This window comes from Hylobates moloch, unplaced genomic scaffold, assembly GCF_009828535.3.
Source record: "Hylobates moloch isolate HMO894 unplaced genomic scaffold, HMol_V3 SCAFFOLD_12, whole genome shotgun sequence".
Taxonomy (NCBI): Eukaryota; Metazoa; Chordata; class Mammalia; order Primates; family Hylobatidae; genus Hylobates; species Hylobates moloch.
The window spans coordinates 1,903,520-2,047,037 of NW_026652287.1; the positions used below are offsets into that span (position 1 = coordinate 1,903,520).

The 143,518-nt window shown below is 46.9% G+C and overlaps 2 protein-coding genes, 1 non-coding gene and 2 pseudogenes across 15 annotated transcripts; 3 read left to right on the forward strand and 2 right to left on the reverse strand.

Annotated features, from left to right (window-relative positions):
• Window positions 1-6,803: 6,803 nt before the first annotated feature.
• LOC116477679 (proteasome subunit alpha type-1-like) lies at window positions 6,804-7,649 on the forward strand (annotated as a pseudogene).
• An 11,315-nt stretch (window positions 7,650-18,964) lies between these two features.
• On the reverse strand, window positions 18,965-31,752 carry RAN (RAN, member RAS oncogene family). 2 transcript variants are annotated; one of them, XM_058425718.1, is made up of 7 exons: window positions 31,734-31,752; window positions 23,430-23,475; window positions 23,138-23,222; window positions 22,930-23,055; window positions 21,345-21,532; window positions 20,297-20,467; window positions 18,965-20,197 (listed from the first exon to the last, which is right to left on the reverse strand). In XM_058425718.1, exons 2-7 carry the CDS (start codon window positions 23,463-23,465, stop codon window positions 20,153-20,155), a joined length of 651 nt encoding a protein of 216 aa, XP_058281701.1. In that variant the 5' UTR covers window positions 23,466-23,475; window positions 31,734-31,752; the 3' UTR covers window positions 18,965-20,152. The 2 variants fall into 2 exon arrangements, with proteins under 2 accessions (XP_058281701.1, XP_032024150.1); XM_032168259.2 differs by lacking the exon at window positions 31,734-31,752 and adding an exon at window positions 23,961-24,071.
• On the forward strand, window positions 26,246-26,348 carry LOC116479749 (U6 spliceosomal RNA). Its single transcript, XR_004251066.1, has one exon. It is a non-coding gene; the product is annotated as a U6 spliceosomal RNA (small nuclear RNA).
• A 23,691-nt stretch (window positions 31,753-55,443) lies between the features above and the next one.
• STX2 (syntaxin 2) lies at window positions 55,444-104,978 on the forward strand. 12 transcript variants are annotated; one of them, XM_032168260.2, is made up of 11 exons: window positions 55,444-55,624; window positions 67,599-67,673; window positions 73,139-73,238; window positions 81,642-81,716; window positions 85,991-86,064; window positions 87,420-87,528; window positions 93,044-93,117; window positions 93,242-93,379; window positions 95,890-96,000; window positions 98,460-98,585; window positions 102,603-104,969. In XM_032168260.2, exons 1-10 carry the CDS (start codon window positions 55,595-55,597, stop codon window positions 98,538-98,540), a joined length of 867 nt encoding a protein of 288 aa, XP_032024151.1. In that variant the 5' UTR covers window positions 55,444-55,594; the 3' UTR covers window positions 98,541-98,585; window positions 102,603-104,969. The 12 variants fall into 12 exon arrangements, 11 of the variants coding, with proteins under 11 accessions (XP_032024151.1, XP_032024152.1, XP_032024153.1 ...); XM_032168263.2 differs by having other exon boundaries at window positions 55,459-55,624; window positions 67,604-67,673; XM_058425473.1 differs by lacking the exon at window positions 55,444-55,624 and adding an exon at window positions 60,941-61,053 and having other exon boundaries at window positions 102,664-102,700.
• Window positions 79,240-79,337, reverse strand: LOC116479822 (small nucleolar RNA U13; annotated as a pseudogene).
• Window positions 104,979-143,518: the final 38,540 nt, after the last annotated feature.

Consider the following 143,518-nt stretch of genomic DNA (forward strand, 5'->3'; position numbering starts at 1 on the left):
TTTAATTGACTCACAGTTCTGCATGGCTGGGAAGGCCTCAGGAAACTTACAATCATGACGGAAGGCACCTCTTCACAGGGCGGCAGGAGAGAGAATGAGTGCCGAGCAAAGGGGGAAATGCTAGACACTTAGAAAACCATCAGGTCTTGTGAGACTCACTCATTATCACGAGAACAGCACGCGGGAAACTGCCCTTGTGATTCAATTACATCTACCTGGTCCTGCCCTTGACCCATAGGAATTATTACAAGTCAAGGTGAGATTTGGGTGGGGACACAGAGCTACACCATATCAGCTTTCATTACAAAAGACTGGAAATCACCCACATGTTTTTCAAGAGGGTCTAATAACCTATCCTGGAATATAACATGATACGATGTAATACCTATGGTGTTGTAAAAATGAATTCAAAAGATCCAGGGATTTATTAATATTTTTCCCTTTCAAAAAAAAATGTTTCCTACCTCTGTCCCCCAGTCGAGTAGCAATGACAAACTGGTAACAGCAAACACCTTGAGCCCCTAGACCCAGGTCTCTGCAGAGCATTTCTCATTAACAAGAGTCAGGGCTTGCTGGGGAAACAATGATACTTAGTCTGGAGCCAGAAATATGTACGATGATCCCAGGACATTTTGTCATGACTGAAAGCAAAAACGTTATTAAACAGGAAAAGTGTCATACTGCAATGATGCCAAAGATAGTGTAATTTGACCATCAAAAAAGAAAATAATGACCAGGCATGGTGGCTCATGCCTGTAATCCCAGCACTTTGGGAGGCCGAGGAGGCGGGCGGATCACTTGAGATCAGGAGTTCAAGACCAGCCTGGCCAACATGGTGAAACCCCATCTCCACTAAAAATACAAAAAAATTAGCTGGGTGTGGTGGTGCAAACCTGTAATTCTAGCTATTCGGGAAGCTGAGGCATGAGAATCGCTTGAGCCCGAGAGATGGAAGTTGCAGTGAGCCGAGACCTCGCCACTGCACTCCAGACTGGGCAACAGAGCGAGACTCCATCTCAAAAAAAAAAAAAGAAAAGAAAAGAAAAGAAAAGAAAAGAGAAAAAGGAAAAAGAAAAAGAAAAAGAAAATAATGACTGCAATATGTGGAACCACACCAAACACATAAAAATCTATGCCCACACGAGACTGCAAAGGGAAGCCCTCATCAGCTGCTTCTGCAAGTGACCAGGGCACCAAATCAGTATCCAGAAAATTGATAAGGAAAAAAATCAAGTATTAATTCTGTGTGTTCTACATGAACTGTATTTTAGGATAACCAAATGGTTGATGAAGAAAAGCCATTCTGCACAAGACAATCACACCTGACAAATGCAGGTGTAATAGGATAAGCAAGTAACACATCACAATCATTGATTAATAGATTAAACAGTGGATCTATTAATCATCAATGATTGCAGTCATTGATTGATAGATAAAATGGTGGATCTATTAATAATCAATGACTGCTGTGAAACTTTTTTCAATGAGTTTTTGTTGCTGTTATTTTTTGTTTCTTTGTTAGTTTGTTTGTTTTGAGACAGGGTCTCACTCTGTCACTCAGGCTGGAGTGCAGTGGTGCAACTATAGCTCACTGCAACCTCTGACTCCTGGGCTCAGGTGATCCTCCCACCTCAGCCTCCCAAGTAGCTGGGACTATAGACACACAAAACCACACCAAGCTAACTTTTGCATTTTTTGTAGAGACTGGGTCTCACCATGGTGCCCAGGCTGGTCAATGAGTTTTTTTATTACAGACATTTTCATACATATACCAAAGTAGACCTTTTAAAAACTTATTATCACACAAAAAATTAACAATTCCTTTGACTCATCAAATATAGAGTCCTCAAATTTATTTATCTAGCAAATATTTTTCTTCACTGTTAAAATCAAGATCCAAACTAGATCCAGAAATGGCCTTCAATTCACGAGGCTCTTAAGTCTCTTTTAAGCTACAATTTTACAATTCCACCCCTTGGTCTTTGTTGTAGTTTTTCTAGGAAAATCGCTGTTCTGTTGAGTTCCACACATTCTGGATTTTGCTGATTTTGTGTAGTGTAATTTAACCTAATCTTTCAGATCCTGTATTCCTATGAAACTGTAGTTTAAAAGCTGGATTCAACGTTTTGGAATGAAATTTTGCAGGTGAAATTTTCAGCACCAGCATCTTGGTAAGAAAGGCATAAAAAGGCAACAGGGCATCTGCAGTTCCTGAAAGCAGAATCGCAACAAGTCAACAAGCTTCTCCGCGGAGGCCAAGAGCAAAGTGGGAGGCTGCTGTGAGGAGTCCAGGGAGCCCTGCAGGTGCCAGGGCGTCTGTACCTCTGAGCAGCTGCTACGCACTGAATGTCTCTGTCACCAAGATTCCTATGTTGGAGCCTTAACTCCCAGTGTGGTTGTATTTGGAGTAAGGCAGGAATTAAGGTTCCATAAGGCCTAGGGGCGGGACTCAAATCCATCATTTATTTTTATTTATTTATTTTTCGAGACAAGGTCTGGCTGTATCACCCAGGCTGGAGTGGTGACACGATCTCGACTCAGTGCAACCTCCGCCTCCCAGGCTCATGCCATCCTCCCACCTCAGCCTCCCAAGTAGCTGGGACTATAGGCACCCACGACCATGCCTGGTTAATTTTTATATTTTTTTGTAGAAACAGCATTTCGCCATGTTGCCCACAGGCTGGTCTGGAACTTGTGAGCTCAAGTGATCTGCCCACATTGGCCTCCCAAAGTGATGGGATTACAGGCGTGAGCCACCACCCCCAAACAAATTTTTGATTATTTTTAGTAGTGGTGGGGTCTCCCTATGTTACCCAGGCTGGTCTCAAACCCCTGGCCTCAAGTGATCCTCCCACCTCAGCCTCCTGAGTTGCTGGGGTTACAGGCATTATCCACCGTGCCCAACTAAAATCAGTCATAAAAAAAAAAACAAAACCGAAATACTTAACCTACCTGACTTCAAGGCTTAAAATTACATAAATAAAGGCCAAGTGTGGTGGCTCACACTTGCAATCCCAGCACTGTGGGAGGCCAAAATATACAAAAATTAGCCTTGTGTGGTGGTACACACCTGTAGTCCCAGCTATTTGGGAGGCTGATGTGGGACGATCACATGAGCCTGGAAGATCAAGGCTGCAGTAAGCCAAGATTGTGCCACTGCACTCCAGCCTGGGAGACAAAGTGAGGCCCTATCTCAAACAAACAAACAAACAAACAAACAACAACAACAAAACTACATAAATCAAAATATCTTGTCAGAAAGATAGTCACAGAGATCAATGACACAGAATCTGCAAGTTTAGGAACAGACCCACACATGTTTTGTCAGTTGATTCAACAAGATATCCAGGTAATTTAACACAGAAAAGAAATTCTTTTCAATGAACGGTGCTGTATCAACTGGATACTCATGTGGGGAACAAAAATGACTCTTAACACCTCACGCCATATACAAGTTTAATCCAAAATATACCACGGAGGTATATGTAAAATCCAAAACTATGAGTCTCTAGAATGGGAAGAAAATCTTAGCGATATGGCATAGACCACAAGAGAAAAAAATTAACTAGACTTCATCAAAATTAAAATATCTTGCTCTGGCTGGGCGCGGTGGCTCACGCCTGTCATCCCAGCACTTTGGGGGGCCAAGGTGGGAGGATCACTTGAGGTCGGAAGTTCAAGACCAGCCTGGACAACATGGTGAAACCCTGACTCTACTAAAAATACAAAAATTAGCTGGGCATGGTGGTGTGCGCCTGTGGTCCCAGCTTCTCGGGAGGCTGAGGCACAAGAATTGCTTGAACCTGGATGGCAGAGATTGCAGTGAGCCAAGATGGTGTCACTGCACTCCAGCCTAGGCAACAAAGCAAGACTCGGTCTCAAAAAATAAACAATAAAATAAATAAATAAATAAAATAAAATAAAATATCTTGCTCTTTGAAATAACCCATTTTTAAAAATAAAAAGGCAAGCCATCCATTGAAGAAAACATTTGCACCACACATGCCAGACAAAGGACTTACATCCAGAACATGGGAGAACTCTTAAAAGCCAATAACCAGAAAACAAATAACCCACTTTTTAAAAAATAGGCAACAGACATTTCATAGAATAATATTTATAAATAACCAATAAGCACATGCAAAAATTTGCCCCACGACAGGCATGGTGGCTCACGCCTGTAATCCCAGCACTTTGGGAAGCCAAGGCGGGCAGATCACCTGAGGTCAGGAGTTCGAGACCAGCCTGGCCAACACGGCGAAACCCCAGCTCTACTAAAAATACAAAAATTAGCCAGGCACTGTGGCATGCGCCAGTAATCCAGCTACTTGGGAAGTTGAGGCAGCAGAATCACTTGAACCCGGGAGGCGGAGGTTGCAGTGAGCCGAGATCATACCACTGGACTCTAGCCTAGGTGACAGAACAAGACTCATCTCAAACACAAACAACAACAACAACAACAAGTAAAAAAAAAAAAAGAAGAAGGAAGAAGAAGAAATGTTTCCCTCCATCATCAGGGAAACACAAATTAAAACCACAGTGAGACACCACCACACACTTGTAAACAACAGGCATTGTCTCACACACGGCTGGTGGCAACATAAAATGGTATAAATCCTAGAAAAAAATAGGACTTTCTTTCTTAAAACAGTAAATATGCACTACCATATGACCCAATCACTTCAGACTTGCTCCAGAGGAAAAAAATACGTGCCCACATAAGGACTGGTATACAAATATCCCTCACAGCTGTATTTCTAATAGCCAAAAGCTGGAAACAACTGAAATACCCATGAAATGACGTGGGCGGGCACTTCATGGACAAAGGAAGGGTGATGTATCCATACAGTGGGATGTTATTCAGCAATTAAAAAAGCAAGCTACTGACACAAGTGATAGCACAGTTGAACCTCAGAAGTACACAGAGTGAAAGAAGCCAGACAGAATCATAGCCGGGCGCGACGGCTCACGCCTGTGATCCCAGCACTTTGGGAGGCTGAGGCGGGCAGATCGCCTGAGGTCGGGAGTTCGAGACCAGTCTGGGCAACACGGCAAATCCCTGTCTGTACTAAAAATAAAAAAATTAGCCGGTTGTGGTGGTGGGCGCCTGTAGTCCCAGCTACTCTGGAGGCTGAGGCAGGAGAATGGATTGAACCCGGGAGGTGGACGTTGCAATGAGCCGAGATCACGCCACTGCACTCCAGCCTAGGTGACAGTGAGATTTTGTCTCAAAAAAAAAAAAAAAAGAAAAGAAAAGAAAAGAAAAGAAAGAAAGAAAAGAAAAATAGAATATACTGTATGATTCTATTTGTATAAATTTCTGGAACATGAAAACTAGCATATAATGACAGAGACCAGATCCTGGGGATGAAAAACAGATGAGAAAACACATCCTGGGGATGGGGTGGAGGTAGGGATGGATACAGATGGACACTAGAAGCTTTTGGGGGTCATAGAAATAGCTGCTACCTTGAGTGTTATGGATGTGAAACTCCACATGCACCTCAAAAACAAAGGTTACACCATCAATACCTGTGTTTTAGTGTATTTCAATTATACCTGCATAAAATTGAAATTAAAAATACATGACAAGATGAAACCAATTCAAAATGAGGAATAAGTATAGAAGATCAGAAAAAAAGATCTAATATAAATTTAATAGGAGTTGCTGAAGAGGAAAACCAAGGCAGTAATACAAAATAATATTAAAACGTATATTTGGGCCTGGCATGGTGGCTCACGCCCATAATCCCAGCACTCTGGGGGGCCAAGGCAGGTGGATCCCTTGAGGTCAGGAGTTCGAGACCAGACTGGCCAACATAGTGAAACCCCATCTCTACTGAAAAAAAAAAAAAAAAACACACACACACACACACACACACAAATTAGCCAGGCGTGGTGGTGCATGCCTGTAATCCCAGCTACGCGGGAGGCTGAGGCAGGAGAATCACTTGAACCTGGGAGGCAGAGTTTGCAGTGAGCTGAGATCACCCCACTGCACTCCAGCCTGGGGACAGAGTGAGACTCTGTCTCAAAAAAAAAAAAAAGTATATTTTGAGAACTGTTTCCTGAAATGAAAAAAGACTTGAAATTAGGTACTGAAAGGGCACAATATCTAGGAAAATTAATCCCAAATGGCTAAGCCCATGTTGCTTCAGACCATCTAAATGACTGGAGAGACATCAGGGACTGCTGGTTAGCATGGAATATACATCTCCTTGCAGAATTAGGACGAATGCCTGTAGGGGAGAGAGTGATGTCATGTCACAGCTACGTGTTCTGACAATGTCAATACAGTACATGTACATGTACCGGGCACTGTGCTGTCAAGTGGAGGCAGGGAAAACAGCATGGCATGGTTCCAGTGTGCACTAAGAGAAACATTAGCCAAACATGCTCTACAGATGTTCCTGTGGAAACAGACAGTGCAACTTTCTCCTGTAACCATCACAGTCAACTACTACATCAGACATACGTCATTGTCACGGTCACCTATTACCATCACTGTCACCATCACCTACCACCATCATGGTCGACTATTGCACTAGACACACATCACTATCACGATCACTTAGTACACCAGACACTTCTATCAAAATGAAAAAAAAAAAATTTGTGCACTTTACTGAATTTCCTTACATATCAATTTCAGAAAGGATTCAAAGGAGGCATATGGAGAGAGTATTAAAAGTAGAACTGGGCCAGGCGCGGTGGCTCACACCTGTAAACCCAGAACTTCGGGAAGCCAAGGTGGGTGGACTGCTTGAGCTTGGGAGTTCGAGACCAGCCTGGGCTGACTCTTGTGTAATTTTATGCACCAGGAGTGTTTGGATTCCAGATTTGTATTTGATAGACCACTTCCTGTGTCTTGTCTTGTACCTCTAATTGGAAACAAAACCCAGATGCCAACACTGCGATATGGCCAGAGACCATATGGTGCTGGGCTGCTTATTGCTGGTTATGATGCTATGGATCCTCACAATTTCCAAATCTGTCTATCTGGTAACTATTTTGACCGCAGAGCTAATGTCCATTGGAGCCTGTTTTCAGTCAGCTCGTACTTACTTGGAGAGACGTATATCTGAATTTATGGAGTGCAATTTAAAGGAACTGGCTAAACATGGTCTGCGTGCCTTAAAAGAGACACTTCCGATGGGGTGCGGTGGCTCACGCCTGTAACTCCAGCACTTTGGGAGGCCAAGGCAGGTGGATCATCTGAGGTCAGGCGTTCGAGGCCAGCCTGGCCAACAAGGTGAAACCCCATCTCTACTAAAAATACAAAAAGTATTAGCTGGGCGTGGTAGCATGTGCCTGTAATCCCAGCTACTAGGGGGTGCTGAGGCAGGAGAATTGCTTGAACCCAGGGAGCAGAGGTTGCAGTGAGCCGAGATCACACCACTGCACTCCAGCCTGGGCGACAGAGCGAGACTCCGTCTCAAAAAAAAAAGAAAGAGACACTTCCTGCAGAATGGGACCTAACTATAAAGAATGTTTCCATTGGAATTGTTGGTAAAGACTTGGAGTTTACAATCTATGATGATGATGGTCTCCATTTCTGAAGGTCTTGAAGAAAGGCCACAGAGAAAGGCACAGCTGCTCAACCTGCTGACAAACCTGCAGAAAAGACTGATAAGCCAATGGAACATTAGGTGATAAGCCAATCTATATATGTATTATCAAATATGTTAGAAAGCAGGCACCACATACTGATGACAATAATCTATACTTTGAACCAAAAGTTGCAGAGTGGTGGAATGCTATGTTTTAGGAATCAGTCCAGATGTGGGTTTTTTCAAGCAACCTCACTGAAACCGTATCACAGAATACATTTTTCTTTGAGAGTGTCTGTATAATCATTTTCTAAAAAGTATAGGTATCTGTACTAATGTTTGTATATGAAGAAAAGGTATCTTTGTAGTTTTAAAGACAACTGTGAAATAAAATTGTTTCACCTCCTGGTTACAAAAAAAAAATTAAAAATTAAAAAAGTGTGCAGTGGCTCACATCCATAATCCCAGCACTTTGTGAGGCCAAGGTGGGAAGATTGCTTGAGGCCAGGAGTTCATCGGGCAACATAGCGAGACCCCTGTCTGCAAAAAATTAAAAATAAAAAGAATTAAAAATAAAAAAAGAAATGAAGTACTGATTCATCTACAACGTGAATGAACCTTGAAAACATGATGCTGATGAAAGGAGCCAGACACAAAAGGCCACACATTGCAAAAATCCATTTCTATGAAATTTCTAGAATAAGCCAGTCCATAAAAACAGAAAGCAGATTCACGGTTGCCAGGGGCAGAAGAAAGGGGGCCACAGGAGTGATTACCAATGAGTATGGAGTTTCCTTTGGGGGCGAAGCAAATGTCCTGGAATTAGATAGTTGTGTTCGCACAACACTGTGGCTGTACTAAACATCACTGGATCGTACACTTAAAATGCTTAATTTTTTTTAAAATTCAATGTTTTATTGACTAAGTCATGTGTGCCGGGCACTGTGCCGTCATGTGGGGGCAGGGAAAACAGCGTGGTGTGGTTCCAATGTGCATTAAGAGAAACATTAGCCAAACATGCTCTACAGATGTTCCCATGGAAACAGACAGTACAACTTTCTCCTGTAACCATCACGGTCAACTATTACATCAGACATACGTCATTGTCACGGTCACCTATCACCATCACAGTCACCTATTACACCAGATCACATCACTGTCACCATCACCTATCACCATCACGGTCGACTATTACACCAGACACACATCACTATCATGATCACCTATCACTATCACGATCACCTATTACAGCAGACACACATCACTGTCACAGTCACCATCACCATCATGGTCACCTATTACACCAGACACACATCCCTGTCACGGTCACCCATCACCATCATGGTCACCTATTACACCAGACACACCCATCACCATCATGGTCACCTATTACACCAGACACACATCACTGTCACGGTCACCCATCACCATCATGGTCACCTATTACACCAGACACACATCCCTGTCACGGTCACCCATCACCATCATGGTCACTTATTACACCAGACAGACATCCCTGTCATGGTCACCCATCACCATCATGGTCACCTATTACACCAGACAGACATCCCTGTCATGGTCACCCATCACCATCATGGTCACCTATTACAGCAGACACGCATCACTGTCACGGTCACCCATCACCATCATGGTCACCTATTACATCAGACACACATCACTGTCACAGTCACCTAGTACACCAGATAGTACTACATTTTTTTTCTGATGCTCTGCTATAAATAGGATCAGTAAACTCAGAATAAAGGTTGCAGAGGCTTCTATTATAGTTCAGTAGTCAATGTGCCTAAATTAGTGGCAGATATTTCAAGATGCAGATGTATTTAAAGACATTACTTCCCTGGTTCTATGCATAGAAATGCTGAAGTTATTAACGATTTGCTCTCCACCCACGTGGCTTATTTTGGAGACTGGCAACTCCATTACTTGTTGCTGAGATGGCTTTAACCTGACCTCAATAAAACAAGTTTTGTAAGTCACTTTAAATAGACTTTTTTAGAGCAGTTTTAGGTTCACAGCAAAATTGGGTGCAAAGTATAGAGAATTCTAGCACACCCCCTACCCCCCACATATGCACAGCCTCCCCCATATCAGCATCCCCCTAGAGTGGTCCATTTGTTACAATGGATGAACCTACAGTGACACACCATTATCACCCACAGTTCACACTGGGGTTCAGTCCGGTGGTGCACATTTCGTGGGTTTTGACAAATGTGAAATGACATGTATCCCTGTGATCATGTTATACACTGCCCTAAAAACCCTCGGCATGACACCCACTCATCCTACCCGCACCGTCACTACTGATCTTTTTAGTGTCTCCGTGGTTTGGCTTTTCTGGAATGTCATATAGTTGGTATTGTGGCCTTTTCAGGTTATTCCACTTAGTAAAGTGCATTTTTCTCCCATGTCTTTCCATGGCTTGATGGCTCAGTTCTTTTCAGTGCTGAATAATATTCCATTTCTGGATGCACCACAGCTTATTCTTTCACCTGCTGGAGGACATCTTGGGTGCTTCCAAGCTTTGGCATTTATGAAGAAAGCAGCTATAAACATCCAGGTGGAGGTTTTGTGAGGACCTAAGCTTTCAGCTCATTTGGGTAAATACCAAGGAACAGGATGGAGGAATCATATGGTAAGATACTATTCAGTTTTGTAAGACACTGCCAAACTGTCTTCCAAAGTGGCTGCACCATCTGCATTCCCACCAGCGATGAAGGAGCGTTCCTGTGGCTCCACATCCTCGCCAGCATTTGGTGTTGTCCGTGTCCTGAATTTTCACCATTCCAATAGAAGGTGCTGTTTTCTTCTGGTTATGTTTAGAGATAGTCATGATAAAAAGTAGCTACACATTTCAAAATTCTACTAGAGGCCGGGTGCAGTGGCTCATGCCGGTAATCCCAGCATTTTGGGAGGTCAAGGTGGGAGGATCACCTGAGGTCAGGAGTTTGAGACCAGCCTGACCAACAGAGTGAAACCTGTCTCTACTAAAAATAGAAAAATTAGCTGGGCGTGGTGGCACACACCTGTAGTCCCAGCTATTCAGGAGGCTGAGGCAGGAGAATCGCTTGAACCTGGGAGGTGGAGGTTGTAGTGAGCTGAGATCGTGCCACTGCACTCCAGCCTGGGTGACAGAGTGAGACTCTATCTCAAAAAAAATAAAAATAAAAATAAAAAATAAAACAAAATTATACTGGAGAAGTTGGGGTGCAGCTGGCATAAGAGACATTGCTGGTTTGATAAGTGTTTCAGGCACTGAGCTAGGAGCTCGAGACATAAAGGTGAGCCGGCCAAGTTCCTGCCCATACATAGCTGAGTACAGCCAGTGAAAAGCAACTGGACGATGTCTGTCCAAAGTCCCTGTGTTCATGCAGTCTTTGACCTGCAATCTGGCTCCTCAGAATTCATCCTAGGAAATATGTCAACTTCCCAAAAATAGCTGTATATTCAGTGTGATTTCAATCAAAATTCCCAGTGTTTTTTGTGGAATTTTCATGGAAGCATCGAACATAGCCAAAACTCTTCTTAAGAACAGAGAGATAGGACTTGGTTTATCAAATATAAGTACTTATCAAAGTATAGTAAATTTTTTTTTTTTGAGACAGTTTCTTTCTTGTTGCCCAGCCTGGAGTGCAATAGCATAGTCTTGGCTCACTGCAACCTCCGTCTCCCGGGTTCAAGTGATTCTTCTGCCTCAGCCTCCCAAGTAGCTGGGATTACAGGCATGTGCCACCATGCCCGGCTTGTTTTTGTATTTTTAGTAGAGACAGGGTTTCACCACATTGGCCAGGCTGGTCTCAAACTCCTGACCTCAAGTGATCCACCTACCTTGGCCTCCCAAAGTGCTGGGATTACAGGCGTGAGCCACTGAGCCCAGCCTATAGTAATTAATTAAGACAGTGTGATACTGGCCCAGGAAAAGGCATGCTGACCAATGGAAGAGAACAGGGAGGCCAGCAACAGTCATATTATGGATGTGACCGTAGGATGGATGGCATGTCAGATCAGCACAGGAGAAGGAACCATTCATTAGCCAGAACTGGAAAAACTGGTCATCCACAAAAAAAAGACAAAATCAAACCCGTATCTACAGCTGGGCATGGTGGCTCACACCTGTAATCCCAGTACTTTGGGAGGCTGGGGTGAGCAGATCACTTGAGCCCAGCCTGACAACATGGTGAAACCCCACCTCTACCAAAAAAAAAAAAAAAAAAAAAAATTAGCCAGGCATGGTGGTACACACCTGTAGTCCCAGCTACTTGGGAGACTGAGGCAGGAAGATTGCTTGACACTGCAGGAGCAAGGCTGTAGTGAGCCTTGATCATGACACTGCACTCCAGCCTGGGTGAGAGTGAAATTCTGTCTCAAACAAAAAAAAGAAAAGAAAAAGAAAATCCCTATCTTACACATATGCAAAAAGCAACTCCTGAAGGATCAAGGTTCATCTGTCAAAAACAAAACTTAAAAATTCCTAGTATAAAATGTAAGTGAAAGGCTGGGTGCAGTGGCTCACGCCTGTAATCCCACTACTTTGGGAGGCCAAGGTGGGCAGATCACCTGAGGTTGGGAGTTCGACACCAGCCTGACCAACATGAAGAAACCCCCGTCTCTACTAAAATTACAAAAACTAGCCGGGAGTGGTGGCGCATGCCTGTAATCCCAGCTACTCAGGAGGCTGAGGCAGGAGAATTGCTTGAACCTGGGAGGCGGAGGTTGTGGTGAGCAGAGATCAGGCCATTGCACTCCAGCCTGGCAACAGAGCGAAACTCCACCTCAAAAAAAATAAAATAAAATGTAAGTGAATATCTTTTCAACTATGGGATAGGAAAGGATATTTTAAACATTGAAATGTGAACTAAAAGAAGTATCAATAAGTTGAACCATATTAAAATTAACAACTTTTGTGAATCAGGAAGACTTTAAGTGAAAAGAGACGTTACAAACTGGGGAACATTTTGTAACATTCCTTTGGTGAGCATGTGTTGTAAATGTCTTTTTGATCCAGCCATTCAATTCTGTGTATGGGTGTGTGTGTCCAGCCAAGAGAAACTCTTGCACACGTACAACACAAGGTGGAAAGGAGAATGTAGTAACACACTTCTGGAGATCAAAAGCCTGGAGACACTCACTCACCACAACTGTAGGTTCAACTGTGTCCCCCAAAAGGACATGTTCACGTCCAAACCCCTTTAATCTCAAAATGTGACTTTATTTGGAAAGAGGGTCATTGTAGATGTAATTGGTTAAGATGAGGCCATACTGGAGTAGTGTGGTTCAGTTTTTTTGTTTTGTTTTGTTTGAGACAAGGTCTTGCTTTGTCACCCAGGCGGGAGTGCAGTGGTGCAATCATGGCTTACTGAAGCCTCGACCTCCAGGGCTCAAGTGATCCTCCCACCTCAGCCTCCTGAGTAGCTGGGACTACAGGTGCAGGTCACCACACCTGGCTAATTTTTTTGTTTTTTGTAGAGAGGAGGTGTTGCCAGTTTGCCTAGGCTGGTCTCAGACTTCTGGCTTCAAGTGATCTGCCTGCCTTGGCCTCCCAGAGAGCTGGGATTACAGGCATGGAGCACCATGCTGGCATGTGGGTGGGTATTCCTGGTGTTCTTATTAGAATAGGAGAGGCGACACAGAGACAGACACACAACATAGGGAGAGGGCCCTGTGATGATAGAGGCAGAGATGGGAGTGATGTGTCTGTCAGCCGAGGGTCAGCAAGGGCGGTCGGCAACACCAGGACCTAAGAGAACACCGTGGAACAGGTTCTCGCTGGATCCTTCACAGGGAGCACCGCTCTGCTGACACCTTGATTTCAGACGTGTGGCCTCCAGGAGGCTGAGGAATAAAATTGTTCTAAGCCCCTCAGTGTGTAGTAATTTATTACGGTGGCCCTAGGAAGATATTCGCGGGGGTGAAAGGCAGTGGATTTATGCAATTTCTACGCTGCAGCCAAAGGAACGCACAACAGGAAGACAGAAATGACGCGACACATCTCAGTGATGCAGACTACGCGGATCCACAGTGACGGAGGAGGCGCTCTCGGGAGTACCTAGAGGTGAGATCAGTGATGGAGACCACGCAGATCCACAGACGGAGGAGGCATTCTCAGGAGTACCTAGAGGTGAGAAATCTGTATAAAAAGGAAAGCAAGAACGACAGGGGTGCCAGTGCACACCTGTAGTCCCAGCTACTCGGGAGGCTGGAGGATGGCTTGAGCCCAGGAGGTCGAGGCTGCAGTGAGCTGTGATCATGACCCCATGGCTCTCCAGCCTGGACAACAGAGTGAGACCCCATCGCTAATTGATTGATCTCTAATGTATTCTCATATTTGGGCCTCCTGGGATCTGGACCATTATGTGCTTTTTATTTTTGCAATTTAAGCTTTCAGTTTCCTCCTGTTATGACATTTTCCTTTGGTTAACACTATTTTTCCCCAGATTTTTTTTTTTTTTTTTTTTTTTTGAGACAGAGTCTCGCTGTCGCCCAGGCTGGAGTGCAGTGGCGCGTGGTGCGATCTCGGCTCACTGCAGGCTCCGCCCCCCGGGGTTCACGCCATTCTCCTGCCTCAGCCTCCCGAGTAGCTGGGATTACAGGCGCCCGCCACCACGCCCGGCTGATTTTTTGTGTTTTTAGTAGAGACGGGGTTTCACTGTGTTAGCCAGGATGGTCTCGATCTCCTGACCTTGTGATCCACCTGCCTTGGCCTCCCAAAGTGCTGGGATTACAGGCGTGAGCCACCACGCCTGGCCTGTTCTTATAAGTCCAAATCCAACATCGTCAATCAATATTTTCTGAGCTCCAAATTGGAGCATCACAGAATATGAATATGTGAGAAGGGGTAAGAGCATACACTGACCTTTCACATCTCTGAAAAATTAAATGTGAATTTTTTTAATAAAAATATATATTTTTTACTTCTAAAAAATTAGAGATGGGGTCTCACTATGTTGCCAGGCTGGTCTCAAACTCCTGGGTTTAAGTAATCCTCCTGCCTCAGCCTCCCAAAGTGCTGGGATTACAGGCGTGAGCCACTGGGCATGGCCATAAATGTGAATTTATAGAATAAATCACATGAAGGGAACCATGTAATAAAATGTGTGCAATTCAGTATGTGTTAGGACTTCTGTGTTAGGACTTCTGCCTCTTCCCCATGTCCAATGCTGGGGATGCAAAGTGGAAGCTCACATGGCAAAAATCAACAAACACACACAGACACGCACAGACACACACACACACACACACACACCAGAGACACACACATTCACACACACACACCCAGAGACACATACACACAGACACACACAGACATACCCAGAGACACAGACACACACACCCAGACACAGACACACACAGAAACACAGAGACAGATACACAAAGACACATGCACAAAGACACACAGACACACACACACACACCCAGAGAGTTTACTTTAAAAGTAAGTTTGGTTTTCCATCTATTAGGAGTTTATAAAGCAGGACACACCCTCAGAAGTTTAAAGTAACAAACATATGGCCAGCACAGTGGCTCACACCTGTAATCCCAGCACTTTGGGAGGCCGAGGCGGGAGGATTGCTTGAGCCCAGGAGTTCAAGACCAAAGCATGGGCAACATGGTGAAACCCCGTCTCTACAAAAAAAATTTAAAATTAGCTGGGTGTGGTGGCACACACCTGTAGTCCCAGCTACTCCAGAGGCTGAGGTGGGAGGATTGCTTGAGGCTGGGAGGTTGAGGCTGCAGTGAGCCGAGATCCCACCACTGCACTCCAGCCTGGGTGACAGAGTGTGACTCTGACTCAAAAGAGAAAAAAAAAAAAAAGTAACAAACACAACAGCCTGAGAAGCACGTGGAAGAAAAAGACCACGGATGGTCTACACATCTGGAAATAAAACTTCCCTGCAAGAGTTAAACCCACTCCGCTACGCGGCATGCAGAGGAGCGGGACTAGACAGCAACGCGATCTGACAAGAACCACAGAGGCTGTCACACTAAATGACGGCCTGGCTGCGCTCTGGATCACTAGGTAATGATGAACAGTGCTGTAAAACTCACTGACATAGAAAAGCCCGTCACACAAAGTGAAAAATGGTTAGGAAACTGCATGATAGTATAATCCTCTCTTTTTAGAAAACATTTGAAAGGATAGATGACAAAATGTCGGCAAGTTACCTCTAGTGGGGGAACTGTGCCGACTGTGTCTGTTTTAACTGCTCCAATCCCCACACTGTCAATACCCAGCATGTACGACTTCTTCCCTGGGTGGGGGAAAAGGAGGTCAGACATCAGGGGAGAGAGGAAGCAAGAAGCAAACGCTTCTCCCCAAGACCTGCAGCTCTGACCCCCCGGCTCCCCTGCCCGGCTTTCTGCTGCCATTCCCGGCAATTCGGTTCCCGTCCTTCATGCCTGGGGGGCGGTCACAGTGCTACCTTGTCACAGCCACTCGCCACCTGCCTGACCCATGGTTTTGTCACTGGAAACTGACGTTGACCGCAGGTATTGGTGGCTTCAGGCACCGCAGCTCACGCCTCACACTGACTGACTACTGGAGAAGCCCCGAATCCTTTTCTCCTGCCTCGTTAAGAAGCCCACCTGCGTGGGTGGGGCCCGCGCCTGGCATTCGCAGTGGCACTCACACAAGGGATGAGTCTGCTGAGGGGCTGGACGACGAGGCTTTGTGGTGGCCACGGTGCGACCCTCCCTTTCCTGGAGCACAGGCTTGGCGGGGGCAAGGCTGGGTGCCCTGGACCCTGGGCACCCACTCCTGTTGTCAAAATCTTATGACGCTTGAGCCTTCTGTGGCTTCCCACTGTGTTCTAAATACCAAACCTGTAAAGCGGCTTATAAAAAACCCGCACATCTGGTTGAGAGCCTCCACCTGCGCACCCCACCTTCCCTCCTGCTCTCCAGGGGTGCTTCCCCTTAGGGTCTTTCCTGGACTCCACCGCCCTCCTTCTCAGGCCTCAGACCAGGCCCCTGCGATGCTCCCAGAGCCTCAGCTGTCCATCCTCGCACTCACTGCGGCGCTCAGCCTCATCCCAGGAACCCGACTCCCTGTCTCCCCAGGCGAAGGCTTCATGAGCAAAGCCACTGCAGCACCGCACAGTCTATCTCTGAGCACAGCTGACTTGACAGAAGGACTCAACTGTCCACATTACCAAAGACCGAGGTATACGGAATGGTTTCTATTTTGCTTCTTCAAGGCAGGGAACTGAAAACCAACTAAATCCAAGGTGCCTCTTCCAATGCCTGTGACTAAACTTCAAGCATCACAGCCCCAACACCTGCTGACTGCACCATTTTAACTGAGTTCCAACCCGCAAGCTTCCCGACTGTCCACACTGGCTCTCTCTACTCCTGTACACCAAAGAAACAAGCCAGAATAAATGGATAAAAGACAGCGTACACGCATGCCTGTCCCAGCTACCCAGGAGGCTGAGGCACGAGAACCGCTTGAACCTGGGAGGCGGAGGTTGCAGTGAGCCGAGAGGGCGCCACTGCACTCCAGCCTGGGAGATAGAGCGAGACTCTAAAAAAAATAAAATTAAATAAATAAATAAAATTAAAAAGATAGTGTAGGCTACAAACCTCAGGAAGGAAATACCAGCATGACTTCAGAATAGTCAGACCTAATGGTGTATAAAGTTCTCCCAGCTCCTCTCCACCCACCTCCATCAATCCCACCCTCTCTCTAACCCCCAAGTTCTCTGTTCCTCGGTGCCCATATAACATTTAATAAACACTAGGGACATGAGAGAGCAGCGACATGGCCCTTGCCCTTGTGGCAATTAGACTAGGAAGGGAAAGTCGCAATCGCAAATTTGCCATGCTGACTAGGGCTGAGGGCAATCTTACGATGTCTGTAGTCGGACCTCTGACTCAAGGTAAAAACCAGAGTGAACTCTAAAGGAGCTAAAGCATTAACTGGTAGGACTGACTTCAGGAGAGGGAAGGGGGAGTTCTGGAAAGCAGCATGCACACAGGTGTGATCTCAGGATGCACGTGTGACCAGAGCCTGCAAGACCTTGTAGGAAATGTGGAGCAGGGGAGATGCATCACATGTTTTTTGAACAGGAGTCTGACCCCTTAACTAAAGATAAGGTTTCCATGGTTAGCTGCGGTTTCTCCCCACCATACCCTCGTCTTCAAGGGTTAAAAGGTGCTGCAAGGAGTTAGGATGGGTGCTGTCCTAGTACAGGGTCTGCCTCGCACAGGGAGAGAGCTTAGTCTCACGTTACCTTGCCGGGCAGGATAGCCCTGTACAGCCCCAGTGTGGCGGAAGACATCATACACGATGTCCGTCAGCTTGCTGGCACGAAAAGCTGAATCCAACCCTCATCCCATTTGCTCAGCAGGTAATTTTTTGTGTTTCTGATCTGTTTTTCCAAAAGAAACCAGAAATTCTCTGTACTTGAGTTCCTTCAGGTGAACAGTTAGCCAGGAAACCAGTCCTCTTTGGAGGCTATTTTGGAGTCTCATCTTTTCCAGACATTTTATGATACAATTAAAAAAAAAAACCATTTTTTTTTTTTTTAAAAACTGGCTCTCACGTAAATTGAAACTACTAATTTACCAGTGTTTCACATTATATCCACACAAGACCTATGCATTAACTATGCTTTTTCTTAATGACTTTGCTCTAATAAGCTATTACTAGTTTGCAGTAACTTCGTATAAAGCTTTCAAGGCTTCCCCCGTTAGACACGAGATTTCAAAAAACGGAGAGCAGACTTTTCCCATTTGTACAATCTGGAGAGAACTGACCCCTTCCCCGCCCCACCCCCCGCCAAAAGATAATAATCTCTGCTAACTATTCAATATTTCCTAAAGCAAATACTAGAGATGATTCAAAAAATCCAGGCAAAGTAGAAGCAATATATTTTGCAACAATTATTCTTTCAATAAAGGACTTGTAAATTCTCTCCCACACCACGTTAGACAGGTAAGTGACGTCACTTCCAAATTTCAACTGTTACACAGAAGATCCAGAATGTCAACACCACTTGCAATCTCCACAAGGTTACAAAGAACACATACACCTTCAATTCAAAATATCTGAAAGGTTTCATCCCAATTATGGGAAAAAAACTTCCCATCTCACAGGCTGGTTAGAAACTGGTTCTGAATACAGCGTAACACACACAGCAATTCAGATCTTAAGAAACTAAACTGTTGCCAGTTAATACAGTAAGTAGAACTTTATTCAGCTTCACCCTTATTTCATTTTCCATATATTTAAGTGATCCTTTCTATACCTTTTAAGGTAAGCAATCATCTCAAGATTATCAGACATCTAAAGAAAACTAGTAAGCTGGACTATAGTAGTAATTGTATGAGAAAAAAATAGCTCTTAAGATTCCTAACCGCTACAAGAACAGTGTTGATGGGATCAAACTCCTGATTATCCTAATAGACCTAATTCATTTTTAAATGTGGAAAATATATAAATTAAATGCTTAGTTTAGAAAAAAAAAGGTTTCACCAACTATTCTCCATTACTGAGAAGCCCCCACACTGCCCCACTGTGCATATTCCTAGTATTTCATCTGTGTCCTGCTCTGCTGTGCTGCCCTACAAAAAAATCCTCGGGGGGGGGGGAACCAAACGGTGTAGTGTGTACTGCTTAAGAACTTAATGTTCAAGACATCTTTAAAGTCTGGGAGTACCTGAAAACTGTGGGTAAACATGGACCATTTTCCTTGCATTATCAACTTCACACTAAGCGTCTAACATTCAAACAAAAAAGTGCAAAATTTGTACTTATTTTTAACAGCAAGAATTCCCAACCTCCTGCCATCCACTGATGTTCCATCCTGTTTGAAGTTCTATATTAAAACATGATTACTTTCGCCATTTAAAAAAAATATTACCCTTAAAATATCTATTTGATATGTACAAACCACATTATTTTTATTCTGACAGGTCACAAATTTTGAGCAAGTGCTTCCCTAGGTGACCCTACCTAGCCAATGAAGGCGGAGCAAACACTGCTTTAGTTTAACTGCACTAATATTTACACCATGTAACCCTTCTAACCAAATAGAATACTGCTGACCTGTCATCATCAGTTTGTGTGACATGGCTCAAATGTACAAAAATAAACATAGGAAGAAATTAACCCAATAGATTTCAAATTAAGTGATAAAAGCAAGGCAATTCAAATATTAACATGGCATAAAACTTCCCTACTTTAGTGGTTTCCAAATGCTATTTATAAACAAGGGATGAGTTCACTTGCTTAGATATTTGAAATACAACTTTATTCTGATTCTAAACGAAAAGGAATGGGAATGACAGTAACAAACAAGATTTCACCACTGAATATTGTGATGTGACTGTAGCAGTCTTATATTTGAAACTCAAGGAATCAACTGCGTTCCAAAACAGCTAAATATGCAGGTCCAAACAATGAAGGTATTTTTTAAACTGCCACATTCACTCCGAAGCCCACTCATCTCCTTCAGCATCCCACAGATGAAGCACATGTTCCGCTTAGCTAGATAATAATGAGGTGGCACACACGCTGCACCGCTGACATCACAGGACAGCTGCCTATAAAACTAGACTTCTGACGCTGGGCTCCAGCTTCATTCTCACAGGTCATCATCCTCGTCCGGGAGAGCAGTTGTCTGAGCAACCTAGACAAAGAGATGAAAAAATGTGAACACTCCAGATCAAAACTGCCAGGAATAAACAAGCCAAACAGAACAACCTGAACAGCAAAGTGGCCACAATACCTCTAAGTCGTGCTCATACTGTGCTGCCAAAGCTGGGTCCATGACAACTTCCGGTGGGGCGAGAGCAGGCATGGCAACAAATTCCAAGTTAGGGTCTCCAATGAGCTTCCTAGCAAGCCAGAGGAAAGGCTTTTCAAAGTTGTAGTTACTTTTGGCAGAAATGTCGTAGTACTGTTTAAAAGAAAAGTAAAATTACTTTTTAAAATTCATTATTAAGATAACCATTTTTCTAGGACATTGCAACATAAGAAAATGTTAAGGCTCTTGGCAAGGCATGGTGGCTCAGGCCTGAAATCCCAGCACTTTTGGGGGCTGAGGTGGAATTGCCTGAGGTCAATAGTACACGATCAGGCCTGGGCAACAGAGCAAGACCCCATCTCTACAAAAAAACAAATTAGGTGGGCATGGTGTTGAGTGCCTGGGATCCCAGCTACTCAGAAGACTGAGGTGGGAGCACTGCTTGAGCCCAGGAGTTCAGGGCTGCAGTGAGTTATGTTCATGCCACTGCACTCCTGCCTGGGCAACAGGGCAAGACCCTGTCTTGAACAACAAAGAATATATAAATACACATTTCAGTTGACCAACCCGGCCAACAGTGAAACCCCATCTCTATCATTCTTTAACAACAATAGTATAAAAAAGACAAAATTATTTCCGGCCAGGCACAGTGGCTCACGCCTGTAATTCCAGTCCTTTAGGAGGCCGAGGCCAGTGAATCACTTGAGGTCAGGAGTTGGAGATCAGCCTGACCAACATGGTGAAACCCCGTCTTTACTAAAAAAAGTACAAAAATTAGCCAGGTGTGGTGGTACACGCCTGTAATCCAGCTACTAGGGGAGCTGAGACAGGAGAGAACTGCTTGAACCCGGGAAGCAGAGGTCGCAGTGAGCCAAGATTGCGACACTGCACTCCAGCATGGGGGACAGAGGAAGACTCCGACTTGAGGAAAAAAAATCATTTCCATATATAATAGACACTGGTTAATTTCATGGTCTTACATATAATCTCCGCTAAGAGAAATAACTCAGGAAGTTTTAATTTTACACACCTGAAGATTCTTCTTTCGGTGGAAGACAATGGATTTCGCCTTCACTTTCCTGTCTTTAATATCCACTTTGTTGCCACACAACACAATGGGGATGTTTTCACACACTCGTACCAGATCTCTATGCCAGTTAGGCACATTCTTGTAAGTAACTCTCGATGTTACATCAAACATTATGATGGCACACTGGGCTGAAAGAAACATTTGTGGTAATTAGTACACTCAGTTTACTGCACAAGTGAAGAATGCTAAGAACCACAGACTAGGATTCAACTAGTTATAGTCTTAGACCTCAACGACTCACCTATCTCCCCTCACTTTCAAGGTCTCTGTCAATTCTAAAAATGTTAATACACGATTCCTCCCAAGAGAGATGAGCTGACCCTATCAAATCTCCCTGATATACTTCACCATTAATACTCCCCTCATCCCAAAAAAGTATCTGAAGTAATTAATACTAACTGAGATTCTGGATAACCAGGCTTTCATATTCTGAGGTAAGGCCTGGAAATATATTCTTCAGAAGGTCTTTAAATGGCCGACTATACTAGAAAACATTATTCCTGTCTTTAAAAATCCAGATAGGCCAAGCAATGTGGCTCACGCCTGTAATCCCAGCACTTTGAGAGGCTGAGGTGGGTGGATCACCTGAGCTCATGAGTTCCAGACCAGCATGGGCAACATGGTGAATCCCCATCTCTACAAAAAAATACAAAAATTAGTCAGGCATAGTGGCACGTGCCTGTAGTCCCAACTACTCAGGAGGCTGAGGTGAGAGGATGGCTTGAGCTTAGGAGGCGGAAGCTGCACTCCAGGTTGGGCAACAGAGCGAAACCCTGTATCAAAAAAAAATTAAACAAATAAATAACCCAGATAAAGTCTATATATTCACCTGCAGGAATAACTATGGTACAGTTAGTAAGGCAAGAAACCACAACTTTTTGGTTAAAGGATTCTTTTGGGGGAAATTCTTGTGTTTATTTGTACATGCTCAAGGAAAGCAAAAGGCATGGAATGATTCCAGATAATACGTTATCAGCAACATGAGGTTCCAAGAGAGATGAGTATTTTCTTTATTCCTCTTTTTGGTACAATGAACATTTTCTTTGAAATTTTTAAATCAAACTATTTGAGAAAAATACTCTGCACAACTTAGTACAAACAATTTAACAAGAAATCAGCTAGTCTTTTATAACACTTGTTAAGATCTCCTATCTCTTCTGGTCTACTATCTGGTGTTTATTGTTTTCATACAGTAGAAACATTTATTGATCACCACACCAAAATACATAAATGAACCTAAGTTTTCAAATAGTGAAACTGCTGTTAACAGCCTATTATTGTTTTAAATATGACTTGTAAGTTAAAGTTTTTTCTAAACCATGCCTAGCATGACACAGCATGCAAATGACACAACTTTAATAAAATTTTCTTTGCCACCAAAATGGTGGTCAACTCCCTGAAGTCCACGTCTTTTTTTAACCCAAAAATGACACTATTTGTTGGAACAGACCTGATTTTCTATAACCTTTAAGACTGAAGTACACAAAACCTCTCAAAAACTGTTCAGCAAGTTACAAATGCCTACCTTGGATATAATAGCCATCTCTCAGTCCACCGAATTTTTCCTGGCCGGCTGTGTCCCATACATTGAACTTAATAGGTCCTCTGTTGGTGTGGAACACTAAGGGATGAACCTCAACACCCAAGGTGGCTGAAACGGAAACGATGCGATTGAGTAGATAAATTTACCGATTTCTCACATATTTCCACAAGCAAAGTTTTCCAGCACATACCTACATATTTCTTCTCAAATTCACCAGTCAAATGACGTTTCACGAAGGTCGTTTTTCCAGTACCACCATCACCAACCAATACAAGCTGTTGGAGAACATATTTTGGAAGTAAACCCTAAACACTTCACCTCTAAAGATCCCAGAGTCACGGAACTTTAACCACCACAGGCTCACTTAAAACAAAGAATGTGGATGCGGGGCCCCATTACAGCCATCGTGGGCCCCGGGAGGAGGGACCCGCGAGTCGCACGCGGTCGGGCTCGGCCGCCTCCCGCCCCGCAGGGTTACCTACTTTGAACTGGACCTGGGGCTCTCCCTGCGCAGCCATCGCGGCGTTCCTGCGGAGGCAGAGGACGGAGGCGAGCGCTCGCGCGGCCCCGCAGCCCATGGCGGCCCCGCTCCCGCGCCCCCAGCGCCCCACGTGCCCGCCCCACAAAGGCCTCTCGCCCGCGGCGCCATGGCGGCCGGGCCTGGGAGCGGGAAGGCAGCGGGCGGGGCCGGCATCCGGGACCGCGGGGCCCGCAGAACGGCGGACAGAGGTGTCGGGAAGGGAACGGGACTGGGACCGGGACGGGGATGCGAGCGGAGGACGAAACGGGGGTTCGCGGGGGCTGGCGCCGACCCCACGCCCGTCTCCTGCCCCGGCCCGGCCGGGCCCGCACCACCCACCTACTCACAGCCGCCCGCTGCCCCTGGGCCCGCCGCCCGCCCCGGCCCTGGCCCCGGCTCCGGCCCCTATCCTGCCGCCGCCGCCCCTGCCCCTGTCCCCGCCCGGCCCTGCCCGGCCCAGCCCAGCCCAGCCCAGCCCACCAGGTCTCGCTACCTTCCAGAAGCGTCTCCGCGCCCGTCCGACTGAGGCTGGAAAGATGGCGGAAGCGCAATTCAAACGCCGGAGACGCAGCCGACGCCGGCGCGCGAGAAGGGGCGGGGCCGGCACGGGGCGGGGTTGCAAGGGGCGGGGCAACGGCGAGGCGCCCGCCCACGTGGCCCGCGCGTGCGCGCACGCACGCAACCTCGTTCGGTCGGCCGCTCCGGCCGGCGCTGCGCTTAGGGTGGGGCGGGAGGCGCGGTGGACCGCGTGGGAGGGCGAGCCGGGAGCGCGCACGCAAGCCGGCCAGTGGGGGACCACGTGCGCCGACGCCCAGGGCGGGCTCCCGGGCGCGCATGCGCTGAAAGCGAGGCGGCGCGCCCCTGGGCGGGAGACGTTGGGCGCGTTCCGACAGTCGCGGCTCTGCTGCCTCCCGGATGGGAGGCGGTACTCGCTCGGGCAGACGCGGTCAGGCACGCGGCTTCCAGGCGCTGGCCAGCCTGTCCTTGTCTGTGCCCCGTGGGGTGGGGGTTCTTGAGGTCCTGGGGCATAGGGTGGCGCTGGCGTGCGCGCAGGACGGGTGGGTGACAGAACGAATGAATGAATGAATGGGTTCTAGGCCCGTCCTCCAGAGTCAGCCCGTCTCTCCAGATCGTAGCCTTCACGCCCCCAGGACCAGGGCCAGTTGGAGAGCGAGGAACCAGAGAGGGATGCACCCACCCAGAAAAACGGCTACTTATTTTTTTTAAGAGACGGAGTCTCGCTATGTTGCCCAGGCTGGTCTCGAACTCCCAGGCTCGAGCGATCCTCCCGCCTCAGCCTCCCGAGTAGCTGGGACTGCAGGCGTGCACCACATCCGGGGTTGTTTTTTAAAAATTTTTTTGAGAGACAGAATCTCACTATGTCTCCCAGGCTGGCCTCAGGGGATCCACCCGCCTCGGCCTCCCAAAGCGTCCCGCTTCTCAAAGCGTTTCATAGGTTGGCAGCCTTGGCCGCTGCATGCAACAGACAAAATGATGAAATATTGTTTGCAGTCTGGACGCGTCTTCCAGCCCTAGTTACCAACGGGGACGGAATGAGTAAGTGCTGAGCTTCCCAGCCCCCTGTTGGCCTGAAGCTGTAAGAGCCCACACAAGGTTGAGCTAGAGGGACCCGCCTTCCTGGGCGCCCCTGCCGACATCCAGACAGATAAAGACCCAAATCAGCACCGTCAAGCGCCTCAGAAGAGTCCACCATGGGGAAAGAGCCGCAGTGACCTAGAAGTTCTCCCTGCAGTCCTGAGCACACTTGCAGGCGAGTCCGCTAGGAACCCCAGTGACGCAAATGGGGCACAAGGCAGGCGAGAACCGGCCTTCTGGGAACGCAAGTCCGAGCTCCCCCAGAACCCTCAGGGGAACGCCAAGCACCTCTCAGACGCTGCTGGCGGGAGAGCAGAATCTAACAGTAAAACGGAAATGCCCGTTGCTTGTGACCCCGGATTTCCATTTCTGGGGAGAGGCCCCAGAGTTAAACTCATGCCTCACGCATGTGCACAACATTTAATGCTGTATAACATTTAAAAGGAATGACGGTCATCTGTTTCAACGGGGTTGGATAGATGTCAAAAGGATAGTGTTGAGAAAAGAAGAAAGAGGTGATAACAACTTTATAAAGTCTAGGCCACCTGTAATCCCAGCACTTTGGGAGCCCGAGGTAGGAGGATCCCTTAAACCCAGGAGTTACAGGCTGCAATGGGCAATGATCTCACCATTGCACTCCAGCCTGGGAGACAGAGCAAGACCCTGTTTTCAAAAATTAATGCATAAAGCCTAACACTATATGAAACTTTATCTAGAGGGATTATATATATAGTATAATGTTATTTATGTAAGTTTTTTTACAAATACACATAAAACAAAAGCGGATTGGCTATTGGATATATATGTATTTTGTTTTTTTTAAATTGACTGCAAGGATCTATATACCATATCCTGATGGTTATTGCTTCAAGGAAGGGTAGAAAGGAGTGTGATGGAACTGAGAAGAGGAGTCAAAGAAGACTTTAACTTTACCTGCAATGTTCTATTTCTTTTTTTTTTTTTTTTTGAGACAGAGCCTCACTCTGTCACTCAGGCTGGAGTGCAGTGGTGCGATCTTGGCTCACTGCAACTTCTGCCTCCCAGATTCAAGTGATTCTCCTGCCTCAGCTTGCTGAGTAGCTGGGATTACAGGCATGCGCCACCACACTCAGCTATTTATTTTATTTTATTTTTTTATTTTTAGTAGAAACGGGGTTTCATTATATTGGAATAGGTAATCGAGTGGTCACTTCGGCAGCACGTATACCAAAATTGGAATGATACGGAGATTAGCATGGCCCCCGCGCAAGGATGACAATTTTTTTTCTTTTCTTTCCTTTTGTTTGAGACAGAGTCTTGCTCTTGTCGCCCAGGAACTGGGGAGAGAGGTCATAGAAGAGTTTAACCTTACCTGCAATGTTCCATTTCTTTTTTTAAAAAATGGTAATCAGGGCCGGGCGCAGTTGCTCACGCCTGTAATCCCAGCACTTTGGGAGGCTGAGGTGGGCAGATCACGAGGTCAGGAGATCGAGACCATCCTGGCTAAAACGATGAAACCCCGTTTCTACTAAAAATACAAAAAATTAGCCGGGCGTGGTGGCGGGCGCCTGTAGTCCCAGCTACTCGGGAGGCTGAGGCAGGAGAATGGCGTGAACCCAGCAGGCGGAGCTTGCAGTGAGTGGAGATCGCACCACTGCACTCCAGCCTGGGGGACAGAGCAAGACTCCGTCTAATCAGGCTGGGTGCAGTGACTCACGCCTGTAATCCCAGCACTTTGGGAGGCCGAGGCAGATGGATCACTTGAGCCCAGGAGTTTAGGACCAGCCTGGGCAACATGGCGAAACCCATGTCTCTAAAAAAAACAAGAAAGAAAATTAATTTAAAAAATGGTAATCAAAGCAAGGTGACAATATATTAACCATTTGTAAAATTCTGGGTGATGAGAACATCAGTGTTTATACCTTTTGGCATTTTTTCCCCTACAAGAATCCAGTCCAGGATTGCATGTTACACTTTTAACTTGTTTCTCAGGCCTCCTTAGTCTCTAGTTTTTTTTTTAGAGACAGGGTCTCTATCACACAGGCTGGAGCGTAGTGGCCCAATCATAGCTTACTGCAGCCTGGAACTCCTGGGCTCAAGTGATCCTCCCACCTCAGCCTGCTGAGTAGCTGGAACTACAGACATGTGCCACCAGGCCCAGCTAATTTTTTATTTATTTTATTGTAGCAATGAGGTCTCACTATGTTGCCCCAGCTGATCTCACCTATATACCTATATGTGATTTTATAAAGACATAATTAGGTGTGTGTGTATATATATGACTTTTTTTCTCTGAATTGAGGTAAGTGGCAAACAGGATGCCCTTTGATGTGCATTTCTTAAAACCAAGGACATTCTGTTACATAACCACTGTACACTTACCAAAATCAGGCAGTTAACATTGCTCTAATTTGATTATCTAATCTCGACCTTTAACTGTCAGTTGTCTCACTAATGCCATTTGTCTGGTTTAGGATCCAGTCCGGGATTGCATGGAACGTTTGCTTGTCAGCCTCCTTAAGTCTCTTTCCATCTGCAAGTCCTTCAGCCTTTCTTTATCTTTCATGACCTTGACACTTTTTGCAGAGTTTTTTTTTTTTTTTTTTTTTTGAGACGGAGTCTCGCTCTGTTGTCAGGCTGGAGTGCAGTGGCGTGATCTTGGCTCACTGCAATCTCCGCCTCCCGAGTTCTGGCGATTCTCCTGCTTCAGCCTCCTGAGTAGCTGGGACTGCAGGCGCACGCCACCATACCCACCTAATTTTTGTATTTTTAGTAGAGACGGGGTTTCACCATGTACCATGTTGGTCAGGATGGTCTCGATCTCTTGACCTCATGATCTGCCCGCCTCAGCCTTCCAAAGTGCTGGGATTACAGGCATGAGCCACCGCGTCCGGCTGAGTATTTTTTCCCCCAAGACAGAGTCTCGCTTTGTCGCCCAGGTTGGAGTGCAGTGGTGTAATCTCAGCTCACTGCAACCTCTGCCTCCCAGGTTCAAGTGATTCTCCTGCTTCAGCCTCCTGCATAGCTGGGATTACAGGTGCCTGCTACCACACCTGGCTAATTTTTGTATTTTTTGTAGAGATGGGTTTTCACCATGTTAGCCAGGCTGGTCTCAAACTCCTGACCTCAGGGGATCCACCCACCTGGGCCCCCTAAAGTGCTGGGATTACAGGCGTGAGCCACTGCGCCTGGCCTTGCAGAGTATTTTAGAGGCCAGTTATTTTGTAGATTGTCCTTTCATTTGGATTTCTCTGATACTGCCTCATGATTAGATACAGGTTATGCAGTTTGGGTAGGAAAACCACAAAAGTGATGTTGTGTCCTTCTTAGTGTCTCAGATCAGGAGGCACAGGGTGGATTTTGTTTGTTTTGTAGTGACAGGGTATTTCTCTGTCACCAGGGTTGGAGTGCAGTGGTGAGATCATGACTCACTGCAACCTTGAGCTCCTGGGGTCAAGTGAGCCTCCCACCTCAGCCCCCCGAGTAGCTAGGAATACAGGCACGCACCACCACACCCAGCAATTTTTTTTCCTTTTTATAGAGATGGGGTCTTGCTACATTGCCCAGGCTTATCTCAAACTTCTGGCCACAAACAATTTTCCTGCCTTAACTTCTCAAAGTATTGAGTTAACAGGTGTGAGCCACTGCACGTGACCCAGAGTGATCTTTTAAAATCATATCAGAGGCCGGGCATGGTGGCTCACGCCTGTAATCCCAGCACTTTGGGAGGCTGAGGTGGACAGATCACGAGGTCAGGAGATCGAGACCATCCTGGCTAACATGGTGAAACCCCGTCTCTACTAAAAATACAAAAAATTAGCCAGGCATGGTGGTGGGTGCCTGTAGTCCTAGCTACGTGGGAGGCTGAGGCAGGAGAATGGCGTGAGCCCGGGAGGTGGAGCTTGCAGTGAGCCGAGATTGCGCCACTACACTCCAGCCTGGGTGACAGAGCGAGACTCCGTCTCAAAAAAAAAAAAAAAAAAAAAAAAAAAAAATCAGATCATCCTCTGCCACTGGTAAAACCTGCAGTAGTTTTCTATCTGTCTCACTTAGATCCATGAAATCTGTAGCCAGGGAGGTACTATGGGCTCTAGCTCATGCCTACCTCTCCCACCTCATCTCCTGCCTCTCTCCCTGTAACCTCACAAGACTTTCTGTATCTTACCCCAGCCAAATTTGTTCCTGCCACAGGGCCTTTGCACTTACTGGTCCCTCTGTTTAAAAATATCTTCCCTTGGCTGGGCATGGTGGCTCATGCCTGTAATGCCAGCACTTTGGGAGGCCAAGGCAGGTAGATCACTTGAGGTTAGGAGTTCAAGACCAGCCTGGCCAATATGGTGAAACGCTGCCTCTACTAAAAATACAAAAATTAGCTAGGTGTGGTGGCGCACACCTGTAATCCCAGCTACTTGGGAGGCTGAGGCAGGAGAATCATTTGAGCCTGAGAGGTGGAAGCTGCAGTGAGCCATAATCGAGCCACTGCCCTCCAGCCTGGGCAACAGAGCAAGACCCTGTCTCAAATCAACAAATAAACAAGATGCTCTTCTCCACACATTTTAGCCTGGCTGGCTCCTTCTCACCTTTCAGGCCCCTGACCACCCCCAGGCTTTCTCCACTTCAGCACCCATTTTCTTTTCTTCAGAGCACACTATTGAGAACATATTGCTTAATTATTTACATGCTCGTTTTTCAATCTTTCTTTCCTTCACTAAAATAAGTGGCATACCATGTCGTGACATTCAGCGTATCTAGCGCAGCGCCTGTCATATAATGTATGCTTAAACAATATTTATTGAAATATAGAATGAATTACTTTTTTTGTTTTTTAGAGACACAGTCTTGCTCTGTTGCCCGGGCTGGAGTACAGTGGCATGATCATAGCTCACTGCAGCCTCGAACTCCTGGGCTTAAATGAACCTCTTGTCTTAGCTTCCCAAGTAGCTTGGATTACAGGTGTGTGCCTCCTGGGTGAATGAATGACTCTTGACTCCTTCTGAATACAGAAAGAGGAATGAGACACAGCAGCATTAGATTATAATAAAAATAATAGGCCAGGCGTGGTGGCTCACGCCTGCAATCCCAGCACTTTGGGAGGCTGAGGCAGGTGGATTACCTGAGGCCAGAGGTTCGAGACCAGCCTGGCCAACATGGCGAAACCCCATCTCTACCAAAAATACAAAAAATTAGCCAGGCGTGTTGGCGGGTGCCTGTAATCCCAGTTACTCGGGAGGCTGAGGCAGGAGAATTGCTTGAACCCAGGAGACACCCGGGAGGCGGAGGTTGCAGTGAGCTGAGATCGAGCCACTGCACTCCAGCCTCAGCGACAGAGCAACACTCTATCAAAAAAATAAAAAAAAATAATAATAAATATGCAGGCCTACTGAATGTTAATAATGGTACTTCATGGCAAAGACTAATCTTTGCATACACTGCACTCCAGCCTGAGTGACAGAGCGTGACCCTGACTCAAAAAATTTTTTTTTTAATTTAAAAATAAAGCCTGGACACAGTGGCTTATGCCTGTAATCCCAGCACTTTGGGAGGCTGAGGTGGGAGGATCACTTGAATCCAGGAGTTCAAGACCAGCTTGGGCAACATAGTGAGACCTTGTCTCTATAATTTTTTAAGGTTTTTTTTTTTTTTTTGAGATGGAATCTCGTTCTGTTGCCCAGGCTGGAGTGCAATAGCGCAATCTGGGCTCACTGCAAGCCCTGCCTCCCAGGTTCACACCATTCTCCTGCCTCAGCCTCCCGAGTAGCTGGGACTACAGGTGCCCACCACCACGCCCGGCTAATTTTTTGTGTTTTTAGTAGAGACAGGGTTTCACCGTGTTAGCCAGGATGGTCTCAATCTCCTGACCTCGTGGTCCGCCCGCCTCGGCCTCCCAAAGTGCTGGGATTACAGGTGTGAGCCACCTTGCCCGGCCCTTAAGTTTTTAATAAAATGTTTGAATAGAATTGTTTATAATCTTTTAAAATTTTATTTTATCATTTTTTTCTTTTTAGACAGAGTCTCACTCTGTCACCCAGGCTGGTGTATAGTGGCACAATCTCAGCTCACTGCAACCTCTGCCTCCTGGGTTCAAGCAATTCTCCTGCCTCAGCCTCTGAAATAGCTAGGACTACAGGCATGTGCCACCATGCCCAACTAATTTTTATATTTTTAGTAGAGACGGGGTTTCACCATGTTGGCCAGGCTGGTCTTGAACTCCTGACCTCAGGTGATCCACCCGCCTCGGCCTCCTAATTTTTTTTTTTTTTTTTTTGAGACGGAGTTTCGCTCTTATTGCCCAGGCTAGAGTGCAATGGCACGATCTCAGCTTACCACAACCTCCGCCTCCCAGGTTCAAGCAATGCTCCCGCCTCAGCCTCCCAAGTAGCTGAGATTACAGGTGCACGCCACCACGCCCAGCTAATATTTGTATTTTTTTTTAGTAGAGACGGGGTTTCACCATGTTGGTTAGGCTGGTCTCGAACTCCTGACCTTGTGATCCACCCGCCTCGGCCTCCCAAAGTGCTGGGATTACAGGCATGAGCCACCATGCCCGGCCTGTAATTTTTTTTAATTTAAAATAAAAAAAATTTTTAAATAAATATTTAAAAAATAAAAAATACATAAAAAGATGAAAATAGTGCTGAGTGTACTTTTTGGTGGCCCATACGAAACAGAACCTTCAAGGGCGTCATCTGACCTGTGCTGGGGTGAGTCACAGCGTGCTCTCCATCTGAACTCATTGACAGCGTTTTAAGATTGGATGGTTTTATGTCTGGAAATTCTTTGATCCCCCTCCATTGAAAAGGTTGATTCTAATTAATGTCTCCTTGAGTGCGGGCTGGACTTAGCCACTTATTTATAACAAGAGGAATATGTCATAATTGACAGTGTGTTACTTTGGAAACTAGGTCACAGAGGCTCTGTGGCTAGAATCACTCACTCTGTGGGGACCCAGTCACCATATTGTGAGGACAAACACAGCCCTACGGACAGGTTCCTGTGACAAAAATCTGAAGTCCACTGCAAAGAGCCTATATAAACCTGCCAGCCAGCCAGGTGTGGTGGCTCATCCCTGTAATCCCAGCACTTTGGGAGGCCAAAGCAGGAGAATTACTTGAACCCAGGAGTTTGAGTCCAGCCAGGGCAACATAGTGAGACCCTATCTCTACAAAAAATAAAAATAAAAAAATGTAGCTGAGCATGATGGCCTGCGCCTGTAGTCCCAGCTACTCAGGAGGCTGAGGCCAGAGTATTGCTTGAGCCCAGGACATCCAGGCTGCGGTGAGCTGTGATCCTGCCACTGCCCTCCAGGCTGAGCAACAGAGAGAGACCTGGTCTCAAAAAAACAAAGCAGAACAAACCAGAAAACCTGCTAGCCACACGAGCGCACCATCCTGAGATAAAATCTTCCAGCACTGGTCCAGCCTTCAGGTGACTGTAGCCTTAGCTGACATCTCACCTGCAAATTTCATGAGACCTGGATCCAGTTAAGTCACATAGAAACTGTGTGAGATAAAAAGGGTTGATTGCTGTTTCAAGCCATTAACTTTGTTAATGTACTGAGTACTTTGTTACAGAGTAATAGATAACTAATATGAAAGAAAAAGATATTTCACATAAAATCCAGGTATCTGGATTCCTTTGAAAATCATAATAAGATTGGGAGGCATTGAGCCTCCTTTCTTGTGTGGCTACAACCTTCTGGAGGTATATAGCCACTGCCACCTACAGACGGGGCAAATGCTGCCAGCTGCCATTGCCCTAGCCCGCCATTCTCTGTTAAATCTCAGACGCAGGCCTCAAGCCATTTGCCCCTTGTCATCTGATGCTCAGCCTTTTCTGCGTATTTGCTTATCTGCCTGAGCCCTGAATTGTTTGAGTTGTGAAACTCTGCTGAGTCTAAGAGGGATGAAAAATGCACAGATGTATTAGTTCACCCACCTAATATTTATTGAGCATCTGCTGTGTACCAGGCACTCTCCAGGGACTGGGACATTGAGTAAAACAGACAGAAAATGAACCTGAGAATTAAGTAACATCTATGAAATAGTAATGATTACTAAGGTGAAAAATAAAGCAGTTAAAGAAAATACAGGCCGATCTCACAACTGTAATCCCAGCACTTTGGGAGGCTGAGGTGGGTGGATCACTTGAAGCCAGGAGTTCATGACCAGCCTGGGCTGGTGAAACTCCATCTTTACAGTATATACAAAAATTAGCTGGGCATGGTGGTGTGTACCTGTAGTCCCAACTACTCGGGAGGCTGAGACAGGAGAGCCACTTGAGCCTGCAAGGCGGAGGTTGAAGTGAGCTGAGATCCCGCCACTGCACTCTAGCCTGGGTGACAGAGTGAGACTCTGTATAAAAAAGAACATACAGGCCGGGCGCGGTGGCTCACACCTGTAATCCCAGCACTTTGGGAGGCCGAGGCGGGTGGATAATCTGAGGTCAGGAGTTCAAGACCAGCCTGGCCAACATGGTGGAACCCCCATCTCTACTAAAAAATACAAAAATTACCCAGGTGTGGTGGCGAGCACCTGTAATCCCAGCTACTCAGGAGACTGAGGCAGGAGAATTGCTTGAATCCAGGAGGTGGAGGTTGCAGTGAGCCGAGATTGCACCACTGCACTCCAGCCTGGGCAACAGAGGGAGACTCCATCTCAAAACAAACAAACAAACAAAAAACATACAGAAGGTCAAAGGAAGGAGGTGGTTGTGCAGGTTGGGTGCCCAAGAGACCTTCCCTAAGATGGTAATGTTTGAGCAGAGGCCCACAGAAGGCAAAGAAAGGAGCCATGCAGATATTTGGAGGAAGAGAATTCCAGCAAAAGGGAGGGGCAAGTGCAAAGGCCCCAAGGCGGGAGACTGCCTGAAGTTGTCCTAGGACAGCAAGGAACCCAGCTGGCTGAGGCAGGTGAGCACACACAGGAGAGGAGGAGGAGGGCTCAGCCAGGTGCAGAGAGGAGAACATGCTGGCTTTGTTGTTGTGGAAGCTCGGGGTTAGGGTGAGGCAAGGAGCTTCTGCTGTGGTCTGAATGTTTCCTCCCCCAAAACTCATCTGTTCTGATCCTAACCCTGAAGGTGATGGTACCAAGAGGTGCGGCCTTTGAAGGGTGATTAGGTCAAGAGGGTGGGGCCCTCATGAATAGGATCAGTGCCTTTAACAAAGGGACCCCAGGGAGCTCCCTCACCCATTCCGCCACCTGAGTTCGAGACCAGCCTGGGCAACATGGCAAAACCCTGTCAATGAATGAATGTTAAAAATTCTTAATTTTGGCTGGGCGCAGTGGCTCATGCCTGTAATCCCAGCACTTTGGGAGGCTGCGGTGGGCAGATCACAAGGTCAAGAGATCGAGACCATCTTGGCCAACATGGTAAAAACCCGTCTCTACTAAAAATACAAAAATTAGCTGGGTGAGGTGGCGCATGGCTGTAGTCCTAGCTACTCGGGAGGCTGAGGCAGGGGAATCACTTGAACCCAGGAGGTGGAGGTTGCAGTGAGCCAAGATTACACCACTGCACTCCAGCCTGGGTGACAGAGCAAGACTCTGTCTCAAAAAAAAAAAAAAATTCTTAATTTTGTGCATGGCACAATATAATTTACAACTTTGTGTGTTTTCATTGCTAGTGCTTTTATTTCTGTATATGTTGTTGTTAAATGAACTCTATTATTAATTCACTTATTGGGTGTATTTTTCTGGGTTCTTTGACTATTTCCACATATTGCTGTTTTTGGTAATCTTTTAAAGTATATTTACCAATACATTTATGAATTATATAATCTATAATTCACTTTTTTCAATTTATCAAATCCAATGGAGACTATAGCAGTGAAAAGTCTACGAACCAGAAGGCACCATATTTGAACCAGACAGCCAGTCCTCAGCAGACACCCTATGTGCTGATGCCTTGATCTTGGACTTCCCAGCCTCCAGAACTATGAGAAAGGAGTTTCTATTGTTTATAAGCCACTCAGTCTATGGTATTCTGTTATAACAGCCTAAACGGAGTAAGACAACCACCCCTGTTAGGAACAACAGTAATGTCTTTTTTATTTTTTATTTTGAGATGGAATCTCGCTTTGTCACCCAGGCTGGAGTGCAGTGGCACAATCTTGGTTCACAGCAACCTCCCCATCCTGGGTTCAAGCGATTTTCTTGCCTCAGCCTCCTGAGTAGCTGGGATTACAGGTATCCCACCATGCTTGGCTAATTTTTGTATTTTCAGTAGAGATGGGGTTTCACCATGTTGGCCAGGCTGATCTCGAACTCCTGACCTCAAGTAATTCGACCTCCTTGGCCTCCCAAAGTGCTGGGATTACAGGCGTGAGCCATGGCACCCAGCCAGTAATGTCTTTCATTCGGTGTTACCGGTCACTTTAGGAGAATCTAGTCTAATTAAGGAGGACAGAAAAAAATGTAGGAAAACATAAGAATATAACAGAACTTCTCAAAGGTTGAGGGATGCCTAGGATACTTCACGGAGTTTCAAACTTTACCTGTTACATTTTCCACTGTGTAGTTAAGTTTTCAGTATTATTTTTAGGGTTTCAAAAATTGTGGACCATTTTGAATGCTTGCTTTTAATAAATTGACTCTTCTAACACATACCAACACCCAGTGCAACATAACTGTGCTATTCATAAGATAATTATAGGGTATCATCACCTTCCCAGGGCTGCCGTAGCAAAACACCACACACCGGTACCTTACAATAACAGAAATTTATTCTTTCACAGTTCAGGAGGGTAGAAGCCTGAAATTGAGGTGTGGGCAGGGCCGTGGCCCTCCGGCGTCTGGAGGGGAGACTCCGTCCCGTGCCTTTCCCTTAGCCTCTGGTGTTGCGGGCAACCCTTGGTTCTCCTTGGCTTGTAGACACATCACTCCAGTCACATGGCAGTCTTTTCCCTGAGTGTCTCCCTGTGGCCTATGAACGTGAGGCGTCTCTGTCTCTATGTATCTCTGTCTCTGTCTTTCCTTAGAAGGACTCCAGTCACCAGATTAGGGCCCACCCTGATGACCTCATCTTAACTCGATTACCTCTGTAAAGATCCTGTTTCCAAAACAGGCCACATTCACGGGTACAGGGGAGAAGAACTTCAACACATCTTTGAGAGGACACAATTCAACCCACAGCACAGGTTTTAGAAATATGTGTATACTGGCCAGGCACATGGTGGCTCACACCTGTAATCCCAGCGCTTTGGGAGGCCGAGGCGGGTGGATCACTTGAGGTCAGGAGTTTGAGACCATCATGGCCAACATGGTGAAACCCCGTCTGTACTAAAATACAAAAATTAGCCAGGTGTGGTGGTTCGTGCCTGTAATTCCAGCTACTTGCGAGGCTGAGGCAGGAGAATCACTTGAGCATGGGAGGCAGAGGTTGCAGTGAGCCAAGGCTGTGCCACTGCACTCCAGACTGGGCAACAGAGCGAGACCCCACCTCAAAAAAAAAAAAATACATAAACACATGTATATTGGCCGGGCACAGTGGATCACACTTGTAATCACAGCACTTTGGGAGGCCTAGGTGGGCAGACCACCTGAGGTCAGGAGTTTGAGACCAGCCTGGCCAACATGGTGAAACTCCATCTCTACTAAAAATACAAAAATTAGCCAGGTGTTGTGGCATGTTCCTCTAGTCCCAGCTACTCAGGAGGCTGAGGCACGAGAATCGTTTGAACCCGGGAGGAGAAGGTTGCAGTGAGCCGAGATCGTGCCACTGCAGTCTGGCCTGGGTGACAGAGGGAGACTCCACCTCAAAAAACAAAACAAAATGAAATAAATATATGTGTATTACATACACATGTAAATATATTTGCTTATATATAAATTCAGAATATACTTTGGTAGAATAGTTCAGAACTAGGGCACGAGTTGAAGGCTAGCCGGATGGCCGCCTTCCCCTGTGGGTCCTCACAGTGTGTTTCAGGAGCCTGGTACATGACCTCACCTGGGTGGAGATGGGGAAGCCGCAGCACTGCTGACTCATCTGATATGACTCTCTGCTGTGCACAAGAGTCACTGCATTGCTGAAGCCCAAGTTATTCAGACCTTCCACTACCAACAGACCTTCAGGCTTTTCTAGCTCGCTTTCCCACGAACACAATGCAGCAGTTAATATCCTTAAACATATATGTTTGCACACCGGGGCTTTTATTTTATGGACCTTTAGATTCCTAAAGGGAAATTGCTGGGTCAAAGAAGTGTGCATTTTTTTTTTTTTTCCAGACGTAGTCTTGCTCTGTCGCCCAGGCTAGAGTGCAGTGGTGCGATCTTGGCTCACTGCAACCTCTGCCTCCTGGGTTCAAGCAATTCTCCCACCTCAGCCTCCCAAGTAGCTGGGATTACAGGCACCCACCACCATGCCTGGCTAATCTTTTTGTATTTTTAGTAGAGATGGGGTTTTGCCATGTTGGCCAGGCTGGTCTTGAACTCCTGACCTCAAGTGATCCTCTTGCCTTGGCCTCCCAAAGTGCTGGGATTACAGGTGTGAGCCACAGTGCCTGGTCTTTTTTTTTTTTTTTAGTAGAGATGGGGTCTCACTATGTTGCCCAGGTGTCCCTGAAACTCCTGGGCTCAGGGGATCCTCCCACCTCAGACTCCTGAGTAGCTGGAATTACAGGCATGAGTCACCATGCCCAACTGAAAGTGTGTGTTTTCTATTTCTGCTTTTACTAGAAGTTGTGAAAATGGTGTCACACCGTGGTTTCAATTTTTACATTCTATTTAAAATAAATAGAAAATATTTGATTGGTTAACGTGGAAAGTCCCTGGGTGTGGTGGCTCACGCATGTAATCCCAGTACTTTGGGAGGCCAAGGTGGGAGGATCACTTGAGCCCAGGAGTTCGAGACCAGCCTCTATAAATAAGTAAGCAAATAAATAAACAAGTTAAACAAAAGTCAAAATGTATGAAGAATTTCATACTGTTTCCTTCTCATTCACATAAACTGATACATGAAATAATTCTCTGAAAATTGTGGTTGGCGAATAATGGCCACAAGGAGGTCCCTGCTCTGGTCGCCGGAAAGTCTCAATGTCCCCTTCTATGGCGAGAGAGAATTTGTATTTGCATGACAGGTACAGATTTTCAGATGGGGAGATGATCCTGGATTGTGCAACTCTACTCTGTCTAATCGGTTGACTTCTCAAAAGTGGAGCCTGTTTCTGACTGTGGTCAGAGAAACACATGCATGGAGAAGGGTCAAAGTGGTGGCGCATTGCTGGCGCTGAAGACGGAGGATGGGTCGGGAGCTAGGACGTACGGGCACCTCTGGAGGCCAGGAAAGGCAAGGAAATGGATTCTTCCTGGGAGCTGGCAGAAAGCAGCCCCCTTCACTCCACGGATGCCCGCACCTGACATCTGACCCCCACCAACTGCAAGATGGCAAATCCGGGTTGCTTTAGGCCACTAACTTTGCAGCCATTTCTGACAGCAGGCATACGAACCTGATACAGCAAGTGACATCGTACTTTGAAAGCCATTTCCAGATAATGTATTCGGCCTCATCTTTAAAAAGGATAGCTTATTTCTTTTCTTTTTTTTTTTTTTTTTTTGAGATGGAGTCTCTGTTGCCCAGACTGGAGTGCAATGCAATCTCTGCTCACTGCAACCTCTGCCACCCGGGTTCAAGTGATTCTCCTGCCTCAGCCTCCCGAGTAGCTGGGATTTCAGGCGCCTGCCACTGTGCCCAGCTAATTTTTGTATTTTTAGTAGAGACAGGGTTTCACCATCTTGGCCAGGCTGGTCTTGAACTCCTGACCTCGTGATCCACCCACCTCGGCCTCCCAAAGTGCTGGGATTACAGGCGTGAACCACTGTGCCCAGCCTAGGATAGCTTATTTCTAAACTTAAACTTTGCATAATTGTTAAAAATAAATTTTTGGTGACGCAAAAGAAATAGCACTAGAGCATAAATTTTCTCAGCAAGGCAATTTACTACTATAGAAGGGTGCATCTCACAGATGGGGCAATGGCGAGAGCACACCTGGGCAAGGGAGGGGACGGGGTTCTTATCCCTGACACAGGCAGCCCCTACTGCTGTGTGGCTCTCCTATTGGCTAGGGTTGGACTACGCAGTCTAAGCTAATTCTGATTGGCTATTTTAAAGACAGCAGGGGTGGCCGGGCGCAGTGGCTCATGCTTGTAATCCCAGCACTTTGGGAGGCCAAGGTGGGCGGATCATGAGGTCAGGAGATTGAGACCACGGTGAAACCCCATCTCTACTAAAAATACAAAAAAAATTAGCCGGGCGTGGTGGCGGGCGCCTGTAGTCCCAGCTACTCGGAGAGGCTGAGGCAGGAGAATGGCGTGAACCCAGGAGGTGGAGCTTGCAGTGAGCCGAGATCGCGCCACTGCACTCCAGCCTGGGAGACAGAGCGAGACTCCATCTCAAAAAAAATAAATAAATAAAAATAAAGAGAGCAGGGGTACGAGTCGGAGCGGCAGGGGAATAGTTTGGCAAGAAGGATGGTTACAGAACAGGTGACTCAAGATGACTAAGAACAGAGCAGGTCACCAAGGATGACTAAGGTCAGAGCAGGGGACAAGGGTGACTAAGGTCAGAGCAGGTGATAGAGGCTAGGTAGGGGTTGTTTATTGAAACTAGGGGCAAGCAGACGAAGAGAACGAGGAAGTTAAACTTTAAAATGAAGAACGAAGAACAGGGGAGCTGAACATATGGATACATTGGTTCTTTGGAGAGGATCTCAGAACTCATTGTACTAAACAATGTACAGGCTAAAACCTTTGAAGAGGAATTTATTATATTCTATAATAATGATAAACAAGGTGATTGGATTTTCAGATTTCGTTAAAGCTTCATACCCACTTAAATTTACATTCTGTATCCAGGATGAGGAGAAGACACAATGAATTCTAAGCCAGCCTTGAACTTACAAGCAGAAAAAACACTGCTGTGGTTGACTGATATTCTCAATTCTTTAGCACCGTGAATGGGGGAATGGGGATGAATTTTAAATTTTCCCTATTATTTCATAAGTCCAGAGAAATGTAATGCTTTGAAATCACAGAATTTTATTTATTTATTTTTAACTAAAAACATTTTTGTAGACACAGGGGTTTCTCCATGTTGCCCAGGCTGGTCTTGAACTCTTGTCCTCAAGAGATCCTTCCACCTCAGACTCCAAAGTGCTGGGATTGCAGGCATGAGCCACTGCTCTCAGCCAGGATTTTAAAATAGGAACCTTGCTGGGTTTCTATCCACATTGCTGCCAAACAGAAGCCTCCTCCTAGGGGTGACAGGAGATTGAATGGGTTAGAAGGCTGTATACAGAAACTGCCTTTGCAGAATTATAAGCAACAAGAGAAGCCTAACGTGACAGGCTCCATCTGGCTTCTAACCTCACAGGCTAAATATTTTTTTTTTCTTATTCTAGCACAGAGGCCATGATGACTATGAAAGGGATTTAGTTTATGAAACTTGGAGGCTAGGGAAACTGATGCCCCTCTTGTCTGGAGATTGAAGCCTCATTCATGAGGCAAAGTTAAAAATTATGGTAGTGGCTTGGACTTTGCTAAAGAATAGGCACAGTTAAAGGATGACCTCCGACTGCTTGGCGTCTTTTCCTAGAAGTTGCTGACTGCCCCAGAATCACATAACCCGGCGGGGGTGGGGGGGGGGTCACAAAATTTGTAACTTCCCCAACTACTCCTATCGATGACATTACTATTGCGAATCCTAAAGAACTGGTCTTTTAGGCCAGATGCGGTGGCTCATGCCTGTAATTCCAGCACTTTGGGAGGCTGAGGCAGGAGGATCTCTTGAGTTCAGGAGTTTGAGACCAGCCTGGGCAACAGAGTGAGAACCCCATCTCTACAAACAACAAAATTAGCCAGGTGTAGTGGCATGCGCCTGTAGTCCCAGCTACTTGGGAGGCTGAAGTGGGAGGATCACTTGAGCCCAGGAGGTCGAGACTGCAGTGAGCCATGATTGCACCACTGCACTCCAGCCTGGGTAACAGAGTGAGACCATGTCTCAAAAAAAAAAAAAAAGAAAAAGAAAAAGAACAAAGACAGCCTGGTACAGTGGTTCATGCCTGTAATCCTAGCACTTTGGGAGGCTGAGGTGGGTGGATCACCTGAGGTCAGGGGTTTGAGAGTAGCCTGGCCATATGGTGAAACCCTGTCTCTACTAAAAATACAAAAAATTAGCCGGGCGTGATGGTGGGTGCCTATAATCCCAGCTACTTGGGAGGCTGAGGCAGGAGAATTGTTTGAACCCAGGAGGCAGAGGTTGCAGCGAGCCAAGATCGTGCCACTGCACTCCAGCCTGGGCCACATAGCAAGACCCTGTCTCAAAAAAAAAAAAAAAAAAGCATTGGTCTTCGAGATCATTTTCAGATTTTTCATTTTGGTAGACCAAGAGATGCCACCTAGTCCTGAGAATCCCCTTCCCCTCCTGGGAACGGACTCACCTGTGCAAACACACCCCTGGGATTTCATACCCAGCCAGTCAGTTGTTCCAGTTCCCCAGACCCCTGCCTGTCAAAGTATCTTTTAAAAACCTGAGCCTCCAAGTTGCAGGGAGAGGAGCTTGAGAGGTTTCTCCCAGTTCCCCTCGTGTGGCTGGCCCTCTGGTGATTAACTCATTCTTTGCTGCGGCACTTGCTGTTCTCATTGGCTCCTCCAGGACAGCAGGCAAGAAGAACCCGTCAGCCTGTGATACCCACACAGGGTGAGCGCTCATTAAATTAAGCCATGAATGTGATCGGAACCAAAGTATTCACTCTGCAAATTAAGGCTGTGAAGTTCACAAACTTGTAATTTGCTGTAACTCACCCGCCACATTTGCTCACCCATTTACTTTTGAATGGATAAACGTACTAAGCAAATTTTGCAGTGTAACCTTTTTCTTTATTCATTCACTCAAAAAATATTAACAACCTCAGGTGTGTCGGGTGTGGTGGCTCACACCTGTAATCCCAGCACTTTTGGAGGCTGAGATGTGTGGCTTACCTGAAGTCAGGAGTTCAAGACTAGCCTGGGCAACATGGCGAAACCGTGTCTCTACTAAAAATACAAAAATCAGCCTGTGTGGTGGTGGGCGCCTATAATCCCAGCTACTCAGGAGGCTGAAGCAGGAGAAACACTTGAACTTGGGAGACGGAGGTTGCAATGAGCCAAGATCGTGCACCACTGCACTCCAGTCTGGGTGACAGAGTGAGACTTTGTCAAAAAAAAAAAAAACCAGAAAACAAAAAACAAACAAAAAACCTTCAGTGTGCCGGGCACCATTCTAGGTATGGAAGATAATTTGTGAACAAAGCAGACAAAAATCCCTGCCCGTAGGTTTTTGAGGAGGAAGGCAGGTAAGAAACAGCAGACGTCCATGTGTTGAGCAGAGCCTGAGGAGGTTGCAAGTGCAGCGGGAAAAGCGCACAGGGGAGGGGATGGTGAGGGTGTCCCAGGTGGGCAATAACGTGCATTCGGTCTTCCTCTGGGTTCCCAAAACAGGGCTTCTGAAATCCTTGGAATTTCCAAGTGATGGGGCAATAGCGGCTTTTGTTATTCATAACAGGCCCTTTCACCCGTTCTAGTGTTTATGCTAATGAGGTGACTCCTGGAGGGTCTTAGGTTGCCCCCAGATGGGGACTAGTTGCCAGGGGAACCAACCTTGGGATTAGAGGGTTGGGACTTTCAGCTCCACCCTTGATCTCTGGTGGTTGCAGATTGCATTAATCACCACTGGCCAATGACAGCAATCATGTCTACCAAATGGGCTCTCCGTAAAACCCTAAACTGTGGGGCTTTGCGAGCTTCTGGGTTGGTGAATGCCAGGTGGCGCTGAGAGGAGCAGCTGGTAGGGAGAAGGCCTGGGCAATGCATTGTTGCCTGGGCAACACAGTGAGATTCCATCTCTACAGAAAAACAAAATTAGCTAGGGGTGGTGGCATGAGCCTGTAGTCCCAGCTACCTGGGAGGCTGAGGTGGGAGGATCGCTTGAGCCCTGGAGGTTGAGGCTGCAGTGAACCACGATTGCACCACTGCACTCCAGCCTGGGTGACAGAATGAGACCTTGTCACACACACACACACACACAAAAGGATTCATCTTCAAGATCATTTTCAGATTTAGCATTTCAGCAGGCCAAGAGGTGCTGCCTAGTCCGGTCCCGAGACCCCCTGCACACCCCTCCCATCCTTACCTGGCCCTGGGCACCTCTCCTTGTGGCTGTTCCTGAGTTGAAGCCTGTATAATAAACTGGTAATAGTAAGTAAAGCACTTCCCTGTATTCTGTGACCCATTCTAGCAAATTATCAAACTGGAGGAGGGAGGGGCTGTAGGAGCCTTCTATTAAGGGCCAGTCAGTCAGACGCACTGGAGGCCCTGACCTGTGATTGGCATCTGAAGTGCGGGGCCGTCTTGTGGGCTGAGTCCCTGACCTGTGGGGTCTGGACCAATTCCAGGTAGTTCGGGGCAGAATGGAATGGAACCGTTGGACACTCTCTTGGGGTCTAGAGAGTTGGAGACTGGGTTGCTGGGGTGGGAAAGCCTGCGAGTCTCTTGTCTGAAGTGCTGTGCATAGAACAGTTCAAAGGGGGTGGCAATTTTTAACCGGATGGGTCCGAACAAACCTCACAGAAAGGTCATGGAACCAAAACCCCGAAGAAGGCGCGGGACAGAGCTGGTCCCTGTGGGACCAGAGCAGCTTCTGCAGAGGATGCCAGGGTAGCAGGGATGAGACCTGAGAGGCGCTGGCTGAGCTCGGAGTGCGCAGGCCCCGCTGCTGCTGTCAGGGTATTGCTTGGAGGTTGGCGCGGAGGAGCCATCTGACCCTCTGCAGGCTCCCCGAGCCCTCTGCTCCGCGCTTGCCCTGCTCCCTTCTCCCTGCGTGGAGAGCATGACTAGTCTCCTTCCCCCATTCCCATCTGTCTTGGGTCCAGTTCCTGGGAAACAGGAAGTCATTGGGAGGGTTGACACTCAGGGAGGAGAGAAGGAAGTGGGATTGGCAAGTGGGTTTGACCACCAAGGCCTCACTGAGGTGCTCCTGCCCCGAGCTCTGACATCCGCGCGGCCACTGCAGTTCTCCCACTTCACACCAGTGGGCATCGTGGCATGCAGCCGCCCCCAGGAAGCTTAGCGAGGGACTCAGGTGACGCCGTGGCTCCCGCAACACACGGAGCAGTGAGCAGGGAGTCCCTGAGGCCCCAGAAGGATCTGGGGGGTCCACAGTGGCATCTCCAGGGCGTCATCTCAGTGATGCTTTTCCCAGTCGACCTGCCTGAAACTGCACCTGCCCCGACACCCGCCGTCCCCTTTTCCTGCGTCATTTTTCTCTGGAGCACTTTACACCCAGAACTTATTGTATATTTTACTTTTTTTTTTTTTGGGGGGAGATGGGTCCTTGCTCTGTTGTCGAGGCTGGAGTGCAGTGGTGTGATCAGAGCTCAGTACGGCCTCCTGGACTCCTGGGCTCAACTCAAGCAATCCTCCTGCCTCAGCCTCCTGAGTAGCTGGGACTACAGGCACATGCCACTGCACCTGGCTAATTTAAAAAGGTTTTTTTTTTTTTTTTTTTGAGACAGAGTCTCGCTCTCTCGCCCAGGCTGGAGTGCAGTGGCGCGATCTCGGCTCACTGAAAGCTCCGCCTCCCGGGTTCATGCCATTCTCCTGCCTCAGCCTCCCGAGTAGCTGGGACTACAGGTGCCCACCACCATGCCCGGCTAATTTTTTTGTATTTTTAGTAGAGATGGGTTTTCACCGTGTTAGCCAGGATGGTCTCGATCTCCATACCTCATGATCCGCCGGCCTCAGCCTCCCAAAGTGCTGAGATTACAAGCGTGAGCCACTGCGCCCGGCCTAAAAAGATTTTTTGTAGAGCCCGGCTATGTTGCCCAGGCTGGCCTCGAACACCTGGCCTCAAGTGATCCTCCCACCTTGCCTCCCAAAGCACAGCAGTTACAGGTGTAGCCACAGTGCCTGGCCTTTCTCTTTTATCTTTTTTCTTACACACACACACACACGCACACACACATATGCACACACATGCTCACACACACATGCACATGAATACACACACTTCCACGCTTGAATATAAGCACACACACACGTGCACACACACGCACACATGCAAATGCACACACATTCTCACACACACATGCACATGTATACACACACACACACTTCCACCCTTGAATATAAGCTCTGCGAAGGCACGAATTTTATATTCTATATGTATACAATTCTATATTCCTGGAGCATAGAACGGTATATGGCACATACTGATATGAACCCAAAAGTCTCTGAGACACAGGTCTCAACCAGTTTAGAAAGTCTATTTTGCTGAGCTTAAGGATGCACCCATCACAGGCTCAGGAGGTCCTGATAGCTTATGCCCAAGGTGGTTGTGGCACAGCTTGCTTTTATACATTTTTGGGAGACATAAGACATCAATACATGTAAGAGTTACATTGGTTCGATCTGGAAGGGTGGGACAACTTGAAGTGGTCGAGGGGGAGGCTTCCAGGTCCTATGCAGATTTAAGACTTTTTTGACTGGCAATTGGTTGAAACAGTTACTGTCAATAGAAAGAAATGTCTGTGTTACAGTAAGCGGTTGTGGAGGCCAAAGTTTTATCATGCAGATGAAGCCTCCAAGTAGCAGACTTCAGAGAGAATAGATTCTAAATGTTTCAACAGACTTAAAGTCTGTGTTGATGTTAACGCTGTTCGGCTTTTCCTGAATTCCAAAGGGAGGAGGGCATCATGAGGCAGGTCCAACTCCACTTCCCATCGTGGCCTGAACTGGTTTTTCAGGTTAATTTTGGAATGCCCTTGGCTGAGAAGAGGGGTCCATTTAGGTGGTTGGGGGGCTTAGAATTTTATTTTTGGTTTACAGTGGGTACTAAATACACATTTCTACATAAATGAACAAGATTCTCTTTAATTATTTGCTCCAGTTATCTACTGCATAATCGACTACCCAAAAACTTAATGGCATAATACAACAATGATTTGTAATTTCTCATGATTCCGTGAGGGAAAAATAAATACTCGGACCCCGATTCACTCTGCCGAAAGAAAAACACTAAGCTGAAACAGAGTCATGAATGAAACTGCCTTTCCTTTTGTTCTGAAGCAGACAGCTACAGATCAAAGGTTAAACACCTCCTCAGGTTGCTACTCTGCATTCACCTTATCTACATAAAGTGCAGCGGCTCACACCTGTAATCCTAACACCTTGGGAGGCCAAAGTGGGCAGATCCCTTGAGCTCAGGAGTTCGAGACCAGCCCGGGCAACATGGCAAAAACCTCGTCTCTACTAAAAATACAAAACTTAGCTGGGTGTGGTGGTGGGTGCCTATGATCCCAGCTACTTGGGAGGCTGAGGCAGGAGAATCATTTGAACCTGGAGGGCGGAGGTTGCAGTGAGCTGAATTCACACCACTGCACTCTAGCCTGGGTGATGGAGTGAGACCCTGCCTAAAATATATATACAAAAATAAAAAATAAAGTGCTGATTTACTGGGCACTAGATAAATACATAATTGATGATTCCCCTACCTGCTCCTTTTCTCTCACAGCATGTGGATGACCACGCCCTCCCTTTTCCCCTGAAGCCTGCTTTTCCCCTTTAAACACTAAAGCCCTCAAAATCATCTTTGGAGAAAGGCAGAGGCCACAGATGATTGCTTCTGTGAGTCTGTGTTTATTTTTTCCAGGCATGTCCTTAACCTACATTGATTGAGACCTGTCTCAGGTACTTTTTGGTTTACAATTCTGAGGGTTAGGAATATGGGCAGGGCTCAGCTTGTTGGTTCTTCTGCTCCAGGTGGTGTTGGTTGGGGTCCACTCACTTGCTACATTAAGCTGGCAGCTGGGTTGCGGTGGAATGCCCAAAATGGCTTCACTCACTGTGCTTTTGTTTTTGGTTTTTATTATTTATTTATTTATTTATTTATTGAGATGGAGTCTTGCTCTGTCACCTAGGCTGGAGTGCAGTAGCATGATCTCAGCTCACTGCAACCTCTGCCTCACCAGTTCAAGCAATTCTCCTGCCTCAGCCTCCTGAGTAGCTGGAAGTACAGGTACCCACTACCATACCTGGCTGATTTTTGTATTTTATTTAGTAGAGATGGGGTTTCACTATGTTGGCCAGGCTGGTCTTGAACTCTTGACCTCAAGTGATTTGCCTGCGTTAGCTTCCCAAAGTGCTGGGATTATAGGCATGAGCCACCATGCCCAGCCTGTTTTTCTTTTTAAGATGGAGTCTCACTCTGTCGCCCAGGCTGGAGTGCAGTAGCGCGGTCTCAGCTCACTGCAACCTCTGCCACCTGGGTTCGAACAATTCTCCTGCCTCAGTCTCTGAGTAGCTGGGACTACAGGCTCGTTTTTTTGTATTTTTAGTAGAGATGGGGTTTCACCGTATTAGCCAGGATGGTCTTGAGCTCCTGAACTCACGATCCACTCGCCTCAGCCCCCCAAAGTGCCGGGATTATAGGTGTGAGCCTCCGTGCCTGGCCCTGTTTTTTGTTTTTAATAGAGACAGGGTCTCACTCTGCTGCCCACGGTGGAATGCAGTGTCACAATCACAGCTCACTGCAGCTGACCTCTTGGGCTCAAGCGATCCTCCCACTTCAGCCTCCCAAGTACCTGGGCCCACAGGTATGCACCACCACGCCTTGCTAATTTTTTATTTTTTATAGAGATAGGATCTTCCTATGTTGCTCAGGCTGGTCTTGAACTCCTGGACTTAAGTGATCCTCCCACCTCTGCCTCCCAAAGTGCTGGGACTACAGGTGCAAGCCACGATGCTGGCCTCCCTTGCTCAGTGCCTATTAACTTTCTCAGATTTCCTGTAGGAAGCAGTAAAGAGTATTTTTCAATCTTTTCTTCATTTTATGAAGCACATTTGTCATCATCTTTTATAAGGCAATCTCATTCCTTATAATGAAGGACTTATGTTCTTAAGGTTTCAGTGCTTTTAAAACAACAGGCCAGGGGCCAGGCATGGTGGCTCATGCCTGTAATCCCAGCATTTTGGGAGGCTGAGGAGGGTGGATCACTTGAGCCCAGGAATTCAGGACCAGCCTAGGCAACATGGGGAGACCCTATCTGTAGAAAAAATAAACAAAATTAGTGGGTTGTGGTGACACACAGCTGTAGTCCCAGCTACCTGGGAGGCTGAGATGGGAGGCTTGCTTGAGCCAGGGAGGTAGAGGCTGCAGTGAGGTGAGATGGTGCCACTGCATCCAGCCTGGGCCACAGAGTGAGACCCTGCCTCAAAACAAAAACAAAAAACATGATGCTAAGCCCCTGTTCCCCCATCTCCCTTTCTGCCGGCTTCTCTGCCTACTTGCTGGAAACCTTATTCTGTATAGTCGGGGTGTTCAGCCAGGCTTGTACACCAAGGAACACAAACACTACGAATATGAATCTAAGAATCCCATAAATCTTCATGCCATGTTACCAATGTGCTGTAATCTTTAGAGTGTGGGCTCAAACTTCAGTGTGCTTATGAATCAAGGCTATAAAAAAAAGAACAAGATCATGTCCTTTGCAGGAACGTGGATGGAACTGGAGGCCACTGTCCTTAGCAAAGGAACACGGGAACAGACACCAAATAACCACATGGTCTCTCTTAGAAGTGGGAGCTAAATGATGAGAACACATGGACACATAGAGGGAAACAACACACACTGTGGCCTTTTGGAGGGTAGAGGGTAGGAGGAGGGAGAGGATCAGGAAAAATAACTAATGGCTACTAGGCTTAGTACCCTGGTAATGTACTAATCTGTACAACAAACCCCCATGACACAAGTTTACCTATATAACAAACTGGCACGTGCACCCCTGAACTTAAAAGTAAAAAAAAAAATCATTTCTTTTCTTTTCTTTTTTTCTTTGAGACAGAGTCTTGCTCTGTCCAGGTTGGAGTGCAGTTGTGTGATCCCGGCTCACCGCAACCTCCAAGTCCTGGGTTCAAGCTATTCTCCTGCCTCAGCCTCCCAAGTAGCTGGGATTACAGGCACCCACCACCATGCCTGGCTAATTTTTGTATTTTTAGTAGAAACGGGGTTTCATCATGTTGCCCAGGCTGGTCTCGAACTCCTGGCCTCAACTGATCAGCTGGCCTCCCAAAGTACTGGCATTACAGGCATGAACCACTGGCCAACAACCATTTCTGATGGGTGAGTCAAGTAGGAGAAATAAAACCAGTGGTGCAGAGGAAAATCCCAGACTGCACAGAGAAAAGCTGGGGTATGTTAGACTGAATAGAAGATGTGTATATTGCCTGTGAGTCTGCAGCCTGTGAACTCTCACATCTGTTTCCTATTGTGATTTCAGAATGCATTCAGCTCTGTTCTAACTCTATAGAGGCCCTTCTCATTCCCTGGGGACTAACTGAATATTTGATTTATTCAGTTCATGTCCACCAGAAACATAGCTGTGTGGGGTAAGGAAGGCTACCAAGATCAATAAATCACCTTCCTTGCCCTGTTCATTCATTCACTTGTAACATTTCTTGACAAGGGGTACATAATATATTATCTGTCCTCCAGGCTATATTCCCTATTCTTCAGGAGCTAAATACCTAATTTTACTAAATGACTGTTAGTTTTCTGTTGCTGCTGTGACAATGATGAAGATGTAGCTACTTTAGGGCCAGGCACAATGGCTCATGTCTGTAATCTCAGCACTTTCGGAGGCCAGGCAGGCGGATCACTTGAGGTCGGGAGCCCGAGGTCAGTGTGGCCAACATGGTGAAACCCCGTCTTTACTTACAATACAAAAATTAGCCAGGCATGGTGGTGGGCGCCTGTAATCCCAGCTACTCAGGAGGCTGAGGCAGGAGACAGAGAATCGCTTGAACGTGGGAGGCAGAGGTTGCAGTGAGCAGAGATCATGCCACTGCACTCCAGCCTGGGCAACAAAGCCAGACTCTGTCTCAAACAAAACGAAACAAAACCAAAAAAAAGACGTAGCAACGTTAAATAAGGCACATTTGTTAGCTCCCAATTCGGCAGGTCAGAAGGCTGAGTGGGCTCCACGGGCTCTCTACTCTGGGTTTCACGAGGCTGAGATCAAGGTGCAGCCCCGGGCTCTTGTTGGGAGGCACAAGGGAGAATCCACTTCCAAACCCACTCCTATTGCTGGCAGAATGCAGTTCTTCGCAGCTCAAGAACCGAGGTTCCCATTTCTTTGCTGGCTGCGTACTGAGGGCCACCCATAGCTCCTAGAGGTCTCTCTTGGGCCCTTGCGTGGGGCCCCTACATTTCAGAGCTAGCAAGAGGGCATCAAATCCTTACACTTGGGGGCTGACTTCCGCTTCTGCTACACCTTTTATTCCAGCTGGGGAAAGTGCTCTGCTTTCCAGGGCTTGTGTGATTACATTGAGCTAACTCCCAGTACTCCAGGAAAGTCAATGACCTATGATTATAGACTTTGCCATCTAAGGTAACATGGTACAAATTCTGGGGATTAGGGTGTACTTCTGTTGGGGCCCATTCTTCAGCCTGTTACAGGTAGACAGGCATGAGTGGGGCAGGAGAGGGCTCTCCCCTGACCCCCCAGGAATGTCAGGAGATCAGCAGGTGCTAGTTCAACAATGATCACACTGCCTCTCTCAAAATGATAATTCAGCAGCTAGCGCCAGGGAGAGACAATCTCCTGATGGTCTGCAGCTGTTATATTAGAGTGTTAATTGAAGGCAGGTGCCAGGGAGAAGCAGAAACGGCTTCCAGTAAAATCTCAGGTATTGGGCAAGGGAGCCTGAGCATGTGCATTAGGAGACAAAATGGCGGAGTATGACCTCCTGGGGGGCTCTCTGAAGAAAGCCTCAGATGGCCATGTGTACAGCTTCCTAAACGTACAGCACATGCTCACTTCCCCAGCGTGAAGAAAGCACTACACATGTGGGCAGCCCACCCTAAGGGAAGAATCATGGGAAAGGGGCGCAAGATGCCAGAGGTGGCCCAGCATAGAAAGTCCTAGAATCACAGTTAAACGGGGCACTTGACCTGTTACACATACAGTATTACATATTATACATACAGTATATACATACTATATGTATATACTGGGCATGGTGGCATGTGCCTGTAGGCTACTCAGGAGGCTGAGGCAGGACGATTGCTTGAGCCCAGGTGGTCAAGGCTGAAGTGAGCTGTGATTGTGCCACTGCACTCCAGCCTGGGCAACAGAGACTCTGTCTAAAAAAACCATACATATATATACACACACACACACACACACGTACACACTATACATATATAGTATATGCATACTATACACACATATAGTATATACATACTATACACACATATAGTATATACATACTATACACACATATAGTATATACATACTATACACACATATAGTATATACATACTATACACACATATGTGTATATATACTATATATAGTGTATACATGCTATATATACACATACAGTACATGTTATATATACACATATATAGTATATACTATGTAGTATGTATATACTATACTCCTGAGTAGCCTACAGGCACATGCCACCATGCCCAGCTAATTTTTAAAAACTTTTTGCAGAGACAGGATTTTGCTATGTTGCCCAGGCTCCAGTCAGATTTTCTCAGGAATGTAACTTAGCCCTTTGTTTCTCTTTTCTTTTCTTCTTTTCTTTTCTTTCCTTTTCTTTTTTTTCTTTTCTTTTCTTTTCTCTTTCTTTCTTTTCTTTCTTCCTTCCTTCTTTCTTTCTTCCATGTTTCCTTTCTCCTTCCTTCCTTTTTTCCTTTTTTCTCATTCCTTCCTTCTTTTTTCTTTCTTCCGTTCTTTTTTCCTTCTTCCTCTTCCTCTGCCTCTTTGATGTTTTCTTAAGTTTTTTAAACATTTATTTATTTATTTATTTTTTAGAAACAGGGTCTTGCTCTGTGGACCCAGCTGGAGAGCAGTAGCATGATCACAGCTTACTGAAGCCTCCAACTCCTGGGCTCAAGCAATCCTCCCACCTCAGCCTCCATGTAGATTTCACTCAATGTTAGTGTTTGGCTGTTATGATGGTGTTTTGAACCCACTGTTGTGATCTGGCTGATGTTTTGACCCTGAAGACACCTTGACTACATATGTATGTATGTAATATCAACAAAAATGATAAATTACACATTATTATTTATTAGGGGAAATTCAGCCAGATATCGGGCAAAATTCACCCCCGATATTTCACGTAGGTTCTTTTCTATTTTCCCTAAGTGTCGGCTGGTCTGAGAAACAAAGGGACAGAGTACAAAAGAGAGAAATTTTAAAGCTGGGTGTCCCGGGGGAGACATCACATATCGGAAGGATCTGTGATGCCCCCTGAGCCATAAAACTAGCAAGTTTTTATTAGCGATTTTCAAAAGGGGAGGGAGTGTACTAATAGGGTGTGGGTCACAGAGATCACATGCTTCACAAGGTAATAAGATATCACAAGGTAAATGGAGGCAGGGCGAGATCACAGGACCACAGAACCGGGGTGAAATTAGAATTGCTAATGAAGTTTCGGGCACACATTGTCATTGATAACATCTTATCGGGAGACAGGGTTTGAGAGCAGACAACCGGTCTGACCAAAATTTATGAGGCGGGAATTTCCTCATCCTAATAAGCCTGGGAGCTCTACGGGAGACTGGGGCTTATTTCATCCCTACAGCTGCAACCTGTATATACATATAGCTTGTATGTACTATATGTGTGTATATAGCATGTATATACTATATGTGTGTATATAGTATGTATATACTATATATTTGTAGTGCATGTGTGTGTGTGTATATATATATTTTTTTAGGCAGGGTCTCACTTTGTTGCCCAGGCTGGAGTGCAGTGGCACAATCACATTTTCAGCCTTAATCTCCTGGGCTCAAGCAATCCTCCTGCCTCAGCCTCCTGAGTAGCCTACAGTCACATGCCACCATGCCCAGCCGCCCCCAAAGTGGCCATTTCAGAGGCCTACCCTCAGGGATGCATTCTCTTTCTCAGGGATGTTCCTTGCTGAGAAAAATAATTCAGAGATATTTCTCCCATTTGCTTTTGAAAGAAGAGAAATATGGGCTCTGTTCCGCCCGGCTCACCGGCAGTCAGAGTTTAAGGTTATCTCTCTTGTTCCCTGAACATTGCTGTTATCCTGTTCTCTTTCCAAGGTGCCCAGATTTCATATTGTTCAAACACACATGCTGTACAATTTGTGCAGTTAACGCAATCATCACAGGGTCCTGAGGTGACATACATCCTCCTCAGCTTACGAAGATGATGGGATTAAAAGATTAAAGACAGGCGTAGGAAATCACAAGGGTATTGATTGGGGAAGTGATAAGTGTCCATGAAACCTTCACAATTTATGTTCAGAGATTACAGTAAAGACAGGTGTAAGAAATTATAAAAGAATTAATTTGGGGAACTAATAAATGTCCATGAAATCTTCACAATTTATGTTCTTTTGCCATGGCTTCGGCCAGTCCCTCCGCTCGGGGTCCCTGAATTCCCGCAACGATTATTCACAACTTCATTTTTTTCCTCTGGCAGGATAAGGAAAGTTTTGAGGTTGGGCATGGTGGGCTCATGCCTGTGGTCCCTGCGCTTTTGGAGGCTGAGGTGGGAGGATTGCTTGAGCCCAGGAGTTCAAGACTGCAGTGAGCTATGACCGTGCCACTGCACTCCAGCCTGGGGGACAGAATAAGACCTTGTCTCAAACAAACAAACAAACAAACAAACAAAAAGTTTTGGTTGCCAATTCAACACCATCCAGCTGCTGCCAATATTATTATATGTTTTAGAAAAATCTGCTGGGGGAGAGGGAGAAACGAGGGAGGGGCCAGTATTTACCGGAGAGGGAGAATTAAAATGGTGGTGGCTGAGGCAAGAAGGCTGAAAGAAAAGTGCGTGCCTGTTGCGGGGTCTAGGAGGCATTCCGGTGGGGAAGTTCAGGATATGGAGAGAAAAACCATATCTTTTCTTTTTTTTGGAGACGGAGTCTCACTTTACTGCCCAGGCTGGAGTGCAGTGGTGCGATCTTGGCTCACTGCAAGCTCCGCCTCCCGGGTTCAAGCAATTCTCATGCATCAGCCTCCTGAGTAGCTGGGATTACAGGCACGCGCCACCACAGCCACCTGGACAACTGGCCGTCAAGACCTTCCATCGGGTAACAGAACCACATCACACCTAGAACCAAGTCCAAAACGTCCTGTTCTTTTCTGTGTAGCCTGTTGTTCTCAAGCAGATTTCTTAGCGCTGCCTTCTGGTCAGATCAAAGCCACCTCCTCCAGGAGGCAGTAAAGACTTTAACCTTGTTTAAAAAGAAGTCTTGCCTTGCCTTCTCCTCCTGGAAGGCAATCTTTGTTTGCCTGGGAGTCTTTGGCTAGCCAGAGATTAACAGTGTGATTTATGGTGGGGGCTTAGGGTTACATGGATATCACTTAACCAAGAGGCTGAGTATCAGCCATGAGAGCAATCAATCAGTCAATCACGCACATGCAATGGAGCCCAGTAAAAGTTCTGCACACTGCGGCTCAAGTGAGCTTCCCTGGCTGGCAGTACTTTATGTGTGTGGCCACACATCAGTGCAGGGCAAGTAATGAGGCCTGACTACACAGGGAGAGGACCACGGGAGGACCTCGAAGCTCCACGCTGTAATCCCCAGACTCCCCCTCTGCCCTTCTTCCTTGGCTGATGTTAGTCTGTATCATTTCCCTGCTAAGAAACCATAGTTGTGAGTACAGTAGTTTTTAGTGAATTCTGTGATTCCTTCTAGCAAATTATGGAACTTGAAGGTGGTTTTGGAAACCGCCAGAATTTGCCGTTGGTGTCAGAGGCGATAATGGTCTTGGGGACTGTTCCCCCAGCCTGTGTAGTTCACCTAAGCTCCTGCACCTTCATGGCGGCCTCTCTGCCAGTTCTCCTCTGTGTCCATGCCCTTACTTTCTCTTCTCATCTATCATTTATTTGTCTGTGTCTGTATTGCCTGTTTCTCCTGCCAGAATGGCATCCCAGGGCTGGGCCTGCGGGGGCTCTTCCCGTTACCGCCCCCTGCCATGTTGTGCTCCTTAAGCATCATGTGTGGTACACGATCTCTTCTCCTTCATTCACACCCGAGGCTGGGCGTGGACCGTTAAAGAGAAGGTTCGGCACATGTATTACTCAAAGCTGCACTCAGCACATTCCGGGAGCTTTGCTCTTTGTCACTATTCGTTGAATGCTCTATATTTTGATAAATAAAACAACGAATGTGAAAGCATAAAAGCAGACCAAGAAGGGACAAACAGCACCTGTAGCGGAACTGCCAGCCTGGGGCTCGGCCAGACCCCGCCCCTCCCCGCCTAGGCCCCGCCCACCAGGCCCCGCCCCTCGGGGTTCCCGCAGGAAAGCACCGCCCCCGTGTGGGTGGGTGCGGGGCGCGGCGCTGGCCGGGCATGCGCAGAGCGCGCGGGGCGCGGTTGCCGTGGCAGCGCCGGCTCCGGAGAGGGCTGCTGGCGCTGGGCCGGGACCGCTGGGCCTGAGGTGGCGACCGGAGAGCCCGCGGCCGGGCCGGAGGCAGCTCGGGACAGGCTTGAGCGGCGGGGCGCGCTGCCCGGCCGGCGGGGATGCGGGACCGGCTGCCAGACCTGACGGCGGTGAGCGGCAGCCGCGGGTAGCGGTTCAGGCCCGGCCGGGGCGGGGTCTGGAGGGCGGGCGGGGGCTCGGGGCGTCTTGGGCGGGGCTCCGGGTGGGTCCCCAGGGCGGGGATCTCCGGCGTTCTGGGGCGGGGGCTGCGGGCAGAGTCTCAGGGAGTCTTGAGCGGGGGCTCCTGGTGGGGTCCCCAGGGCGGGGGTCCCGGGAGTCCCAGGGTGGGGGCTCCGGGCGGGGTCCCCAGGGCGGGGGTCTCGGGAAGTCCTACGGTGGGGGCTCCGGGGGTCTCGGGGAGTCCTAGGGTGGGGGCTCCGGGCGGGGTCCCCAGGGCGGGGGTCTCGGGGAGTCCTAGGGTGGGGGCTCCGGGGGTCTCGGGGAGTCCTAGGGTGGGGGCTCCGGGGGTCTCGGGGAGTCCTAGGGTGGGGGCTCCGGGCGGGGTCCCCAGGGCTTCCTGGGCGGAGTCCTCAGGGCGGGTTGGCGCAGGAGGAGGGAGCGGGGAAGGTCCCGGCCTCGACCCCCTCTTCAAGGGTGGCTCCCTGTCCGTCACTCCGCCTGGCGGATTCTATCTGGCGCTTACCCAGCCGGAGCCCACCGGTCTAACTTTGGTCCGCCCCACGGGGTCCCCGCAGCGGGCGTCAGCCCCGGGGAGCAGGCCGGGTCTTCTTGGTCGCTGCTTTATTCCTGGGGCTTCACACAGGACTCTGCACCAAGCAGGAGGCAGCAGATGGGTGTGAAATGCGGGCGCCTTAGAGTGCTGGGTGCTTGGGGTGGGGCGAGCGCGAACAACAGCTCGTGACTATCTCCCACTAGTTTGCTTTGGGAACTGGGACCGTGTGTTGACTCTGAACGCACCTAACGCGCCCAGCAGCCGGGCACACAGCAAATTACTGTTTACTTTAGCAAGGGAGAAGCAGGTCAATAAAAATTTTGGAAGGATTTTGATGCATTCTACACGTGTAAAGGTGACAGGACTGTGCATGGTTCAGTGACAGCGAAATGATAGTGATTTGATGGTCGTGCACTTTCCAAGCTTGTCTAGCCCAAGACGGCTTAGGCCAAAAGAAGTAGTTATGACTTTTTCCCTTTACAATACAGGTACTAATTCATGCTGCGTGTGTGCGCAGATAGAGCCCCTGGTCTCTAAATTGTTGGCAGCCTCAGAACAGGGGTGCTAAGGCCCACAGCCCTACGGCACCCATTGCGTGTAATAAATTATTCTCTCTCCTCTGCTTCTAGAATGGAGCTGTTATGTACCCCCGAGTGGGAGAATAGAGAAAAGAGCCACTTAAATCATTATCTGTGTTCTGTGGTTCAGATGAGGAGCTCTGGTTGAGAAAGGCAATGATTTCATCCTTAGGATCATGGAAATTATGCTTTATATTCATTCCAGGGAAGTTTCTTCACAGTGATTTTTCCTTTTTTATTAATGGACAAATATTCCCTGTGGTCCGCAGGTCAATATCATCTTAAACACAGCAAATTATAGTTGTGTTGTCTTGCCCGATAGATTATCTTTCAGTGCCGTGTAGTAGGAGCTCAGATATTTATTTAATGAAAAAAAGCCGTGGCTCACGCCTGTAATCCCAGCAGTCTGGGAGATCAGGGTGGGGGGATCACTTGAGCCCAGGTATTGGAGACCAGCTTGGGCAACACAGGGAAACTCTGTTTCTCAAAAAAAATTGAAATATTAGCAGGAGGTGAGTCGCAGTGGCTCATGCGTGTAATCCCAGCACTTTGGGAGGCCGAATTGGGTGGATCACTTGAGGTCAGGAGTTGGAGACTAGCCTGGCCAACATGGCAAAACCCCGTTTCTACTAAAAATACAAAAATTAGCCGGATGTCATGGCGCACACCTGTAGTCCCAGCTACTCTGGAGGCTGCGGCAGGAGAATCGCTTGAACCCAGGAGGCGGAGGTTGCAGAAAGCCGAGATTGTGCCACTGTACTCCAGTCTGGGCAACAGAAAGAGACTCTGTTTCAAAAAAAACCAATAAAACAAAACACGCACAAAAAAAACTATCCAGGTGTGGTGACTCAAACCTGGTACTCAGGAGGCTAAGCTAGGAGGATTCCTTGAGCCCAGGAGATAGAGGCTGCAGTGAGCCATGATTGTGCCATGCCCCTGCACTCCAGCCTGGGTGACAGAGTGAGACATTGTCTCAAAAAAAAAAAAAAAAAAAAGCTTAATGTCATTGAACATGAGAGCTGTGACTATTTTGGCAAAATATAGCCAAATTTATATGTTGGGGAATTGTGAGAAAGTACCTTTTCTTGGCTTGAATAGCAAAAAGCAAATAAGGCAGTTATTTGTCACTCAGTTTCTATATATCCCAACCCTTCCTGAAACAGTAGAACATGTCAATCAGTTTTGTTCTAGAATGGCAGAGCTCAGAAGTCAGCTCATCTACTTCAATACTATCCTGCTTTAGATACAGCCACTGAGCAGTCAGAGAGTATATCCGTGGAAGTTTCCACTTCTGGAGTTTCTCATCTCGGGCAAATAATTTTTAAATCTCTCACAACTTTTTCTTGTATGTAAAGTGGGGACAGTGTTATCTCTCTTGTCCATCTCATAGAGGGAGTTACGAAGCATAAAATTATCTAATGTGTGAAGCTCTGGGAGAAGGTGGGAGGGAGCAAGTGCTAGGTAATTATAAGTGTGATTAATGTTTACCAGAATTTTTGTTTTTAGGGAGTTATAAAAAGCAGCCTTCTGGCTGGGTGCAGTGGCTTTCACCTGTAGTCCCAGCACTTTGGGAGGCTGAGGCGGGCGGATCACTTGAGCTCAGGAGTTCAAGACCAGCCTGGGCAACATGGCAAAACCCTGTCTTTACAAAAAACATACAGTAAATTAGCCAGGTGTAGTGGCATATGCCTGTGGTTCCAGCTACTCAGGAGGCTGAGATGGGAAGATTGCTTGAGCCCAGGAGGTGGAGGTTGCAGTGAGCCAAGATTTTGCCACTGCCCTCCAGCCTGGGTGACAGACAGATTGAGACCCTGTCTCAAAAAAAGAAAAAAGAACAACCTTCTCCCTAATATAAAATAGTAAGTTAAAACTGAATTTGAAGTTTAATAACTTTTAATATTTAAAAACCCACGTTAAAGTTACCAGATACAAGTTTAATTCCCTCCCCGCCCGTCCCAGGAAATGTGTCCTTTCCAAGTAGCTCTTAGAGTAGTTGAATGTGTATTCACAACCATGCTTCTAAATGGCTGGTGTTTTTTTTCTAGGTAAAGTTTAATATTTTGTTGGTTAAAATGCCTCATCTACAATGTCCATATGAACAAGATATTTGTGATGCTTCCAAAAAGTTTATTTTATTAGCTGTTGATGCTTGTTCCTGTGAAAAATGTACCTCTGATAATTACATGGAAAGGGCTTAAAAATTAATTTGCTCAATACAGTTTGTATTGACAGATTTCGTTTCTAAACAGTGATTCTGTTTTTGAGCAACCAGTCATTTGGGCATAGAAAGTTTGCATGACTTGGTCCAGATCTCCGACACTCTTAAATCCAGAAAGATATTTCTGATTTACAGAAAGTAAAAGACTCGCCCATCCAACAGGTACTTGAATGTCAGGCCTCTAGCAGATCATGTGCTGGGTGCAGAGAGACACAGCAGTGAACTGAGCGTGGGTGCAGATGCATGCAGCCTGGGAAGGAAGAGTGACCGAGGTGTAATGAAATTCACTTTAGGATGTAAGCAAAACGGAATAGCTATTCTATAAGATAACCACCCCAAACATATTTTGATTACTTTTTTAAAAAAGTTTATGAACATTGATATATTTATTATATTTGATATATATTTATGATATATATATTTATTATAGTGAGGAATAGATAAACCACATATTTCATCTGTGGGAATTGTTTGCATGATAATAAACAATAAATACACAGTAGCTCTGTGGTGTTTTAGTAGACCTAAAAGAAATGAGAACGTTATTTTTCATCCTGGTTTCAAAGTGATGAACTGCAAATATAATCTCTTTTTTTTTTCTTTGAGACAGGATCTCACTGTGTCGCCCAGGCTGGAGTGCAGTGGCACGATCACGACTCATTGCACCCTTGATCTCCCAGGCTCAAGCCATCCTCCCACCTCCGCTTCCTGAGTAGCTAGGACCACAGGCGTGTGCCACTGCACCCAGCAAATTTTTGTATTTTTTGTAGAGATGGGGTTTCGCTGTGTTGCCCAGGCTGGTCTTCAACTCTTGAGCTCAAGCAGTCTGCCCACCTTAGGCTCCCAAAGTGCTGGGATTTCAGGCGTGAGCCACCATGCCCAGCCTGCAAATATGATTTCTTAAATGGTGGAAAACACTGCTCAGATATTTTTAAAAGTTATTTTTTGACAGCTCATGGTTGCCCATGTAGTGCAGAATGTTGTATAGTGAAGATTCAGGTTCCAATTCATAAAATAAGAAGATTTAAAAGCTTCATTGGAACTTAAAATACTGAGAATTTCATATATGAACATAATTTTATATATGCATATATTTATAGTTTAGAATTTCATAATTTATGCAATCCTGCCAAATTTTTATATTTTGTCTGTTCTCATACAAACAGTTCCTGCAGTTGGAGTCTATAGTTTCTCTATTCTTAACTATACTAGGTTTATTCATTTGTATATCTAAACATGTCCTTTGGTTTGAAAAGCAAAATCTATACATTTTCACAGATTAATCACTTCTTGTTTTTAACCTGAGGTCTATTCTGAATTTAAGGAGTAGCAACTCTAAGAAATAACTGATCCATAGAAGAGCTCCCTGGGAGCCCAGATCTATTGCCTTGTGGTGGCAGGATTCGCTCCTGCCTCCGGACTGCTGTGCCCCCTCCTCCCTGCCCTTGCAGGTGCTGCTCCCTTTGTCTCAACCACTGGACTTCTCCCTCTGCGCCTTCTCTCTTGCCTTGTACCCTGTTTTTTTTTTTTTTTTTTTTTGAGACAGAGTCTCACTTTCTTGCCCAGGGTGGAGTGCAATGGTGCGATCTCAGTTCACTGCATTCTCTGCCTCTAGGGTTCAAGCAATTCTCCCGCCTCAGCCTCCCATGACACCCAGCTGATTTTTGTATTTTTTAGTAGAGATGGAGTTTCACCACATTGGCCAGGCTGGTCTCGAACTCCTGACCTCAGGTGATCCACCTGCCTCGGCCTCCCAAAGTGCTGGCATTACAGGTGTGAGCCACCGCACGTAGCCTCGCACCTTTTTTAGTCTCAGATTAGGCATCACCAGGAAGCCTTCCTGCCTCCCTTTCCTCGCATGTTCCCAGAGATGGCACATCTTGTCTTGGGGCATTCTGGACACAGATGCAGTCCTGTTTTTTCCTGCACCCTTTCCCTGGCTCTTCAACCTTTTCAGGGCAGATGCATGCTGTCATTTGTGCTCTGAAGCCTCAGTATTCTGCATGGTGCCTGATCCAGAGCATCTGCCAGGTATTTATTGAATCAGTGTGTTTTCATTTGAAAATGCCCATGGTAAGAAAAATGTAGATGCCACTGGAATCTGTTGTCTTCAAGGCCTTTTGGTTAAAAGGGACAGAAACCCATCAGCTAAAGCAGAAAAGGGAGATTTATTAAAAGGCAGAGTGGGCTGGGTGGGGGGACTCATGCCTGTAATCCCAGTACTTTGGGGGTCCGAGGTGGAAGGATCACTTGAGGTCAGGAGTTCTAGATCAGCCTGGTCAACATGGTGAAACCCCGTCTCTACTAAAGATGCAAAAATTAACTGGGGTAGTAGGTGCCTGTAATCTCAGCTATTTGGGAAGCTGAGGTGAGAGAATAGCTGGAACCTGGCAAGTGGAGGTTGCAGTAAGCCAAGATCCTGCCAATGCACTCTAGCCTGGGTAACAGAGTGAGAATCCATCTCAAAAATAAATAAATAAATAAATAAATAAATAAATAAATAAATAAGGTAGAGTGATTTCCCCCAGGCTTTGAGGGCACGTAGTACCATCAGCCCTCATGAGGGATGGAGTTAAGACGCAGTGAGCCACTGAGGTCCTTCCTGTCCTTGTGTCGTGGCCGTGTTGCGCTTGCCGGGTCTCTGTGTGTGTGTCTCTGTTTCCGTTTCTTGGCTTCTGTCATTTGTGTGTACTTTCCCACTCTCCTCCCCCTTGTCTGTGTCTGCCCTTCTCTTGCTCTTCATTCGTTCATTCACTCGTTTGTTGACCTGGTCATCACTGACTGGTGGCTGTGTGCCAGGCACTGCTGTGGGCAGAATGCCTGGGTTGTGAAAAGACAGAAGTCCTTGCTCTTGTGCAGTCTGCAGCTGGGAGATAGACAGCAGCTGAGCCGATGCATCAAGTGTCTTTGTCAGTCCTTGCTGTGAAGGAATAAGCAGGGTGAGGGTGAGGGTGAGGGTGAGGGTGAGGGTGAGGGTGTGGGTGTGGGTGCCTTGGCTGGGCGGGTCAGGGGACCACCCCGTGAGCTGAGCTGTGGATAAGAAAGCGGCCATGGACAGGGCTGGGGGAGGGTGCCCTGGGCAGAAGGCATAGCAAGTCCAGAGGCCCGGAGTTGGGAAGGAGTTCATGCAAGGGACAGAAAGATGCTGTCAGTAGTGAGTGGATGGTCAGTAGTGGGCGGAGGTGAGACATGAATGAGCTGGAGAGGCTGGCTGGAGCCAGGTCATGTGGGTTTCTCTTCGTCTCCGCAACCTGGTGTAAGGGGGCTGCCCCCAGCCCCCAAGTTTAAATGCTCTCTGGTTCAGGTTCTCAGGGCTTCATCATGTCAGTTCTGATCCTCATTCCTGGGGCGAGATGATGTGATGGGCCCTTGGTAGCTCAAGATTAGCCTGGCAGTGTCTCATGTCCATGTGCCATGCTGGGGGCATCCAATTTATTGCAACTGCTTTGGAGAGCAATTTGGCATTGTTTAGTGAAGCTGAAGACGCTTAAACCCCATGGCTCAGTGGTCCTCTCTCTGCGTGTGTGTGTGTGTTCCAGAAAACCATCCTGACATGCATGTGCAGCCGTGTAACTGGTTTGTTACATTGTTGGTAATGGAAAAATATTAGGCACGATAGGAGCCTGGATGGATACATCATGGCTTCTTATATAATGGAGTGTATGCAGCAATAAGATGAATGTATGAGGTTGAACCATATGGTGTGGTTTTACCTAACACTAGAGCGATATATGCTGAGTGGAGAAATCTGAATGTATAGCTGAGAAGAAAAATTAAAAAAATGATTAAATTGCAGAGGCAGGCCGGGTGTAGTCGCTCACGCCTGTAATACCAGCACTTGGGGAGACCAAGGTGGGAAGATTGGTTGGACCCAGAAGTTCAAGGCCAGCCTGGGCAACATGGCCAGACCTCATCTCTAAAAAAATATGTGTGCCTGTAGTCCCAGCTACTCAGGAGGCTGAGGCGAAGGGATCACCTGAGCCTAGGAGGTCGAAGCTGTTGTGAGCTATGATCACACTACTGCCCTCCAGCCTGGGTGACAGAGCAAGACCCTGCCTCCAAAAAAAAAAAAAAAAAAAAAATTGCAGAAGTATAATACTATTTACATAAATTTTAAGTGCCTGTTAAAAAGTATTTATATAATAATAATGGAAACAAGTGTTAGTAAAAATACAAAAAAATAAAAAAGTATAACATTTTATTATAGGTATAAAAGTGTAATTAACCATGCAAAAATATGAGAAAGTAGGTTACGTTTAGCACCGTAATTACAAACTGGCCCAGAGTCAGCATTTACATGTTTATTTATTTGTTTGTTTTTTGAGACAAAGTCTCTCTCTATCACCAGGCTGGAGTGGCAGCATCACTGCTCACTGCAGCCTCAATCTCCTGGGCTCAAGGGATCCTCACAAATGTGAGCCACCACGCCTGGCTAATTTTTGTATTTTTTTGTACCAAAAATGGGGTATCACCATGTTGCCCAGGCTGGTCTCAAACTCTGGAGCTTAAGTGATCCTCCCAGTTAAGCCTCCCAAAGTGCTGGGATTACAGGCATGAGCTGCCGCACCTGGCCAGCTTTTACCTATGTTTAATTACAAGTATTCTTTTCTTTCTTTACCCAAGTGATTTAATTGTGAAAAGTAAGTCAAAGTATTCTAGCAACAAAGTACTAAAACCACGGTGTATATGCCAAGGTTTATAATTTATTTGCCCACAATTATTATTTGTATGGAAGGTCCTTAGCGTATGTGTGAACAACAGGCAGAAGAAAGCCAGGATTCTGTCCAGCTTTGGACTCTGCCATTTGTGGTAGTTCAGATTCTGTTGAATTATAAATGATGATCGTTCCAATGGCAAGTTACTCTTTTCTGTTAAATAGTCTCTAAACCAGGAAGCTACCTGCTACCTGTTCCTGACAATAGTATTCACACAGGGAGAGTTGTGATTTTACTATAATGCTACTTTTAAGGAGACTTCTGTTAACATTTAACAGAAATGGAATGTTGATATTTAAATGTTTATCCTGTACTTCGACACTTGGGAAATCAAGTATGTCATATAGGAGAGTATTCCCTGGCTTTTAGTAAACATTTGCCACAAGCAGTTTGGTTATTTACAATAAATACCCTCTCATAATCATGGCTGTTGCACAGCTATTGCACTATCTCAGCTTGAAAGACTGAATATGGACATTCATTGAAGACAAGAATAATGTAGCTTAGGGATAAAGCCAAAAAGATTGCTTTGGTCATTTTGTTTTATTTTTTTGAATGGAAAAGCAAGGACGGTATTATTGGGTCTGTTTCCTGTTACCTAATCAGTTTTGAGACTTCCAGGTAGAAATAAGACGTAAGTCAAGGCTTAAGAATAAGAAATAAGACAATAGAGGAAACATATTCCAGTCATGTGGATCTTTCCTGGTCTACAGGTAGAGAAACAAACTGTTTACCAGCAGGTGAATGACTCGGAACAAAAATCTGCCCGTGCCGTGGGTTCAGAGTGGAGGAGGATTGACGCCACGCCACTGTTGGGGGTGCATCACACAGCATGGGACGGTCACCATGGGAGAGGAGGGTTGAGCGTCTGATTGTTTACGCCACACCACTGTGGGGGGTGCATCACACAGCATGGGACGGTCACGATGGGAAAGCGGCCTGCTTTCACAGGGAAGCGTGGTGCTGGGGAGCATTGAGATGGGTGCAGCCTCTTTCCTGGAGCTGCAGGTGCAGTCTCCACAGTAACATCTGCCTCGTGGGATTTGCCTCAAGATGGTCTTGTGGTGTGGGGGTAGGAAGTAGTGGGAAGCGGTGGGTGTCCACCGGAAACAAGACAGGCTGTAGCTTGACCATTGTTGAGCCCGGGTGATGGCGACACTGAGGGCTCACCATAGTATTCCTTCTACTTTTGTATATGTTTACAGTTTTCCAAACAAACAAAAATGAGGTGACTTTGAATCTAGAACCTAAAGTTCCTGGCAGAGCAGGGAGGTATGAGATGCCCCGAGAGCCATGTGGCACCTCCAGGGTGGGGTGAAGCACTTTAATGGCCCGGCGCTCAGGGCCACAAGCGCAGTCTGCAGCTCAGTTTCAGCTCTCCACCCCTCCTCCCCACCCCCTCCATGGGTATTTGGGTGAATGCACAGTCAGTCAATGACTTAACGCGGTGATGCTTCACTCCATCATTCCTGGCCCTGCGCCTCAGACCACACAGCTGAGAAGACAAGGCAGATAGCTATAGGGAATCAGTGAGACCAGCTAGTGGGATTTAGTGCCCAAGCGAGCACTTGGAGACAGGGAGGGAGCAGGCTGTGGGCCCGAGAGGCGGGGCTGGCACGCACAGGGGAGTAGATCCTCTTTCTGAGAGAGGGGGTCCCCTGCAAGGGGAGTCTGGGACCTGGCCACCAGGCCTGGCCTGCATGGCTGGTGGGGCTCCGCAGCACAGCTCCTCCCCCCATCCCATCTTCCCCCAGGGTAGAGTGTGCTTGTTAGAGCAGGGTGTGTGGAATCACAGTCACAGGCTGTTTCTGCTCTGCCGTCCCTGCTGAGTGATCCCTGCACTGTGTTTCAGCCTCCTCACTGGCAACATGGGGACCATAAAATTAATGAGAACGTGTGTGTAGAGTATTTCAAATTGCCAACTCTTGTGAGCTGGAAGTAAAGGATGGCTCTTAACTCTTTTTAAGAGGGTCAACATAGTACAGTTGTTAAGATGGGAAGTTTTGTAAAGTCAGACCTGGCTTCAGCTACTGGTTCGGCACCGCTTGGCTCTGAGACCATAACCATTGAGCATGTGTTCTACTCTGAAATAGCAATGCCAGTACCTGCCTCCTGGTGGGGACTAGGGGGTGTGGTACCAGGAGGATTGACAGATAACACACCTGGTTTGCCTCCTGCAGACCCTGGGCACCGGCACTCAATATCCTTCAGCCGTTCTGTTTTGGTTTTTAGAGTGGTGTGGGATCCTGGAGAAGAGTGTTAAACTATGTGTGTCTGTCTTAATGTTAGTTTCTGCTGCTTGTCAGTTGATTGCCATTTTGTCTTTTTTCTTTTTGAGACAGAGTCTCGCTCTGTCGCCCAGGCTGGAGTGCAGTGGCGCGATCTCGGCTCACTGCAAGCTCCACCTCCCGGGTTCATGGCATTCTCCTGCCTCAGCCTCCCGAATAGCTGGGACTACAGGTGCCCGCTACCATGCCCGGCTAATTTTTTTTGTGTTTTTAGTAGAGACAGAGTTTCACCGTGTTAGCCAGGATGGTCTCGATCTCCTGACCTCGTGATCCGCCCGCCTCGGCCTCCCAAAGTACTGTAATTACAGGCATGAGCCACCGCGCCTGGCCCATTTTGTCTTGAAGTGCTGCTTTGCTTAGAATTATGAGTGTACGGGCCGGGCGCAGTGGCTCATGCCTGTAATCCCAGCAATTTGGGAGGGTGAGGCAGGCGGATTGCATGAGCTCAGGAGTTCGAAACCAGCCTAGCCAACATGGTGAAATCCTGTCTCTACTAAAAATACAAAAAAAAAAAAAAAAAAAAAAAAGCCGGGTGTGGTGGCAGGTGCATGTAATCCTAGTTATTCAGGAGGTTGGGGCACAAGCATTACTTGAACCCGGAAGGTAGAGGTTGCAGTGAGCCGGGATCCTGCCACTGCACACTCCACACTCCAGCCTGGGCGACAGAGTGAGACTTTGTTTCCATAAAAAAAGAGTAGGGACTAGAAATAATTTTATTAATAAAAGCCTTTATTGGTTTATATATTAATATTACCCATGAAAGTAGTGTTACCTTATAAAACACGGATAAATATCTTATCCTTAGGGTCTTCTGATGGAGATGGGACAATACTATCTCTATTTCATGGACAAGAGGCAGAGACTGAGACAAGCTAATGGGCTGCTGGGGAGGAGGCTGGAGCCCAGGTCTTCAGCTCCTCATCAATGGTCATTCTTCCGGGTGATGCTGGGTTTTTTTTGTTGTTGTTGTTTTGTTTTTAGAGACAGGGTCACTGCAGCCTCAACCTTCCAGGTTCAGGTAGTCTTCCCACCTCAGCCTCCTAAGTAGCTGGGACCACAGGCATGTGCCACCATGCCTGGCTAATTTTTTGTAGAGACAGGGTTTCACCACGTTGCCCAGGCCGGTCTTGAATTCCTGGACTTAAGCATTCTGCCCCCCTCAGCCTCCTAAAGTGCTGGGATTACAGGTGTGAGCCACTGCGGCTGGCCAGTGTTTTTACTGTTTATGGAAAATATGCAACGCAAGCAGTTTTGCTTCTTGAGGGTAAAACTGACCTGTGTTATATTGACTTACATAGTGAGAACTAAATGATTCTAAGCAGCTTAGTTTTGAGAAAGCCACCCCTTGCTTCTCTCCAGGTCTTCCACCTTCCGGCTGCTTCAGCCAGGATCTGTCGTGTTGAAAATGTTGGGGAGTTCAATTGGGGTAGATAGTGGTGGCTGCTAGTTTGTTACAATTTGGTGCTCTAGTGAGTTGAGATCTTGTGGGTATTGAACTGTTTTTGTATTTCAGTTCGCTATTTGTGCCTACATAAACACTTAAAAAAACTGAATTTTCCATTTTTCATTGTAGTGTAGGAAGAATGATGATGGAGACACAGTTGTTGTGGTTGAGAGAGATCATTTCATGGATGATTTCTTCCATCAGGTAAGAGCGTTTAATGAAACCCAATCATAGCCGGCCTACCTGTCCTCCCTCCCTCCCTCCACCCCTCCCCATCCCCCTTTCTCCCTCCCTCTCCTTTTCCTCCCCTCCCTTCCCCACCCCTCCCTCCCTCCCTTCCTTTTTTCCTCCCTTCTTTCTTTCTTTTTCTTTTTCCTTTTCTTTTTCTTGTTTTTGGAGACAGAGTCTCGCCCTGTCCCCAGGCTGCAGTGCAGTGGCACAATCTTGGCTCACTGCAACCTCTGCCTCCCAGGTTCAAGTGATTCTCTTGCCTCAGCCTCCCAAGTAGCTGGGACCACAGGTGCGTGCCACCACGCCCAGCTAATTCTTTTTTTTTTTTTGCATTTTTAGTAGAGATGGGGTTTCACCATGTTGCCTAGGCTGGTTTCAAACTCCTGAGCTTAGGCATTCTGCCCGTCTCGGCTTCCCAAAGTGCTAGGACTACAGGTGTGAGCCCTCGCGCCCAGTGGCTTTCTTCTTTAAAGATTTATATCAATATGATTGTGCATTTATCATATTTGAAATAATACTTCAGCTAATATTTTTAAAAGTTGTTGTTTGAATTACGTAAGTTCTCTGGAATTTTTAGTATGATCACAATGTTAATAATGAGAAAAACGCAAATCATCGTTCTGATGCAGTCCGGGAGGGAATTGGGTGCGGATGGTGGAGCTGTGCACGTGGCCTCCGCGTGGGCTGGGGCCGGGCCTGCAGCGCCCTCTGCTGGTGGGCGGCCACTTCTCCCACCCGGTGCTGGCTGCTGCAGCAGCGCCTCCTCCTTGCAGGCTGCCTTTTGGAGGTCCTGTGGCGCCCCTTAAGAGAGTTTTACAAAGGCCTCCCTGCAAGACGGGCAGTGTCTCAGAACGAGGCCTCCTTGGTTCTTCAGGAGGTGGTGGTTCCGGCAGCAGAGGTGGCGCCTGGCTGCAGGCACGGGTCAGGTGTGCGTGGCTCCCACCAGCACTGCCACCCCTCCACCGGTGGGTGTGAGTCCTGAGGCAAGTGCCTAGAGCAGAGGGCTCAGGGTCTGAAGTCGGTGACTGATCAGCTGTATGTGAGCTCAGGCAGAAGACTCAGAGGAAAGTCACAGGTGACCCAGTGGCTGATATTTTCAGACGCGGCGGCCTGCCGGTGCTGGGATCCTATCTGAGGTGTGAGGCCTCCCCCTCCTGCTTATCTCCCCAGCGCAGCTCTTGGGTTTAGGCCCTGCTGAAATTCTCAAACCTAAGAATTATCTGATCTAATGTAGCATAATTTCAAGTTTTTGAAATTGAGTCACAGAACAAATACATTGACCTTGTAAAACATGAAGAAAGGAAAACACACGTCCAGTGGGTTTTTTAACGACGGAACCTTCATTGCAGGACTCGCCTTGATTATGCTGAGTCTCATGGGATAGTTTCACTCAGCAGCCTCATCTGGCCTAGCAGGGCCTGGATTTGAATATTTTAATAGGTTTATAAAAGCATATGGAAAGTTATTAGTTTTTCATCTTCAACCAGAATTTCTTGAATATCTCACATAAGCCTAGTGACTGGTTTTCTAGTATTTGTTAGTTGCTACTGTTATTTAAAGGAAAAAACCATGAGATTAAATTGTTAGCTACAAGGAACTTCCTTTAAGGTATAAAGGAGTTAAGATGCTGGGATTTCCTGATTTCACTTCTTGGAAATGAGACTTTTTAAATTGTCTTTAGCCTTCCTGCCCCCTTTGTCAAATTATTATTTTTCTGATTTAATTCCTTTTACTTGGTTGCTTAACTCTTCCATGTAAGTTCTTTGTAAAAATGTATTTATTTTAAAGAATCTCCTGCCATTAAGTGTTGCATTTAATAGAAAAGTTACATAGTGCAGGCCGGGTGCAGTGGCTCATGCCTGTAATCCCAGCACTTTGGGAGTCCGAGGTGGGTGGATCACCTGAGGTCAGGAGTTCCAGACCAGCCAGGCCAACATGGCAAAACCCTGTCTCTACTAAAAATACAAAAATTAGCCAGGCATGGGGCGGGTGCCTGTAATCCTAGCTGCTTGGGAGGCTGTGGTGGGAGAATCGCTGGAACCTGGGAGGTGGAGGTTGCAGTGAGCTGAGATCGTGCCACTGTACTCCAGCTTGGGGCAACAGCTTGGGTGACAAAAAAAAAAAAAAAAAAGAAAAAGAACAGAAAAGTTACATTGTGCAATTCACTGAGTGCCATTAAGCTGTGGTCTTTGTCGAACTGGTGCCAGTCTGTCTTTGCTGCTGGCGTCTCAGGGCCATGTGGGAAACAGGTTACTCGTGCTTTAGGAAGGCTTGCCCAGTGCTTTTCCTCATTGGGTTCTAACTTAAGCTCAAGCTTTCATTTGTTAGTCAATTTATTTTGCACTTAATTTCTGTGAAATGACTTCCTAGACAAATACAGAAGCAAATAATATTTGTTAATATAAACTCATTCTGATCTTCAATATCACATAGAAGTTTGCAAGAGAAATGAATTTCACATGGTGTTTGGTTAACACTAAAACAGCGCTCTGAAGGGTGGCCAGGGAGTCTCGTTTCTGTGAAGATGATTTATAATGGAGCCAAAGGACCCCTGTGCTATGTTATTCCCGGACATAAAATGGTAGCTGGCACCATTCTCTCTCAGTGCCTGTCTGGGTCCAGGGTGTATAGCCCTGCAGTTTCCTGTTCCTCTGGAGCCATACGGGGGCTTGGAGTTAGCAGCGGTATATATTGCAGAACTCTCCAAGAGTTAAAATAATGTTTTTTTTCTTTTACTTTCTAACATATGTGTATTACTTTAGAAATGGTAATTTTTCTTTCTTTTTTTGAGATGGAGCCTCGCTGTGTCACCCAGGGTAGAGTGCAGTGGTGTGATCTCGGCTCACTACAGCCTCCTCCTCCTGGGTTCAAGCAGTTCTCTTGTCTCAGCCTCCTGAGTAGCTGGTGCTACAGGCACGCCACCATGCCTGGCTAATTTTGTATTTTTAGTAGAGACAGCATTTTGCCATGCTGGCCAGGCTGGTCTTGAACTTTTGACCTCAAGTGATCCGCTTGCCTCGGCCTCCAAAATGCTGGGATTACAGGTGTGAGCCACTGCTCCTGGCCTGCATGATTCTTTAATACTTAGACTTTTCAAATCTGGTCTGGGGTCCCTAAGACCCTTTCAAGAGGATTCTGTGGTCAAAGCTCTTTTCAAAGTAATACTAAGATGATCATTGCCATTTTCATTCTCTTATGACTGCACAATGATGGAGTTTCTCAGAGCCAACACACCAAACCCAGAAATATCTGTGATGATCAGGATGCTTTCTATTAAGCTAGACATTAGATTTACAAAAAGTGCAAATCACTGCCCGTTTCCACCGATTTTTTGGAGATCTATTTTTCACAGAAATGTGTCATTTATGTTGATACGTGTCAGTTTCCTGCTGCTGCTGTAACAAATCACCGCAATCACTGTGCTTCAACAACACGTTTATCACCTCCTCCTGGTTCCCTTCAACAACACGTTTATCACCTCCTCCTGGTTCCCTTCAACAACACGTTTATCACCTCCTCCTAGTTCCAGGGCCTGGAGAAGCTCAGGTGCTGGCAGGGCAGAGCTGCGAGCCTCCTGGAGCTGCCTTCCTCTCCAGCTTCCGCAGGCAGCCTGTGTTCTTGGTTTTCCTCCCTCTTCAAAGCCATCACTCCAGCCGCTCTTTTCATGATCAAGTGTCCTTTTTCCAACGTTGGTCCCCTTGCCTCGTCTTATAAGGACTCCTGTGGTTACGTTGGGCCCACCCAGATAATCCAGGGTAGTCTCCCATCTCAAGACTCAATTTGATCACATCTGCAAAGTTCCCGTTGCCATGCAAGGTGACATATTCACAGGCTCTGGGGTTAGGATGTGGATTGTGCCACAACATGTAATGGTTAATAATTACTTCTTCCTTTTTTTGTTTTTAAGAGCAGGGTCTTGCTCTGTTGCCCAGGCTGGAGTATAGTGGTGCAGTCACAGCTCACTACAGCCTCAACTTCCTGGGCCCAAGTGATCTTCCTCCCTCAGCCTCCTGAGTGGCTGGGACTGCAGGCATGCACCATCGTGCCCGGCTAATTTTCCTTTTTTTTTTTTTTTTTTTAAGTTTTTGTAGCGATGGGGGTCTCTCTATGTTGCCCAGGCTGGTCTTGAACTCTTGGCCACAAGTGATCCTTCTGCCTTGGCTCCCAAAGTGCTGGGATTACAGGCATGAGCCACTGTGCCTGGCCTATAATTACTATTTTGAAATGAGGAAGGAGGTAGGAGCTGGCAGCAGAGGATCTTGCTCCAGGGCTCACCTTGCTACTTCTGTAGCTGGATCTCCCTCTACTGCTGTCTTCTAAGAACACTTGCGACTTTAACCCATTTATGCCTAGTGTTCCATTATTGGAACGCTAAGCTTTTGCGAGTTATTTATATCCTACTGCTCAGGGTCATCACCAAGGTCTGATTTTTCACACATACACATTGCAGCCTCTGGCATAAATGGGTTAATGAGGACCGAACTGGAAAATTCAGGATAAATTCTCATCTCAAGATCCTTAGTTTAGTCACATCTGCAAAATATCTTTTGCCCTATAAGGTAACTCACAGGCCCAGGGATTAGGAACTGAACATCTTTGGGGCCATTATTCAGCCTACCATAGAGGTTTTTGAAGATAATGTTATGACTCCATCTAGATAAATCTTGCTAATGATACATTACATTTTGAAACAAATATTGAATTTAAACATTTAGAGGTCAAAGATAACGATTATGAAGGCTTGGCTGTATGAGCTATAGATACCTCCTCCCATAAGAGTATTATTATTATTATTTTCTTCTTTTTTTTTTGAGGCAGAGTCTTGCTCTGTTGCCCAGGCTGGAGTGCAGTGGTGTGATCTCGGTTCACGGCAACCTCTGCCTCCTGATTCAAGCGATTCTTGAGCCTCAGCTTCCTGAGTAGCTGGGATCACAGGTGTGTGCCACCTCACTTGGCTAATTTTTGTATTTTTAGTAGAGAAGAGGTTTCTCTATGTTGGCCAGGCTGGTCCTGAACTCCTGGCCTCAAGTGATCCGCCTGCCTTGGCCTCCCACAGTGCTGGGATTACAGGTGTTAGCCACTGTGCCTGCGTGTTTTATGGGCTTACTTCCTGGTTATACTGAGAATGGGTATTAATAGTAGGATGCTTCTAATTGGCTCCATCTGTGTCATGCTTGGGACTTGACTAGAAATTTTTACAACCTGGTAGGTTTTCCTGGTGAATGTTGATTGGTACTGCTTTAGGTATGAAGGTAGAAATATTCATAGGATATATCTTTATTTTTTAAATTTAATGATAGCAGTGTGAGAATGGGAGAGGCTTTTATTTCTTATGTGGTAATTATTTATTTCCCTCCTTTATTCTTCCCCTTTTCGGGGATGAAAAGTGGTCACAGATTTGAGTTTGCCATGCTGTAATGACTCTCTCTCTCTCCTAGGTTGAGGAGATTAGAAACAGTATTGATAAAATAACTCAATATGTTGAAGAAGTAAAGAAAAACCACAGCATCATTCTTTCTGCACCAAACCCAGAAGGAAGTAAGTTGTTGGTTTTCACAACAAAAAGTTTGTGTGTTTATGTGTCTCTCTTGATGTCTGCAGCACAGGCCTCAACTCTGGCTTCACGTTAGATTCAGGGGAGTTTGTACAAAATGCTGATACCCTAGAGAGTCTGAGGCATTTGGCCTGGGGCGAGCCAGGGCATCTGTATTTTTTTTTTTTAAAGCTGCCTGTATGATTCTAGTGGTCAGCCAGGGTGAGGACCACGATGCATCATATCCTAAAGAACACACGAAAGTGGCTCTGCAGAACTTAGAGGCCAAGATTAGACCACAGTTCAGCAAGTCAGCATTTTCTGTTCAGAGGGCAGTGGGTCAGGGATTGATCTGGAAAACAGTACTTGTAAGAGCAGAGTGAAATAGGAAGACGCACTGAGGTGACTCTGAAAGTCTTAAGGAGGAGCTTTTGTATGGACTGTGCTGCACTCCGTGCCTGTGGAGGATGGCATGGAAGAAATGGGTTTCTTTCTTTACCTGTTTATCCAAGTTCTCCCTGCCTCACATTTGCTTCCTTTTGAATCTGAGGCACACAGGAGAGTGAAAGGAGCTCAGTGGAAGCAGCTGGAGAACCTGGATTTTTGTCTCAATTTGCTTCCCCATGGTATTTGCATCTCCTCATTGGGAGAAAAGACATGATTTTAAATTAACTCAGCGTTAGGGGCATGGGAGTTATAGAGAAGTGTTTCATTGCTCTGGAATGATAAATATTGAAAGCTTTACAGGGGACATGGATCTGAGCAAGCCAGAGATTACAAATTGGAGTCCACACATCATGGTGGGGGGAGTTACTGTGTTAACAACGTTGAGTCTTTGAATCCATGAAAATGGCCCCTACCTCCATGACTTAGGCCGCCTTTAATGCCTGTCTGCGCCGTGCTGTGGGTTCCAAGGAGGGGTCTCACACATATTTGTTGTATTTATTCCTAGGTAGTCAATGTTTTGATGTTAATGCAAGTCGTATGTACTTTATTTTTTATTTATCTAATTTTTTTTTTGAGACAGAGTCTCACTCTGTCACACAGGCTGGAGTGTAGTGGCACAGTCTCGGCTCACTGCAACCTCCGCCTCCCGGGTTCGAGCGATTCTCCTGCCTTGGCCTCCTGAGTAGCTGAGACTACAGGTGCCCACCACCACGCCCAGCTAATTTTTGTATTTTTAGTAGAGATGGGATTTCACCATATTGGTTGGTCTTGAACTCTTGACGTTTGTGATTCACCTGCCTCGGCCTCCCAAAGTGCTGAGATTTCAGGCATGAGCCACCGTGCCCAGCTGTATCTCCTTTAAATGTCATTTTCTCTGTTTGTTGTTGGTATATAGAAATACAATGATTTTTGCTTATTGGCCTTGTACCCCTTGTCTAATGAGTTATTAATTCTAATATTCTCTATAGCTTATGTTGGATTGTCTCTGCACCCAGTCGTGTCATTGTGAATAAATAGTGACCGTTTTTACCGTGCAGCTCTTGTGGTTGTTAGTTTGAACTGACTTACTTAGCTGACCTCCAGTACAGTATTGAATAGAAGTGGTGATGGGGGCACATGTACTCTTGGTCTTAGAGGAAAGTTGCCAGCAAATACATTTTTTGTTGGAATATTACTTAGTGTAGCCGTACGTTGAAAAAATAAGAAAGTAGTATTAAATTGAAAAAATGCATTTTAAAATTTTGTGTGTCTTGTAAAATAATGTTCTGAGCCTCTGTTTATACCCTCTCAGTGACTCAGAAGTGTGTTTCCCAAAATGTTTCTGGAGCTGCCGTCTCATGAGCTAGTCCGCGCAGCCAGGGTGCTGCTTGCGGCCAGATCCTTCCGGGGACCTCTTCGTGCCGTCGCCCAGCCCCTCTTGGGAAGTTGCAGTACCCGTAGAATAATCAAGTCTCTGAGAAGTCTTCCTAGAAGGAAGCCTGTTTAGCTTTGTTTAGTGTTTCACACATTTATTTGCCCGTAGGACCTTTTATGTAACATCTGTTAACATCATGCTTAATGCTTAGGGAAATTGTATTTGAATAAATATCAGCGCTTTTTTTTGAATAATTTACCTCCAAAACATTTTTGCTGCCAAGTCATAGCAGAGAGAACTATTTTTTGAGTAAATTTAGAACTGTTACTGTTTCATGATAGTCCCTTTTGGGCTCTAAAAAAAACCATTGCTTTTTTGTCTTTTGTTTTGTGAGAGTGTGAACCAAAATGTAGGCAGCAGCCTCCAGCCGCTTCCTTGGTCAGTCTTTAAAAAGCAAAATGCAGTGATTCCTCTATCCCAATGATGGGCCCGGGATAATGCAGAGAGGGACAGGCTCTTGGCCTTCCCGCCTTGTTCCTAAAGGAAGAGGGGAAGGTGGGTGGGAGGAAGGGGGACTACTGTGCTCCGCTTCCCCCGTGTCTCCCCATCCTCGGGCAGGCGCTCTGCTTAGGTCCCGGTGAGCAGGGCTATCCCCGGGCTTCTGCCCTCCCGGAGGTCCCCCGTTAACCTCAGGACCCGGGGCAGGGCTGGGCACGGCGGCCGCCAGGTGGCGCCAGAGGCAGCCGGTCCCGGGCGGGTCCCCGGTCCTAGTACCGCCCGCGCCGCGCCACCTGCAGCCGCGGATCCCAGGGCAGAGGTGGACGAAGGACCTTTTACCTGCATTTTTCTTTTTTCACTTTCTACTTTTGTATTGTTTCTTTTTTCTTTTGTATTAAAAGGGTGTCATTGCAAAACGTAGAAATTTCAGGCCCTCCAAGACGCGGATCCAGCCCTGCAGGAGCATGAAGTGTGTGTGATTCTGGTTTGGGTTTTAGTGATGACGAGGCTGGGATTCCCCCTGCAGGACGGCGGGGATTTGATTCGCTCCTGCAGTCAGCCGTCAGCCTGGCTTGCACCCTGTGTTCGGGTGCGGTCGTCCTGCGGCTGCGTTCGCTCCCGTTTTCTCTGCTTCCTGTTCCCTCAGCGGTTCCCTGGGGCTCCGCTCCGAATGCGCTGGGCCCGCGTCTGCACCGTCTCCATCTCCAGCGCAGCCTGCTCCCGTGCATTCTGTGCTTTTCTGCGGGAAATCAGACTCATGGAGACGCGGCTCCTTGTGCGGAAGCCCTGGAGGAAGGGCCTGGAGGAAGCCGCGCCTCTGTGGCTCTGGATTCAGATCCTGTTCCACCGGTTATCCCTGTGTGGCCTTGGACGCATCACTTAACCTCTCCTGGGGCAGTTCCCACACGTGTGAAATGAGCTAGTGGTGGCATCTGCCTTTAATATATATATATATATATATATATATATATATTATTTTTTTTTTTTGTAGAAACAGCGTTTCTCACGATGTTACCCCTCTCCTGTCCCCTCCCCTAAAGGGCATGGGGGCAGCTCATGGGGCTTTCTCCCTTCAGAAATGAAGCCGCGCGTACTCCCCGTAAGGACCTGTGTGGCCAGGCTCCGGCATCCCCTCCCACTGCAGGGCCTTCCTAGGGAGTCTCGGCTCCAGGACCCCTGCCCTGCTTCAGCCCAGCTGCCCCCACCACAGGCTGAGACCACCCCACCCGAGGCCTTCCTGCCCTTGCGGTTCCTCTCCCCTTCCTTCTTACCTCCTTCAGTGAAGATTCGCTATTATCTGAAATTATCCTCAGTTTAGTATTATTCTCGAAGGATATTTTCACTGAGTAGAAGATTCTAGTTTAGAAGTTATTTTCTATCACCACTCTGAAGATTTAAAACATATTTTTCCAGTGTCTTTTGGCTTTACTTTTTTTTTTTTTTTTCAGCTAATTAGAGCTTTTAAGATATTTGGTTTTTGGTCTTTGGTTTTAGCAGTTTTACTTTAATGTTTGGAGATGTGGTTTTCGTTTTCTTTTTTCCGTCTTATAAGGCTTCTTTAATCTTTGGATTGACATTTTCTGGCTGTGTTTTGAAAAACTTTGGCCATTACTTCTTCAAATAGCATCCTTGCTCCATTTTCTGTCATCTCTCTTTGCGACTGGAATTGTATGTCTTTTAGAGCTTTTCAGTGTATCCCTTCTCTCTCTCCTCTTTTGTTCTCTATTTTTCATCATTTTTTCTCTATATATTTTATTTTGAAAATGTTTTCCCTGACTTATCTTTCGATTTCTCTTCAGTGATTGTCTTTCAGGTCAAGGAATCTTTCTTCATCTATGGAATTATTTTTGGATTGGTTTTAACTCCTAGAATTCCATTTGGTTCCTTTTAATACTGTCCTATTCTCTGACAAAATTTATGATCTTACATTTTATCTCTTTGAATTTAATTGTTTTAACGTCTGTGTCTTGTAACTTCATTAACTGGTGCCTCTGTGGATGGGTTAGTGTTGTCTGTTTTTGTTGGTTTTTTTTCATGTGTTTTTTTTTCTTTGTTTGCCTGGTTATTTTTGATTGAGTTTTGAGCTTTGTATTGGAATTATTTGTAGTAATAATTTGAGTCCTAAATGGTATTTTCTTTTTAAAGAGATGATTTATTTTTATTTCTGGCAGATGGCTAGAAGCACCAGCAATTCTGGATCTAATTTTAGGGATTTAGATGATTTAGACTGAGGCTTCAGCCCCTGCGAGGGCCAGCTTCCCACCTGACTGTTCCTCCTAGGGCATTGCCTCTCCAAGTCAGCAGTTTTCTCAGCTTCTCTGCAGCTCAGCTGCCTTTTATGGAGTTGGCACATGCCCCCAGGTAAAAGTGGCTGCAAAGGTGGGGCCCACCTCTTTGGGTTTTCTTCTTCTGAGTCTTCTTTCCTGCCTCGTTAGGTTTCTTTTTTTTAATTATTATTTTATTTTATGTTATTTATTTTCGCACCTTGTTAGGTTTCTAATGGCTTTACAGAGATTTGAAAAGAGTATTGTGTCTACCCTTTCTAATTGTTCTCAGCAGCGGGATTGAGCCGAACCACCTAGGCCGCTGGAAGAGGAGGTTCCTGATATCTCCGTCTGGTCTCAGTGATTTGAAATACCACCTTTATCAAATGTGACCTCATGGCCTGCGTCTGCAGCTTGCAGGATCGGACAGGCAGTGCCTCTTTTATTTTGCTGATGAGTTGCTCAAGCCTCGTGTGCCTGTAGTGGCACCTAGTTCACTCTTTCCTTCTTGAGTGCCCCCCACCCGTGCTGTGTAAGGGCCAAGGGCTTTCTTTGCCCAGGGGAGTGAGTCCTGCTGTGGCCCGCCAGCTCGAGAGGGAGACTCTCATCCACTGGCAGGCTCACCTCTCAGATCTCGTGGTTTCTGTGGCAGCGCAGTGGCTCAAGACCGTCTCCCGAGTCTAGTTGTCCTCAGCTGTGCTCAGGCGCTGGCTGGGCCGGACCCCTGCACAAATGCCCTTGCTGTGTGTACGTTTTAGCTTCGACTCCTACACTCAGCCCTCATTCCCCAGGCACAGTGGCCAGGCCTTGGGGGTGTTTGCATCAGCCTCACGCACCACAGGAGCCAGCACCCCTGCCACAAACTATGGACCTGCCACCCTCTTTATTCATAGCAAGTCTCTCTAATTCCTGTTAAATGCCTCATTTTATAAGGCATTCTGTGTTCCCTTTACTATTCTAAAATGAAGTTCATAGATGATATAGCCTACCTACTTCCATAATTTTTAAAAAAAACATATAATATCCAAACTAATATGAAGGAGACATAAAATGGAAGTAACTTACATATTGAAGTACAGATTGTATTGTGCAGGCTCAGGCACAACACCAGAAAACAAAATTGAGGTGCTTGCCCCTCTACAAACAAGTCCTGTGACTGTGACAGCCAAGGCTGCAAGCTGATGAGGCGTTGTGATTCAGCTGCCGTTAGCAGGCTTCCCTGTGCTCTTCCTAAGGCAGTTGGTGTCACTGAAATAGAATGAAGTACAACTTTCTCGCCATGCAGAGTGGTGACATGGCAGTTGCATTCCTGAAAATCCACTGGATATTGAAACGATGCAGATGAAAATAGGGCTTATTCGTAAGCTGGAGTCAGGTTCTGGGCTCAGGAAAACAGGTCTGTTCTCCTGCCTGAGTGAGCAGTGTGCATTTGGCAGTTATGCAGGTCAGTGGGTGATGTGCTGATGTAATGAGGTTCGAGGGTGGCACATGTCACACGTGCACGAACACCCCGTCGTCACCCTCAGGAACTACAGGAGGACGGAGGCCAGTTCTTTGCTGTGTGGTGCTGGCTGGTGCCATTCCTGGCCCCTGTCTTCTGGATGCCAGCGGCTCTCCCTTTTTTATGATGACTGGAAGTACCCCACAAATTTCAGAATACCTCTTGGGGTGGTAGAAAGATTCCCCTGAGAATCTCCCTTTAGAAACATGTTCACAGAGGAGAACCACGAAATGACCCCTTTGTGTCTAGTTTCTCTTTTTTTCTAGTTTCATCCATTATCAGAATAATTTTTCTTCATTTTTTCTTTGCTCTTTGCTTTTTTAAATAGAGATGGCGTCTTGCTAATTGCCCAGGTTGGCCTTAAACTCCTAGGCTTAAGTGATCCTCCCGCCTCAGCCTCTGAAGTAGCTGGAACTACAGGTGCACACCACTGTGCCCTGCTTAAAAATAATCTTTCTAGGCTGGACGCAGTGGCTCACGCCTGTAATCCCAGCACTTTGGGAGGCCGAGGTGGGCAGATCACGAGGTCAGGAGCTCGAGACCAGCCTGGCCAATATGGCGAAACCCCATCTGTACTAAAAATACAAAAATTAGCTGGGTGTGGTGGTGGAGGCCTGTAATCCCAGCTACTTGGGAGGCTGAGGCAGGAGAATTGCTTGAACCCAGGAGGCAGAAGTTGCAATGAGCCGAGATTGTGTCACTGTACTCCAGCCTGGGTGACGAGAGCAAGACTCTCAAAAAAAAAAAAAAAAATCTTTCTAATGCATCTTTGCTGATATCTTTCTTTGCTCAGAAACCTTCAGTGCTGACTGGTGCCCTCAGTAAAAGCCCCAAACTCAGGCAGGCCTGCACACTCCTGCCCAGGCAGCCTGTAGTTGGCCTCCTCCCACACTAGTCACTACAGCCCACCGTCCTGCTGCTCTGTGCCATAGACCCTTCTTCTGCCTGGAATGGAAGCCACCAGTCTCTCTACTCCCAGGTCAGATGTCCCCTCCTGTGGGACAGCTGCAGTAGACGCTTCTCCTCTTCGCTGCCCATGGCATTTTGTGAAACCTGTCTCGTCCGTTGTTAGTTTCTGTGTGGCATTGGCACTTCCTGGGTTTGTCTTATCTTTTTTTCACTAAGTTGTTAGATCCCTGGTGATCGTCTTAGCCTCCTTAGTGACATGAGCCTTCGCACACATAAAGTACTCAGTAGGTATTACTGGTGCGTGACCTGTCACCTCTGGAGATCGCTCAGCTTCTGATCTGGCTCTGAAACCCTGGAGGAGCCAGGCTGTGTCTGATGACTGTAGCTGAGCATGGAAAGAAGACTTAGCACACGCTTGTGTGCAGTGGGTACTCGGGGCACCGTGCATGTGCTCAGCTGAGGGGGTGCCAGGAAGAGAATGGGCATCTCTGAAAGCTTTCATTCTTGGCCAAGTTGTCTATAGCAGAAACATTTGCCTTTTCCCCGGCTGATGCGTGTGAGATTGAGTGGGAGAGGCAAGTGCAGGACTCTCTAAAACGACCAACAGGGCTGCCGCCCTGTTTCAGCAACTTCTGCCCAAAGGAGAGAGAAGCCCCCTTCAGGTCACTTCAGCCACTGGACTGGCAAATGTGAGTGTGCAGCATGGAGCAGACATCCTGCCACCCTCCCTGGGCTCTGGGGCAGCCAGGCAGGAAAGCAGAGGCTGCTGTGATGCCCTGGGTGGCCTTAGGTCTCAGCACTGCCCTAGAGTGTCGGCTCCTGCTCTGCTGGCCTCCCTCCGTGTTAGGAGGCCGGCCCCTGCCTCCATCGCCCCCTGCCTCCATCGCCCCCTGCTTGCAGCCCTGAGTGTCTGAGAAGCCAGGCCAGGGCAACCGGCCCAGCAGCGCTGAAGTGGTGGCTGTGATTATTCGGGTGTCTTGGGGAGACAGCTGATAGCATGAGAGAAAAGCACACACACGGGAGACTTTGTTGAGATCATCATTACGTCTCCGTTTTCCTTTCCCAGGTCTAGGTGTTAGCAGTGGATTTAGGCAGCAGTTTCATTCATGGGTATAGACCAGCAAGTCTCAAACTTGTGTCACCTGGAGGGTTTGCTAACTCAGATTGCTGGGCCACTGCCCCCACCTCAGTTTCTGAGTAGGTCCAGGGAGGGCCCCAGGGATTTGTGTTTCTACTAAGCTCCTACCTGATATTTATGAAAGCTGCTGTTTAGGGACCCACCTTGAGAACCACTGGTATAAGCGGTAGTTTTTCTTACAGAAAAAAAGTGAATATTTACTAAGCATACTGTTTCACTTAAATTTATTGGATATCATTTATGTTGGATATTATAGCTCAGATGCTGTATTTTATTTTTTATTTTAAATTTTTATAGAAATAAAAGAAGAGCTTGAAGATCTGAACAAAGAAATCAAGAAAACTGCGAATAAAATTCGAGCCAAGTTAAAGGGTAAGTTTGAAGTTTTATGTTTAATTATTGATGTTGGGAGTATGGGTATTTGTTATTTTATTCTTTATTGGTTTTTGTTCTTTTACATTTTTAAAAATTAAAATAGTGACTGCTTTAAAATAAATTATTTGTATGTAATTCAGGGTACTAATTCATATTCAAAAAGGTTATATGTTTGCTTATAAACTGTTATACTGTTAAATTTTTTATGACATTTCAGGCTAAGTTGCAGATGTTTGGGAAGGTGAATTGCCAAGCTCTTCTTGAATGGACCCTTCAATTGCTCATTTCTTTCAAACTTTCAGTAGAATTTATTTGATGATGTTTGGCATTCCGCTTTAGCAGCAGTAGTATTTTGGGAGGCTTATAGCTTTTACATGGGACTTAACCAGGGGTTGCTTTTTCTCGATTTGGTAGAAGAACACATTGTATTTGATTTTTGCAGAATGGCATCAAGATCAAAAACAATCTCTGTGCAGATGATAAAATACTTTTATTACGGCGGGTTTAAGATGTGTGCAGAAGCAGAGAGAGGCGACCACAAGCCGACTCCCCACCTCCACAGTTCTCCATGAGCTCCCACCCCGACCCGCTCCCAGTCTATTCTGAAGCCCATCAAAGGCATCTGAGATTTCATCAGTGTGTATTTCAAAAACAGAAGCTTCTCCAAAAGCACAACCACAATTCTATCTAAACCCAAATTCATTATAATTACTTAATAGTACAGAACATCCAGGCAGAGTTTCTATTTCCCCAGTGGTCTTACGATTTTTTTTTTTTTTTGACAGTTTGCTTGAATTGAGTCCCAAATAAGGACCAAACCCTGGCTTTTAAAAATGAGATTTTCCCTTCATGGTTTTTCTCTCTGGCACTTTTTCCTTTGGTTGATGAAACCAGGACATTTGTCCTACAGAATCTGCCATGCTGCAGATTTTGCTGATCTTACCTCTGCAGCACATTTAATAGGCTCTGCTGTCCTCTGAATTTGCTGTAGGTTGGTAGCTAAATTCTCCAAGCTTTATCTGATTCAGGTGTTTTTTGTGGGTTTTTAAAATGTAAAGATGCAGCATCTGATTACAGATTTTATGTCCTCATGGTTACCTTAAGATGTTAATGGTGGCCGGGTGCGGAGGCTCGTGCCTGTAATCCCAGCACTCTGGAAGTCCGAGGCGGGTGGATCACGAGGTCAGGAGATCGAGACTCATCCTGGCTAACACGGCGAAACCCTGTCTCTACTAAAAATACAAAAAAAATTAGCCGGCCGCGGTGGCGGGTACCTGTAGTCCCAGCTACTCGGGAGGCTGAGGCAGGACAGTGGCGTGAACCCGGGAGGCGGAGCTTGCAGTGAGCCGAGATCACGCCACTGCACTCCAGCCTGGGCAAAAGAGCAAGACTCTGTCTCAAAAAAAAAAAAGATGTTAATGGTGACATTAACATTTTTTCTTGGCTCTAAGTAAGTTCAGTAAAATTTTAAATAAGATATAACATTCTTTTCTATTCTGTGATATTGTCAAAATGGATGATTATTTCCAAGACCCATAATTCATTAGAAGTTGCACGCAGTAATATCCTGATTTTATTTTATTTTATTTTTTATTTATTTACTTATTTTTTTTTTTGAGACAGAGTCTCACTCTGTCACCCAGGCTGAAGTGCAGTGGCACGATCTCAGCTCACTGCAGCCTCCACCTCCCGGGCTCAAGCAACTCTCCTGCCTCAGCCTCCTGAGTAGCTGGGACTACAGGCGCCCACCACCACACCTGGCTAATTTTTGTATTTTTAGTAGAGATGGGGTTTCGCCATGTTGGCCAGGCTGGTCTCGAACTCCTGACCTCAAATGACCCGCCCGTCTCAGCCTCCCAAAGTGCTGGGATTACAAGCATGAATATCCTGATTTTATTATTCCTTCTTTGTTTAGTTGCTGGAATAGTTATTTAAAAAGAAACCTTTCCCCTTCAACTCTTGAATTGGGTAGTTTCGAGAATTTAACTATGAGCCCACAGTAAATATAGAGGACAGCAGAGCCTACTGAACGTGTTGCAGGGTGAAATCAGCAAAATGTGCAGCGTGGCAGGTTCCGTAGGATGAATGACCTGGCTTCTCCAACCAAGGGAGCCAAAGCACATTCTGGGTCACAGATCATGGAGGACAGAGAGGATCCGCGTTGGACTCTCTCTCTCTGGTGTAATTTTCATAGGGCGGTTCCCTGGAGTCCTCCAGAGATGACCAGGGAGAGTCTCTGTTGCTGCCTCTCGTCCATCATCCTGAACACATGGATTTAAACACATCTGATGTTTTCATTGCTACGTTATCCTTAATGCTCAGATGGTCTCTTTGGCTAGTAGGGTGGACTCTTGAGTCCTTTTGGTAGCCCCCTCATTGTTTGTGACAGCCTTTCCACTTTTTGCTGTGACAAAAGTCCCTATGCTCATTTCACCCCTTTCCTGCCCTGGGCCTGGCATCAGCCATTTCCCCAGGGAGCCCTGCTCCTCTGTCTAAAGAATGTTCTAGACACCGAGATCAGCATGCTGGGGAATGTATTGCTATACATGACGATGACCTGACCATTCTTTCCTAGGCTTTTTCAGTGGACCGGGCTAAGATTTTTTTTAAAAGATAAAATGAATCATGATTTGTTACTGAGACTCCAAATTAAGATTAAAGGAAGGACTAAAAAATTTTTTTTGAAAGGATTTTCACTTAATATGGGCAATATTACATCTTTATCTCCTTTCAACTATGCCCCGAATTCTGGTTCTCACTGACACATAATTATTCACTTGCTATTCATAGTACACACACAACAGATTCAAAATAATTATGCCAGCATCTACTGTCAAGAGTATGATTACTTAAAGGTTTATTTTTTATTTTTTTTGTCATTCTTTTTGTCTATAGGTATATCCCACTGGGCTATATAATCAAATTACTTTTTGTTGTTGTTGTTTGACCTGGGGTCTTGCTGTGCTGGCCAGACTGGAGTGCAGTGACTGTTCACCAGTGTGATCATAGTGCACTACAGCCTCAAACTCCTAGGCTGAAGTGATCCCCCCAGCACTTGTGACTACAGGCACACACCACTGTGTCCAGCTACAAATTACTGGGTTTTAAAGTTAGTTTGAATAGTTTTTCCTCTGTGTGTTTATTTATTTTTTTGAGATGGAGTTTCGCTCTTGTCCCCTAGGCTGGAGTGCAATGGCGCTGTCTCGGCTCACTGCAACCTCCGCCTCCCGAGTTCAAGCAATTCTCCTTCCTCAGCCTCCCGAGTAGCTGGGATTACAGGCACCCGCCACCACGCCCAGCTAATTTTTGTATTTGTAGCAGAGACAGGGTTTCACCATGTTAGCCACACTGGTCTCGAACCCCTGGCCTCAAGTGATCCGCCTGCTTTAGCCTCCCAAAGTGCTAGGATTACAGGCGTGAGCCACTGCACCTGGCTCTTCTGTGTGTTTATGTCATTAACTTGACTTACTGTCAGGTTTGTTTTATTTTTCCTTTGAAGTTAAGGGATTTTTTTAAAATTTAGTTTTGCATTAAGTTTTGTGAAGTATTTATGTCATTCTGAAGTCAAATATATAAAACATATTCAGAGTCTAGCTTCTTTCTTCGTCGTCCCCTTGTTTCTCCTTTCCCTTTAGTGGTACCTAGTTTTAAAATTTGTTGGTTATGTTTCCATTTTTTTGTATGAGTAAATACGTAGTTGTATATATGTGTGTATATATATCTGTGTGTATCTGTGTATATATGTGTGCATATATGTGTGTATATATATATATCTGTGTGTATCTACATATACATGTTTCCTCTTGATGGGGTTGGGCGCAGTGGCTCACACCTGTAATGCCAGCACTTTGGGATGCCAAGGCAGGCAGATCATTTGAGCTCATGAGTTCGAGACCAGCCTGGGCAACATGGCAAAATCCCGTCTGTACAAAAAGTACAAAAATTACCTGGATGTGGTGGCACACGCCTGTAATCCCAGCTACTTGGGAGGCTGAGGTGGGAGGACTGCTTGAGCCTGGGAGGCGGAGGTTGCAGTGAGCTGAGATTGTGCCCCTGCACTGCAGCCCGGGTGATAGAGCCAGACCTTGTCTCAAAAAATAATTTCCTATTGGGGGATTGTCTTTTTAGTAGATTGTTTTAAAAGGTCACTTGTTCGTTAGCTTTATTTTATAAAGATACTTCAAAAATAAGAAATAAAAGGAATTTGAAGTCAGGCTTGGAACATTTTCATTTTTAAATTTGGAAGGTAATTATTTCCTATTTGTTCCTAGCTATTGAACAAAGTTTTGATCAGGATGAGAGTGGGAACCGGACTTCAGTGGATCTTCGGATACGAAGAACCCAGGTTTGCTATCAGCCTCGTTTAGATTGAAGTGATGTCGCAGAATAAGTGTTTTTACTTTCTTCTTGGAGACTCTGAATAATTTCATCTTTACTGTCATGCTTATCCTCATAGTGTTTCTGCATGAAAATAATATGGTATTGTAAAACAAAAGTATCTGAAACAGAGGTTTATTTTGCCAAAGTTGAGGACACACTTGGAAAAAAGAAATACAAATTAGAGTAGGATCTGTGGTTTGTGCCTTTCCCGAAGAGGGTTTTGAGGACTTTAGTATTTAAAGGGGAAAAAGCAGGCAGGAGAGGAAGGAGGAAAGGGGGAAAAAAAGAGAGAAAAAGCGGGGGTAGGCAGCGAGGTGGCCACGCTGCTGTGAGGCTTTGCTCAGTGCTCACTGCGTTCACATTTCACATGTGGGAAGAGAGGAGTGGGGGTCGATGCTGCACTCCTCCCATGCCCAGATGCACCTCTTACCTGGGCCAGTGTGAGCCTGAGTTGAGGGAGGAGCTACACATGCATTTCTCAGGGTGGGCCCAGGGTGACTTCTAGTCTTGTCTTTGTCCTGTACCTGTGAAGATAAGCAGCTAATGTACATTGTCAGGGTGAGATTCTGCAGAACTCTGTTTTAGAGTTAGTTTTTGGTCGGGGGGATATGGATTCTGAAAGATTCTGGGACCTACGAGGAATTTCCTTGTGAGCACTTTGTGCGGGAGGATGCTGGGGAGATGTGCGGCTTCTGTCACTGCAGCCATCTGTTTGGGAAGAGGAGGGAGGGCAGTATTTTGCATGACTCAGTTCCCAAGCTTAACTGTACGTTTGGGGTAGTGAGAGTGAGGTCCTGCGATTTTATTTTCCTTTCACAGTATTTATAGAACATCTCTTTATTGTGAAGAAAAATCTATTGAGTCCATCAACAGAGTTCTATTCCGAAGAGTAGGGAGTTATCCAAATGATTTGTGTTTGTGGTAAGGCCGCCACGTTTTAGTGGTTTGTGGTACAGCCCAGAGGAAGACAGAGCCCTGAGGCCTCGAGGGCACGAGGCGATGAAGCACGTGGGCTCTGGGGTCCACCTGCCTGGGTCCCCTCATGGGCACGAGGCGATGAAGCACACGGGCTACCTCGAAGTCATGGTTTTCTTTAAGTAGGGATGTGACTGGCATAGTAGGGCTCTTGTGAAAATTAGGTCAGATCATGCATGCAAAGTTCTTAGCACAGATACTGCCATGGGGACTTTGCCATTGTCATTTTCCATTTGCAGCAGCAGAATAACATGTAGTTTGAGTTTCCAAAATGCATGTCTTGCATGTCACTTTCAGTAGAAGGCATGGCCCTCAGATACGAATGTAGTTTTCCTGTGTTGTTAGCATTCGGTGCTGTCTCGGAAGTTTGTGGAAGCCATGGCGGAGTACAATGAGGCACAGACTCTGTTTCGGGAGCGGAGCAAGGGCCGCATCCAGCGCCAGCTGGAGATAAGTGAGTAATGGAGACTCCGTCTTTGTTAAAATCATGTTTTTCTCCCTTAAGGTCTCACTTCAAATGACTTTAACTTCAGAAAAGGAAATCCGTGTCTATTTTCACCAATACTGTAAAACCCAAAGACCACTCGCAGCTTCCTGTGCCGTGAGTCGGGCAAACCCGTTCTTCCTGTCTTCAGGAAGTCCTAAGGTGGGGTTTACCTTGCTCATTGCCTTTGCTTTTAGAGTTTCAGGGAGATTGGGAGAGCGCTCAGTCATTTCCTCTTTGAGTGTTTCTGTGTCCTCAGTCCCGTCCTGCCCTGGTTCCGGGGCATCTTCGTGGCTCCTCACATCTCTCCTTGTCTGTGAGCAGAGGCAGCGGCCCTATTGCCCCAGACTCTTTTCAGGGGTGTCTGTGGGGACAGTCGGCTGTGGCAGTGGAGATGGCGCCTTCTTTGGGGACAGATGGGTCTGTTTCAGGGATAAAGGTTGGTCAGGTTTGCAGACTCCCCATTGTGAAAGATTGGGGTTCCCAAGCTCGGGTCCTTCAGCTGTGACACAAACCCACTGTGAGGATGTCCCACTGCAGCTGCTCTGCCTCTCCCCATGAGACTGGGGGCTGTGGGCAGCTGCTCATGAGCCTCAGGTTGCCTGCTGTGTGTGCTGTGAGTAGGAAATCCCTTTGTCCCTGACCTGGGGCCTTGAACCTTCTGCCAGCCTCCACCGAGCCCTGGCAGGCCAGTGTGTCAGCTCGCATGTCAGGTGAAGCCTCAGGCCCATCCCGGCTCCTGATGCCGCACATCCCCCCAGAGAATGTTGTCATACGCCCGCCAGGCCGCTTGACCTTGTCCCACAGCTCAGCGAGGCTCCTCATGCTTTAGGTACTCTTTTCCGGTGTGTTTGCTTTTGGCCACTTTCTTTTCCTTGTCTGATCTGCCTGTAACCTCCTCTGGTGTATGTTTCATCTGAGATGCTGTGGTTTCTGTTGCTAGTTCTGCTGGGTGTTTTACGTGTGTCCTGTGTTGCTCCCCACTGTACACCTGGGATGCACTTGTAGTAACTTGTCACGTCTTTGTCTGCCAACTCCAGTGTCCTGTCTGCTCTGGTTGGTTGATTTCCTTCCTTTCTGTGGCTTGTGTTTTCCTGCTTCTTTGCGAGCCTGGTAAGTTTCGAGTGTGTGCCAGACATTGTGAACATTAATTTGTTGGGTGCCGAGTATTTCTGTATTTTGAGTATTTTTGTAAATCTCCTTGGGCTTTGTTTTAGAATGTAGTTAAATCACATGAGCATGGTTTAGCCTTTGGGATCTTGCATTTAGAGGGAGCAGAGCAGCTTTATTTGAGGGCCTGTCGTTCCTCACTCCTGAGGCAAGACCCTTCTGAGCACCTGCTCTGATGGCCGTGAACCTCATGGCACCCTCATCTGCCTGGCAGCGTGTTCCCTCTGGCACGCCGGTCAGCACTCCAGTGAGCATGCGGGGTCTGTGCAGCTCGCTCTCTGCATCTCTCTCATCTCTCGTACTCCATCTTGCAAATCCAGTTGCCTTGGTCTCCCCTGAGCTCTGTGCCTTTGCCTTTGGACCTCCCCTGGGCTCCACCTGGGCCCTGTCTGCTCTGTGGCTGACACGAGTTCCGTCTGAGGGCAGCAGCAGGCTCACCTGGCTTGTTTCCATCTGTTGGGAATCAGTGTGTGGCCTGATGCTCAGTGTCTTGGAAATCATTGTTTTGTAGATATTGGTGGGTTTGTTGTTGTTATTTCAGGTGGCAGGGAAAATACGGTCCCTGTTGCTCCATCCTGGCAGAAATGCTCAATCATGATGTCGACTAGACTGCTTTTCTATGAAAAAGTTTTTACAAACCACGTTGACTTCAGGGATCTGTTAGTACTTTTTAAAGTGAAAGTCATCATTGCAGGCAGCCAGTTGCACTGTGAGGGTTTACGCTCTGGGACTCTGTGGTGAGCGCTTTTCTAGCACAGAGTTCCCCAGCCTGGGGTTGAAGGGCCCGCACCATCTCTCCTGCAGGTCTATCCTGTCTTCACTCCCGATGTGAATCCGGTGGCGTGATCAGATCGCCTGTCTCTTCTCTTTCCCACATTATTCTATCTCAGCCCACAGAATTCATTTCCAGTTTCTTCTCTTGTGATCATACTCTATCGAATGCAGTACTGTTTGTGAAAGTGTCTTACAAGCAATGAAGTATCATATACATATTGGGAGTTTTTTTTAGTAATTTAAGTCTGTTAAATTCTAAACCCTCCATGTGGCTATTCCGAAGTGAGCAGGTCTGTGCAAACTCACCCCCAAAGGCTGAGCGAGCTGAGGGGCCAAAGAAAGAGGCCAACATATCCGGTTTCTCAGAAGGAAACGTTGGCTGGGGACGTATGAACAGAAGCCCCTGAGAGACAGAGACGGTGGATCCCACAGCCGCCTGCCCTCAGAAAGCGTTCTTTACACAGCAGGCTTTCAGGGTAGAACGTGTGCAGCCGGCCCTGTCTCTGACTTGCTTGACAAGACTTGTGACCACTGGTCAGGTTGGATGAGCATCTTGAGAGGTTGCCTGTGCCGGAGGCATCGTCTTCAGACCTTGTTGCAGAACAGCTTGGCATGCACGAGTCAAACATCGGTCATCACGGCGGTTTTGCTTCAGGATGGCGTCACTCTGGCCACACAGCAGGCTGTCTTCATGCAGTGGTCTTCTCCAAATCCTTGCACCTAAAACCATTTTTTCCCCTTTCTTTCTTCCTTCTGTCAGCCCTGTCATCAGGCAGGTTTCTTACCTTGCATCACAGGATATCTTATCCTGTGCTGTATGCTTTATTTCTTCAGATGGCAAGTGACTTTCTTCTTGGACCAGGGCATGTTACATAGGTCCACAGTGCTTTCTCTGGAATGGTTGGGGCTGTATGTGTTTCAGAGTTCAGAATTTTTCAGATTTTAGGAAGATAGTACAATGTATAAGAGGTGTATTATGTAATCCCCAGGCGGGGTCTAGGACTGCACCCTGTAATCAGGCACATTCACATAGCTCTCCAGTGAAATGTGAGGATTCACAGTAAGGGGGATGAGTTAAGATTGTAAATAGCCATGACTCAGTTTAAGTCAGATTTTGCCGCTCATTGAATTTTGACGTCAAGCTTAAGGAAAACCCAGTTTTCATAATGTTTTGGATTTCAGCATTCTGGATAAGGAATTACGAATGTACACTACATTTCACATGCCGTAACTCCAGGCTGTTTCTCAGACTTAGCAGTTAGCCAGTGGGAAGAGCTTTGTGAACATGAGACATGAACTGTAACTTTTAGTTTTTTTTTTTTTTGGAGAAAAAGTCTCACGCTGTCACCCAGGCTGGAGTGCAATGTTGTGATAACCACTTATTGTGGCCTTGAACTTCTGGACCCAAGGGATCCTCCCACCTCAGCCTCTCGAGTAGCTGGGACCACAGAAGCACACCACCATACCTGGCTAATTTTATTTTTTGTAGAGACGAGGTTTTCACTGTGTTGCCCAAGCTGAAATTTCTAGTTTTGATGATTATATTTTACATTATTTAAAACAATTTTCATGTTTTTAAAAAAGCAAAGCGAAACGCAGAGAATCTCCTTATTGAGCTATTTTGAATAGATTTTTAAGTTTTATTTTATTTGTTGTAGAGATGGGGTCTTGCTATGTTGCCCAGGCTAGTCTCAAACTCCTAGCCTCAAGCAATCCTTCCACCTTGGTCTCCCAAAGCACTGGGATTATACATGTATACCACTGTGTGTGCCCTTAAATAGATTTTTAAATGATTGAGAATTACCTCCCAAAAAACAGTGTAAGTAAACAAATTTTGCAATTTACTAACTTTAAAACTTTTTTTATTAAATGACATCTCAACAACTTTATTGAGAAGTAAATCTCTTAATGTGTGAATGATATTTGCAGCATACAATTAATTCAGTGGTTTTTGGTATATTTCCACACACAATTTAAAACACTTTTATCAACCCAAAAAGAAACTTAATACCCACCACCAGTCATTCCCCATTTCCTCTTCTCCTAGCCCAAGGCATCTGCGTTCTACGTTTTAGCCCTGTATATTTTCCCATTTTGGATGTTTCGTATAAATGGAATTATACAATATGTGTTCTGTGACTGACTTCTTTCCTGTAACACAGTTTTTCCAAGGTTTCACCGTGTGGTGGGCAGGGTGTGGTGGCTCACATGTATACTAATCCCAGCATGTTGGTTGGGAAGCCGAGGTGGGAGGATCACTTGAGGCCAGGAGTTCAAGACCAGCTTGACAACGTAGCAAGACTCCATCTCTGTTAAAAAAAAAATTTAAAAATAAACCAGGCATGGGTGTGTGCCTATAATCTCAGTCACTTGGGAGGCTGGGGCAGGAGGATTGCTTGAGCCTAGGAGGTCAAAGAGGCAGTGAGCTGAGATTGCACCACTACACTCCAGTCTGGGTGACAGAGTGAGACCCTATCTCTGTTAAAAAAAATAAAAAGGGCTGGGGATGGTGGCTCACACCTGCAATCCCAGCACTTTGGGAGGCTGAGGCGGGCAGATCACTTGAGGTCAGGAGTTCGAGACCAGCCTGGCCAAAATGGTGAAACCACGCCTGTACCAAAAAATACAAAAATTAGCTGGGCGTGGTGGCGCACGCGTGTAGTCCCCGCCACTCAGGGGTCTGAGGCATGAGAATTGCTTGAACCCGGGAGGAAGAGGTTGCAGTGAGCTGCGATGGTGCCCCTGCACTCCAGCCTGGGCGACAGAGTGAGACCCTGTCTCAAAAAACAAAGCAACAAAAACCAAAAGCGTCCTTTCTTTTTGTGGCTGAATGGTACATGAGTGTGCAGCTAGACCGCAGTTTACTCTGTCAGGCGTCGGGGCTGAATATGTCAGTGTGCAGCTGGACCGCAGTTTGCTCCGTCAGGCATTGGGGACGGACGTTTGCGTTGTTTCCACTTTTTGGCAATTATGAATAATGCTGCTTATTAGATGACATTTGAATTATGACATTTATTCATTTACTTTTGTCTTCTGTGGCACAAACTATGAAAAATAGTAATTAACAATTAGGTTTCCAAAATCCTGTGTACGTGTTTCTTAGAAGTCATTACACATTTAACTCAAAAGGAAAGCATTAACTTCCAAAACATGGAAAGTGTTCAGACATCTGACTCTCATTACCTGGACTTTATTGATCCCCATTTAATACATGCTACATTCAGCTTAACCCCCTTTTACCTGAGGCAGAGTTAAACTCTTAGGGAAACCAGTGTGCCGAAACATTGTTTACCGATTTCCTTTCTGCAGTTGTTTCTCACTAATATTAAAATGTTTATAAAGTTTCTCGGAGTATTTTTAGTTCTTCCTGTTCCTCAATCTTAGGTTCATTTCTCATTGTCAATATCTGCTTAAGAAAAGGTTAAAAAAGTTATTGAAAAATGCTAACAACTACGATTGTAGTTGTAACTTATGGTTGCAAACGGCTTTGTTTTTAAATTGCGCTGCATTCTGAGTGGGGCTGTGGTTGCGGGTCTTTCAGCTGGGAGAACCACCACAGACGACGAGCTGGAAGAGATGCTGGAGAGCGGGAAGCCATCCATCTTCACTTCCGACGTGAGTGGGGGTGTGGCCCTGTGGCTCCGTGTCCTCTTCTGTAGACAGAGCTTTTTAAAAACCCTTTAACGTCCACACCCATCATAAGTTTGTTAATATTATCTTTTATTTTTGTTTTTCCAAGATTATATCAGATTCACACATTACTAGACAAGCTCTCAACGAAATCGAGTCACGTCACAAGGACATCATGAAGCTGGAGACCAGCATCCGAGAGTTGCATGAGATGTTCATGGACATGGCTATGTTTGTGGAGACTCAGGTAGTTACAGACTCTGGCATTCTCCAAGAGAGATGTCAGTCATATGTAAAGTCTTACTGCATCCCGCTCTGTCTAGTGGATGTATCTAGGAAAGCTGTTATTTTGGATCCACCAAATTCAAGTTAATTGCAGTGTTAAATGTGATGCTGAAATGCTGGAAGCAGCTTTAACAGTTGAACTGTTAACAGGAAGGGACTGGTTCAGTTGATTAAATGATGGAGTGTTCATAGGTCAGCCTTTTAGGCAACCATAGGCAACCTAAACTTTGTTCCTGGAGAATTCTTACTGAAATATGCAGATGTTTGTGCTAGAATTAAGAGAAAAGGGAGATACAGAGATCTTCTGTGTATGCCCATACATACGTATGAGTACATAAACACAAACATGTGGCACGAGCTCGGCTCCATAAAACAGTATTCACAGAAGGAAAGGCTTATACCAAACAGTGTAATGGCAGTGAGGCTATGGGAATTTTAATCTTCTCTAAAAGTATTTCTTTTCAGATTTTCTATAAGGAGCATATATTACAGTAATAACTAGGAGAAATGTCTGAAAGAATCAACCCCAAGTGGGGATACAATCTATGACACAGATACAAGCTTGTGCCTGTTACACGGGGTTTCCCATCTGTCCAGTAACACAGACAGGGAGTGAGAGCAGGTGTGGAAAGGCCCTTCTGAGTGAACCGAAGAGTTAATGCAATTCTTAAAAAATAGAAAACTCCTCTGGGAGGCTGAGATGGGAGGATTGTTTATGCCCATGAGTTCAAGGCTGTGGTGAGCTATGATCACGCCACTACACTCTAGCCTGGGTGACAGAGTGAGACCCTGTCTCCAAAAAAAAAAAAAAAAATATATATATATATATATATATATATATGTATGTATATATTGAACTCCATGTAAAGTACAGGATGGATCACAGATCACACGCTCTGTGATGTGCATGGGTATGTTCACAGTCGCTCTTTGTCTTTGAATAAGGTCCTCTCGTTATTTTTTCAAATACCACGGAGATAAGACTCTGTTGCTGGTTAGGAATCAGCTGACCACCAGGTGAAGCGGAAGCATTTATATCGAACCATCCTAAGTAAATGGTTTCCTCACGTGTCCTGAGCCTGGTTTCGGATCTGTTTTGGCTGGAGTCATCCCCTAAGTAGGTTCACATCTGATGGGCTTATTTTCTGAGACTGCCTGGATTGTGTAAGGGTAAGAATCCATCCACACACAGGATTGTTCCTGCCTGCTTCAGCAACCTTGTTAAGAAACACTGTTCATTTTGAGGAACTTTATCATGAGAATGTGTGTGAAAAACTCAGGTACAACGCCTATTTTTTTTTTGAGACAGGGTCTTGCTCTGTTTCCCAGGTTGGAGTGCAGTGGTACAATCTTCGCTCACTGCAACCTCTGCCTCCTGGGCTCAAGCAGTTCTCCTAACTCAGCCTCCTGACTAGCTGGGACCACAGGTGTGCACCACCATGCCCGGCTAATGTTTGTATTTATAAGCATTTGCTAGAGGAAACCAACAGCTACACAGAGGGCAGGGATGGGACGATCTTACTCCTTTTCCATTTTGGGGCCCCACCATTCATTATATGATAAGTGGAGTGTGGGTAGTCTGATTACCATTGGTTACTTATTTACAGGAAGCATTCCAAAGGAAACCAGCTGGACAGAAAGAACGAGAGATGATTTCTGTAATTACTAAAGCTTTTGTAGTACCTTAGACTTCAACTGTAATTGCTCTATACCAAATGCATTGCATTAAGCTCCGTTAGAAAAATGGCTGTATCCCTGGCTTTGTTTCACTGTTTCCTTTTAGAAGTCTGTTGGTATTGCATTATATTGACTCATCTAATGCAAATGTATGCATAGTCAGAGATTACTAGTAAGTTGAAGTTTGTGACTGAGTGAGTTAACTCTCCGTCATTCTTCAATGCTTTATGATTCACTGCTGCAGGTTGTGTCTGTGGACAGAAAACCAGGTAATACGTTTCCTCCCTCACACTTTGCTGAATTCACCTCCATTTACATTTTGCTCATGAATGTAGTCAATTGAGTGTCAGATGTGAGCTATGCTCAGTTTACTGATTTGAAGAAGTAGTTACAATTTTCTACTTTGTGGAAAAGATGTCATTCTTTGTACATTGTCTGTCTGTGCATAATGGTAAAATACTAGTTCAACCAAAAGCTGGCTGCCTCCCTTCACCCTCCTATCTGTGGAAAGTGCGTGTTAAAGGTATGTCAGAATTGACTTGAGATGCCTTTAATTATCAACATGGTGGCCCATTCCTTTTCGTTCTTTTTAAAATATAAATTGAGTTTTAATTGCTTTGCACTGGCACATGTATAATGGCCTCATCTTTTATCTTTCTGTAAATGTGAAAAAAACCTCAGTATCCATTACATGCACATTGTGTTTATATAAAAACTTTGTTCTGTGGTTGTCTTAAAGATACATAATTAAGCCATTTGAAAATGTCTTCTAAGTTTGAAACTTTTTGTTTTAAGGGTGAAATGATCAACAACATAGAAAGAAACGTTATGAATGCCACAGACTACGTAGAACACGCTAAAGAAGAAACAAAAAAAGCTATCAAATATCAGAGCAAGGCGAGAAGGGTGAGTTTGGCTTCGAAGAATTAAGCTGTGTTTTTCTCTTCATTTGGTTTCAAGTTGTAATACATTGATGTAAGCCTGCCTAAAAGGTATTCCAAGAAATAATTAAATAAATGTTTTGTTTTAAAATGGAAATAATTCTTTTTGCTAAAAATTTAAAAGGTTTATTAGATGAATTATTTGTAGTATAAACCCTTTTGTGTTCTGAGTAATGGAAACCCTAGGGCTGGGTGTGGTGGCATGCCTGTAATCCCAGCACTTTTTTTTTTTTTTTTGAATTGGAGTTTTGCTCTTGTTGCCCAGGCTAGTAGAGTGCAATGGAGTGATCTTGGCTCACTGCAACCTCTGCCTCCCGGGTTCAAGTGATTCTCCTGCCTCAGCCTCCTGAGTAGCTGGGATTACAGGCACCCGCCACCACGCCAGGCTAATTTTGTATTTTCAGTAGAGATAGGGTTTCACCATGTTGGCCAGGCTGGTCTTGAACTCCTGACCTCAAGTGATCCGCCCATCTCGGCCTTCCAAAGTGCTGGGATTACAGGCAATTTGGGAGTGAGCCATGGTGCCCGGCACCAAATTGTTGGCTACACATTTGATGCAATGAACATTTATTTTTAATTTAGGTTATTTGTGAATTCTTGGTTTGGAGGAAAGAAGACAATTATTTGAGACCGTGGACCTGCAGTCTTAGGTAGCACCCACTTAAAGGGATCCTCAAAAGAAGGGAGCCCCTTTCACTCAAGATGTACAGACTTTGCATTAAAAAGGGTTCAGGGAACCCTGTGTGATATTTTGTTACAGGGGCAAAAATTTAAAACTTACTGTCCTAACTTAGGCATCTTATGATAGTGCCTCTGACACTGGAGAGATTATGGGTTTTCCACATTGTCACCTCCTTGTGCTAATACACAGAGATGCTGATACTCACCGTGTTAGGAAAAAATGGAGTGAGACGGTGTGTGTGGATGCACCTCCAGGTGATGGCCCTGAGACGCACCCCCGGGCTGCAGGCTCAGCTGCCAGGGCACACCCTCACTCACACCCCCGGGCTGCAGGCTCAGCGGCCAGGGCACACCCTCCGCTTACACCCCCGGGCTGCAGGCTCAGCCGCCAGGGCACACCCTCCACTTTTCCTGGGTATGTCTAAGTATGCTCGTCATCTCTGAAATGCCAGACGTGGTTTCTCTCGTTATTTCATTTATTGCTTTAAAAAAAATTGGCCCCTAATGAAAATTGAGATGAAGAGATACCTGTATAAAGTGCTTAACTTAGTTCCAGGCCCAAGTCAGCTTTCATTAAAAAAAGGCAGTCCTGTTCCTTTTCTCCATGACCTGAACACGTCAGCCTGGTGAAAACGATAGTGGAACTTCATTGGTTTTACAAAGGAGGAAGGTGGTGGGTGTGATACGTCTTCGTTCTCCTCTGTGGATGAGCAAGCCTGGCTCTGTGAGGTGCTTGGGGTCTGTGTGGTACCTGGCGTATAAACTCGTCAGAGGCGTGATGCTTGTTTCAGAAATGACACTGTCTTTTTGATTAGATGCCTGCTAATGGAACCCTCCTGGCTTGTCTCCCTGTCCTCTTGCCGCCCAAATGCTTTGCTGCTGCCCCTGGCTCAGGTGTGGGTCGCCCCCACTCCTAGTTCCTGCATTTGTTCCCAGGGAGCCATGTGGCCCTCGGAGGGAGGCCAGGCAATGTTTGTAGAAGGGTTTTTTTTTTCTGTGTGCTGTGTCAGGAGCAGTGAAGAAGTAACTGCCAAGAACATAAAAGAAGGAGCGAAAGGCCGAGGACTGAGTGTGTAGGGGCTTCGTTGACAAGGCAGCGGGGCTCTCCGTCACTGAGCTAGCAGGCCCATACCTCTGTACGTGCGGAAAACTAACTGCATGTCTCAGTCATCAGAAATGTGGCAAAATCACATGGTCGTGCTGTCCCCATGGATGAAACCTGAAATAACAGTTACATAGCAGCTTATCGCCAAGCAGTCTGACCTTACTAAGTCACTCTCAAGAAGTCGCGCAGCAGTATTAAGCAGTGTCCTGTAACTTAGCTTCTAAAGTGAGTTCTGATGGGTGTTTTGCTTTATTTTATTTTATTATTGTTTTTGAGATGGAGTCTTGCTCTGTTGCCCGGGCTGGAGTGCAGTGGCACGATCCTGGCTCTCTGCAACCTCCGCCTCCTGGTTTCCAGCGATTCTCCTGCTGCAGCCTCCTGAGTAGCTGGGATTACAGACCCACACCCGGCTGATTTTTGTATTTTTAATAGAGACAGGGTTTCGCCATGTTGGCCAGGCTGGTCTCAAACTCCTGTCCTCAGGTGATCTATCCGCCTCCGACTCCCAAAGTGCTGGGATTACAGGCGTGAGCCACCACTCCCGGCCAGGTCGTTTTATTTTAAGTGAAGGATGTCTTTTAATGTGGCAATATGAAATTAACCATGCATGATATAATCAGCTTGCTTTTCTTTGACAGAAAAAGTGGATAATTATTGCCGTGTCAGTGGTTCTGGTTGCCGTAATCGCTCTAATTATTGGCTTGTCAGTTGGCAAATGATGGTGTGGATACCGTCAGTGTGCATGCCTCTCTGCCAGGGTGGGAGTAAGTAACTCATCAACTAAATTACTTACTAACTTCTGCAATTAACCAATAATAGTGTTTGCTTAATTGTAATAGACATAAAACTAATAAAAGCTTGCCAGCCACGCAGTACAGATAATGCCATCTAGTGATACATCTGCCTGTGTGCTCATTCTAGTGCCCAACCACTATGTTTACTGAGAACAAACATAGGCTGGGTGGTAACTCATTTTTAAACCAAGGCTACCTTCTTACCCCGTTTTTAAAAGTTTTTTTGAGACATGGTCTTGCTCTGTCACCCAGGCTGGAATGCAGTGGCGTGATCATGGCTCACTGCAGCCTTGACCTCCTGGGCTCAAACTATCCTCCTACCTCAGCCTCCCGAGTAGCTGGGACTACAGACGTGCACCACCACACTCGGCTAATTTTTTAAAAAATTATTTTTAGTAGAGATGAGAACTCTCTGTATTGCCCAGGCTGGTCTTGAATTCCTGGCCCTCAGCCTCCCAAAGTGCTGGGATTGTAGATAGACATGAGCCACTGTACTCAGCCTGAATCTTTTGTTTTTGATCTAAGGAGACCATTAGCTCTTTACATGTAGTGGGTCCTTCATTAAATGTCATAGAAATATCAGTGAAGATTAATTCTCAGTTAAAAAACTTGTCATGTTTTGTCTCCTGAGTTTTAACTTTTAGAGTAATTGCAACACTGAAAGGTACTTTATGAAATACACTAACGCACCATTTTACTATGGAATCGAGGGCATGCATTAACGCTGAGAAAAACATTGACTGAAAGGAAAATCCTTCGGCCTTTCTATAGGCACTATCTATTTTATTTAAAAATATTTCCTTTAATTTTAAAAGGAAAATTACGTATTATATTTAGTTAGCATGCCTGTTAATTCTTAAGGAATTCTGAATATAAAAGATATCAGTTTATTTAAAGAATCATTGCTTTTGCTCGCGGTGTGAGTGTCCCCTTTCCTAAACTTCAGTGGGCTTTATGGTTTCCCCGCACATTGGGAGCCATCCTTGCACTGGCCCTGAAGCGGGAATGCTGTCGGTGGGTTACAGGTGGACACAACAGTGATTTCTCTGTAAATGTTTGTTTGGCAAAATTCTTGTATTAGACAGTTGTGAACTGTTCCCAGGTGTCTAGAGTGTGGCAAGTCATCCCCGATGAATTTATTCTTGGGTTATGGAAGTGACTGCAGACTTGATAGTCACCCAAGGCTTTTAAAAAGTTAACATACAGCAGAAAGGAATCATGAGCATGGTTAAGTCACATTATTGCTTCGTAATCTTTAAGATTTATTCGTTCAACATGGCAACACCCTGTCTCTACAGAAAAAAAAAAATCCAAAAACTAACTGGGCATGGTGGCACATGCGCCTATAGTCCCAGCTACTCCGGAGGCCGAGGCAGGAGGATCACCTGAGCCTGGGGAGGTCGAGGCTAGAGTGAGCCTAGATGGCACACGGCACTCCAGCCTGGGTGACAGAGTGAGACCATCTCAAAACAAGAGATTGATACCTTAATGTGAGCATCTGTTAGGCTTACCATACACAGCTACCAGATGAGTTTTCAAGTTAGTCTTCTGACATTTATGCAAAAGCCACAAAATTACACCTGAAATTACTCCACAAGGAGCTCTGGGATGCTGTGTGTGTTAACATTCCATTATTTGGCAGTCAGAACTCTCTTACAGTCTATTTTTATTGGGCAGGTTGTTTGTGTAGGATGTTTATTAGGCAAGATGTCCTATTTTTTTCTTCTTAGCTTTGCTGAAAATATTGTACGTGATTTTTCTTCATTGTTATAGTAGTATTTTTCAATATTTTCATGATTCTAACATGTACTTTCTGAGTTTTTTCCTAGTAGCTATAATACGGTTAGTTTAATGTGGTTACACTAAAGATAAAATTACTATTTTTAGCGTGGACACAGTGAAATGCGCTACTTTTCATGGGCACTACTTGGCATTAAGGTTGACTAAAAGAAGGCTCCTCTCAGTGTGACCCCTGGGGAGTGGGGCTTGAAGTCCTGTGCCCTGGGCCTGGCTGGCCATTTCACCCTAGTGTCTGTAAAGAAGAATGAACATAGAAGGATCCTCATTCATAAAAAACAGACCAAAATGAATACCAGCAGTTATCTTTGCATAGGAAGGCAGTGGTTAATGTCCTTACTTTCACTTTTAAAATATTAACATAGCCTTTCACCCTTTAGCAATTGGCCTTCCTGGGGCTGGGTGCTGCCCCTCCCTGCAGGGTGTGCCAGGTGCAGGCCCGTCACCCCGGAGCATGGGTGGGATGCGCTGCTTTAAGGAGACAGGTGGAGTCTTACAGGTTTTCGGTGAGAGGGCCCTGGCCCCGACCTGGAGCTGGACTCCCCAGGGTGTGCCCTCTCCAGGACATTAGATGACTCCTGAGTCCTGTATCCTAGACTCCATGTAGTTGACAGTCATCCTGAAAGCCAGATGTGGCAGGAAAGCACACACACGTCGAGCACCCAGACACATGGCAGGCAGCGCAACAGCAGCAGGAGAAGAGAGCGCGCTGCGTGGAGCTGACTCCTGGTGGCCCAGCTGCCAGCACACTCACTTGCTGAGCGGGAGGGCGTGCGCCTCCCTCTGGAGGGAGGGAAGGCATCCCAGAGAAAAGGAAGAAGACGTTTCTCTAGGAAGGTGCTGAGAGAGGGGCGTAGGAGCGCATGTAGAGGATGAGAGAGTGGCTGGGGCTTTGCAGGAAATATGTGTGATGTTAACAGGGAACCAGAGTTTGAGGGAGGGGCCCTCCTGCAGGCAGCTCACCCTGGTCCTAAGGAGTCACTGGGAGGCTCACCGGGGCCTGCCATGCACCTCTTGATAACCCTGCGTAACTGACTGAGCCAGCAGTCTTAGAGCTGTCCAGGCTCAGCAAACAGGATTTCTTAGGTAAAGGCACTCATACATTTGGAACTGTAATTAAAATGATGGATCTCTGCTGTTCAAAAAGAGAACTCAAAGTCCTACAGCGCGGCGCCTCCTGCCGTGTCTTTCTTCCCTTCCCTCAGACAAGCTTCCTGGAGGAGGCTCCATTTATTAAGCCAAAGGTGGCCTCGCTTTCCCTTGTGTGAGGATACTTGTTAATTTTTAAAAAGTTAAATGCTGTGTCACGCCCTGCTTCGAGACCATCAGTGCAGTAGAAGAATGAATGAATGTCTTGTTGATTTCTTACACATGTTCGTCATATTTAAATGTAAAAAATGGATAAGTCCAGGTGCAGTGGCTCATGCCTGTAATCCCAGCACTTCGGGAGGCCAAGGCAGGAACATCGCTTGAGCCCAACAGTTCGAGACTAGTCTGGGCAACATAGCAAGACCCCATCTCTTAAAAATATATTTTTAATTAGCCAGGCATGGTGGTGCATGCCTGTCATCCTAGCTCCTTGGGACACAGGTGGGAGGATTGCTTGAGTCCAGGATGATGTGTTTGCAGTGCGCCATGTCTGCACCACTGCTCTCCAGCCTGGGCGACAGAGTGACACCTCCTTTCAGAAAAGAAAGAAAAAATAGGATTTTTCAGCCAACAAGAAATTCGTTTAAAGTTTTAAAAATATGTGTAATTCATCCAATTAACGGCAATCCTGGAGTTTTATTATGATTAAAAGAAAGTGTTGGCCGGGCGTGGTGGCTCACGCCTGTCATCTCAGCACTTCGGGAGGCTGAGGCGGGTGGATCACGAGGTCAAGAGATCGAGACTCTCCTGGCCAACATGCTGAAACCCCATCTCTACTAAAAATACAATAATTAGCCGGGCGTGGTGGCGGGTTCCTGTAGTCCCAGCTACTCAGGAGGCTGAGGCAGGAGAATCACTTGAACCCGGGAGGCAGAGGTTGCAGTGAGCCAAGATCACATTCTTTTCTATGACATGGAGGAGTCCTTTCTTGATAATGGATGTATTTTTTAAACTATCCCAAATCCCAGAAGGATTAGTTAGCAAATGACATTGTTGATTTCTTTGATACATTGCAAATTAATGTTTTTCTTTATCTTGCAGAAAATGATGTTCATTATTATTTGTGTAATTGTTTTGCTTGTGATCCTTGGAATTATCCTAGCAACAACATTGTCATAGCAACCATATCCCAAGAGCCATTTATCCTTGAGACTCAGACCACATCTGCAACCAAATCAGCATCCTGTCATTTCGTGAATGAATCTCAGACGCTGTAACCCGGCATCGAGTGCTGACCTTTTAATGTATGAGTTCACAGAAGAAGCACAACCGAACGTCTTGTTCGGTGAAAGCGCCGTAAGCACAGTGGGTGTGATGCATGACCCTGAATGACACACTACAGAATGTGAGCAGTGTGAGACTTCTCTCACTGGCCTTGAAATAAGAAAATATTGAACAGTTTAATATTAAAAATATTTCAGTGTTACAAATGTGCATGAAGTTTAATTAGGAAGGAATGCTTTATGTTATGAAGCTCTTTTTTTTTTGAGACAGAGTCTCACTTTGTCATCCAGGCTAGAGTGCAGTGGTGCGATCTCGGCTCACTGCAACCTCAGCCTCCCGGGTTCAAGCAATTCTCCTGCCTCAGCCTCCCGAGTAGCTGGAATTACAGGCGTGTGCCACCACACCCAGCTAATTTTGTGTGTGTTTTTTTTTTTTTAGTAGAGACAGGGTTTACCATGCTGGCCAGGCTGGTCTCGAACTCCTGACCTCGTGATCCACCCACCTCAGCCTCCCAAAGTGCTGGGATTACAGGCGTGAGCCACCGGGCAGGCCGTTCTGAAGCTTTTAGATCTCAGGTCTAAGGCTTCCTTTCCCTCCCTCTCCCAGCTAGTATGTGCTAATGAAGAGACCTTTTATACTGTTATGTTTATTGCCTGTTGGAAGAAATAATTTTTATCACATGTTTTTGTAAGATATCTGTAATTTTAAATGTTTATAAATTGTTTAATATATTAGCATCTTAATTTACCCCATTTTTATATACTGAATGTGGCCTTCTGAGTGAAACAGGAAGCTTCATGGTGTTGGAGCCACCTTTGTCCAATTGTTTACAATGTTTCCCATTGTCACAGAAAACGTTGGGTGCAAAGCTCCTCAAAGCCCTCAAGTGCCTTCTGTGAGTTTAAACGTGCTGGTGCCCTCTAGAAAAGCCTCGGCCTCAGCTCCATTTCCGCCTGTTCCCTCCCCTGGGATAATGAATGGTTACTGCACTTAAAGACCGTGGTCTCTTTTCACTAAATAGGAAATTCGAGTTTCCCAGTTTACATGAATAAAGTCTGAATTTAAGGCGGTGATGAAACTGAGGTTCAGTACTCTCGGGACTCGAGGAAATTATTCCTGAGACATGGAGTAATTCTTACAAATTTAAACTATTGTACAGATCACATACATGTTGTTAAGTACCTAATGTTTTGCTGAACTTTAAAAGTTAATTTCCAAATTGTATAGGGATTCATGATCATTAAACCTTTTTATTGTTCATTTTTTTAGTAGAAGAATATGACTTATTTTTAGAATTGTAAAATGTATGAACTGGTGAGTGGACATCTGTTAAGAGAGTCACTAGTCAGAATGTTAAAGGAGTGCACGAAGGATGCCCCAAATATCATAAACTCCTGTTACTCCTGCATGTGGTGGTGTAAGCCTGTGACTTTTAACGCCGTTTGGTTTGAAACTAATGTAGAGATGCCTGATTCCAAACAGGTGTGGGGAATATTGAACGGCTCAGAAGCCGCGTGCCTTACTTAACACAATTCTGAATCTCCCTCATCCATGACGCGTCCATTGGATCACTCGCTGGTGGTCACTGTGTGGCAGAGTTACTAGGGGAATTCTGCCTCCGTTTTTTTTCTTTTGGTCTTTAAACACCCTGTCGTGGGACGTGCTCGCTGATTTGTGGCTATGTTGAAGGTATCACTTGTCTTGAGGGTTTTCAGTATTTCAGGATCATGCTGGTGGCAACAGGACCCCACGCCTCTGTGGAATCATGTCCTTGGGGGGACCTGCCTCCCGTGATGTCCCACCTTTCCTTCAACATCTGTCATATGAGTCCTCCCCTTTTACAACTTACTATGGTATTTTTCAAGTTGTTCTTCTTAGATTTGCAGTACCCACTGAAATTTGTGTTTTTATAGTTGAAGTTAAGAAAATGCTATTTGATTTGTATTTAGCTATTTAAGTCACTTGTCCAATGACGTGTATGTCTAAGCCTCGTGTACCGATTTGAAGTCAGACTTAAAAATGTATTTACAGATTCACTTGTGGCTTTTTAATCGGTTCTTCAAATATTTCATGTTTACATTAAAAATTTCCAGAGAAGCATAAAAGTATTCACTTCCTGCCTTGTCATTTCTGGAAAGATTTTGGGGAGATATTTTATTGCATATTCATTAATAAATTGTTCTACTAGGAAAATTGCTCTTGTGGCTATTATTATGTGTAATGATGTAATTTTTGAAGTATTTGGTAATTTTTTGATTATTAGTGTTGTATTACAAGCTTCTGTTGTTCATGGCTCAGTTGTCAGTACCATGTATTAAGGGACTTGCTGGAATTCTTGCTGTTTCTAACAGATACCAATTCAGCGAATTTGGGCTCTATCTCAAAGTTACTCTGTTTGAATTCTTTGTCAATTTGACACATTCCATTTGTTAATGGGGGGATCTGCCCGCCCCTCACTATGTTCTGAGTTATTTATCCTCTATACTTAATCCTCATTCAGGGTTTTTCTTATTAAGTAGAATTTCTTTCCTCAACTGAATTCTGAGCATATTGGAAAGTGACACTTGAAAACCACAATTTAAAAAAAAGAGAAGATAGAACTGGAGAAAACTAATTCATGGAGACAGAGCCCTAGATGTTAATTTTAATCTATTTCTCTATTTCTCCCAGAATGAATTTCCTTTCAAATCAGTCTTGACGTGTACAGTCAATATTTATGCTTTTTAAAGACACTGTACTCGTATAGTATTTATTGCCTAAATGACTTTTTATGAATGTCTTCAGCAAATCTACACTCGCATCCTTTCATGAGTTTAAAAAGTGGATTAAACCGAGGTGGAATTCAAACTGGAAAGGTTGCATATCCACCAGAGGAGCAGAAAAACCTGGAAAAACTGCTGGCCTCGTGGAGAGTCCCACTCAGCCCCGGGAAGGGGTAGGGCTGGGTCCCCCACACCGTGGCCAGTGCACAGATGCCTCCTCCCACCCCTGCCCGCGCTCCCTGACTCCTGTGCTCTGCTAAATACAAACGCGAGTGCCCCAGGCGTGGGTCTGTGGCCGGTGCCTGCACCCAGGCGTGGGTCTGTGGCCGGTGCCTGCACCTGCGGAGTTGCCGAGGTTCTCCTCCCTAGGAGCACTGGCTGGCTCCTTATTTTAGTTGCCGCAACACTCACTGTTAACAAAAGCGAGCCCTAAAGGAAAGAACAGATCATACAGGGGCGCACACAGCTTCTCAAATGAATAGAAACCAGGCCCTCGGCGCAGCTGAGGAAAAGCCTAATGCGGATTTTCCTAGTTGGTTTCACATGGAACCAGATGGACCTGGTACCACGCAACCTTTTGTTAAGTTTTGGTTTTAAGATGTTGTTAAAATTCGTATGTGTGCGGTGTGGGAGGGGTGGAGGGTAACACCGGGTTTAAAGCAAGAACATTTAGACATCCGGAGGCAGGAGCCCTCCGGAGACGAGTCTGATTTTCCTGGCGTCAGAGGAGCTGTGGAAATGCGCGCCAGGCTCTAAATGACTGGCAGGTGGCAGGCTGTGATGTGGACAGCCCTGTTTCATTGTTTTCCATTTGAGCAGTAAGATAAATTCAAGGCGGCACATGGCCCTCCTGTTCTGACTCGCAACCTTTGAACAAGAGAGTGCAGATTCCTAAGCTTGAGAAAACAGGGCCTCTGGCTTCTTGGCAGGGAGAGGTTCCAGAGCGCCCTGCCTCCCGGGGTGGGGTGACCTGGGCCTCCTGGGACCTCAGTTCCCTGCCTGTGAAAAAGACGGACGGAGTTGGAGAATCCCAGGGTGCCTTTCCAGGACTAAAGACTGTGCCTTTATGTAAATTCCATCCTTCGCGAGTTCACTGTGGAGCGCTCTCCCGGGGCCCAGTCTCTAGGCGCGAACACCCAGTCAGGTGATAGCTCTCCTTTGCAAATTGTACTTTTTAATGTGTCGTTGAGTTTGCTAAAGCAGGTTGCTCTGTGAGTAGAGTACAAGGCTGGTCGTCAGCGGGGGAGAGTGACAATGTTTTGAAATTGTTGAATTTCCTGAGCATGCACCAGGCTCAGTGTCTTGGAGCAATGCGGGAAGGCTGGTGTTGCGGCGGCCCGGAGAAGCACAGCTGCAGATACTAAACGCAGGCCTGGTGAGCAGGAAGCCGGGGCGTGGCTCAGGCGGAGGGGAGAGCCCAGGGCAGGTCTGGCCCGGCCATGGGAGCCAGGCTCTGAGCTGGAGAGCAAGGTAAGGTCCTAAGCGTCATGTCCGGAGGAGTGGGCAGACAGCAGGGGTTGCACTGAAGTGGCGGGAGACTGGGGCTCTGTGACGGCCTGGGGGTGAGGCCGTGGAGCACGGGGTGGTGTGGGAAGCGGACTCTCCAGCTGCTTCCTTTCCCCCTGTGTGGCGTGGGCAGCTGGGTCTCTTAGGACTCAAAGCCCCCCCAAAAGTTCATGTCTACAAGCTGGTGTGGCCTTGGGTCAAGTAGGGGCAGGTCCCATGGGACCAAGAGATGGTCCATGCAGCTCCCAACATTCCCTGTGTCCTGTGCTGCCACTAGGAATTAGGACCCCGACGCTGAAACACTCAAGTGTAGAGCACTGCCCCGGACGCGGGGGGCACTCAGTGCGGGGAGGGAGGGCCTCTTTCTCTGGCAGGCCAGCAGCAGGCCTGGAGGGGAGTATTGTCTGCCATTCTTTCGTCGTGTTTGAAAAAGTGCTTTACTGAGGTATAATCTACCATACATTCATCCATCATAACTGTGTAATTATATGACTTTAGTAATTAATAGAGTTGTGTAACCATCATAACCCTCTTTTTTGGGAACATTTCCATCACCCCAAAACTACCGTTACGCCCATTTGCTGTTAATCCCAGCTCCCGTCCCGGCGCTGGGCCACCCCCGGCGATGCTTTCTCCCCATCAGTTTGTCTTTCTGGACGTTTCGTGAAAGTAGGGTCAGGTATGAGAGCCTTCTGCATCTGGCTTCTTTCACTCGCAGCGTCCCCGAGGCTGTCCCTTTGAAGCATGCGTGGGTAGTCGGTCCCCTTTTGCTGCTGAGCGTCCTTTATTGTAGGGGGACACTTTGTCCCTTTGCCACCTCACGGACATTGAACTGTTGCCTTTTTACGGATCCTGTCCCCAGGCTGGACATAGTGTGACTCGTTCACTGCAACCCCCCCGGTTCACCCATTCTCTGCTTCACCTGTACTGGACTACAGGCCCCCCACCACCTTTAGTAGAGACGGGGTTTCACCATGTTAGCCAGGATGGTCTTGATCTCCTGACCTCGTGATCCACCCGCCTCGGCCTCCCAAAGTGCTGGGATTACAGGCGTGAGCCACCGCACCCGGCCGCCAGTTTTACTATGATGAATAATGCTACTATGAACATCTGTGTACATATATTTATATGGACTTATGTTTTCATTTTCCTTAGCTTTCTGGGAATAGAAATACTGGGTCATATGTAAATTTATATTTAACATTTTAAGGAACAACTGAACTTTCCAAATGCTGTGTCGTTTTACTTCCAAGTAAAAGGGATGTATAAGGATTCCACTTTCTCCACGTCCTCTCCAACTCTTGGTATTGTGGTATGTTTTTAAACCTATCTATGCTAGTGGGTGAGGAGTGGTGTCTCACTTTGGTTTTCATTTGCATTTTCCTACTGATGAACAATGTTGACATCTTTTCATGTGTTTGTTAGCCATTCAACGATCTTTTAAAGTAAGATATTAACTCAAGTCTTTTGCACATTTTAAATTTGGCTGTCTTATTTTTGAGTTTTATTTAATTTTAATTTAATTTTTTTTTTTTTTTTGACAGGGTCCTGCTGTGTTACCCAGGCTGGAGTGTAGTGGCACAGTCATGGCTCACTGCAACCTTGATCTTCTGGCTTCAAGCGATCCTCCCACCTCAGCCTCCTGAGTAGCTGGGACTACAGGTGCGTGGCACCATGTCTGGCTATTTTTAAATTTTTTTGTAGAGATAGGGTCTCACTATGTTGCCCAGGCTGTCTTGAACTCCTGGGCTCAAGTGATCCTCCTACCCCAGCCTCCTCAAGTGTTGAGATTATAGGCATGAGCCACTGTACCTGGCTTATTTTTGAATTTTAAGAGTTCTTTATATATTCTGGATAAAGTTATTGTCTTATACAATCTCCTGTCTTTTAAAGAAGTTAATAAAATAAAGGAGAACGTATATTTGCAGAGTGTTTTATGTTGACATACATAGTGACATTTTTGGTGCTCCTCATTTCTACCTGCAGGCTTGGATCACTCTCTAGAGTAGTTTTCTTCCAGCCCCAAGGACTTCCTTTGGTATCTCTTGTAAAGCAAGTCTGTTAGCAACGCATTCTCTGTCTTTTTTTCATCTGGGAATTTCTCAATTTCACCTTCAGTTTGGAAGGATAGTTTTGCTGGATATTGAATTCTTGGTTTACAGTTGTTTTTTTTTTTTTCTTTCAGCCCTTGAGGATCTTATACTACCACTCTCCAGCCTCCTCTGTCTCATGTATGAATTTGGCTGTTAATCATATTGATGCTCCCTTATATGTGATCAGTCATTTTTCTCTTCCTGCTTTCAAGATTTTGTCTTGTCTTTTAGCAGTTTAGGTATAGATATCTGCATATTCTGTTTTTCATCGCATTTTGGAAGCTCTGGGCCACTATTTGCTGAAATGTTTTTTCTGCGCCTTTGTCTTCTTTCCTCCTGCCACTCCCACTGTGTGTATTTTGGGATGCTGGAGGCTGGCCTATATGTCTCTGAGGTTCTGTTTGTTTTTCTTCTGTGTTTTTTCTTTCTGTTCTTAATAATGGGTAACCTGTGCTGATCTAACTTCGAGTTCACAGCTTCATCCCTGTACCGTCTTGGGTCTACTGCTGAGCTCTTCTAGTGAGTGTTTTCATTTTGGTGATCACTTTTCAACTCTAGAATTTTAGTTTGGCTCCTTTTAAAAAATAATTTCTGCATAGTTGAGAATCTCTATTTGTTGATTTGTTATTATTTTAATTATTTAAATATAGTTTTCTTTAGTTCTTTGTATTTTATTTATTTTTTTACCTGCTACCTTAAACTATTAAGCGTTAATATTTCTTTTTAAAATTGTTTCTTTTTGTTTTCAAGACAAGGTCTCACTCTGTCACCCAGGCTAGAGTATAGTGGCGCAATCACTGCTCACTGCCGCCTCAACCTCCCTGGGCTCAGATGATCCCCACTCCCCCAACCTTAGCCTCCCAAGTAGCTGGGACCACAGGTGCATGCCACCATGCCTGGCTATTTTTAAAATGCTTTTCGTAGAGATAGAGTTTTGCCATATTGCCTAGGCTAGTCTCAAACTCCTGGGCTCAAGTGATCCTCCTGCTTCAGCCTCCCAAAGTGGTGGGATTACAGGTGTGAGCCACCATTTTAAAAATTTTTCTAGAGATGGGGTCTTGTTATGTTACCTAGGCTGGTCTCCAACTCCTGGGCTCAAATGACTTTCCCACCTCGGTCTCCCGAAATGTTGTGAGTACAAGCGTGAGCCACCACACCTGGTCTTCTTTAGTTCTTTGATCCTATTTATAACAGCTGCGTTGAAGTCTTTGCTAAATCAGAAACCTGGAGAGACACAGAGTTTCTATTCGCTGCTTTTTTATGCTTTCATGGATGAGTTCCACTTTCATGTTTCTTTGCATATATCATTTGTTTAAAACTGGATGTTTTTAGTAATATAGTAATTCTGGAATCGGATCCCCAAAGATGATTGTTGTCACTGCTTTTTTGATTGTACATTTTTAATTCCTTTCTTTGTTAGTAACTTGCCCAGGTTCAATCTGTGAAACCTGTCTCTGGTATGTAGGCGCTGATGTCCCTCCTCAGTTTTTAAATTTATTGTTTCTATTTTACGTCTGCTTCCCAGGGGTTGTCCCCTTGTCTACATACGTCAGCGTTCAGCCAATAGCTGACAGAAGTTGAGCTGCACGCCCTCGAGCCTTGGCTGATGCACCTGTGTGAGGGTGGGGAGTGTCTTCAGAGGGGAGCCTGTTTTTGAGTCCGCCTCAGCCCTTACTTTCCCCTGTGCCTCCATGGTAGACGAGGGAGTAGGCGTGAGCCTGTTCTTCTCTATCTGTATCCCCTTTCCCACCACCCTCAGCCTTCTCTTGCTTTGTGCCCAGGTGCCAGGCCTGAGGGCTGCATCCACCCCTCATCTGTGCTCAGATTCCTGAGGCTCTGCGGTGGGAAGAACAAGCAGGAGGAGGGGCATAGGGCGTGCCTTCACTGCCAGCTTGCTTTGGACCCACGCCCCTGGGCTGGGTCACTGCCTGACCACAGTTCCCACCATGAGGAGACCCACCTTCCCTGGCCTCCAAAAATTCTGTTTCTCTCTGGTCCCTTCCGGCCTAGGGTGATGGAGACTTCCTGCTGTCACTGGTCTCTGGGTCCCTCAACATCTGTCCTTTGTGGCTTATCTCTCTCCCCATCCCTGAGAGTAGCCCTTTCAGTCAGGCCTTTTCATGGAAATCGTCCTTCTCACAGCTTGTTTCCTGCGGGGATGCTGAGGACTCAGGGGTGGTCCCAGGTGTCGGCCCAGGCAGACAGGTCAGTGGTGAGATCATTTGCCAGGAGGAGAAAATGCAGGGGAAAGTGTGTTTGCTGGTGAATAATCAAGAGTTGTGCTTCGTAAATGGTAAACCTGGACATAGAAGTCAAAAATTAAATCAGCCATTGAAGATATGAGGCTAGAGCTCGGAGGAGGTGCTGATGACCTAAAGTCAGGGAAGCATCTGTGTAGATGGTGCCCCAAACCACAGACTAGAGGAGACCAACCCAGGAGAACGTGGGAGGCGAGAAGGGGCTCAGGACTGGGAGCTGGGGCATTGCAGAACTAGAGGTCTGGAAGAAGAGGAGGGTTCAGCAGAGGAGCCTGAGGTGGAACTGAGGGGAGGACAAGGATGGGAAAGAGTACGGGGTCCTCAAGTCCAAGTGAAAAAAGAGGTTCAAGAAGGAGGGAGTGGTCAGCCAGGGAAGCTGCCCCTGGGAAGGCCAGGAAGGAGGGGCCACCGGGTTCAGCAACACGGACCTCGCTGGTGACCTGGACAGGTGTGATTTCAGAGGGAGCTGGGGACGGAAGCCTGAATGAAGTGGACTCAGCAGAGGTGGGAGGTGAGGCCATGCCCTGCTGAGGTGGGAGGTGAGGCCGTGCCCTGCTGAGGTGGGAGGTGAGGCCGTGCCCTGCTGAGGTGGGAGGTGAGGCCGTGCCCTGCTGAGGTGGGAGGTGAGGCCGTGCCCTGCTGAGGTGGGAGGTGAGGCCGTGCCCTGCTGAGGGCTTCGTTATACAGGGAGGATAACTGGAGGGAATGTGAGGTCAGTAGAGGGTGTTACTATTTTACATGGGAAATAATAGATACTGAAAAGGGAAGAAATTATATGCAAGAGAGAGGGATTAATTATAGAAACGAAGACCTTGAGTCAGTGACAGGGTAGGGGAACCAGGGCAGCAGCAGAAGTTCGCTGGTCAGCAGGGGTCGCTCATCAGCTGGAGGGGACCAGGGAGCTGACACCTGCCTCCACCTCACAGCTGGAGGGGACCGTGGGGCCAACACCTGTCCCCGCCTCACAGCTGGAGGGGACCACAGGGTGGACACCCCCCACCTCATAAGCCCGTTGGACAATCACGCGTGGAATAATGCAGTGTGCTTGGGTTCGTGCCTGGCACATCGTAAATGTGAATTAGTACTGTGTGGCTTTACTCTTTGGTTTTCTGAACATTTTTATTCTTGAATAGAATTGGGGCTTTATCTTTGCCTGTAGCCAGAAGGCCTATCTGACTACTTTCCCCTAGACCAAAACAACAACCGACTACACTCCCATGACGTCTCTCCAAACGGGATTCTCTGTAAGGAGAAAAAGATGACTGAGTTTGAAAATATCAGTCGCTCCTCGGTTCTCATTATCATATTGTCAGAAGCATCCTGTGACACCCACAAAGTTTAGCACATAATCCCATGCACGGCAAGCCCAAAGCTGGCGGGCTGGGGCGGCCCGTGGTAGAGAAAGCTGTCACCTTCGGGATTCCAAGACAGCAGCCTTGGTGCCACTGAGGTAGAAGCATCCGCGTCTCCGGCATTCGGTGTCAGCATCTACAGTTAGACCTTCCCATCCTTACGGGCTGGGCCCCTCTGCTGTCCTCGAGCTGCATCTAGCACCGGGGAAATGAGTCCTGACGACCGAGGGACGTCACCAAGAATGTCACCACCCACGCCGAGCAGCCACAGGCTCCATGTCCAGCCCCTCCTTCCCCCGGGAGGGTGAGCCCAGGAGGTGAGAGCAGAGATCGGGGCCTGGAGGTGCGGCCTGGGAAGCCTGTTGTGGGTGCCGCCTCCCTGAGCTACAGCCTGTCCTGGGGATCGGTGGACGCTCCGTGGCTCTGCAGAGCTGCTTGTACTGCCCTTGCTGGAGGAGGAGGTGCTCGCAGTTTGCTTCTGTTTGTGGATGAGAGACAGGTGGGTTGGTTGGTTCTTCCTATCGAGGCATCACAGCCATTCCATGGGAGGCGATGGCAGCTGATCGTTCTGAGTCTCTGCTAAGTGGAATCACCCCACGACCTCGAGTGCATGGACCCACTGGGCTCTGGGCCTCACAGAGACGTGCCCAGGCCTGGATGTGCTGACTGCTGGGCTGTCCCACGCAGCTGGAGCCAGGAGCCCACGGTGGGCAGCAGGACCTTGACTCCAGGTCGGCAGAGCCGGGCATCTCCTGTCTCCTCCCTGCCCCGGCTGGGATAGGTTTGTGGAGTAACTTTGCTAGAGGGAAGATTCTGAGGCATCTGCGATCCTGAGCTGCTCCGGTGGGCACCTGCCAGAAGACAGGAGCCCAGGCTGCAGGAGTCGCTGGTGGAGGAGGGGTGAGGCGGCGCCCTGCCTCTGTGGTTCTGCATGGGGCAGGGCCCCTGCTGCTCCGGGCGGGGAAAGAAGGTAGGAGGCCCTTGCTCCCGTGACTCACTCCAGGCTCTACACAGGTTGGAGTTTTCTGTTTCTTTCTGAGCTTCTAATGCAGGAATCACAAGCTCAGATCCCTTACAGATGCTATGTTTTGCTTCGGCGTGCATCCTAGGTGGGATTCTTAGGCATGGGAAACACACAGCAACATCTTGCCCTTCCACAAAGAAGTATGTATGCTCCCCCAGCACCCTTTGTTTTTTGAGATAGAGCCTCACTGTGTCACCCAGGCTGGAGTGCAGTGGTGCAATCTCGGCTCACTGTACCTTTGCCTCCCAGGTTCAAGTGATCCTCCCACCTCAGCCTCCCAAGTAGCTGGGTTTACAGTTGCCTAGCATCACACTTGGCTAAGTTTTGTATTTTTTGTAGAGATGGGGTTTCACCATATTGCCCAGGCTGGTCTCGAACTCCTGGGCTTAAGTGATTCTCCTGCCTCGGCCTCCCAAAGTGCTGGGATATGGGTGTGAGCCACTGCGCCCAGCTTATTCTCCTACTTTTTTCATGAAACATGCAGCTCTTTTGTTCTTCAGATATTTCTACAACACTGACTGAATGCCAGGGAAGATTCTATGTGCTGAGATCCAGCAGTGAATGGTCCCGGTAAAATTACTGTCCCAACAAGGTGTAATCTAGAGGAGGGAGACAGGAAACAAACAAAATGGTTAACTCAAATGTATCTGTGCTGGGTGGTGATAAAAATTTTGGAGAAAAATAAGTCTCCGAGGGGATGAAGAATGCTGTGTGGGGATTGTACATTCACGTGTAGGGCAGTCGGGAAGCTCTTGTGAAAGGTGATATTTAGATGATGGCCAGTGACAGGTAAGCGAGCGATCCCATTGGATTTCTGGGGAAGGAGCTTTCCAGGCTGAGGAAGAGGCACATGCAAAGGTCCTGAGGTGGGCATGGGCCCGGTGTGTCCGAGCAACTGCAAGGAGGCTTGTGTCGCTGCAGTGACAAGACAGGAGGGAGAGAAACCACAGGGCGTGTGTGCTTGGGTGAGTGGGTGGGGGGCCAGATCACTCAGGGTCTAGGGGGCCATCATATGGACTGTGACTTTGACTCTGACAAAAATGGGAGTGACTGGAAGACCGTATACGTACAATTGATAACACTTACGTGTTAAAGGTGTTGTGCTGACTCCTGTGGGTAGATGTGTCAAAAGGGTAGAAAAAGATAGAAGACCAAGCCGGGGCAGCGGCTCACACCTGTAACCCCAGCACTTTGGGAGTCTGAGTTGGGAGGATCGCTTGAGCCCAGGAGTTCAAAACCAGCCTGGACAACATAGTGAAAAATTAAAAATAGCTGGGTGTGGTGGTGTGTGCCTGTGGTCCCAGCTACTCAGAAGACTGAGGCAGGAGGATTACCTGAACCTAGGAGGTCAAAGGTGCAGTGAGCTGAGATCGCACCACTGCATTCCAGCCCGGGCAGCACAGTGAGACCCTGTCCCTTTCCTCCTCAAAAAAACAAAAAGGAAGAGTGATTATGAGGTTTCTGAGGCCATCTAGACAGGAGGTGGCGGGGACTTAGTGTGACAGCTGAAGTTGGGGCAAAAGAGGTTGGACACTTTATAAATACACTTTGAGATTTGAGTCAAAAGCCCTTTGGCTGGGCTGTTAGAGGGTATGGGGTGTCTTTATGAGGTAATGAAAAGATTCTAAAATTAATGGTGATGGTTGCACAACTCTGTGAATATACTAAGAAGAATTGAATCGTATGGTATATGAGTTATGTCTCAACAATGTTATTAACAGAAATGAGGATTTGCAGATGGATTTGGCGTTGGGGTCTGAGAAGGAGAGGAGGCAAGGAAGACCAGCCTGGGCAGCTGGAAGGACGGTCTTCAAGGAGGAAAGCAGAGAGGAGGGGCAAGTGTTAGGGGAGGGCTAAGAGTTTCAGGAGTTCAGTTGTTTTGTTTTGTTTTGTTTTTTGACATGAGGTCTTGCTCTGTTGCCCAGGCTGGAGTGCAGTAGCATGATCATAGCTCACTGCAGCCTCAAACTCATGGGCTCAAACAAATCCTCCTGCCTCAGCCTCCCAAGTAGCTGGGACTACAAGTGCACACCACCACACCTGGCTAATTTTTAAATTTTTTATAGAGATGAGGTCTTGCTATGTTGCCCAGGCTGGTCTCTAACTCCTGAGCTCAAAAAATCCTCCTGCCTCGGCCTCCCAAAGTGCTGGGATTACAGGTGTGAGCCACTGGGCCTAGCCCAGGAGTTCAGTTAGGTCTAGGCTGTGATCAGATATGCAAGTGGATATGGGGGAAGCATTTGGACACTCAACGCTGGCTCTGGGGAGAGGGCTGCAGGATGAATGACAGGAGCACCTGGCTGGTGAGTGACAGGGGGAAAACAAGGGGCAGGACTGAGCCCTGGACCCCTGATGCTCCCAAGTTAGGAGGGGAGGGGTGGCCAGCTGGGCAGGGGACATCCCAGAAGCCAGGAGGTTCTGTGGTTCATTTCCCCACCGGAAGCAGAGAGCATGGGCACAGAGAGAACTTTCTTTACTGGACAGAAGCAGCGTGCCAGCCCACAGTACATGACAAGTGCCTCAGCATGTGGGATCAGGGAGTGGGGATGCTGGCAATTGTGGATTGGAGGCTCTGGGTGGCAGGAGGCTGCTTTGGGGCTATAGCTGTTGCCATGTACAAATAAGAGCCAAGGGCTGCTGGGCATCAAATGTTCAAGAGAAACTGGAAGTGATGAGATTTTGTTTGGCTTTTCAAAATGTCCGTTTCATTTGAGAAACAAACAAAAACCTATATGTGCCTAACCACACAAGTGTGTGTCCCCACCTGGCCTGTGGCCCGTCAGTGTGTGTTCTGCTCTCTCACATGGGGAGTTACTGCCAGGGGCATGTAGTCTCTGTTGGGCCTTTTCCTAGGCAGCTGTACCCTGGGAGAGGCACGGGCTGCTCAGGGCGTCGGTGCACCTACACTGGTGTTGACCCTTAGCGTGATGCCAGGCAGGGGTCCTCAGCCCCCCAGGCCCTAGCTGGATCTGAAGTTAAGGGAGGAGGTGGAATCCTGCATGAAGAAAGCTCTGCTGGCTGAGAGCCTGGCTCTCACGCTAACTGTGTGACTGTGGGCAACTTATTTAATGATCCTAAGCCTGAGTTTCCTCCTCTGTAAAATGGGTTCATAACAGTGCTCACATCTTTGGGCCACAGTGAGTATTTAATAAGACTGTACATAGAAGCCGGGAGTGGAGGCACGTGCCTGGAGTCCTGGCTGCTTGGGAGGCTGAGGTGGATCACTTGAGCCTTGGAGTTCGAGGCTGCAATGCACTATGATCATACGTGTGAATAGCCGCTGCCCTCCAGCCTGGGCAGGATAGTGAGACCCCATATCTAAAAGGAAAAAAAAATTCTGCACGTACAGAGCTTAGTGTGTTGCTTGACACACAGGAGACACTCAGTAAATGTGACGAAATGCATTTTGTGTGATATTTCGGCTCTGGCTGCTTGCCAGGTATTTACACTAGTCCGGAAGGTGAACCCTGTGCTACTGAAGTTTTTATAGCAGCACTGTGAGTGTAAGCAAAACCAGCCACAGTGCAGCAGAACAGTAACAGGAAAGCTGGCTGGGGCCAGAAGCCAGCAGCTGGCCAGGAGCGCTCTCATGGAGACAGCTGCAGCCTTTTCTAGCCCTGCGGCGGCGCGTCCTCCCCTGCACTGCTACTTCCTGTTTGAACAATAGGATCTCAGTGCAACTTGATTCAGCGAGCATTAAATAAAATAACAGGAGAATGGACTTTCGCTCTGACCCCGGCCATAATGTTTGCTGTTACTACAAAGTGAGGGCCAATATTACAGCAGATCCGTCCGCACGGAGGTTAGAGGTGTTTCAGGGTATTGTCAGAGAGAGAGACTAACAGAACTGTCTTTGGACCCATGGATGGTTTTATAAGGAAGTAGTGCCTAATGCAAGTTGTGGTAAAGACCCATGGATAAATGAAAACGCCTGGCCTGGGACCCGGGAGACTGGGAGGGAGCTCCAGGGCTCTTGGCTCAAGGGCGACTTGCTGGGAGGTGCCTCCTTCCAGCTGGGAAGCCAGTGCCCAGAGCAGATGCTTCTGCTCCTTCACAGCGGCTTTGAAATGATGACTCAGGCTTCGTGCACGCCCACTGCTGCCCGTCAGAACTCTCGGCTTCAGCAGTTAGCTTGGAAGGCAGTCGTGAGCGGGGTATTTTGGGCAGCATCTCAGCAGAGGGGCGCCAGCGGTGCGGGTGTTCTCCCCCTCTGCAGGCGCTGCCTGCCCTGCAGAACTCCCCTCCTCGCGGCCCGGGGCGGCCGCAGGGTGCAGTTGGGATGACCTCCCTGGCTCGGTTGGCTCCAGCCTGAGCCTTTGGGGCCGGGCTCCTCAGGGCAGCAGGCGCGAGCTGTGAAGACGATTCCAGCGCTGTCCACCATCGCTCGTGCCTTCTGTACTGCAGGTTTTCACACCGTGTGCTTCCTCCACCCTCTTTGGAGAATGAGGTCCTTCCCCCGGGCTCCCTTTTTTCATGCAGAATGGAGTCGGGAATGAGCAGAGTGGAGAAAATAAGCAGAGAGCTGAGAGAACGGGGAGAGGGCTCTGGCCGGCCCAGCTGGCTCCAGCACATTCCTTGGTGGGGAAATCAGAGTGAAATGAGTGGAGAAAAAACTAAAAAATGCCAGAGAAGCTCAGGTGGGCTGTGAAATAAAAAAGCTGAACAAGAGGAGGAAACCCAGGAGGGACTGAAACTCACAGAAACTGGGTGCCAGGAAGAGTGTGTTTTGGGGGATAGGTGGGCCGGGTAGGGAGTTAGTGAGAGAAAAGCAACAGAACAGATTGTAAAGTGCGGAAGAACCGAGGGTGAAAGGGAAGGAGATGTTAGATGTTACTGCTGCAACTTCCCTGTAAATCTAAAATTATTCCAAAATAAAAAGTAGAAGGCCAGGCGCAGTGGCTCATACCTGTAATCCCAGCACTTTGGGAGGCCGACGCGGGTGGATCACTTGAGGTCAGGAGTTTGAGACCAGCCTGGCCAACATGGTGAAACCCCATCTGTACTAAAAATATAAAAATTAGCCAGGTGTGGTGGCAGGTACCTGTAATCCCAGCTACTCAGGAGGCTGAGGCAGGAGAATCGCTTCAACCAGGGAGGTGGAGCTGCAGTGGGCTGAGACTGTACCACTGCACACTAGCCCGGGTGACAGAGTGAGACTCCATCTCAAAAATAAATAAATAAAATCAATGTAGATTTTTAAAAAGAAAGTATTGCTGTGGATTATGAATTAGATGCCCTAAAAGCTTTTCCAAGAAGCACAACTAAAGACAGGAATTGCTTTTTATCACCTTTGGTTCATGAATCATGGTATTTCTTTCTATGTGGGCCACGCACAGCCTGGTTCACATGGGGCCTGGCTTTTGTGTGGGTTACAGGAGATCTTTTTATTCTCTCAAATCACACAATGATTAATGTGTTCCCTTTTAATGGGATGTGCCCTGTTCACCTTGATATTTGGGTTTTTGAAGAAAACCTATTAAAGCTGTAAAACCCAAACCATGAGGACACCCCGGGGGCACATGGGTCAGTCTGTTGGACACAGCGTATTTTCTCATTCGTTTCTTCGCCTCCTCTGGTGATATCTGGCCTTACTGCTAGGGAGGACATTTGGGAAAACCCCCTGAAGGAAGTCTGGGTCCCTTGGCAGAGTCATGTAATCTCCCATCTCCGGGCTACAGATGGGATTGATAGTCTTTGACCATTGATCTTAAGCAAGATGCATGGAGATCTCTGTGAGCTTCCAAGAGACAGACTGCAAGTCTGCAATGCGGAAGGGATGTGCTGTGTCCTCAGGCCCCTTCCCTGGCTAAAATGGCTCCTTCATTTAATATCCTGCTTGCTTTATTTTTTTTTATTTATTTTTTTTTTTTTTGGAGACAGGATCTCTCTCTCACCCAGGCGGCAGTGCACTAGTGCAATCACAGCTCACTGCAGCCTCAACCTCCCAGGCTCAAATGATCCTCTTGCCTCAGACCCCTGAGTAGCTGGGACCACAGGCGTGCACCACCATGCCTGGCTAATTTTTGTATTTGTATTTTTTTGTAGAGATGGGCGTCTTATTATGTTGCCCAGGCTGGTCTCGAACCCCTGGGCTTGAGTGATCCACCTGCCTTGGCTTCCCAAAGCACTGGGATCACAGGCACGAGCCACTGAATCTGGCCTGCTTGCTCTTTTGATATATTTCTGATTAATTAAGGTTAATGCATCTGTTAAAAAAAAAATAAAGAGAAGAGAGACTTAAGAGAAATACCAAAGGCTGTCTAAACTGTGTTGAGATTCCAATTTGAACAAAACCAACTGAATTTTTTTTTTTTTGAGATAAGCAGATACATTTATTACAGACTGGGCATTAGAAGATAGTAAGGGATTGGTGTTAGTTTTGTTGGATGGGATAATATCACAGTGTTATGTTAATTAAAAAGTCTGTCAGTTTACAAAGCATCCGGAATACCCTCCTCTCCACAACCTCTTTAAAGACCTAAAAACCTAAGAATGAGCTCCCGGGCAGCATGCAGCGGTGCGCGTCATGGGGCCTAAGAGGGACAGAACACTCTTAGGTCTGTCACTACCACTGGCCTTCTTGTTATTTCTCTCTCGTTGTGCTTTAAAAAAAATATCCTAGGACGGTCTTTCTGAGCTCAGAGTGGGGGATCCCTGATGTTGGCACGTCATGGGGTGACGTTGATGACACAGAACCTGGTGAATGGCTGCAGCTGTCTTGAATCAGTGCGGTGAATGCAGGCTTAGCTCAGGGGACACAGTCGACGGACATGAATTCAGAACAGTAGCCCTGCCAGCTCCACGGCCTTCCCGGCCTCTGAGAGGGCCGATTCAGGGTTCTCGGTGAAGTGTTGGCTTCCCAAGGCTGCCTTAGCAGGGAACTAGACATAGATTCCTCTGAGCAGGAAACATAATCATCAGTGGATGAGGGCCCTCTCCAGGCTGGAGAATCCTTTCTTTGGGGAGGTTGCTGGGCTTGTTGACGGCAAAGACTCAGCGGCCATGTAAGAAGGACTTAATGAATCCCTGGGGAACTGGGTTGTCCTCAGAATACAGATAAGTTATCTGAAAATCCAGCCCCCTTTCTTTGCTATAGTATATATGTGCTTGTGTGTGTGTATTTTTTCCTTTTTACAATAGGGACTGGTGGCCAGGTGCAGGGCTTGTGCCTGCAGTCCCAGTACTTCGAGAGGCCAAGGCAGGAGAATCACTTGAGGCTAGGAGTTCAAGACCAGCCTGGGCAACATAGTGAGACCTCATCTCTACAAAAAATAAAAAAATTAGCTGGGCATGGTAGCTAATTGGGAGGCTGAAGTGGGAGGATCATTTGAGCCCAGGAGTTGGAGGCTGCAGTGAGCTGAGATCACGCTACTGTACTCCAACCTGGGTAACACAGCCAGACCCTGTCTCAAAAAAAAAAAAAAAAAAATATATATATATATATATATATATATACACACACACACACACACAATAGGAACTTGTTAAAAATATCACAATTGTTGAATTTCCACATGAGCCCCTCCAACACTTTTACCTTGTCCTCTTTCTGTGTACACCTGCCTGCCTCTCCATGACTGGAGGTGGCTGAAATAGTCACCTTATCTTTCCCCAGATCTTTCCCAGATGGCTTAAAATCCCCCAGTGTGGGGTGGCCTCACTGGGAGTCCCCTCTGGAAGGCTGTGTGTCCTTGCTCTCACGCTGGGTCCTGAACCTCCTGTGTCTTGAAGGCCAGTGTTCAGGAAGTGATCGCTGATGTGGTTTGGATATTTCCCCCTCACTGTCTTGTGGTAATGAGTGAGTTCTCGCTCTATGGGTCCCTGCAAGGTCTGATTGTTAAAAAGCCCAGCAATGTCCTCCCCTTCCCCCTCCCCCTCTCCCACTCCATGTGCTACACCTGCTCCCCTTCCCCTTTCTCTAAGAGTGGAAGGAGCCCAAGGCCTCACCACATGTTGGCACATGCTTCTTGTTCAGCCTGCAGAATCATGAGCCAAATAAACCTCTTTTCTCTATATATTACCCAGCCTCAGGTATTCCTTTAGAGCAATGCAAAGTGGACTTAGATAGTCAATGAAACAAAGGGGGATGTGAGGCTGGTGGCCCAAGTCAGCTGAGGATGCTGGGCTGAGAGCATACCTTCTCTCACCTGCTGGTCTCCACGGCACGAACCCCTTTCTTTCCTCACTACAGCCACTGTATGTAACCAAGTCCCATTTTCTCAGCACCTAGAGCTGTACTGGGCATGAAATAGATACTTGAAGGAAAGAGCCCAGGTAGCAGAGTCAGCAGCAGAGGCAGCATGTGTCGCCCTGTCTGACATCGCAAGCCTTTTCAGAGACCCAGGGGCTGCTACCAGCTAAGGCAGTGTGCAGCCATTCAGCAAATATTCATCAGCACCTGCTCTGCGCGAGGCCTGGCTCCAGGTGCCCTGAGCAAGCCAAGCAGGGAACTTGCTCAATGGACCTTAGGTTCTAGTGCAGGAGATCAACAGTAAACCAGCCAGCCAAAACCCCCACACAGCTCTGAAATCAGAGCAAGAGAAAGACTGTGAAGAATTGGGAACACGGTATTGGGATAGAGTGGCCAGGAGGTGATGGAGGTAGGGGTGTTCACCACAGTGGCCAGGGAGAGGCCAACTGAAGGGAGAACGGCTTGTGAAGAAGGTGGAGGAGTGGGGAGAAGACCCCTGGCTGCGGGACCGGTGAGGGTGGAGGCTGTGGAGTAGGAGCAACTTGGCAGTTTAAGGGACAGAGTGAGGGGTTGAGTGCAGAGTGTGGCGAGTTGGGGCGATTGGTGGGACCAAGGTAGAGAGGAGGGCAGTGGCCAGAATGTGTTGGGTGTGTAGGTCATGGCGGGGAGTATTCAGAGAGGAGTGTGGGACCATGGTTAAGTTTAAGAGACAGGTGTTCTGGTTCATGGAGGCAAGAAGAGGGCAGAGAAGGAAGGCTGTATTTGGGTGTTATCTGGGAATTAGGGAAGCAATAAGGAGGAGCATGGGTTGCCAGAGTAGAGGCAAGAGGTTAGGAATACATTTTACATCCAAAAAAGTGAGAGGGGACCCTGATCTCCAGAGAGGTAGGTTTGGGTAGCCATTAAGGGGAGGCAGATGGCCACGAGAAACACAAACAAATCAGGGACTTGGCTTGTAGTCTCAGGTTTAGCATCCACTGCTGTGCAGACTCAGAGAAGGCACTGACCCCTTCTGGGCCTTAGTACCAACTATAAATGAGAGAGTTGAATGAGGTTGGTAGGAGACTCTAACCAGCATAAGAGGTGATTTTTGGTACAATTAGATGCTAAAATGTAATTTTCAAAAGGTGGAAAACAACCGTTCTATAAATATAAGATAAGCACATGTAAAGGATTGTATTTAACTCATCAGTGAACGAGGGAACCTGTAAGATGTTGTCTTAGTCTACTTTGTGCTGTTAGAACACCTGAGGCTGAGCAATTTATCAAGAATAGAAACTTCTTTCTGACAGTTCTGGAGGCTGAAAATCAAGATCAGGATGCTGGCATCTGACAAGGGCTTTCTTGCTGCATCCTCATGTGGCAGAAAGTGGAAGGGCAAGAGAGAGCGAGCCCACTCCTGAAAACCCCAGATCACAGAGGCACTAGTCCTTGTATGTGGCTGGGGCTCCCATGACCCAAGCACCTCCAAAGGTCCCATCTCCCGACAACGTTGCGCTGGGGATTACATTTCCAACACATGAATCTGGGGAGACAGATTCAGAACATAGCAGATGTCAAGGCTGGTTCAAAGGACAATGTGAAGAACAAAGTCACTCTGAAATGAATTTGATAATAGACGCAAACTTGGGTAACATCCTACAGGACAATAAGGTGTAAGTAATACTTGGGATCATCTTTCCTTAGGCATGGGTGTCGATTGCATCTACAGTGAACAACACTGATTACAGTACCATAGAGGAGGCTTTGTGTTGCTCTCAGATAAGAATCATGTGCACTGCTGTATTCTCTACATGAACTTCTATTCTGCAGTTGTAAAATAGTTCAGTCAATAGAAAGCGAACCACAGAGACACACCTAGTAGTTTGTTTTTGCCTATTTTTAAGTTTTAAATATTTTTCATAACAGATACAACGTTGAATCCGTAGTGAAGTTAATCACTTTTTAATTACCTATGTTTCTAATAATTAAATCAACAAGGGAGTCTCCTTTGGGTGCCAATCAGTCTCTAACCTTTCCAAACTCCTTGTTTGAAAAAGAGAAAGGCAGAAGTGGGCCTCAAGCATGACGCCTTCAACTGACTGTACAAGCTAGCTGCAGTTTGATGATACTGTTTTATTTTCTTTATTATATTGTTATGGTTACCTTTTATTAATGGCAATGGATACATTAGTTTTCCATTTTTGGCTGAGATAAGAGGCTTCCTTTAAAACATATTTAAGTAAAAAAGAAAAGTGAGTCAATGTGTTTAAACAAGCCAGAAGTATTAAAATGATGAATGGTGTAGATGGGGTGAATAGAAAGTCATGGAAAATTTATGGTGATCACTGAAGCTTGGGAAAAACCCAATCTGATGAACACTCTACTCCGTGCCAGGTCCTGCCTGCTGTGCTTGTCTCCCTGAGTGTCTTTTAACTCTCACCTTCTTACAAATAGTTGAATCTTAATAGCCATTATTACCTTACATTTAACAAAATATGCATATGCATATTTTTTCATTTTTCTCCCTCTCCACTAAAGAAAACTTCAGAGCGAGAAAGAATTTCTCCAGGGTCAAGCATCCAGCTGAGCATTCCAGTAGAGAGTGGCAGTGCTGGAATCCCCTGCTGTTGTCTGGCTTCAAGACTCTTTTGCACTGCCTCCCAGCCCTGCTCCCATGGGAGTTGTGGAGAATTCCCAGGGTGAAGAAAGAACCTGGGGATAGAGCCTCCTTTTTTTGTTTTTTCTTTCTTTCTTTTTTTTTTTTGGGGGGGGGGATGGTCTTGCTCTGTCACCCAGGCTTGGAGTGCAGTGGCGTGATCTTGGCTCACTGCAGCCTCAATCTCCTAGGTTCAAGCGATCCTTCATCCTCAGCCTCCAGAGTAGCTGGGACTACAGGTGTGCACCACCATGCCTGGGTAATTTTTGTGCTTTTAGTAGAGATGGGGTTTCATCATGTTGGCCAGACTGGTCTCAAACTCCTGACCTCAGGTGATCCACCTGCCTCAGCCTCCCGAAGGTCTGGGATTATAGGCATGAGCCACTGTGCCCAGTCTCATTTTCTTTTCCTTTTTACAGAAATTGAAATAACATGGTAGGTCATAAGGAGCTGACAGGGCTGGGGTTCCAGTGAGTGTCTGCCCTGGCAGTGCGGCAGCAGACAGGGGAAGGGTGGGAGGTCATCTGAGCTGGTAGGGTGAGAACGAATATACATCTCAGGGAGGATCCACAAGGGAGCCCATATCTTTGGTGCCACACAAATGCAGTAAGAGCTGAGCTATGGACACATGAATACCAGGGAGTGTTTAAAAGTCCCACAGGCAGAACACACACAGAGAAAACAGGAGACTAGGCACTATGGGTTCTTGGGAAGGAGCTGATTTTAGTTGAAAACGCAGAGGAAACCCCAGACATTGCATGGCTTTAGGCTTTAGCCCCAGCACCCTCAAAAGTCTTCTGTCTCCAGGTGGCCATCGGTGCCTCAGTTCCACTCGGTGCAGACCCCAAGGTTCTTCCCACCCCTGCGAGCCACCCATCAGGGTGAACTGAGAGATCAGCAGAGTCACTTACAACTAAGGGGAATTGTTCTGGGCATTGGTTAGTAAACAGGAGGGCAAAAGGGGAGAAGAAAATCGTGTACAGGGATTGAGCATCTCTAGCTGAAGAAGGTGAGGCATAGAGGTGTCTTACCACCAGTAGCGGATCTGAGTCATGCAGCACCAAGATACGTATTTGAATCATGGCATCAAAACGTTCCTGGTGGTGAATTCGTGTCCGTGCGGGTCTGCAGCAATCTCCATTCTTGCCTCCTCAGAAGAAAGAATTCGACTGAGGGGCATGAGGCAGAAAGAGAGATTGAAGCCAGTTTCAGAACAGGAGTGAAAGTTTATTAAAAGGCTTTAGAACATGAATGAAAGGAAGGAAAGGATACTTGGAGAAGGACCAAGCTGGTACCTTGAAAGGCAAGTGCTTTTTTTTTTTTTTTTTTTAATTTTTTAACCCCTTCCTAATGTCACTGGAATAAGGGGCTAGTTCTAGACCCCAAGAATGGGTTCTTGGATGTTGAGTGAGAAACCATTCCAGGTGAGTGGCAGAGTATAGTAAAGTTAAAATCGTTTATTAGAGACCACTTGGTTACAGAGTAGGGCGTCCTCCAAAAGCAAGAGAAGGAATGCTCACACCTTAAATACGATTCTTGTTTATATAGGTTAACAGAGCTAAGAAGAGAAGTCTTTTGTGCTTTATTACAGGGGTGGTGATCAGCTTCTGAGAGGCTATTAGTATTATTTTCCTATGTTACTACTGATTTCAGCAAGAATTTACGAATGTACTATTAACCTTAAATCAAAGCCTACTCTTACACTAAGAATGCTTTTTGTTCTTAAAATATTAAGACATTGCCATAAAGTTCTGGGTCTTTTTTTAGTTAGCATCATTAACTTGTTGCCTCAACCATAAACATCTTGTGCCCAAGAGTGCCTACCCCCTGGGAGTGTAACCCTGCAGGCATGGCTATATCTCACATTTATTAACGACAGATTCACTCTGATTAGGACGCCTCTGACACTAGTGTTTGATCCTAAGAGCAGGATGCCCCAAGCTGATCATGTAGTGGCGATGCTGCTGGTGTTGCCTGCAGACAAGCCCGGGTGCCCCTCCTGTACCTGGCCTTGCCTACTGGGCCAGGTGGATTCACACCCAGGTGGGATCCAGGCTGAGGCTGGAGTTGAAATGGAGCCATCTGTTTGTGGACCACTGAGCACCAGCAGTCCATCCTCCTAATTTTGTGTTCTTTTGGTAGTGGGGAGGAGTGGATGGATAGTTGCAGTGTCCTGCTGGGAGGGAGGTGCAGGGGTCATGGGAGGTTGGGCCCACCCTGCACATCATTCTTGGGCTGTCCTGAGCGCTCCATCTTTCTGTCTGCTGGGTGAAGGAGCCATCCCTGTAGCACTCCTCCTCCCGACCCTGCGCCACATCTGAGAGGCCTTTGCCCCTAGGGATTGAAGGGCCGAAGGGCCCAAGCCACCTCCTAGGATTTTTTTCCCTTGCCTTCTCTCCCTCCCATCCTCTCCTTTTTCCTCTTCTCCCCCCAATTCTTTCACTCCCTTCCTCCTTCCCTCTCTTCCTCCCTTTGTTCTTTCCACTCTCTTTCTTTCTTCTCTCTCTCTTTCCAAGCTTCCATCAGCAATGCGTGATAATTTCATTGGTTTTACATCTCACTACTGGCATGGGACGGTGATAACGGTGGTGACGATAGGGATGGTGGTGATGATTTTGGTGATGGTGATGATGATAGTGATGATGGTGATGGTAATGATAGTGATGGTGATGATAATGGTGATGGTAATGATAGTAATGATGATAGTGATGATGATGGTGTGATGGTGATGGTGGTAATGGTGATGGTGATGATAGTGATGTTGATGGTGATGATGGTGTAGTTATGTGATGGTGATGATGGTGGTGATATGATTGATGGTGATGATAGTGATGTTGATGGTGATGATGGTGTTAGTAATGATGGTGATGATGGTGGTGATATGATAATGGTGATGGTGATGGTGGTGGTGGTGATGGTGATGATAGTGATGATGGTGATGATGGTGTTAGTAATGATGGTGATGATGGTGATGATATGATAATGGTGATGGTGATGGTGGTGGTGGTGATGGTGATGATAGTGATGATATGATAATGGTGATGGTGATGGTGGTGGTGGTGATGGTGGTGATTGTGGAGGTGGTGATGACGATGGTGATGATGGTGGTGATATTAATGTGAAACTGGCTTTGTAAGGCCTGAACTTAAAATTGGTGGTGGGCTTGAACCGTTGCTGCCCACCGTGTCCCTGCCTGAATCACTTCCACTTTCTGTGTCTCGGTTTCCTTGTCTAAGAGTCAGAGCTAACAATATTAATAGTTCTCCCTCGCAGAGTGAGGATTAAATGTGGTCATGGTCAGCGTTTTCAATAGTGCAAATAGTAAGCACTTGATGGGTGATTTCTGTTTTCAACCTGACTCTGAGGTCTCCTCTATCATACATACACTTATTATTTTATTCCATGGTGAAGCTCACATAACATAAATTAACAATCTTATTAACTACTCCAAAGTGTACAATTCAGTGGCATTTAGTGCGTTCCCAATGGCATGTATCTACCATTTCTGTCTAGCTTCAAAATACATTCATCACATCAGAAACAAACCCTGTAGCCATTAGTAGTCCCTCTCCATTCCCTCCCCACGTGAATCTACTTACTGCCTCTGTGGATTTGCCTTTTCTGGACATTTCCAGCCATACAGTATGTGGCCTTACATGCCTGGCTTCTTTCCATTGGTGTGGTGCTTGCAAGCTCCATCAATGTTGGAACATGGGTCGGGGCTTCATCCCTTTTGATGGCTGAATGAGTTCCCAAGGTATGGATATTCTGGCATTGAGACTGTTTTAAGTCCCTGGGGTGGAGGTGTGGGCAGGAGTGAATACACACTTCCAAGAAGCTGCTCTGAAGAAACTCAAGCTGCTCTCCCTCTACCAGCACTCCATGACATCATGAACACGACGATATCATCAACACCGTGATATAATCAGCACTGCATCATTAACACCACCACATCATCAGCACCATGACATCATCAACATCATGACATCAACAGCACCATGAAATCATCAACACCACATCATTAACACCATGACATCAACACAACAACATCATCAACACCAAGACCATCATTAACACCGTGGCATCATCAACACTGCATCATTAACACCATGATATCACCAACATGATAACATCATCACCATGACATCATCAGCACCATGATTTCCATGCTGCATTATTAACACCATGACGTCATCAACACCATGACACCATCAACGCCAGGACATCAACACCATGACATCATTAACACCACATCATTAACACCACGACATCAACACAACATCAACACAATGACATCACCACAACATCATCAACACTGCATCATTAACACCATTACACGATCAACACATGACATCATCAATACTGCATCATTAACACCATGACATCACCAACATGATGACATCATCACCGTGACATCAGCACCATATCAACGCTGCATTATTAACACCATGACGTCATCAACACCATGAAACCATCAACACCATGACATCAATACCATGACATCATTAACACCACATCATTAACACCTTGACATCAACACAACATCAACACAATGACATCACCACGACATCATCAACATCACATCATTAACATCATGACATGATCAACACATGACATCAACACTGCATCAACACCATGACGTCATCAGCAATATGACACCATCAACACCATGACATCAACACCACATCAACACCACATTATTAATACCACATCATTGACACCATGAGACTATAAAGTCCATGACATCAACACCATGACATCATCAACACCAATGACATCATCAACACCACATCATTAACACCATGACACTATCAACACCATGACATTAACACAGTGACATCATCAACACGACACTTTCAATACCATGACATCATCAACACCACAACATCAACACGACATCATCAATACCGCATCATTAACACCATGACACCATCAGCACAACATCATGAACACCATGACAGTATCAACACAATAACATAATCAACTCCATGACATCATCAACTCCACAACATTAACGCCATGACATCAACATCGCATCAACAGCACGACATCATCAAAGCCATGACACCATCAACCCCCTGACATCATCCACACTGCATCATCAACACTGCATCATTAGTATCATGACATCAGCACCACGACATCATCAACATAACATCAAGACCATGACATCATCAACACCACATCAACACGACATCATTAACACATCAGCACCATGACATCGTCAACACCATGACATCATCAACACTATGACATCATCAACCCACAACATCAACACCACGAAATCAACACTGCGTCATTAACATGTTGGCACCACGATATCATCAACACGATGACATCATTGAAACCATGGCATCAACACTGCACCATTAATACCACAACATCATCAACACCATGATATCAGCAAAGTGACATCATGAACACCATATCAATACCACAACATCATCAACACCACATCAGTAACATCATGACATCAACACGGCATCATTAACACCACGACATCAACGCTGTATCATCAACACATCATCAAGACCATGACATCATGAACACCATGACATCATCAACTTCAACACCACGACATCATCAACATAGAAGACTCCTGTGAGTAAACGCAGAATTGGGGCTTTTCCCCACCATCGAGTGAGCAACAGTCCCGTAGCGGACACCAGCAGGGGTGTCCTCCAATTCCATTCTGACCCCTCTACGTGGAGACAGCGTCTGATCACACAGGGAGAGGGCTCAGTCCCTAAAACCGCCCCCCCCACCACTCCAGACATAAGCTGTACGTCTCTGGGCCTTCTGACCAACTTCTTGATGTTGGGGTTCCCACAACCCCCTCTTTGGGTTTGATTAATTTGCTAGATTGGCTCATGGGACTCAGGGAAACATGTTATTATAAGTGATATTGCAAAGAATATACATGAAGAGATGCACAGATGAGGTACGGGGAAGGGGCACGGAGCTGCCATGCCCTCCCTGGGCAGCCCCTCCAGGAGCTTTCTGAAAGCTCAGCTTTCTGAAAGATCCCTGAACCCTGTCCTCTTGGGCCTTTGATGGAGACATCATTGGGCAGGAATGATTGACAACCATGTAGAAATGCGACTGGATAAACAAGGTGTGGTATAAACCCAGCATGGCTTGTCTGTCCAGACTCTTCTTCTTTTTTGAGACGCAGCCTCACTTTGTCACCCAGGCTGGAGTGTAGTGGTGCGATCTCGGCTCACTGCAACCTCTGCCTCCCAGGTTCAAGCAATTCTCCTGGCTCAGCACCCCCAGTAGCTGGGATTACAGGCGCGTGCCACCATGCCCGACCAATTTTTGTATTTTTAGTACAGATGGGGTTTTGCCATGTTGGCCAGGCTGGCCTCGAACTCTCGACTTCAGGTGATCTGCCCACCTCGGGCTCCCACAGTGTTGGGATTACAGGCATGAGCCACCGCATCCAGCCCAGACTCTTCTCAGCTTCTTGGCAGCATTTCTTCCTCTAGGGGATGGGGCAGAACTCACCCTGGAATGAGGATCTCCTGACCCACAGTAAGATTAGGGTCTTGAGATTCAGCTTCCTCTGCTTTGAGACCTAAATTGCCCCAACATGATAACAAAACACTGTAACTAGGGCTGTGTGAGTTATGAGGCAGGAGCTGTGGATGAAAACACACACATTTATTCCACGGTGAAACTCACAGAACATAAGTTAACAATCTTATCAACTACTCCAAAGTGGACGATTCAGTGGCATTTAGTGCACTGTGGACAGATGATTCAGTGGCATTTAGCGCACTGTGGATGGAAATGCAGGGGAGTCGATTGCCCTGCCACTCGCTCCGAGCCTCTGAGGGGTGACTGCCACACCCTTTGGCATTGAACTCTACATCCTTTGGGTCTGTCAGCACCTTTCCAGCAATTCCTTGGGTCAAGCACGTGGGATTCACTTGCTCTTAAAATGAATGGTTAACTGTGCCTGGGCTGGTACAACTTGGTGCTGTGTGACCCCAGCTGTCCTCAGCCCTCCTTCTCACACCCCCACCTTGGCCAGTACCCACCTGGATTTCTCTCTGGTCCTCCAAGCTGCCGAGCTTGTCCCCTCTGCAGGGCCTCCAGCCCAGCATGCTCTTCCCTCGGAGCGCCGCGTGCTACTTCTTACAATTTTGGGTCTTGCTCAGATGATACCTCCTTGGGGCAGCCTTCCCCGACCACCCTCCCCAGGCACTCCCTGCCGCAAATGTCCCCACTGCACGTATGCTGTGGGGAGTTCTCTATCCACTTCCTTGTTCACCCTCACTGGTCTCCCCAAGAAAGCTCCAGGAGGGAGGCGCTGGTTCTGTGTATTCACCTGTGCCGGGGCTGGCACTCCAGGCAGAGCTGTGGCGGAAGGAAGTGGCCCGAGACACCCTGATTCAGTCTTTTGGTTTCTGTGTGTTTCCTCCTCATAGACCTGCACCAGCGAACAGGGAACCCGCAACCAGGGGGTGGACACTGAAATAAAAACAAAGTGAGACAGAAACTTCTGCTCCTGCACCGCGGCTGCCCCCGAGTGCTCAGTGGCGGGGCTGTGGCCGCTTGTGGTCGCAGCGCGGAACTTGCCTTGCGGGATGTTGTGCATGGCAGCCTGGACCCCACCGTGGAGGGTTAGCCTCCTGTCCCTGGCCCTCCAATGCCTGCACAGGGCGTGTTCTGCATGGCTGTCCAAGGAATGATGCAGGCGTCCAGGCGCGGGAAACGGTGACCGGATGGAGCGACTGCTCTCCAGCCTTGTCCTAGCAGACAGCACCATCTGCTGGGCCCTGGGTTTGTGTCTGCAACTGGATGGGCTCTAGCGGGGTTCTGCCCAATCTAGCAATGTGAGGTGGCATATCTACACCAACATCCACCTGCCATGCCAGGCAGGTGGTCAGCAGCGTGGATGCAGCCACCTGCTCACGGCCTGCACTGAGCTGTGTGTGTAGAGGGACCTGCGGGACCTGGATGCCGCTTGTGGTGCAGGCCCAACCAGGCTCAGGGAGGGGCGTCTGCTGCTCCGAGGCCTCGGGGGGTGCCCACCCGCCCAATGGTCACCCACCACGTGCAGGGCAAACGCCCACCGCAGTGCTCACCTCCAGACAAACATCGCCGCCTTCCTGCACCTCCGTCCCAGGCAGGGAGGCACAGATGAGACGTGGTGGGCAGATGAGGTTGTTTCAGGTTGTGTTGGACAGTGTGGAGGAAATCAACAGGGTGCCGTGGACAGTGCCTGGGGGCGATGGGCAGATTAGGGACTGCACGCAGTCAGTCATGGGAGGGGACTGGCACCACTGTTCCAAAAACAGCAAAAACGAGTCCAAGCGTGGCACTGATGGGACATCAGAGGAGACAAAAGGCGGTGGCTCTTGGTGGTGCGGTGAGGGGAGGTGGCTGTTGGTGGTGCGGTGAGGGGAGGAGTCTGGGAGGGGGGTGGAAGCTTGGGCAGGGCCTGTTGGGCTTTGCATTCTACTCTAAGCGCCTTGGGAAGCTGTTGCCGGGCTTTAGGCAGCGCAACGACAGGATCCGATTGAGGCTTTCTGTGCTGCTAGCAAAGGAATTCAACATTCCTGACGCAGGTCAATGGAGAGAAAAGTGATGGGGCTCTTTCCAGAGGTCAAGGTTAAGGGGGTTCCCATGGATGGGATGCATCCTGGGACCAGCAAAGTGGGAAGCGGTCTCCTCGCCCAAGCCTGTGGGGACCAGAGCGGGAGTGGTACCTGGAGGCCCACAGAGTAGGGCCCAGGACAGGGGAGGACACAGGAGCACCAGAGGCTGCCAAGGGAGTAGGAGGTGCAGCCGCCCTCAGATCTGGCCTGCCCAGGTGGAGCAGGAAATGACAAACACCCACCTCTTCTCCTGGGGATGGTGGAGCCTGGGGCACCACGTCCACGGTGTCCTCTTGGGGTGGAGGGCAGACCTGGAGGGGCAGACACACTCTCAGCTTCCAGAAAACTTTGACTCCGAGAAGTCACACTGAGAGATACCCTGTCGCTGGAGAGATCTCCTTTTCTGATATAACCACTTTATTCCCATATCTCTGGGGTATCTGGGGAGGTGACTCAGTCCCTCCAAAGGGAATGAGCGTGAACTGGGAGGGTGTGTTGGACCCAGGAGACTTTCACTGCGATAACCACATCTCCCCTTGCCCTTTCAGCCTCCTTCAGTGGGACCCACTTCCCTTCCCTGCACTGAAAGGGGGTGGCTCATGGGTATTTTTAGATGAGGAACCTCTGCCAATGCAGTCCCAGGCAATGAGCTGAGCTCTCAGTGTAGTTTCCACTTCACCCCCGTCTAAGCTGTACCCTGCTGTGGGCTGAGGCTTTAGCAGGGGCCAGACCAGGGTCCTCTGTCAGCTCCCTGCTCAGCCCCTTATAGGCTGGTTGTGGTTTTGCTCCCCACAGCAGGCAATGCTGGCACCAGGAAGAGGGGTAAAGAGACAGGGCTGGGCTCGCTTGGCAGGGCTGTGGTGGTTGTGTGGGCTGTGGTGGTTGGCTTTAGGTATCAGCTTGGCTAGGCCATGGCACCCAATTATGTAAACACACATGAATCTCGGTGCTCCCGGGAAGGTATTCTGTGGACATGGTGGATGTGTCCCGTCACCTGACTTTTAGTAAGGGCGAATGCCCTCCACAGCGTGAGTGGGCCTCACCCAGTCAGCTGAAGGAAGGAGACATTCTGCCCCAAGACTTCAGCCTCAGCCTCAGCCTGGTTTTCCAGCCCATTGGCCTGTCCTACAGATTTCAGACTTGACAGCTTCCAATCACATGAGCCAATCGTAAAAAGAAATCTCATATCTGGATTCACATCTACATTTGTATACCCATATCCATACATATATCCATGAATACCTCCATATCCATACCTCCATCCATGTCCACGCCTCCATCCACATCCATGCCTACATGTACATACATGTCTATATCTGTATCCATGCCTACATCCACATCTGTGCCTATGTCTGCATCCATGCCTACATCCACATCCATATCTACACCCACATCCATATCTACACCCATGTCCATGACTACACCCACATCCATATCTACACCCACATCCATGCCTACGTCCACATCCATATCTACACCCACATCCATATCTACACTCTCATCCATATCTATACCCACATCCATGACTATACCCACATCCATATCTACACCCTCATCCATATCCATCTCATCCATACTATACCCATCCATACCCACATCCATATCTACAACCACATCCATACTATACCCACATCCATACTACACCCCATCCATACCTACACCCACATCCATACTATACCTCATCCATACTACACCGTCCATCCTACCCCACATCCAAACTACACCCACATCCATCCTACTCCACATCCATAACACACCATACTACACCCACATCCATACCCACATCCATACTACACCTCATCCATACTACACCCATGTCCATGATACACCACACCCACTACACCCACATCCATCCTCTCCACATCCATACTATCCACATCCATATCTACACCCTCATCCATATCTACACCCTCATCCATATCTATACCCACATCCATATCTATACCCACATCCATGACTACACCCACATCCATATCTCACCCTCATCCATACCTCCGTCCACATCCATGCCTTACATCTTTATCCATATCTACAGCCACATCCATGTCTACATCCACATCCATATCTACACTCTCATCATATCTACACCCACGTCCATTTCCAAGTCCATATCTATATCTATACCCATAGCCACCTCTGTATCTATACCCATATCCATTTCCATATCTGTATCTATGTTCATAGCCATATCTGTATCTATACCTATATGTACCTCCATACCTATATTCATATCTACATCCAAATTTATTTCCATAGCCACATCTGTATATCTATATTCATATCCATATCTGTATCTATACCCATATCTATGCCCACATCCATATCTATATCCATATCTGTATCTATACCCATATCTATGCCCACATCCATATCTATATCCATATCTATGCCTAAATCTGTACCCATATCTGTATCCATATCCATCTAGATCCATATTCATATCTGTATCTATACCCATCATATTCATGTCCATATCCATACCTCTCTCTATATCCATATCCATATCCATCCATTCCCATGCTCATGTCCACTTCCATATCTACCCACGTCCTGTTACTCTGCTTCCCTGGGGACCCCTGGCTGAAACAGGAGGCTTCTATTGAACTCACTGGATGTGGCAAATAAAGAAAGGTTTCTCTTGTTCTGGGGTCTTAGGTGACCCCTGCCGGTCCCCTCTGTCGGTGGTTTCCTTGACCCTGGGGTGCTGCCCTCTCTGCAGCGTTAGTATCTACTGGTTCTTGAAGAGAAGCAGCAGGCCAGCCCCACCCCTCCGGCTTTATACATGGGGGCAGATCTCTCGGTCATGGGTCTCATAAGTGCTAGCACCACAGCATGGAGTTATCTGAGTCGTCATTTCAGAGCAGGAACTCATCACCAAGGAGAGAGTGCCAAGCCATTCATGAGGAATCCATCCCCATGATCCAACACCTCCCGTCAGGCCCCACCTCCAACACTGGGGACCACATTTCAACATGAGATTTGGAGGGGACACACATCCAAACCACATCACCACACAGTTGTGGTGATAAGATATAAAATCTATCATGGCAAAGGCAAAAAATAAAAAGAAACGAAGTTGAGTTCAACAATCAGTAGTGAGTGGCAGCTATATCGGCTGTGTCTTGTCTCATCATGGAACACCGAGGCATGGGGCAGCTTCCCATCACCTTACCTTTGATGATGGTGCCTCTTAGCTTTCTTCTTGGGGCCCCCATCTCCCCATTTGTAAGCAGAATATTGGATTTGCTAGTTCCTGTGGCCCTCCCAGGGTGACATGCTAGGCTGTGACTGGAATCACAGAGGGGCCAGAGCAGACCGTCCCCAGAAGGGCCCGCCCAAGTAGGAAATGACAGCCTCCCTGCCTTGTCATCTCCTCCTCCAGAGTGGACGTATGGAGACTTCATTGCACATGTGGGGATTGTGCTTGTTGAGCTTGTAGTTCCCTCTGAAGAAGGCATTTGGGTCTCAATAGAGGCCCAGTTGCTGCCCAGGGAAATAAGAAATCCTATAACATCCACAGCTTATATGGCCTGAAAAACTCAAAGAAGGGCCGGGTGTGGTGGCTCACTCCTGTAATCCCAGCACTTTGGTAGGCCAAAATGGGCGGATCACAAGGTCAAGAGATTGAGACCAGCCTGACCAACATGGTGAAACCCCATCTCTACTAAAAGTACGAAAATTAGCCGAGTGTGGTGGTGGGTGCCTGTAGTCCCAGCTACTCAGGAGGCTGAGGCAGGAGAATTGCTTGAACCCAGAAGGTGGAGGTTGCAGTGAGCCGAGATCGTGCCACTGCACTCCAGCCTGGCAACAGAGCAAGACTCCATCTCAAACAAACAAAAAACACAAAAAAACAAAACCAAAAACAAAGACAAAAAACTCAAGTCCATATGTTTAAATATTTGACAACCATTGCCCTTTTGCGGGATTCAAAGGGAGCAGGAGGTCTTCAGGGCTGCTGGGGCAGAATTGGCACCATTTACTCAAAGCTTATTGCTTCCTGAGCTCTTGTCTGTTAAATGTTCCTAGATGGTTCTAGCCAATGACACTCATCTTAGTTTGCTTCAATTTTCCTGTCTCTGTTCATTCATGACCAAATGAACTATTTTGGGGAGAGAGAAATTGCCTTTCCTGGTGAATAACAAGTTAGTGGATCATTGGAGGTCAATCCAATGCCTGTTAGGAATAAATCCAGCCTTTGCAAGGATTATTTCAAAACCTGGCATTTCCATCAAAAAATCAAACTGGGCTTGCTGTTGACCTGACCATGTGTGTTGAGACCACAGTCCTCCGTCTTACTTGGGTCATGTTGACTCATACATCAGTAGTTTGGAACCCACTTTGTCCATGGAAATGGTGGTGTTGGTGGAAAATAAAGCATGGATAATTAAAAACAAAACTTCTGAAGTTACTGTCTGATTTTTTTTTTTTTTTTTTTGAGACGGAGTCTTGCTCTGTCGCCCAGGCTGGAGTGCAGTGGCACGATCTCGGCTCACTGCCAGCTCTGCCTCCTGGGTTCATGCCATTCTACTGCCTCAGCCTCCTGAGCAGCTGGGACTACAGGCGCCTGCCACCACACCTGGCTAATTAAAAAAAATTTTTTTTTGGTATTTTTAGTAGAGATGGGGTTTCACCATGTTAGCCAGGATGGTCTCCATCTCCCAACCTCGTGATCCGCCTGTCTTGGCCTCCCAAAGTGCTGGGATTACAGGCGTGAGACACCGTGCCTGGCCTACTGTCTGATTTTTAATTTACCTTTGAGCCAGCTTTTAAAATCAGTCTCCCTAATAAATGAGGGAGGTTGAGAGGTGAAAAGGAGGAAGACATCCCAGCAGCAGGCTAGGTGCCAGAAGGAAGCTGTCCTGGGGTTAAATGCTGGCCAAGGCTATTACTGAATGGGTAACTCACATTCAGATGATGGAATCTGGCTGCATTTAGTGAGCTCTTGCATGTGTATATTTTTGTGCCATATACTGAACTTTCTTAAACTCAAGGTATTTGATGTACTTCATGTAGTGGTTCTGAGCAGGGAGCCTGCAGCTGGACTGCTGCAGTTTAAATTCAGTGTCTGCCACTCACTGGCTGTGTGGCCTAGCGCTGGGCTTGGGGTGACGGGAGTGAGGTGCCAGAGCAGTGCACGTGCAGGCGGACCCCTGAGCAGGGTGCCTTCTTAAATTCTGGGCCCCAGGCGCCTCACTTGCCTTGTCACAGTCCCAGCCCTGGAGTGACCCGGAGCTTTGTTTAGCTCTATACCTCAGTCTCTTCATCTGTGAAAGGGGGGTGACTGTGACACCCACCCCATAGTGTTGCATTGTTGGGGATAGCTGAATTAAAAGACTGGAGGTATTTAGGATGGCTCCTGGCACACGGCAGGCGCTGGGCGAGCATCAGCTGTCACTCAACACACACCGAGGCTGCTTTCTCAAGGGCAGGAAGCAGGGGACCTTGAAACTTTTCCTTCTGGTGGTCCTGCAGTTTCCATGCATGTGCTACTTGGAAGCCACTGACTTTCAACATCGAGCTCCTGCTGCACCCATTTTCTGGGGCTGGCCTAGTGCTTGGGAGCCTCATTCTTGCCTTGCCAGGGTCTCCCTGCTGGACTGGCCACTGGTAGGCTAGAGGAGGCTGCAAGGATGAGTGGAAGGGAGGACCTGTTGCCCTGCTTCCCTTTGGTTCCTGGTTTACTTCCTGTTCCTGCCTCACTTCCTGCTCCTGCTTTACTTCCTGTTCCTGCCTCATTTCCTACTCCTGCTTTCCTTTCTGTTCCTGCCTCACTTCCTGCTTCTGCTTTACTTCCTGTTCCTGCCTCTTTCCGGCTCCTGCTTTACTTCCTTTTCCCCCTTTAGTTTCTGCTCCTGCTTTACTTTCTGTTCCTGTTGTGCTTGCTGCTCTGCTTTCCTTTCCCACTTCCTGCTCCTTTGCTTCCTGCTCCTGCCTCACTTCCTGTTCCTGCCTCACTTCCTGTTCACTCACTTCCTGCTTCTGGTTTACTTCCTGTTCCTCCCTCACTTCCTGCTCATTTGGTTCCTGCTTCTGCTGCTTGTTCCTGCCTCACTTCCTGCTCCTGCTTTACTTCCTGCTCCTTTGCTTCCTGTTCCTGCTTCACTTCTGATTCCTACTTTGCCTCCTGCTTCTGCTTGGCTTCCAGTCTTGCCCTTCAGCTCCCACTCCTCGTCCTGCTCCTGCCACTGCTGCCCCACAGCATGACTTACTGTTGGTGGCGGGCGGGCTTGACCTTAGGACTTTAGCACCCAGAATGGGGAAATGGGCAGGAGAAAGTGGTCTCCTGGAAAGGCGGAAGGCGGGGACTCTGTGGCTCTGGGAATGTGGGGATGCCAGAAGCCTCCTACCCTGCTGGTGGGAGTGAAAAATGGTGCAGCCGCTTTGGAAAACTATTTGGCAGCTTCTTAAAGAGTTCAACAGAGTCTTAACCATGTGACCCAGCAGTTCTCCTCCTAAGTATTAAACTAGGAGAATGAAAAACGTGCCTTCACACAAAGGCTTTCTACAGATGTTCCTCATAGCATTATTCCTAATTACTATAGAAACTTCAAACAGCCTGAATGCCCATCCGCAGGTGCCCACCTGAGCAAGTGTGGCCCATGCGCCCAGGGACTCACTGCCCCGCCGTCACAGGGGATGCGCGGCAGCTTCACACCACAGCAGGCATGGCCTCCGAAATAGTGCATGACATGGAAGAAGCCAGATGACACTGCAAGACTTCATGGATAGGAAATTTCTGGGAGAGGCAAAACAGTAGAGACAAAAAGTAGATCTGTGGTTCCCTGAGGATGGGGGTGAGGATTGACTGCCAGGGGTACAGAGAAGCTTTCTGGACTGATGTGGCTGTCTTAGAACTGGATTTTGGTGATGGTTGCTGAATTATATGTTTACTAAAAGCCATCTAATGCCATCTTTACCATGGATCAACTGTATATTCATTATAATCCTATAAAGCTGCTTTTAATAAAATCATTGTCCAAATATTTAAGGTGGTGGATATCCCAGTTATACTGATTTTATCTTTATAAATGATATGAATGAAATGATCACATGAACCCCCCACATATGTACACCTGTTATGTATCAGTTAAAAAAAAAAAGTTAAAAATAAACAGTGCCTGGCCAACATGGTGAAACCCCGTCTCTACTAAAAATACAAAAATTAGCCGGGCATGGTGGCACACACCTGTAATCCCAGCTATTCTGGAGGCTGAGGCAGGAGAATCGCTTGAACCCGAGAGTCGTAGGTTGCAGTGAGTGGAGAACGCACCACTGCACTCCAGCCTAGGAGTCAGAGCAAGACTCCATCTCAAAGAAAAAACAAACCCCCCAAAAACAGTGATTGTCCCCTTCTCCGTGCAGGACTTGGGACCGGGACCTGCCCTCCCTCGGGCATTTGGGGCGTTCTCCGTGTTCGCTCCCGCGGCCTGCAGAGCATGGGGTGAGCAGCAGAGAGCGCTCCGCCACAGCTCCCAGGAGAAGCTCCCGCCCAGCTGTGGATACGGCTGCTTTGTCTCTGGCAACTTTTCTTAAAAAACTTGGGTCAATAGAATCTGTGTCAATCAAATCCCATTTTCTCCTTGGCCTGCCTGACCCCTTAAGAGCTGTGTATGGTGCTGCTGAAGAGCGGCCTCTGGGACTTAAGGCCTGGAAATCCAGGCTGCACGAATGATCCGCACACAATGGCAGCTGTAGGGCGTCGCTCCGGGGCATCCCTGCCCGAGAGTGCTTTGTGAGATGGAGACCATTCAGGCCCCGAGGAGGATCCCAGACAGCAGGGGGCTCTGGTGGTCAATGGGTGGGATGAGCCCGCCGGCCTGTGCTTTCCTGCACTCCAGGGGTTTCCCACAATGCCCAGCAGCTCTGAGTAATCCTCCTGGGATGGGAGAGAGGGAGCACACGGAAGAGAATTCCTAGGTGACTGTGCCAGGGACAAATGGCTCAGCAGGCGGCTTGTCCCGAAGTGCTGTGGAGTCTGAGCTCCGGTGGAATCCCAAGATTTAAAAACAATCAGTAATAAGAAGAAAACAGGCTGGGCGCGGTGGCTCAGGCCTGTAATCCCATCACTTTGGGAGGCCGAGGCGGACAGATCACCTGAGGTCAGAAGTTCAAGACCAGCCTGGCTAACATGGGGAAACCCTGTCTCTACTAAAAATACAAAAATTAGCTGGGCGTGGTGGCACACGCCTGTAATCCCAGCTACTCAGGAGGCTGAGGTAGGAGAACCGCTTGAACCTGGGAGATGGAGATTGCAGTGGGCCAAGATCGTGTCACTGCACTCCAGCCTGGGAGACAGAGCGAGTCTCCATCTCAAAAAATAAATAAATAAATAAATAAATAAATAAATAAATAAATAAATAAAAAATAAATAAATAAATAAATAAATAAATAAATAAATAAATAAATAAATAAAACCCACTGCACTAAAGGAATGTAACAATGCCCTGACAGTCATCTTCTCGCTAACGCCCCCTTGATAAGACGAGGCTGGCCAGGTAGCGAAAGGGTTTAGACCTGGTTGGAACGCGACTGTGTCTACATGAAATGGGGGTTATTTTATCCTCAGGCTGCTGCGGCATCCACATGCCTGCTCTGAGGCGGCGGGACAGGGTTCGGTGACCAGCTGAACTGAGGGTGGGTTGGGAGGACTGAAGATTTGGAAGCTGTGAGGATAACGATGCCACCGGCTTTGATCTTGTTAAATGTGTGATGCTGCTCAGACACACTGGGGTGAGGGCTGTGGCCAGCTTTCACTATGGGTGTGGACAGAGAAGGAGTTTGAGCTGGAGACAGACGGGAAAGTTATCGGGGGAAGTGACGGCAGACCACCTGAGAGTGGTTTCACTTCCTGGAGGATGCACATTTACATGTATTTAAAAAAAAGCTGAGTGCAAGACCCTGTAAAAACAATCTGAAAATCAGTCAAGACAGATCTAGCTAAAAAGATGGAGAAATCCACGTGGCCAGGGAGTAAATAAATGAAACAATGCAGTGAAAGCAGCTCTTCCCATCAACAATTTTTATGGCAATTTTGAAACATCTAAAAAGGGGGAAAGAATTGTTCTGTAGCACAGACGAACCACCATCTGGATTCTGCGGTTAGCATTTAGCAGCATCCATCATCTCACCATCACTCTCTCCATCATGGAATCCGTCGTAGTATTCTTTAACCAAAATCAGCTTTTAAAATTCTAAAATTGAATTTTAGACTCAATTCTAACTTTCAATTACACAATTGAAAGTTATGTCAGCATCCTAAAGTCCCTTCCACTCCATAGGGTAATATTTAGATCAAATCTTCCTAATGGAAAATGTCCTAGAAGCCGGTGCTGCTCACAAATAAAGAATCTCATTTCAAGAGAGCAACTGTGAACTCAGGGTAACGAAATCTGTCCAACTGCACAGGTGATTGAAAAAGCGTGCCAACCCTTCATTATGTGAATGGAAAATACCTTGGGCCTCTTCAAGCTGGGACCACACAGGGCAAACCTGCCTCCCATTCTATTCAAAGTCATCCCTCTGCCCAGAGATAGATGCATATTCTGATTGCTTCTTTTGGAAAGGCTTATCAGAAACTCAAAAGAATGCAACCATCTGTCTCTCACGTACTTGTGACCAGAGGCGCCCAGTGGGGGGCCTAGCTTTGAGCTGTCTCCGCCTCTCTGGAAGGAACTAATGTACTTCCTACATATATTGATTGATGTCTCATGTGTCCCTAAAATGTTTAAAGCCAAGCTGTGCCTGACCACCTTGGGCACGTGTTGTCAGGACCTCCTGAGGCTGTCTCACGCGTGAGTCCTCAACCTTGGCAAAATAAACTTTCTAAATTAACTGAGACCTGTCTCAAATTTTTGGGGTTCACACTTAGTTAAACATGGGACGATCGAGTAGCCAGTACTCGTGTGTGCAAGGCACTGTTCTCAGCGCCGCTCACAGATTCCCTTATTTCAGGCTCACACAAACCTATGCAAACCAAAAACAGAATTCTAAGGCTCCCAACCATCTGAATGGGCCCTTCCTCTTGGCTAAGGGCATTCCAAATTGAACCTGAAAAACTAGTTCAGGGCATGATGGAAAGAGCAGGTCGGTCACGCCTCATTTTCCTATCCTACCTTTTTTTTTTTTTTTTTTTTTTTTTTTTTTTTTTTTTTTTTTGAGATAGAGTCTTGCTCTGTCACCCAGGCTGGCGCAATCCAGACTCACTGCAACCTCTGCCTCCTGGGTTCAAGTGATTCACGTGGCCTCAGCCTCCTAGGTAGCTGGGATTACAGGTATGCACCACCATGCCCAGCTAAATTTTGTA

Excerpts from the sequence above, each read along its gene's own strand:
- STX2 (XM_058425473.1), top strand. The coding sequence starts at position 60,985 with ATGCATGCTGTCATTTGTGCTCTGAAGCCTCAGTATTCTGCATGGTGC. Across the intron at positions 93,380-95,889 it reads CTATGTTTGTGGAGACTCAG|GGTGAAATGATCAACAACAT; the intron begins GTAGTTACAGAC and ends TTTTGTTTTAAG. Across the intron at positions 96,001-98,459 it reads ATCAGAGCAAGGCGAGAAGG|AAAAAGTGGATAATTATTGC; the intron begins GTGAGTTTGGCT and ends TTTCTTTGACAG.
- RAN (XM_058425718.1), bottom strand. The coding sequence starts at position 23,465 with ATGGCTGCGCAGGGAGAGCCCCAGGTCCAGTTCAAA. Across the intron at positions 23,056-23,137 it reads ATTTGAGAAGAAATATGTAG|CCACCTTGGGTGTTGAGGTT; the intron begins GTATGTGCTGGA and ends TTTCCGTTTCAG. Across the intron at positions 21,533-22,929 it reads AGATGGCTATTATATCCAAG|CCCAGTGTGCCATCATAATG; the intron begins GTAGGCATTTGT and ends TGTTTCTTTCAG.